At 37.6% G+C, this 144179-nt stretch overlaps 7 protein-coding genes and 2 long non-coding RNA genes across 29 annotated transcripts; 3 read left to right on the top strand and 6 right to left on the bottom strand.

Annotated features, from left to right (window-relative positions):
- The first annotated feature begins 20633 nt into the window (after positions 1-20633).
- LOC104092633 (probable mitochondrial saccharopine dehydrogenase-like oxidoreductase At5g39410) lies at positions 20634-24478 on the top strand. The gene is made up of 3 exons (XM_009598277.3): positions 20634-20827; positions 22110-23012; positions 23671-24478. Exons 2-3 carry the CDS (start codon positions 22242-22244, stop codon positions 24358-24360), a joined length of 1461 nt encoding a protein of 486 aa, XP_009596572.1. The 5' UTR covers positions 20634-20827; positions 22110-22241; the 3' UTR covers positions 24361-24478.
- Positions 24479-25349: 871 nt separating this feature from the next.
- Positions 25350-32784, bottom strand: LOC104109451 (splicing factor U2af large subunit B-like). Of its 16 annotated transcripts, none has more exons than XR_011414078.1 (10): positions 30363-32784; positions 29776-30275; positions 28381-29703; positions 28122-28192; positions 27991-28035; positions 27835-27894; positions 26577-26834; positions 26119-26210; positions 25908-25955; positions 25350-25747 (listed from the first exon to the last, which is right to left on the bottom strand). XR_011414078.1 is itself a non-coding variant. In XM_070195738.1 (9 exons), the coding sequence occupies exons 4-8, from the start codon at positions 28155-28157 to the stop codon at positions 25931-25933; spliced, it is 258 nt and encodes an 85-aa protein (XP_070051839.1). In that variant the 5' UTR covers positions 28158-28192; positions 28353-29703; positions 29776-30275; positions 30363-32784; the 3' UTR covers positions 25350-25747; positions 25908-25930. The 16 variants fall into 11 exon arrangements, 4 of the variants coding, with proteins under 4 accessions (XP_070051839.1, XP_070051838.1, XP_070051840.1 ...); XR_011414080.1 differs by lacking the exon at positions 26577-26834 and having other exon boundaries at positions 29776-29878; positions 29974-30275; XR_011414081.1 differs by lacking the exon at positions 26577-26834 and having other exon boundaries at positions 30363-30420; positions 31030-32784.
- Positions 32785-38915: 6131 nt separating this feature from the next.
- Positions 38916-41173, bottom strand: LOC138905019 (uncharacterized). Its single transcript, XR_011413502.1, has 2 exons — positions 41019-41173; positions 38916-39435 (listed from the first exon to the last, which is right to left on the bottom strand). It is a non-coding gene; the product is annotated as an uncharacterized lncRNA (long non-coding RNA).
- Positions 41174-50569: 9396 nt separating this feature from the next.
- LOC138905244 (secreted RxLR effector protein 161-like) lies at positions 50570-56582 on the top strand. The gene is made up of 2 exons (XM_070193749.1): positions 50570-51085; positions 56529-56582. Exons 1-2 carry the CDS (start codon positions 50570-50572, stop codon positions 56580-56582), a joined length of 570 nt encoding a protein of 189 aa, XP_070049850.1.
- A 1553-nt stretch (positions 56583-58135) lies between these two features.
- Positions 58136-61936, top strand: LOC104087048 (uncharacterized). 4 transcript variants are annotated; one of them, XR_684209.4, is made up of 7 exons: positions 58140-58428; positions 58518-59010; positions 59873-60011; positions 60135-60196; positions 60515-60653; positions 61251-61451; positions 61624-61936. XR_684209.4 is itself a non-coding variant. In XM_009591438.4 (6 exons), exons 1-6 carry the CDS (start codon positions 58284-58286, stop codon positions 60800-60802), a joined length of 1035 nt encoding a protein of 344 aa, XP_009589733.1. In that variant the 5' UTR covers positions 58136-58283; the 3' UTR covers positions 60803-61150. The 4 variants fall into 4 exon arrangements, 3 of the variants coding, with proteins under 3 accessions (XP_009589733.1, XP_018623178.1, XP_009589732.1); XM_009591438.4 differs by lacking the exons at positions 61251-61451; positions 61624-61936 and adding an exon at positions 60746-61150 and having other exon boundaries at positions 58136-58428; XM_018767662.3 differs by lacking the exon at positions 61251-61451 and having other exon boundaries at positions 58138-58428.
- A 469-nt stretch (positions 61937-62405) lies between these two features.
- LOC104087049 (probable ubiquitin conjugation factor E4) lies at positions 62406-71853 on the bottom strand. Its single transcript, XM_009591439.3, has 16 exons — positions 70645-71853; positions 69305-69509; positions 68958-69109; positions 68570-68873; positions 68269-68421; positions 67747-67950; positions 67540-67652; positions 67053-67167; positions 65932-66021; positions 65618-65821; positions 65443-65538; positions 65182-65304; positions 63442-63534; positions 63169-63333; positions 62965-63054; positions 62406-62879 (listed from the first exon to the last, which is right to left on the bottom strand). Exons 1-16 carry the CDS (start codon positions 71478-71480, stop codon positions 62700-62702), a joined length of 3123 nt encoding a protein of 1040 aa, XP_009589734.1. The 5' UTR covers positions 71481-71853; the 3' UTR covers positions 62406-62699.
- A 16227-nt stretch (positions 71854-88080) lies between these two features.
- Positions 88081-96949, bottom strand: LOC138905243 (uncharacterized). Its single transcript, XM_070193748.1, has 7 exons — positions 96841-96949; positions 96521-96720; positions 95102-95239; positions 91910-92105; positions 91197-91543; positions 90783-91070; positions 88081-88092 (listed from the first exon to the last, which is right to left on the bottom strand). The coding sequence occupies exons 1-7, from the start codon at positions 96947-96949 to the stop codon at positions 88081-88083; spliced, it is 1290 nt and encodes a 429-aa protein (XP_070049849.1).
- A 19731-nt stretch (positions 96950-116680) lies between these two features.
- Positions 116681-141708, bottom strand: LOC104087050 (cyclic nucleotide-gated ion channel 2). 3 transcript variants are annotated; one of them, XM_070195734.1, is made up of 9 exons: positions 141639-141708; positions 138807-138854; positions 121907-122543; positions 119174-119389; positions 118687-119003; positions 118175-118286; positions 117855-118091; positions 117675-117761; positions 116681-117377 (listed from the first exon to the last, which is right to left on the bottom strand). In XM_070195734.1, exons 1-9 carry the CDS (start codon positions 141662-141664, stop codon positions 116892-116894), a joined length of 2166 nt encoding a protein of 721 aa, XP_070051835.1. In that variant the 5' UTR covers positions 141665-141708; the 3' UTR covers positions 116681-116891. The 3 variants fall into 3 exon arrangements, with proteins under 3 accessions (XP_070051835.1, XP_070051836.1, XP_009589735.1); XM_070195735.1 differs by lacking the exon at positions 138807-138854 and having other exon boundaries at positions 141639-141679; XM_009591440.4 differs by lacking the exons at positions 138807-138854; positions 141639-141708 and adding an exon at positions 122933-123266.
- On the bottom strand, positions 127890-129661 carry LOC138906601 (uncharacterized). The gene is made up of 2 exons (XR_011414075.1): positions 129376-129661; positions 127890-129243 (listed from the first exon to the last, which is right to left on the bottom strand). It is a non-coding gene; the product is annotated as an uncharacterized lncRNA (long non-coding RNA).
- Positions 141709-144179: the final 2471 nt, after the last annotated feature.

The raw sequence follows: 144179 nt of genomic DNA, 5'->3' as shown, positions 1-144179 counted from the left end.
TATTTTGTCAATCTCCTATTAGATTTGTCCCACATTATCCACGCTTTCAGGATCCGTATTTAGAGATATTATCGTTAACTAGGTTTAACCCATCATTATATAAATATAATAGTTTTAACCGAAAGTTATACTTTTTTGTCAAACATGTACCTCTTTCAATTCATTCAATAAGAGTTACCCCATCATGGATGGATCCAAGATTTTGATTTGATGATTTCGTTCTTTAAGGTTTTTAGCACTCATCCTGCATTGACTTGCTTCCACCTAACCCGCAAATAATATTGAAAAATAATTTTTGGTTTGCTTTTTTTTTTGTAGTTGAATATATGTAAGATTTATTTTTCATACGTAATTTATACATGTTTGACCAAGAAATGTAATCTCCGGTTAAACTATTAAATTTATATAATGAAGGGTCAAATCTAGTTAAGGATAATGACTCTAGATATTAAACATAAGGATGCACGATAGATGGGACTGAGTTCGCATATGATTGATGATAATAAATATGAAATACTCTTGCAACAAGAACATTAAATGAGATATATCTAGCAATAAATGTCAGTAAATGATATTTATGTAAATAGAAAGAACGGTTCACCCGATAATGAATGGACAAGGTAAATATTCTGTCTGACAACGGTGAATGACAGATAGATCCAAGATTTGCATGAACAATCCTTGGATTTGGTGGAAAAGTCGGGAATAATATGAACGGAAATCTTTATAAAAAGATAGCTTTTGTGTTTTTATCCGAAAGGGAGTCTTCTTCTCAAAAGTGTTCTTAATAGAAAATTATCACATGCCCTTATCATTGTCTCTTCTTTCTATATATATGGGCCCATTTTCTTAAAAAACCCTAATAGTACAAACACCGGGAATATTCACTAGAATATTCCCCTTTTTAATACCTTATTCAGACAAATTATTCGTTACACGTCTTATCACTAATAATCGATCTCGATCTCGACCTCGACCCTTGTTGACATTTTGAGTGCGATCTCTATTGATATCTCGACCACAACTTATATCAACACCACGATCATTAATCTCGCTATGGCTTAGTCGAGCTCGACCGATGACATTCATTAATGCCATTTTATGCTAAATATTCCAAGGGCAGAATTTTGGCCTATACAGTTAGTCCATCCGCTTATTAAGGCCGAGGTCGGGTGGCCTTGGTGAGCGGACTCTGTTTGTCATTATTGATGAAGTCGGGTGAGCAAGTTGGGTAGTGATGCTTTAGGCGAAGTGGCAACCTGACTTCTCGTAACTTGCAAGCTTTGGGGATGCCCCTTTTCATAATGATGTCATGACATCATGCATCGTTATGACACGTTTTCCCGATGCTCTGTATCATTTCTTCTTCTCAAAAGTGTTTTTAATAGAAAAATATCAAATGCCCTTATCATTGCTCTTCTTTCTATATATATGGGCCCATTTTCTTAGAAGACACTAATAGTGCAAATACCAGGAATATTCACTAGAATATTCCCCTTTTAATACCTTATTCAGACAAATTAGCCGTTACAAGTCTTATCACTAATAATCGATCTCGATCTCGACCTCGACCCTTGTTGACATTTTTAGTGCAATCTCTATTGATATCTCGACCACGACTTATATCGACACCACGATCATTAATCTCGCTATGGCTTAGGCGAGCTCGACCGATGATATTCATTAATGCCATTTTATGCTAAATATTCTAAGGACAGAATTTTGGCCTATACAGTTAGTCCATCTGCTTATTAAGGCCGAGGTCGGGCGACCTTGGTGAGCGTACTCTGTTTGTCGTTGTTGATGAAGTCGGGTGAGAAAGTTGGGTAGCGATGCTTTAGGCGAGGTGGCAACCAGACTTCTCGTAACTTGCAAGCTTTGGGGATGCTCCTTTTCATAATGACGTCATGACATCATGTGTCATTATGACGCGTTTTCCCGACGCTCTGTATCGTTTCTTCTTCTCAAAAGTGTTCTTAATAGAAAAATATCACATGCCCTTATCATTGTCTCTTCTTTCTATATATATGGGCCCATTTTCTTAGAAAATCCTAATAGTACAAACACTAGGAATATTCACTAGAATATTCCCCTTTTTAATACCTTATTCAGACAAATTAGCCGTTACAAGTCTTATCATTAACAATCGATCTCGACCTCGACCCTTGTTGACATTTTGATTGCGATCTCTATTGATATCTGGACCACGACTTATTTCGAGACCACGATCATTAATCTCGCTATTTCTTATGCGAGCTCGACCGATGACATTCATTAATCCCATTTTATGCTAAATATTCCAAGGGCAGAATTTTGGCCTATACAGTTAGTCCATCTACTTATTAAGGCCGAGGTCGGGCGGCCTTGGTGAGCGTACTCTATTTGTCATTGTTGATGAAGTCGGGTGAGCAAGTTGGGTAGCGATGCTTTAGGCGAGGTGGAAATCTGACTTCTCGTAACTTGCAAGCTTTGGGGATGCGCCTTTTCATAATGACGTCATGACATCATGCGTCATTATGACACATTTTCCCGATGCTCTATATTGTTTCTTGCGCCTCTGCCATTTCAATATCTGTGTTGGATAATGATGGCTTGATTTCTTAGTTTTGATGCTCTAACTCTTATAGATAGGAATCTGAGGCCATTTGTGTTTGTTTCGCTTTTCATCTAATATCAAATCCCCTGCGTTTCTCTCTTTCGTTTTCCATATTGAACCCTAGTCTCTATTCTGCTTCGTCGTTGCGTGCACATTCCTATGTTTCTAGTGACTGCTGCTTACAACTTCTATGCTTTAGATATCCTCCTTCAAGACCATGGTTAAATCAACTTCTGGCTTCGGTGCGGCATCTAATCCTGCTCCATTGGCGGTGTGTGTGCCTCCTCACAGCGACAACGTTTATGTTGCCCTCGAGGATGAAGGGTTCCCTACGGTGGAGAAAATAATTCCTCGTAGTGAAAAGCCTAGATCTGATTACTCGAAGTTACTCGATGATGACCCTGAGGCCTCGAAATCGGTGATGAATACGGTTGCTCTTGCTGATTTCAGGGCGTAGTTCAAAATTTCGGCCCACATCAACCTGCTCCCAGTGGGGCGTTACATGGTGCAGATTCATCACTCCGGATACTGAGCATTCTACGCATATTCGTTCTCTGTAGGCTACTATTTTCCCCTTCTCCCATTGGTGGAGGAATTTTGCCGCTACTACGACGTCTATCTGGCCCAACTTTTACCTTACATCTATAAACTTATCTGTATGTTGACGAAATACACAGAATTGGTTGGCCATGAGATCTCTCTTCGCCACTTGATGCACCTCTTTGCCATCGAGGAAGTAAGAGCTTGGTAGTAAAGATGGACGATAAAGCAAATCATCGATTCTGGCTAAGCTACTTCTACGTCAAGACCGAGGACGTGGTGCCCATCGCGAATGGGTTTCTTAAGGCATGGAATTATTTTTGTAAGTATATTTTCCTAAGTGCTTAATTTTCCTGCTTTGATTGTAGCCTAACATTCTACCTTTTCCTCGTTCAGCTGAGACTTCGCCCTCTCCTTTGGTTGTGGATATTCATGACTGGGTTAGCTAGGTCTTGCCTCACACGGTGGGTATTCGTGAATGGATGGCCTTTATCAAGAAGTTCGGGCCCAAGATTTCAGCGACCGGTGAGTTTGTTCGCCTGTATTCATATATACAGTGATCTTTTACATATGTCGTTCTGACCTTGTGTTCGCTTGCTCATTATGACTTTAAGTAAGAGTTGATGTTCTAATCTCTTTTGCAGCCCGAAGGTCTTCGAGGAGTGATGATAGGCTATAATCCCGTATTTTAGTCATTTATTGCACTCTAATTCACTGCACTTTACTTATGTTGAGCTTTAATTAGGCGTGGTTTGCACTTATTGTGTGTTTTATGCCCTGTAGGAGTGATTCCGAGCTATGTAGATGTTGTGTCATGAATTCATGTTATTTTGGAGCTTTGAAGTCTGAGTAAAAGCCCAAAGATTAAGTTGGGATCGTGTTCGGGGATCAACGGATGATAATGCACTTTAAGATTGAAACGAAGAATCAACCAGGCATACTGCGCATTGGCCAGTAAAATGCACATAACTTTTTGCTCAGAAATTTATTTGGGCTCCACATATATTGTTTGAAATCTATTTAAAAGGGCTACAATTTTCATGTTTTACGTTTGCCCAAATTCCCAACTGATACCACCCAGGTGTGTGGGCACGCACTTGGGGCAGAACAATGTGCAAAATGCACGACCAAGGGCAAGAGCAGGTCCCTAGGTGTGCGACCGCGCATGCCCTGTCTAGGAAGAATCCTATTTCGCTAAGAAAAGGGTAGTTTTGTCTGGGGTTTGTTTTGTGGGCGGCTTAAATACACAAAACACCATTTTAGATAACTTTTGACATACCTTAGACCTAAGGAAGCTAAGGAGAAGAGGGAGAATCAAGAGTACAAGGATTTCATCATTCCTTCCTCACTCAAGATCCGGATTTGGATTGTATTTATATTTTTCTATACTTTTATTTCATTTGTGAAGAACTTCTCCATGTGTATGGAGTAGAATCTTTTGGGTTTTGATGAATTTGGTTTATTGATGGTTGTTTGTGGATTATAACTCTATTTTTATGTATTTGAATCGTTTTGGGAAGATTAAATTGTTGTATTTATGTTCACTTGTTCTTATAATCGAGAGAGGTATAACTTGTGATATATTTGCACCATATTGTTGGTTGAGTTCATAGATTCTTCGAAGTAATCGAAATAGGCTAGTTGAATCCTTGATTAAACTTAGTTAGGAGGATAATCGAAAGAGGTTCTCCTAAAGACCAATCCATTACGAATTCTTGCATATCTTCACCTAACATATTATGAGGTTGAGACTTAATCAAGAGAGGAGTTTCTACTAAATAATTGTACTGATAATTAAGTGAATTCGAGAAACTCACTTGAATATTATAATTGAATTATCTAGAGTTAGATCCCGAACAATTATCTTGCACATATCCTATCAACCCATATTTTCTCCCATTGATAACTTCCTTGCTTACCTTTGTTGCGATTTTCATTGGTCAATAACTTTATACTCTTAGTTATTTGTAGTTAGAATTCATATATATCTCCATTGTCGATCCTCCTGGATAGAAATCTAGCTACAAACTACGATAATACGGTTTAAATCTAATCCTTGTAGACACGATATTATACTATATTATCATTGACTAGTAAGCACAATTTAAGTGTGTGTTTTACGCTCGTCAAGGAGGAAGAAATCTCTTGCTCCGACTTTCCGCAAGAGGAAAGTTGTTTCTATTCTTTCTGTTGCAGTGAGGCCTGATCGGTCATCGACTACTTCTACAGCGGGTTTTCAACTTCCCCTCTGTGTCATCTAATTGACGAGGACGACGAGGAAGGATCGTCGCCGAATGATGATAATTTGCTTCCTCGCAAGAGGCGATATGTAGATATCGACGAGGGAGTTGTTCGTGTAGGGAGTTCAGCAATGGAGGATTTTGTCGTCGAAGAAACGATGACCATAGACCTCAGAGATAATGTCAAACAACTACCTACAATTCCGTTGTCGTCGGGGGTTGAGGGTTGTACGCTGCTCCCTGAGGCCTAAATGGATTTTGAAATGCCGTTGGCTAGAGTCCTTGATGCCCTACAAGGGGGTGAGCCATCGACCTCGTTACCAGCCGAGGATCCTTCCTCTCGGGTCGACACGAATGGTAAAAGTATAGCCGAAGAGGGTTACAAGACCGGCTCTAATATAGACGCCGAGGAGGTTAGGATGATGGGAGAAGGACTCACCCGGATCGAGGTGAGATTGGAGGGGACCACACGGACTATTACGATCCCTCTGGACCAGGATATGCTAGTTAATACGGAGGACGTGGTCCCTTCACTTGGACCCCTCTGTTCCAATGTGGAGGGTAAGACCCTCGAGAAACTGAAGGACTCCACTTTGTCGAAGAGCATAGCCGGCCTTGCTCTTAGGGTAAGTTTGATATTTCATCTTTATGTTCGTTTTTCATGTCAAATTCGATTTTGTTCTTACTCGCTCTTGCTTTCTTTTCAGACGGTGATCTTGGAGATCGAAAGTTCCCATCGAGAGGAGAGGTGTAAGGCCTTTTTCCAAAAGATAGAGCGGAAATATTGCGAGTATCGTGATAAACACCGCAAGCTTTGCAAGCGACTTGGTGGGAGTAGTAACTTCGGGGCTCTCAAAAACGAGCTAAAGGAGAAGAATGATGAATTGGTGAAGGTCATCGGAAAATGTAGTGAGCTCGAGGGGGCGTTGAAGGACAAAGAAGAGTAGCCCGAGGTGAGGAGGGGAGTCGAGGCCCAATGCGCCGACCTTCAGGCCTAAGTGGTCTCATTGTGCGCCGAGCTGGAGGAGTGTCAACTCTGAGTGGTCGCTTTGAGTGGCGAGGTCACTGAGAAAGTGGCGGGTTTGGAGAAGGCAAAGTCATCCCAGTTATGAGATGCGAGAAAAGCGAAAGATTTAGAGGACACGATTTGTGTTCTCCGTTCTGAGCGGGATTGCACTTTGGAGATGGCTAGCTCAGAGAGGAGTGGCTTGATGAGCGGATAGGGGAGTTAGGAAAAAATGTTGTGGGCCTTAGTGATCAAGTTTTTGCCCTCAAGGCCGAAAAGGCACAGTTATTGGCTCAGCCGTCCTCATCACGTACTTCTGCTTTTCCTGATGTTCCTCAGAATTTGTACGAAGATGGATTCACGCCGAGGCCCAGCTGGATATATTCAGGGATATGATGGGGGCGGGGGCTGTTTCAAAAGATGGCTTTGAGAATGCACGTGCTAAGGCACATAAAGCTCGGTTTGCTTTTGGCTATGACCCCGCTACACCGGAAGGTGGCGATGACGAGGAGGGTGCATGCGTGGACCGGATAGACCAGGATGCCTGGTACGAGGATGAATATCTTGTTGGCGATAGAGATGAGGTGGGTGAAGACGGTCTTAATGATCAAGTGGGTGACGCTGCTGAGCCGGGTGGTGATTAGTTCTTTTTTGTCTTAGCCGTAGGCATGTGAACTTTTTGTAGGCGTGCATCCTTTGTAAAAAATATTCTTGATGAAGTGTTAGTTTTGTTGTTCGTAACTGACTTCTTTTCTTTATTCAGAGTTGTGCGCTTTTCTATTTTTATTGCTTGATTGCATTTGTCGTAACAAACTTGAGTGGGTTGAACGGTGTTAAAGGTAGCCTTAATTTGGTTAAGGTCATGGGTCGAGTAGGTAGTAATTCGAAAGGAGGTCAAATGAACTTTAATTAATTGAGGTCATGGGCCGAATAGGTATTAACTTGAACGAGGTCAAATGTAACCTTTAATTAATTGAGGTCGTGGGCCGAATAGGTGTTGACTCGAACGAGGTCGAATGTAATCTTTAATTAATTGAGGTTGTGGGCCAAATAGGTGTTAATTCGAACGAGGTCGAATGTAACCTTTAATTAATTGAGGCAATGGGCCGAATAGGTATTAATTCGAACGAGGTCGAACGTAACATTTAATTAATTGAGGTTGTGGGCCGAATAGGTGTTAATTCTAACGAGGTCGAATGCAACCTTTAATTAATTGAGGTCATGGGCCGAATATGTGTTAATTCGAATGAGGTCGAATGTAACCTTTACTTGGAGAATAGAGATAAACTTTCATGTACTCGTGCTTTATTCATACTTTTGGAGAGATTTACATATTTTTCGAGCGCTGGCTGGTAGTTTAGTCCCAGTCCCTCTCTATTTAGCCCCTTCATTGGTCAAGCTGGAAAGATAGTGAGAGATTGAGAAATGAATTTATCATTCGGTGCTTTCCATCTGTGCACTTCAATTATGAGGTATCCACGTCATCACCTCATTAAAAACCTCCTCAAGAACTCAATTGGGACAAAACTCGAGCAAGGGAAAAAGAGTGCGACTTTGGGGACCTCGTCCTTTTAAAAGTTGAAGTACTTGAGGTGCGTAATGTTCCAGTTGTTTGGTAGTCACTTTCTTTCCATTATTTCTAGTTTGAATGACCTTTGCTTGCTGCTGCCATGATTTTGTAGGGGTCGTCCCAATTTGTTCCCAGTTTGCCTACTCGCGGGTCTTTGCTTGCTTGTGTTTTGGCTTTAAGTATGTAGTCCCCGACTGTAACGACCCGGCCGGTCGTTTCGGGAGTTATAGCTCCATTTCCCCTATTTTTGCTTCCTTTTATGCCTTTCAGCAATATTATGATATACTGGGTTTGTTGGTTCGGGTCCGGAGTAGTTTCGGAGTGGATTGAGACACTTGGTCTCTAAAGTAGAAGCTTAAGTTGGAAGTCAACCGGTTATTGACTTATGTATAAACGATATTGAATTTGAATTCTGATGGTTTCATTAGCTTCTTTAGGTGATTTTGGACTTAAGAGCGAGTCCAGAATGTGATTTGGAGGTCTGTAGTGGAATTAGGCTTGAATTAGCGAAAGTTAGAAATTTGGCGATTTCGGTCGGCAGTGAAAATTTTGATATCGGGGTCGGAATTAATTTTTGGAAGTTGGAGTAGGCTCGTGGTGTCATTTGTGACGTGTGTATAAAATGTTAGGTCATTCAGACGTGGTTTGGTTGATTTCGGCATCGGTTGTCGAATTTGGAAGTTTAGAAGTTGTTAGGCTTGAATCTGAGGGTAATTTGATGTTTTGATGTTGTTTTGAGTTATTTGAAGGCCCAACTAAGTTTGAATGTTGATATATGAATTTTTGGTATGGTTGGTTGAGGTCCCAAGGGGCTTGGGGTGATTTCGGGTGGTTAACGTGGTTAACGGATTGTTTGAAGTTGGAAAAATGCAGCTGATGGTGGTGCTACTAGTAGTATTTCCGCACCTGCGGGGGGGGGGGGGGGGGGGGAGCCACAAGTGCGAGGTCGCAGGCACGCTTGGGAGTTCGCAGGTGCAGATAGTGTTGAGGTAGGCTGGGTCCGTAGGTGCGTATGTGAGGTCGCAGATGCGGATAGGTGCCCGCAGAAGCTGAAGTGAGGAGGTCAGGCAGTGGCCGCAGGTGTGAGGTCTTTTCCGCACCTACGTGGTCGTAGATGCGGATATGGAGTGCAGGTGCAAAGTTTTGGATTTTAATGATTTTCTGCAGGTGCGCATATTTATCCGCATGTGTGAAAGACCTAGGCAGAATCTATAAATAGAACACTTCGCGAATTTGGTTCATTTCCACCATTTTCAAGTCGGGTTTTGAAGCTTTTGGGCTCTAATACTCCTATCTATGGTGTTTTCCCATTGTATTATTATCTAATTAGTGGAATTTAGGGGTGAAAATAGGGGGTTAGGGCTTGGGATTTTGGAGAGTTTAATTTAAGGATTTGAGGGACCAAATGATGTCGGATTTTGATAAATTTCATATGTATGGACTCGTGAGTGAATGGGCTTTCAAGTTTTGTAACTTTTGTCGAATTTCGAGACGTGGGCCCGGGGGCCGAGTTTGATCCAATTTCGGGTTTTTGGTCTAAATTGATAGTTTTTCTTGTAGAATTCATTCCTTTAGCATAAATTGATGGTATTGTACTAATTGTGAATAGATTCGGAGCATTTGGAGGCCAAATCGAAGGGCAGGAGCATCGTGGAGTAGGGATTTAATCGGTTTGAGGTAAGTAACAGTTTTAAATCTGGTTTAGAGGGTATGAAACCCGGAGTTTGGTATAATGTGACTGTTTGGAGGTGGCACACATGTTAGGTGATGGGGGTGTCAATGTACTCTATGAGGGATTGAGACTTGGTCCATCCCGGGAGACTGTGAAGTCTAATAGCCTTTATTTGTGTTTATATGCATTCCTATCTACTAGAAATTTACTGCCTTTCATGTTAGAAATCATGCTTAGGCTATATTCCTGCTCATGGTAGTTATACTCAGTCTTAGTGATTCTTGTACATGTTTACCTCAGTCTCTGTTATTTGTTTTCCATGATGATATACTGTAACACTTTGATTTGGGTTGTTTTTCCTTTCTTTATTGAGAGCTACGAGACTAGAGAGGTTCATGACTGAGTAAGTCTGATCGCCTGGTTGTGAGGTATTGTTATATGGCACGTGAGTTGTCCGTGCGGATCCTTGTATTTATACTATGGCACGTGAGTTGTCCGTGCAGCACGTGAGTTGTCCGTGCGGATCCAGATATGATATTATAGCACATGAGTTATTTGTGCAGCACATGAGTTGTCCGTGTGGATTAGCGCTTGGGCTGTAGGAGCCCCTCATGAGTCTGAACACCCACAGTGAGCGCAGGTACCTATTGAGAGTGTGGATTGAGGCCTGAGAGCCGAGAGTGTGAGCTGTTGAGATGGGTTGATTGACTGCTGCCTTGAGAGGTTGTACTTGCTTTTATTTATGGTTGCACTTAGTTGTTATCTGTTGTTATTGTGAAATTTTTGGAAGATTCATTCTGTTTTACATGAGCGCGAACTGATTTGACTTATACCACAGAATTTGAAAGCATGTTCACTCTTTACTGAAAACTTTTAAAATGAATTGTAATGTATCTCTCGTCACTGCTTCTCAGTTCTTTATTTATTTATGTTACTTCTGAGTTGGTTGTACTCATGCTACATCCTGCACTTTATGTGCAGATCCTAGTGTGTGTGATTACGGAGGTCATTGAGTTCGGGCGCGATCGGGTACCGGAGACTACGTGGTAGCTGCCGACGTCCGCAGGACCTTGTCTCTCCTTCTATATCTCTTTTTGTCTTGTATTGATACTTAGACACCAATTATATTAGTTTTGTTATCTAGATGCTCATGACTTAGTGACACCCCGATGTCAGGCTATTTATCAGCACTTATCTTTTATTTGGGTTTTACCCCGTATTTATAAAAAAAACTCCGGCTATTTTAAATGTCTTAATTCACTTATGTTAAATTTTGAAAGTGTTTTGGAAAGGTCGGCTTACCTAGTACCGTGATAGGCACCATCACAACGGGTTAGGTTTTGTGTCGTGACACCGACTTTAAGTGGCTTGGTTTTTTCCCTCTTGTTATCGTAGCGTTCTGCTTGTTGCTTTTGGGTGACCATTCTTATGTAAGCCATATCTCTTCGTTCCTCGACGTCGAGTTCTTACCTTCTACTATCATCATTTTGGGATCCGCTCTCGAGAAAGTACCTTAGACTGGGCGCCTCGACCTCAACAAGTATTACTAGATCAGTCCCATAGATTAACGAGTATGGTGTTTCCCCGGTGCTCGCTTTTGGCATTGTTCAGTAGGCCCAGAGTACTTTTGGTAATACCTCCGGCCACAGTCCCTTGGTGTCTTCGAGTTTCTTTTTCATGATGTTCAGTATTGACTTATTCGAGGATTTCGCTTGCCCGTTACCTGCGGGGTGGTAAGGCGTTGACAGTATTCTTTTGATGTACCATTTTTCCAAAAATTCGCGCGACCTTCTTTCCTGCAAATTGAGGTACGTTGTTGCAGCTGATTTCTTTGGGGAGACCGAAGTGACATATGATATTTTTCCATATGAAGACGATTACTTCATGTTCGCGTATCTGGGCGAATGCTCCTGCTTCTACCCATTTCGAGAAATAATCAGTTAAAACCAAGAGAAATCATACATTACATCGTTCAGCCAGGAGGGGGCCCGCGATATCCATTCCCCATTTGATGAACGACCAAGGGGAAGTCAATGAATGTAGTTGTTTGCCCACTTGGTGGATCATTGGGGCATACTTCTGACATTGCTCGCATTATTTCATGAAATATACGATTTTATTTTTCATGGTGGGCCAGTATTATCCTGCTCACATGAGGCACCTGACCAACGCTCGATTTCAGGAGTGAACTCTGCATTGGCCTTCGTGCACTTCTCCAATAACGCGCCACGTTTGATTTGTTCCCAAGCATTTTGCTAGGGGGCCGCCATATGTCCTTTTGTGCAGGTCATTGTGAATAATGTTTATTCCTGGCTGCTTGCATCCGCAGTTTCTTGACCTCTTTTTTATCATTGCGGAGTATATCATCCAAAAAATATGTAGCAATACGGTTGCGCCAGTCCCAAGTTAGGTTTACGATTCTTAGCTCAATTTGGTCTATCGACGAATTGAGGAGGTGAACCACACTTTGATCTCCGTTTGTGATATTTTTGGTGGCTGCTGCCAATTTGGTGAGGTTGTACGCCTCGATATTCTGTGCTCGGGGAATCTTGTCGAGGTGACATTTGTCGAACTCAGGTAGTAGTTTAAAGATTTGGGTCTAGTATTTTTGTAACCTCTGCTCCTTGATTTGGAAATTCCCTGTGACTTGGTTGACCACGAGTTGAGAATCGCAGCGCAACCTTAGCCGTTTCCCCCCGTATTTGAGTGCTAGTCTTAGTCCTGCAATTACGGCCTCATACTCGGCCTCAATGTTAGTCATGTCCGGGCACCTTATGGACTGGCAAATCAATTCGCCTGTTGGGACTTTGAGTACGAGTTCCAGCCCAGACCCCGACGCGTTAGATGCACCGTCGATGTATAGGACCTAGAGGTCATGTGTTTTATAAGTGTGGATGGGTTCCTTTTCAACTTCGGACAGTATGTGCGCACTGAAGTCGGCGACAAAGTCTACGAGGACATGAGACTTTACCGCCGTTCGCAGTCGATATGTGATATCATGCTCACTTAGTTTGTTGACACATTTGGCCAATCTACCCAAAAGTTCGGGTTTGTGTAAAATGCTTCTTAAGGGGAAAGTCGTGACGATCGAGATGGGATGACATTGGAAATACGGTCTAAGCTTCTGTGAAGCTACGACTAAGGCCAAAGCCAGTTTTACAAGGTGGGGGTACCTCATCTCGGCGTTGACTGGTGTCTTGTTAATGTTATAGATAGGAGATTACGTACCTTTACTTTCTTGGACTAGGACTGCGCTCACAGCTACTTCAGATACGGAGAGATAGACGAGGAGAGGTTGTCTTGGTTCTGGTTTTGAGAGCAACGGCAGCAGGGATAGGTATACCTTCAACTCCTTCAATGTTTGGACGCATTCAAGGTTCCATAAAAGGTCATTTTCCTTTTTAAGTACGCCGAAGAATTTATGGCACCTATCAGAGGTTCGTGAGACGAATCTTGATAGGGCGGCGATACGTCCGGTTAACTTCTGGACTTGTTTTTTGGTGGTCAAGTGCTCTGGTATACCCTCGATGACCTTGATTTGGTCGGGATTGACCTCGATACCCCGCTGCGACACTAAGAAACCCAAGAATTTTCCTGAGGCCATGCTGAATGTGCACTTTTCGAGGGTTCAACTTCATGCTGTATTACCTAAGTATGCTGAAGGCTTCTCTTAAATGATCGATGTGATCATATTTCTTTTTGGATTTGACCAACATGTCGTCGATGTATACCTCCATCGTCTTTTGAGTTATTCTTTGAACATTTTCGTCACCAGTCTCTGGTAAGTTGCCCACACATTTTCAGTCCGAAAGGCATGACCCTGTAGCAGTACGCCCCCGGTGGGTGATGAGGTGGTCTTTTCCTTGTCCGCTTTCTCCATAAGGATCTGGTTGTAGCCCGAGTAGGCATCTAGGAAACTCAGCAACTCATTTTCGGTTGTCGCATCGATAAGTTGGGGCAAGCTTTGTTCAGGTCGGTGAAATCCATGCATATCCGCCACTTGCCATTTTTCATTTTTACCATGACCACGTTGGCGACCCATTGGGGGTACTTAGACTCTCTGATAGAGCCATTTTCTAATAATTTTACCACTTCTTTGCGCATTGCGTCATTGATTGGAGAATTGAACTTGTGTCGAACCTGCCAGAGTGGATCGACGTTCAATCTATATGTGGTGATCTCTTTTGGGATACCTAGTATATCTCCATGGCTAAAAGCAAACATGTTCGCGTTAGCAATTAAGAATTTGTGGAACTTACCTGGCTCTTGGAGTTTGTAGAAGATGCAAGCTTTCTTGCTAAGATAGTTGACATCTAGTTGAACGGGGTCGAGGTCCTCTATAGTCGATCCCGCGGCCTCAGCCACATCTGGGTTTTTGATGACGTCTTTGATGTCGTCGTCTACCGACATCGACCCTCTTGATTGCTATGCTTCTTTCTCTTTGTCTTTCATTTGTTGAGTGGTTGTGCAGTCTAGGGCGATGCGGAAGCATTCTTGAGATGCACGTTGTTCCCCGCATATGCTGAAAATCCCCCAAGGAGTTGGAAATTTGATGACTTGGTACAACCTGGAGGGTATAACTCTCATAGTGTGTATCCACGGTCGCCCTATTATGGAGTTGTATGTTGTGTACTAATCCATGATGTGGAATGTGGTCTGCAGAGTGATGCCACCCGCCAGGACGGGGAGTGTGATCTCGCCAGATGTTCGTTCAACTGCATTGTTAAAACTCGTTAGTGTGATGTAGCGTGGTCCTATCTTGTCCTCGAGTTTAATTTGTGTGAGTACTCGAGGATGGATAATACATGCTCTGCTTCCGTCATCTACCATGATCCGTCTTACGTCGGTATCTAAAATTCATAAAATAATAACAAGAGCGTCATAGCGAGGGAATGCCAAACCGTTGATATCTGACTTATCGAAGATGATACTTTCTTTGAATTCGTCATATCGTTCGTGGGTGATCGACTGTTGGAGCTTGTGGGTCGTGGTGAACTTTACATTGTTGAGGAAGCATCGTTTTCACCGCCGATGATCATGTGGATGGTACGACCTGGTGAGGGCGGCTTTGGCAGTCCTTGATGTTGTTCGCGCCCCCTGGCAAAGTTAGTTCTTCCCCGATCGCTCAGCAGTTCTTTGAGGTTGTAACACCCCAGAATATTTCGAAGTACTTTAGCGCTAGTAAGAAAGTTGATTGCAGACAAGGACTATTAATATAATGGATATCAATTGGATATGATAATAAGTGTACAAGGCATAATATAAGTGATGTGGGGTCTAAGGAGAGCCCTAAGTCCAAATCAAGTTGAGAATTTCATGATAGACTAAAGTTCCAAATGAGTACGCACAAGACCAAATTTTGGACGATCATATATACATATATATAAGGAGTTATGTGGTGTATAACCTATCAAATTAAAGTTCTTTGAGTATAGTTTCTAACTCTTCAAACCGTTTGTCATTTGGACATTCCTACAAGAAGTTATGACCAAATTACCAAAGGCTGGCGGAGGAGCCTGCGGATGCGAAGCATCCGAGGCCGCGTCCGAAAGAAAGACTGGCAGTGAAGTACTGCCATAGCATCCAGGTACGCATCCGAGCTTCAAAGAGGAGTTATCAATTGAGGTATGTTGGCTAAACTTTCTCTCTTGGAATTGAATTCCATAATGTTTCCGTAAGTTTCAAAGTATGGGTTACGTATTAAAAGGTTATGGCTTTGAGCCGTGTTTCAATGAAAGATAGTATGCCAAATTGTGTGAGAAAATCTCAATATTCTTAAGACTTTTAATTGCTCATATGTGTACCTAAAGTCTTGATTTGGAAATATCTTATTGTTGATAATCTATAAAGATGGTTGGAAGTGAAATAAGTTAATTGGGGATATAGAGTGTGGCCACTTTGCAGGAGTGAAAGTTATACTTGTGGCCAATGGTGCCAATAAAATGAAATGAAATTATGTGAGAAAGGTTATGAAATGAGTCTCGACTCAAATGTTTTAAAAATGACTTCGAAGATAGAATTGTCTAAAAGCTTTTGTACTAAATTCATGCCCATTAGTGGCTGCTTTAACTAATGCTTTGATTTATAAATATATCCAGTGTGATTCGAGTTTTATATACTCATGTGTTAAAATTGTACATTGTCATTTCTAGGGAAGATTATTGCAAGAGAAAATGGTGTATTGACTGTTTATGATTCTTCATATGTGTTTCTACGATTGGTTGGTATACCTCATTCTTTGGGAAGAAACCACTTGTGTTTGAAGGTCCCATTTCAAATGGATTTGAAGTAAATGATTTCTGAAATATCATATATGTTGATATTTGATGGTGATCTTTGAAATTGAAAGAGGTGAAAGTGTGGAATATGAAATACGGCCATCGTGCCAGGAATAAAGAATCTTTTGAATGGCCAAATGAGCCAAGAATATATTGTCGTTATGAATGACTGGAAATACTAATGAGAATTTATACAATGTGAAGGATGTTGAGGTGAGTACAATTGTAATTATATTACCTCTGTGTGCAAATCAAAAATAAAATATTTTTGGGAGTATCATTAGTAAAACCGAGGAAGGGTGGGTCATAAGGCCCACACCTAAAACTACACGTGCCGGTGTAGGGGTGGATTGTGGTTATTCCCCTTATTTGGGATGAAATTATGATATTATTCCCCTTAATTGGGATGAACTGGTAATAATTGTGGAATGGAAAAGTCAACCCACACGGCATATGTGGGAAGACGGCCTAGCTGATCGGGTGGAGATCGGACTCCATGTTACGCACATCGTGGTACTACTCTTGGTAACAACTTTCTTTCACATCACATGTCAAACCACATTATTCGTGGGGAGATGGCCTAGCCGATCGGGCGTGATCGGACTCCGTGCTAACAAAGACGGTGGTATATCGGTGCTAATGATCTCCCAACCAAAAATATATATTATTTTCGTATTTTGAAAATTATCATGTTTTTAACTGGACATTTGGATATTGTGGATGGTAACTTGTTGTTTCTATGTGTTACCTTTTCTTATATGGGCATTCTATTTTGAAAGAGGACTTTTAGCTATACATACTAGTGTTATTCGACAGTACTAACGTCCATTTTGCTGGGGGAGCTGCATCTTTAAATGGATGCAGGTGGTTCCACAGCAGGAGACAATGATCAGTGATAGCAGTACACCTTCTTTTTAGCTGATTTGGTGAGCCCCACTTCATTTCGGGGTCATGTATTTGTTTCTCATGTACTGTATTTTGAGGTATAGCCGGGGCCTTGTTGCCGGCATTTTCATATTACTCTTCTATTGTACTTAGAGGCTCCGTAGACAGGTTGTGGGTTATGGTTGATGGTGGGAATTGAACTAGAAATGTTGATAATTGGAAATCATGTTTTTCATTAATTCTATGAACTCGTAATATTTTGGAAATTATGAATGAATCTGCTAATGGGAATGAAATAGAAGTTGTTAATAAAATCTTTTCAGTGAATGATTAATGGAGTACATCTCCTCCTTATTCATGGATGAGTTTGGGTAGAAGGAAATCTAATAGGCTTGCTCGGCCGGGTTCTCTCGGTTGAGCGCCGGTCGCGCTCCCCGAGTTTGCGGCGTGACAGAGGTGCCCATATCGCAACATATTTACGACCTCTTGTCTTAGGGCGATGCAATCTTCGATTTTGTGTCCTCGCTTTTGATGGAACTCGGAGAAGGCGTCTGATTTTCTGGTATTCGGGTCTGACCTCATCTTTTGCGGCCACTTCACCTTTGACCCGAGCTTCTCCAGGGTGTAGACGATCTCTGTAGGTGACACGCAAAAATTATGAGTGGATAATAAATGGGGCATACATCTTTCATTTTGATGAGTCCCTGTTCTTGGTCGGGGTGGGCCTTATTCATGGCGGGATGAGGGTATAAAGGTAGTTCTGACATATGGGAGATGTCGGTGCCGGTTTGTCCATGAGGTTGCCAGATCTCTTCTGATAACACTTCTCTGATCTTTTCTGGATTCTGCTTGTACTGAGGTCAGTCGATGAGTTATCCCATTGAGGTCGTCTTCGTCTGCTCGAACTTCGGCACAGTATGCATTATGTATTTCGTACCAAGTTGTTGGGGGGTATTTCATAAGCCGACTCAGTAATTTTCTTGTCGCTCTCGAACCATTTCTGTTCAGTCCATTTGTAAAAGCGACCATCGTCATTCCTTATGATACATTGGGCAAAGTCATTCTCACTCGGTTGAAACGGGTGAGGAAATCCCTAAGCCCTTCTCCTAGCGACTGTTGATAGCAAAGATATCATTCACTTTTGCCTCGACCTTTTTGGATCTGGCATGGGCCGTCACGAATTTATCGGCCATTTCCTTAAAAGTTTTGATGGAACGGGCTGGTAGTTGTGAGTATCAGGTTAGTGCTCCTCCCATGAGGGTTTCGTCAAACTTCTTTAGCAGAACGGAGGATACTTGTTCCTTTGTGAGGTCGTTGCCTTTCACAGTGGTGACGTAGTGGGTCACATGATCTTCGGGGTCGATCGTGTCATCGTATATTTTCAAGTAGGGAGGCATTTTAAAAGTCTTCGGTATGGCGTGCGGGGCAGCGCCGTCGCTGTACGGCTGCCCGACGAACCGACCGGTATCTCTCTTCGGTAATAACTTAGGAGCGCCCAGTATTTTATCGACCCTTTCTTGGTGTTGTCTCATTTGGTACCAAAGTGCCTTGTTCTCATTTTCCATTCCTTCCATCCTTTTCAGAATGGTTGTGAGGGCGTCATTACCTGCATTATTAACAATATTGTGAGTGATACATGTTGTTGCGAGCGGGGGAAGTTGATCATGTTGCTCGTTCTCTGGTGGCGTAGCATAGGTTCTCGCAGTCGCTGCGGCCGCGCCCTTAACGGACTTATGGAGGACTCTGGTCAGTGTATCAGTTAACCAGGCTTCAAGGAGCTTATTTATCGCTGGCAGTGCTTCCTCTCCCATGGATGTGGAGGTTGTCTTGCCAAGGGGTTTTGTGATGCTGCAGTGGAGAGGGGGTGATCCACTTCGCCTAGGAGAGGCATTGGGAGTTGTGTCCTCGTCCACTACTTCTGAGCTCTCGTGAATGATGTCCATGAGGTTGGTTGAGAGGTCACTCATAATTCTTACTCTTTCTTCTTTGTTACCTGTCATGTTTGATCTATGAAAGAGGAGAGAAAAAGGTTCTTTTCTCTTCTTCTTTTTACGTCAGCAATCAGTGCCAGTTGTAGATCTAGAAGAAACTAAAAAGCTTAGCTAGAAATTTCCACAGACGGCGCCAAATTGTTTGACCAAGAAATATAATCTCCAATTAAACTATTAAATATATATAATGAAGGGTCAAATCTAGTTAAGGATAATAATTCTAGATATTAAGCATAAAGATGAGACTAAGCACGATAGATGAGACTAAGCTCGCATATGATTGATGACAATAAATATGAAATACTCTTGCAACAAGAACATTAAATGAGATATATCTAGCAATAAATGTCAACAAATGGCATTTTTGTAAATAGAAAGAACGGTTCACCCAATAATGAATGGACAAGGTGAACATTCTGCCTAACAACGGTGAATGACAAATAGATCCAAGATTTGCATGAACAATCCTTGGATCTGGTGGAAAAGTCAGGAATAATATGAACGAGAATCTTTATAAAAAGATAGCTTTTGTATTTTTTTCCGAAAGGGAGTCTTCTTCTCAAAAGTGTTCTTATCAGGAAAATATTACATTCCCTTATCATTGTCTCTTTTTTCTATATATATGAGCCCATTTTTTTAGAAAACTCTAATAGTACAAACACCATGAATATTCACTAGAATACTCCCCTTTTAATACCCTATTCTGACAAATTAGCTGTTACAAGCCTTATCACTAATAATCGATATCGCGGCCATTAATCTCGCTATGGCTTAGACGAGCTAGACCGATGACATTCATTAATATCACTTTATGCTAAATATTCCAAGGACAGATTTTTGACCTATACAATACATATTATGTATTTACGTCTTTCCACCTACCTCATGCGCCTTTGTGAATAGTCACCCAAGAGAAAGAGATAACATTTACTCCTTCATTGTCATTTCCTCTTCCTGTTGAATTTTACACTGCAACAGTGCCAGAGGAACCAACTTGTTTATATATTGGGGTCCATTTCCATGATGAGGTGACCATACAAAACTTTTGTGCAGTACAGTGTGGACCATTCTCACCTACATTTTTTTTGTTTCTCGCCCGATGTCACTCAGTGTTAGGGTTTAACTAAATCCGAATTCGCGTTGGAGAATCTCGCATTGGGAGTAAAGCGTTCCCTAACAAAAGCGACTCCATACCCAAAGACTCGAACCCGAGACCTCTGGTTAATGATAAAGGAGTAATCACTCCGCCACAACCCTTGTTTTCTCTTTTCATTGTTTTTTACCTCACAATTTACCAGCTATAAGCTATACCATTAAAATTTATGCTTCTTATCTTATCTGATAATTATCCATTTTTCAGTATGCCTAATTTGTTGACCAAAAAATAAAAAAGAAAAAAGAGGTGATTCAATTTATATTTTGCCAAGCAGTGCTACAAAATAGAGGATAGCATTAAAAATGAAAGCAGGTAATACCTAACTAATAATGGGGGAAGGGATAAGCAACCTAATATCCTATGAGTAGGGGCGGCAAACTAGCGGGTCGGATCGCATATGGACGGGTCAAATGGGTAATGCAAAACGGATAAATTATCTAGCCTGATCCATATTTAATATCGATAAAAAATGTGTTAACGAGTAATATAAATTCCTAGTGTTTTAAACTTGAGGAACCTCAATTTGAAACTTTACAAATATAAAAGTTAAACTCATTAATTAGTTATTCATTTTCTAAGTGAATAATATGATTTTTATCCACATTTGACCCGTTTTTAAAAAGTTCACTATCCGACCCTGAATAAATATTTTCTTTTAACCACTTAGCTATAAATATGGAATTAAATGGTGAGTCGATTATATTTAGGGGGGAAAAGAGAACAAAATCTTCGATAAAAAAAGCATCACATTCATGGCTTTGTCCCCTCATTACGGCAAAACCCTCTCCCCAATACCAAATCTTTGCACTTGCTCCTCTCAAGTCCTCCTCATGCCCCAATACCAGATCTATGTTTGAAGGCTTGGTCTTGCTCGGTTCTCATTTTGTCATCAGGTAGCAATACGGAGGTTTTTCCATTCTATGTTAGAATACAATTTTCCGTTTAATTTAATTTTTTGTATCTCTTCTCTTGTATATTGAGGACTAACAAATTGAAAAAAAATGAAATAATTAGTATTGAGTTCCTGATTTCGTCATAGAATCTGATGTTTGATTCTGATAGCACATTAAGTGTTCGCTTTTACGTTCTCACGCTCTGCATTGCATGTTGGATTCCGTCATTTTCATAAACGTTTTGTTATAAACATAATGGGTTATATAGTTGGACTTAGAGCCATTAGCTATAATAAAGAAATTTTAATGCATTATGAATAAATGTTAGGTGTCGACTTCACAATAATTAGAATTCTTAGAGTTACCATATTGTCCCATATTTTTAGCTTCTTCCCTTTTTTCCAAAACTTTAACATTCTTTTTCTTCGAGAAAAGGGGGTGCGATATATGTAGTGAAAGAAGCTCGTGTCAATGCTTTTCTTGCAATAATAACAATATACTACTGAAATTCTATTATTGAGATGGAGGGTAGTATATATACAAACCTTACATTTATCTTGTAATTTAATAGAGACGGATCTAAGATTTCAAGAGGATGTGTGCACTACTCTGAAAAGGTGATTCTATGGAATTTACATTTGACGGGTTTAAATTTAGTTGTTTATCATGAACCCACCATACTTATAAAATTATAGGTTTAAAATTATATACTTTTTGAAATTTTAATGATCCTCACATATATATTTATATACTCCGTGCCGAAAACAAGATCATCTAGAGTAGGATTTGAACCGCTAATTTCACTTATAGATGTGCATCCGATAATTATTGCACCATAGGAATCCTTGAACATGGGTGAACGTAAAGGCGGTTTCAGGATTTAGACTTTATGGGTGACCTTTAAGGCTTTTAGTATTTAACATATTATATTGTTAAAGTTATGGGTTTACATCAACTATTTATTGCAATTTTAATAATTTTTATACATAAATTTATGTTCTGTATCGAAAGAACTGGGTTCAGATGAACCTGGTACTAAAGAGCTGGATAAGTAATTCTGAAAAATATATAATATAATTATACATAATTTAGGGAGAGGAGCATGAGATCATGTGAACTCATATCTTAACTTAGATACGTCACTGCGCGTGGTCGTAAAAAAAGACTGTTTACAATAGACCTGTCAATGATATTCTTGCATCCGTAGATTTTGAAGCCCATCGACTTCATATTTCTAAGTGATTTTATCATTCCTCATTTCTCTCTGTCCTTGTCATGGCAGCTTACAATACAGGAGGATTCATTTTGCGGGATTCTGCGCTCCGGCTAAGTTTTAGAGGGAAAGAAAAGATCACGTGAGGTGTACGTGGCTTTTTTCTCGACAAAAAAACTGACGGAAGTTCGGTCTCAGAAAATGTGGACTAATAAGAAGACTTCTCCAAAGATATTGGACTACTTTGGACTTTATCTCAAAAACTCACGTCATCCAACTTGTATTACGATATCTAGCAGGAGAATGTCTCAAAAACACAATCCAAACACGACTTACGACGTGATAATCTTAGGTGCCTCAGGTTTTACAGGCAAATACGTCATTAGAGAGGCTCTCAAATTCCTAAACGTTCCATCTTCCCCATTAAAAAGCTTAGCTATAGCAGGCCGTAACACTTCAAAACTTTCCCATGCACTCCAATGGGCCTCCCGTCCAAATCCACAACCCCAAATTCCAATCCTCACCGCCGACACCACCGACCCATCTTCTCTCCGCCACCTCGCGTCTCAGGCTAAAATCATTCTCAACTGTGTCGGCCCATTTCGTCTATACGGTGAGCCCGTTGTTAAGGCCTGTGCTGACTCTGGATGTGATTACTTGGATATTTGTGGAGAGCCCGAGTTTATGGAGAGGATGGAAATGAAGTACCATGAGAAGGCTGTGGAAATGGGCTCTTTAGTTGTTTCGGCCTGTGGTTTTGATTCTATTCCTGCTGAATTAGGCTGGATGTTCAATTCGAGACAGTGGCTGCCGCCGGCAATTCATACACAGGTTGATGCCTACATTAGTTTAGAATCGGACAAGAGAATTGTTGGAAACTTGGGGACGTATGAGTCAGCGGTGCTTAGTGTGGCTAATGCGGACAAGTTACAGGAACTAAGGCGCTCCCGGCCTAAGATGCCTCGTCCTGTGGTAAGATTTTATGATCATAACATGGCTTATACACTCATCTCGCTCAATGTGTATGAAGATATATTCAAACTTTTAATGAAGTTAGATTGGAAAGAATTGAACATTCGATCCAAAAACTTTAAAGACTTTTATAGGAGTAGATATTTTTGAAAGCCATTAAACAGCTCATGCACGATAAATGCAACTCGACACCCTCCCTTCTAATTTAACCGATTTTTGAGTTACTTACGCATACGGATTTATCAGATATTGACTCTGGTACCATATGAAAACTTATAAGATTCGAACGCAAAAGATGAAGGCTATGGGTGGAGTAGCCCATGATTTTTGTGGGAAAAGTGTTAAAGGCTCAGGTCAATCACATACGTCAAATCCTTGATAACTATTCTATCTTCACTACTCTTTTGTTTCACTGGAGAAATGATGACCGTTAAGAAGTAATTGATCCTTAAAGCTTAGAACTATATTAGTCATTATGCGATTGAAGGTGTAAACGTTAGTACGTCATTAATGTCCACGCAGTCAATTACGTTAAGGTAGTTTCCGTGCTGTTATACAAATGTGCACAGCACCATTTATGTTTTCTTAAATAACACATCAGATTCTGTGAAACATATTATTTCTCTTTCACGCTCCAATATTTTCCTGTTTGTTTCAGATGTCCGGTCCTCCCCCACCTAAAGGTCCAATGGTACACCACCTAAAGGAAATTGGGCTTTGGGCTGTAAAGTTACCATCAGCAGATGCAACTGTAGTCCGGAGAACACTTTCATGTTTGGCTGAAGATCCTCGTGGTTTACCTGGTGTTAACGAAAGCACCGAACAGATTGAGAGGAGGGAGGCATTTTGGTCTAGCATAAAGCCAGCTCACTTTGGTATGAAAATAGCTTCGAAATCTCTGTTAGGTGTTGTTCGTTTCATTATAGTTGGCTGGTTCATTGGTCTCTTTGGTAAAACTGGTATCGGCAGATGGCTGCTCTTGAATTTCCCTTCAGTGTTCAGTCTTGGATATTTCAGGAAAAAAGGTCCAACTGAAGATCAAGTGGCAAGTGCTAATTTTAAGATGTGGTTTGTTGGACACGGGTATAGTGATGGCAATCTTGCATCACAAGGAAACAAGAAACCTGATACGGAGATAATTACAAGAGTAATGGGACCTGAGATTGGTTATTTGACAACTCCTATCATTCTCGTCCAGTGTGCCCTCGTTTTGCTCAAGGAACGAGACAATCTTCCAAAGGGAGGTGTTTTCCCTCCTGGGATTGTGTTTGGCCCGACAGACCTCCAAGACAGGCTTCAACAGAATGGAATATCTTTTGATGTTATTTCAAAGAAAACTATTAGTTAAAATGGTAGTTTGTGATGGGTTCATCCCATGTGTAATATTAACATTGGCTTCTTTTTCAAGAAGGGGCCAAGTTTTCTAGATATCCATTACAATAAATTTGTGGACCAAAATTTCATGACATTTGCCGTAACATTATATCCACTATTAGGCCAAGAATTTTTTGCTATAAATAGATGAGTTTCTCCTCATTTGAAAATATACCAAAACAAAGAGAAGCAATAGAAGTTAGAGAGATTAATCCACAGATTGTATTGTGTGAGATAAATAGTGAGTGTCAGTAATGTTGTAGTGAGGTATTTTAAATAAATAGTGTTATTTCTTTCAAAAATTGTAGTAGTCTCTTAACACTACTAAGTTGTAATATTATAGTGGTAATATTATTTCGCTCGGGTATTGTATTTACCTCGTGAAAAGAGTTGGTATCGTTGTTACTCTCTTGTGTCATTATCACTACAAGAAAACACTTATTTTGTGGGGGGGGGGGGGGGGGGGGGGGGTTGGTCAAATTGTGACGGTTTTTGACCCCCTCAAAAAGAATTGTGGCGGTTTCTAGAAGTGCCACATTTATCTTTGCCACGAGCATTTTGTGGCGAGTTTTTAAAACCTCCACGACAACCGCCACAAAATAAATTTTGAATTTGTGGGAGTTCTTGAAGATAATTGGTGGTAGTTTAGAACCCCAGCAATATGATTTCAATGTGTCAAAAAAAAATACTGCAGTGGTTTATAAACCCCCTCAATATGATTATAATGGTTCAAAAAAAAATTGTGGCCGTTTTTAAACCCCCACGATATGATTTAAATATTTTTTAAAAAAATAATTATGTGGAGTTTATAACCGCTGCAATATGATATTAATATTTAAAAAAATAGTGGCAGTTTATTTCCGCCACAACAAATCAAATTTCATAAAAAATAACCATAGTGACAAACATTACAAATTCAAATTCTTACGGAATTAAACAAAAAATTTATCATGAACAATGATATATGATATGGTCATCAACCAACTAAGATAGTAAAAATGTATGTATCATTACAAGATTGAGCTTTATTAATTTCATTCTGAATAGAATGGAGTACTATTTGCTCGTTAAGTCTCCATAAATTCTGCCAAAATAACACTATCATGCTAGGGCTAAACCTTTTACTAGGAAATAATCTTTTACTAGGAAATAATTAATAGATGTTGTGAAAACCTGAACTTGATTGTTCTCATTGTTCTTGTAATAATCAACAATGAAATTCACCATTTTGTGACCATACTTTCTCAGTTGCTCTGCATCCATGGGTTTCAATTCATCCTCCCTAAACGTTTATACTTGTTTTTGACATGTTTTGTCCTCTTCCCCTGGGATAGAATATCAAGTCTTCTTCGTTCTTCAACCTGCCATATTACAGCTTCAAAACTTTAGTTGGATCAAGATATTAATTTCTAAAAGAAAAAGGAACTGTACTCATATGAAGGATTCAAGCGTTAACATAATCAAATATTTCTTAAACACAATATCCTATGACCTTTGAAATACAACATTAGCATTGTCTACCTCAGCTTAGAATTCCTCCAGTTTCACCTCCATATCATGTTCTTCGGCCTATAGTAAATTGGAATGTAGAAGCATGTAAATCATTTCCACAAGATATACATAAACTCCACATTTAGTCAACTGAAGAAATGAATTCAATAGAACACACATTTATCCTGGATGACTATTGTTTATCTCAAAACCAGAACCACACAATGGAACCGAACATTACATGTTGAGGTTTGGGTTTGGTTGGCTAGGACCAAGAGTAGCAGCCAGAGAAGGATTGTAATCACTCGGTCTTCTGACCTTACAGGGTGCGTCCTGAATAAAAAATGCGTGCACAGAGGCGCACAGAGCAGTCAGTTGAACGTAACAACATATACTTGATGTTGGATAAAGAATTATCCAATAACATCTGATAAGCTCCAATAATGATAAATAAATGACTAACAAACGAACAAAAGAGAAAGAAACAGGTCTGAAGATATCAGCTCTTATGCGGGAAGGGGAGGAAAGATGTTGCTTCCAAAATTTTATTGGACTAAACAAGACTCAAGGGATAGCCCTAAAACTATAATTTTCTACACCTTGCTTCCTCCCAAATGGATAAACCACCTACACAAGAGGTAAAAAATTTATCTTCTTTAAATCATAACTAGCTGATCAGCTATTACACATTTTAGGTACCTCAAATATGATGCCATCCAATGCCATGGCATTACTAGCTTCCTCTACTGTTCTCATTTCAACAAAAACAAACTTCTTTTCATAGTTTATAGATATTGACAACAACATCCCCTGAAAATTTTCAACAATACTCTAAGCATCTGAAAGGTAAATTTAGTTGTACTTATATGACAAAGGAGGACAAATTTTAAACTAACCTAGACCAGCTATGTTTCCTCCAATTGCAGACATAACATGACTAAAGAAGGTCGCAACAGACTGTATGAGAATCAGTGTGTCAAGAGAAACAAGAGGTATGTATGAGAGCAACGTCAGAGATAGGTCATAGAAAATCAGCTTTAACCATGAGGTAAAAGAGAAAAAACCACATGCAGATTTTCTCTCTCAACAGATAGTGACTTCAAGAGATATCTTCAAAAAGAAATATCAAATAATGGTACATGGAATGAGGTTGGTTCTGTGATACTTTACTATAAATTATTAAATTTCAAAATATTAATTCTTTAAACATAGACGTGAATAGTACTTTGAGCACTATTCAGAAAATCACCACATACCATATTTATATAGAGAGTAATAGTAAATAAGTGAATGACTAAGAAAGATTTTCACGGTGGTGACAGTAAGAAAGGTACTATTACTGATTTCATACTATGTCGGTAGTAAATCAGATGAAACTAAGTTATATTGACATAAATGACGGCGTAACAAATTTTACATCCACAAAATATAAGAAGTACTAAACCACATTAAAAATATTGAAGTGAATCTGAAAGATATCAAAATATGAAAAGGAACTAAGCAACTTCCAAAATTTGAGTAGCCAACTTTTAAACAACCCAAGTCAAGTCACAAGAAATTCCAAATTTGGACCAAAGTGATTCCAACCGCATAATATCTCTCATATTTGAAGGCGAAAAAAGATGAATCACTCAGACACAGTTAAACTCAAAGGGCAACCTGGTGCACAAAGTATCTCATATTTATGCAGAGTCCAGGGAAGGGTCGCGCCCTAAGGAGGTGTGATGTAGGCAGCCAACCTGATGCAAGCATCAATGGATGATTCCACGACTCGAACTTATAGGCCACACGGAGACAACTTGACTGTTGCTCCAAGGTTTGCCTTCGCACAGTTAAAACTACTATGCAATGAATGCAGGAGAAAGTGTTCATCTAGTTTGTTTCAACAAATAAACATTATGTGGAAATGTCAAAAAGACCAACTACTTCTTGAGATTGGTAGAGGGTGGTCTAATACCTGTTCATTTGCATTAGCCGGAAGTCCACCAACATAAACTCGCCGAGCATGCCTAGTAGCCTGATAACAGAACAAGTTAGGAAACACTTTAGGTTAAAAAAGAGGAGTTCATACGCACCGTGAGCCTGAAAAGGAAATTACTAACACATTACCAACCTTATGTGTCATTGCCTGGATCGGCATAACAGGAAGAACTCCAAACTACCACAACCAACAAGGAACAAATAAATAAGAATCTTGATAAAAGCATTGAATCCACACAACTGAAAAGGGAGTGCTGACAGTACCTGGCCCGATGCTAAAGGAAGCATGTTAGGAAACATTCCAGGAATTGGTAGGTTGGTCCCAGGAACTTGACCTGCAGAGGCAACCAAGATACAGTTGAAAATGGCATCATGACGTATACTTTAAACGATACAAGAGTGAGTATTTACATTTCCCTATTAAAATGATTTTGAAAGAATAAATGAATTCTGTATTAAGAAATATAAGTAAAAAAATATGAGTAGAAATTTTACAGTATATTCAGAAAATATTTGTAACTACCAAACAGGCAATTCCTGGATGAAGATGAACACGACCTGTTTTGGTTCTTCCTTGTACATAAAACCTACAGAAGTCTGCTCACACCCATTGTCAGCACAGTGGGGCAAGTAGCCCAATATTGCCTTCTTAGAATATAAGACAAGACATACAAAACAAACAAACAAACACAAAACACAACAAGAAACCAAAAACCCTCAGTTTCGGAATTACTTCACCAAGTAAACAATAAATAAAAACAAAAAAACCAATCTACTCCATGACTCAATACCATTATAGGTGGAAGTTAAAGAACCAAAAAGCTTACCAAAACGTAACCATGCATTTTGATATGGACTTCCACACTATATCAAAGAAAAATGTGACAATTATCAACATAATATCAGTTGTAACCTTAATAATGAAACAAGTACCTGCAGCAGCCGTAGTGCCAGGTAACATTGCAGTGGTAGGAGGTTCCATATCATAATTACCACAGATTAAAAAGAGGTGAATCAAATAAAAAAGGGTGAAGCAAATATGAATATCATTTCTAAACATGCCTTATACACCAAATAAATGAAATAAATATTACTTAGTTATGCAGTACTATTACCTTCATATAAATCAACATATTAAATAAATTTTCTATTCAAACATGCATGTATCTGATGCTAAGTTAGTAGCAATATTTTCCTCTACTACATCATCTATTATATGGTCCGTAGCTAGTTGTACATACTCATCACCATCACTAAAGAACTATTCGAGTTCTTGATCTTGGTATGGTTCATTCTCATATACTTCATCTTCCACTACTTCTTCTCCCATATCATACAGATCTCTTGGCTTTAGATGCACAGCAACACTCCACCCTTTATTGACAATATCATCCACATAGTACACTAGTTGTACTTGAGATGCTTCGATATAAGGCTCATGTTCTTCACGTTCACCTGTATGAATCAATCTATCAAAATTAACACAATTTAAGTTCCAACGATCCTTTTTATACCCTCTATCTCGAGCAGTATCAGCCCATCTACATTTGAAAAGAACCACCTTGAACCGACCATTATAATTAATCTCAATAATATCTTCTAACTTCCCATAATATGGTAACTCTGCTTGCCTTAAATTTCCATCTACACTACTTGCAATACATGATGTTTTAGAGGTTAAGAAAACTCCACTATTCTGTGTTTGTAGACCTTCTTCTCGAGCCAAAGTTCAAAATTTGGACCCATTGATGTTATATGCAGTAAAACTTCTTGCATGTGCCGATGGACCTCGTGCAAGAAACTTTAGATCAATAGACATTGTATCTATTGTGTCTGGATTCAAAATCTAAATCAAAATAAAATTGTCTTAGTGTCATTCAAATAAAATGAAAATAATAACTAATGATTACTTACTCACCCGCTTTTGGAACCAATCAACAAACTCTTTATTAACTCTCCTCTCTATCTCAGTAGGTGATGGTCTTCTTCTTGAACTCCTCCTTATGTACTGTCTAAATTCACTATATGTAATAATTACATTAACGTTAAAGAACATGACTAGCCTACTTCAAACATTACAATGATAAATAATATAAAGTCCGTATGAGTTACTCACTCCACAAATGGCGTGACAATTGCCTAGTTCAGAAGCACATATCGATGAGCTTGTAGTTTCTGTATATGAGTTAAAGGGAATGTAACCGAAGCTGATACAGGTTTACCTAATTGAGGGACCTTCCAGAAGGCTCAGTGACATTTGGGTCATCACGAACACGCCTAGGCCTATTGAATCTTGTCTCAATATCCTCAATATACCGAGAACAAAAGGTAAGAGACTCTTCAGCTAAGTAACCCTCAGCTATAGAACCCTCTGGTTGTGCTTTATTTCGTACAAATGACTTAAAATGGCCTAATTCCCTACAAAAATAATAGGAAATAAGTGTACAAACTATTTAAAATGACCAGAATACAAGTATATTCAAATTAGAAGTGTTAATGTTTTACCTCTCAATAGGATACATGTTTCGGTGATGCACTGGACCTCCCAGTTTTGCCTCTTTTGCTAGATGGACAGACAAATGAACCATTACTGTAAAGAATGATGGAGGAAATAATATCTCTATGTGGCAAAGTATGCTTTCAATGCGCTCTTGGAGCTTATCAAGCTCCAAAAGATTCAAGGTTTTGCTAGAAAGGGCACGAAAAAATGAGCAAAAGTTCACCAAAACTGCAACTACATGGTCTGGCAACACATTGCGGATCGCCAATGGTAGCAATTGCTCTAAAATAATATGGCAATCATGACTTTTTAATCCAAAAATCTTTTTTTGTACCAAATCAACACATCTGGAAATGTTACTTGAGTAGGCATCTGGTACTTTAATATTCTTCAAAGTTGTAAGGAACAACTTTTTGGTGTCCAGCTTCTTTTTGTTATCAGTCACAAGTGAAAAAATAGCAAGATGATATTTTTCACTATCATCCGGCCAAAGATCACGCCTTATGCCTATTTCTCTTAGATCCTTTCGGGCATTAATATTATCTTTTAATTTTGATTTATCATGCAGCAGTGTATATATGATATTGTCACATATATTCTTTTCGATATGCATAAAGTCTAAATTATGACGTAACAAGTTAGATTTCCAATAAGGAAGTTCAAAAAATATACTTCTCTTGTTCCAATGTTTAGTTGCTCTTCTAGATCTTTTCCCGCTAACATTCAACTCTGCTACTCTCCTTTCTTCAATTTGTCTCAAAATGTCCAACCCTGATAATTTTAATGGTGGATTCCGCTCCTTTGTACTTCTATTAAAGCGTACTCGATTCAACCTAAACCTATGATTTCTTCTCAGAAAACGTCGATGACCATAAAACACCACTTTTTACTATGACGAAAACGACAAAGTTCTGTGTCAAAGTTACAAGTTGGGCAGGCAAAACCAGTATGTGTGTTCCAGCTAGATAGGATACCTAATCCAGGAAAGTCACTGATTGTCCACATAAGAGCTGCATGCATTCTAAAATTTTCTTTCAATGATGAGTCAAACGTTTCATTACCATCATTCCATAACTCACATAATTCCTTCACGAGGGGCTGTAAGTACACATCTATATTATTTTCAGGCATTTGCTTGCCCGGAATAATCATTGATAAGATGAAGGAGGTGTGTTTCATACACATCCAAGGATGAAGATTGTATGGAATCAAGAAGACTGGCCAAATACTATAGGTAGTACTCATTGTTCCAAAAGGACTGAAACCATCAGTAGCAAGGCCTAAGCGAACATTTTGAGGATCCGAAGCAAATCCAAAATGAGTCCGATCAAATGTCTTCCATGCCTCACCATCCCTTGGATGCCTCATCAACCCATCTTTGTTACTGCTTGAAGCATGCCATCTCATATGCTCGGCAGTCTTACAACACATAAATAATCTTTGTAACCTTGATTTTAATGGAAAATAACGTAAAACCTTTGCAGATTGCTTTTTTTTCTTGTTAGGATTCCATTTAGATGTACCACAATGCTTACATGCTTTCAATTCTGAGTCACCTTCCCAGTATAACATACAATTATTTGGACATGCAGGTATCTTGATGTAGTCAAGGCCAAGTTTGCTAATGGTATTTTTGGCCTCATAAAAGGAAGAAGGTAAATTTGTATCTTCAAATGCATCTCTCAACAAATCTAGTATCATGGTCATTGCCTTGTCACTTAATCCACAATAGACCTTTATATGATACAATTTTATTAAAAACTCTAACTTTGTGTACTTGCTCCCTTCATACAGTGTTTTACTTCCATCTTTGAGAAAATCATGAAAGTCACCAGAATCCTCCCTATGTCCCTCATTTGATATTTCATTTGAACCCAATGGTTGAGATATCCCTACATCAGCTGCTTGGTGCCTATATTGCCCAAATGCATCGTTAATCATTGTTTCTATTGAATTTTCTGGATGAAACATCTCTTGCATAACATCTCTATCTCCAGAAGGCTCTACTACCTGTTTCTCACCATGAAGATTCCAAATAACATAATTTTGAGGGAATGGCTTGCAAATCAAATGATCCCGCACTATTTCTCTAGTTTGCCACTTGCCAAAACCACACTTAGGACATGGACATTTGATTGTATCTTCCACAACCACATTCTTAAACGCAGAATCAAGAAATTTATCCAAACCAAGCAAGTATTCGTTTGTGTTCTGTGGCTTTCCAATCCATGATTTATCCATTGGAAAGTAATAAATAAATTAACAGGAATCGATTAGAATATACCTCCAAAAGCAATCATCCAAGTCTACGAGTATATTCAGATTTGGCTATACTTCCAATCTACTCCAAGAATTTCAAATGCTCTTTCAAACAAAGTTAATTTCAGAAACTGGCAGAGGACAGAAAGAACCAATGAAGAATTCCTACAAAGGACCCACTGGTAGAGGACAGAAAGAACCAATGAAGAATTCCTACAAAGGACCCCTTATATATATATGTTCGTTCATTTATTGAAGGATAACAAGCAGTAGAAAAAAGAGGGCCAGAACTACAAACGAAGAAAAACCTAATCAGAAGAAATTTCAATATTTCCCACGGTTATTGCTTATGGAGGATGGACTTGCCGCTTTCCTTGCTTAAAATAAACTGTCAGTGCTTCCAATTATTTAAAACTAGCAATTTATGAGAATTAATAGTATTTATATTAATATAGAGAACTTTCCACCTCTTATGAGTTATGGTAAATAAGTGCTTTAAAGAAGGTAGAAAGTTTTTAAGATTTGTGAAACCAAAAAGGGCAAGGATTCTGAATGGAAAAATAACGTTTAGGGTTAAGAAAGAATGACTTTGGGGCACTAAATAGTTTTTCCTCTATTCATTTATTTTAATTCTTACTAATTTTAAGATATGCTTTTACGGATGTATCTACATAAATAAGTATACAATTAAAAAATCAAATAAGAAGTATTTTAAGTTATAAAATACAAGTTAAAGAAAAGGTATAAGCTCTTGAAAATAAATAATATTGATATTATTTAGCTAGATCAACATAGGATAAATCTTGTCATATAGAAATCCTATTACATATAATGAAACCATTGATAAAATAATATTCTAAAATAAAATATTGATGAAACAAACGTAAATCCAAACAACATACACATAGACTCCAATTTGATCAACCCATTACTTCGTCCTTCACGTCTCACAAGAATGTCATAATCAATTTGAGTATCAACAGATATATTTCGTCACTAATTTACAAAAAATTTAAGTAGATATAACTGTATCTGAATTTAAAATTCACTATAAGCTTAAATCTAAATGTTTATAACAACTATAAGATAATTTTAATTATTACATCGACTAATAATTTTATTGAGCTTTTCTATCACGACCCAAAAATTCAATAAAAGTCGTCATGGCGCCGGACACCACTGTCAGGCAAGCCAACACTAAATAATTAATTAAATCCTCATTTTAGTGTTTCTGAAAACATAAATTTGCTTCGATTTAACTAGTAACAAACGAACTTTAGGAATAATAATAATAATGTTTTCCATTTTCAATACTAAATATCCCTTAATCATCCCAGAACTCGGTGTCACAAGTGCATGAGTATCAGCTAGGAAGATAAAGTAAAATACAACATATGTCCAGAATACAAATTAGACAGAAAAATACATAAGTAACTCTGAAGGGGACTCTGTCGGCTGCGGATCGTAGATGAAAATGCAGCTCACCTAAGTCTCCGCATTTACCACACCTCGGCACCCGAAAGGCTGGTAGACATATATGCACATGCACAAAAATGTACAGCAAGTGTAGTATGAATACGTAATTCAACGTGTACCCAGTAAGTATTTACCTAACCTCGAAAAAGTAGTGACGAGGGGTCGACTCAGACACTTACTATAGCCAACAATAATATACCGATGATATGATAAATTATGAATTTTATAAGGCAATTGTAAACTCAGTAACATGAAGCAGGTAAATAATTCTTTTGTTAATAGGGGTTTTCCAAATTCCTATTTCATCATTTATCAATTTATCTCAGACCAGGGAGACAATATCATTATTTATAAATTTCAAAGCAAACAATATAAGCATGCGCAAATCATGCCGAGGTCGTACGACCAGATCCAACATAATATTTAAACTGTGCACTGCCAGAGGGTCGAATGGCACGAACCATAGATGCATCTATTTAATCTACCGAGACGCTCGGCCCATTCCACAAAAGATAACACATTCAAACAATCAATCAAGAATTCATCAAGGGGCAATTATCCAAGAAAAAAGACAATTTCTCTTTTAAAAGTCAAGAAAACGATGTCTAGTATTTTAGAAATTTATTTACAAAGTTCGATATGATTTAAGCATTTTAAATTGACAACAAGATTGCAAATATTACAAGTAAAGCATGCGTTTGGGTCCTAGATTACCCGAACTTAAGCATAATAGTAGCTACGCACGGACTCTCACAGCCTCGTGCATACGTAGCTCCCACAAAGAGGATCACACATTGATTTATTTTACCTATGGGGTAAATTTCCTCTTACAAGGTTAGAAAGGAGACTTACCTCACTCCGAAATTCCATAAACGGCTTTCGAGCCCTTCAAACAACTCGAATCGATGCTCAACGTCCCAAAACTAACCAACAATTATGCAAACCCATTAATATATACTCAAATACTCAATATAATCCAATTTATAACAATTTCTAACCCCGACCGAAAAGTCGATAAAAACACCCTCAGGCCCACGTGCCCGGATTCCGAAAATTTTCGAAGATAAACTTTACCCATAACCTCGCGAACTCAAATATATAGATTATTCTCAATTTCATGCCCAATTTTGTGGTCAAAAATCCAAAATACCAAATTTTAGGTCTTATCCCACAATTTATACTAATTTCATGTTTAAATCCTTATACAAATCATGTATTTTACTTATAATAAATGGGAATCACTTATCTTGGCATTGATGACGAAGAATGAGCTCCAAAATCGCTCTAAGACCGGCTCTCATGGAGAAAATGGGGTGAAAATGAGCCAAGCTCTCGTTTTTAAAGAACACACTGCCCAACCCCGACGTTCACACCTTCGGTCAAGTAGCCACACCTGCGGCTTCGCAGGTGCGAGACACCTTCCGCTTATACGCCTTCTTCTAGTCATGCAAGGCATTTTTCGCTTCTGCGCTTGCACAGATGCGGCCCAAAGCTCAGCACCTGTGGTCCTTCACCTGGACGGCCAGCTCCGCATCTGCAACTCCAAATGTCTCTTTTGCGCCCTCCTCACCTGCGGCCAAAACCTCGCAGGTGCGGGTACACCAGATATCAGTTGCCTCAACTCTTCTTCAAATTTTAAATTCGATCTGTTAACCACTTGGAATCTACTCGGGGTCCCCGGGACCCCTTCCAATCACACCAACCAGTTCCAAAACACATTACGAACTTAGTCGAGCCTTCAAATCACATCGAACAATGTCAAAATCACGAATCGCAACTCAATTCAAGCTTTATGAACTCTAGAACTTCAAACTTTTACATTCGAAGCCGAAACCTATCAAATCACGTCCGATTGACCTCAAATTTTGCACACAAGGCATATTTGATATTACGGGCCTACTCAAACTTTCGGAATCGGAATCCGACCCCGATATCAAAAAGTTCACTCCCGGTCAAACTTCTCAAAACCCTTCAAATTTCTAGCTTTAGCCAAATGACTCCAAAATGACCTACGGACCTCCGAATCCACTTCCGGACGCGCTCCCAATACCATAATCACTATACGGAGCTATTCCCAAACTCGAAATCCCAAACGGATATCGATAACATAAAATTCACCTCCACCCCAAATTCATGAAATTCTTCCAAAGTGCTAACTTCCACAATAGGCGCTGAAATGCTCTCGGGTAATCCAAAACCCGATCCGAATATACGCCCAAGTCCGAAATCATCATACGAACCTACTGGAACCTTCAAATCCCGATTCTGAGGTCATTTACTCAAAATTAATCCTTAGTGAGATTCTTTCAACTTTAAGCTTCCAAAATGAGAATTCTCTTTCCAAATCAACTTTAAACTCCCTGAATCTCAATTCCGACTACGCATACAAGTCATAATACCTGAAGTGAAGTTGCTTATGGCCTCAAACTGCTGAGCGACGCGCTAGAACTCAAAACAACAGGTCGAATCATTACATTTTCAAAGATACCTTTTTATTAATTGTGATTAATGAACTATTATCATCGTTCACAAGAGTACTTTAATTTTAGTTTTGATCTTGTCAACTATCTCTCAACCAAACTATAATATCCATATTCAAGTTTAAGGCCTTTGACCAAACTTATTTTCCTATAACACCTTTTTCTCTTGCTAGTATTAAAATTCCCCTCAAGTTTTCCTTCATATATCAAAATTCCAAAAAAGTGTATTTTTTCCTCTTTCAAAAATATGCAGATCCTCTTTTGTATTTTTGTTGGGGTATTAAGTAATATCACAAAAATTTGAAATGTTAGTGTTAATGATAGTAATATTTAAAAGGAGATTTAAATATTGTATATATTTACAAAGCAAAAAAGCATAGAGTCTAAGAAACTAAATATCCTTGAATATCGAAGAAGTGCAGATTAATATTAACGACTTTAGTAACAGCTAGTTCTTACTTATTCTTTATGGACTTTGCTGCTTTGATTTTCTTGTTTTGTGAAAATTATATGTTACATAATTCAAATAAAAGAATATTTATAACATATATTATTTAATAGTAATTTTTTAAAATATTTCAAATAAGAAAGGATTTAATGCACTAATTGACTTAAACTCTTAAATATTAGGCGAAAACTTAAATATTACGCGCGTAAACTCCTATTAGAATGTTATTATTTCTTAAATTAATAAAAATTACTAAGTAATTTATCATAATTATAAACTAAAAATCAAAGGAAGAATTAAGTCTAGTGTAATGATGGAGGTTAATATGATATTTGAAGCAAAGGAAGAAAATGTACCTCACAAAGTCCTAAAAATTCAAATACCTTATTGAATTAACCACATATTATTGAGTTTTACTCAAACGATATAAATGCCAAACTTTTGAATTAATTGACTTGCAAGTTTGTAGCATATGAAAAAATCATCAAAATACGTGGAATGGTGTTTTAAAATGCTTTCTCGGGACTCGCCTCGTGGCTCGTCCGGGGCGGGACACTATCAAGTGCCACGTGAGGCTCAATTCTATGAGACTTACACCTCAGTGTTCAGGTGTTGTGCACCCGAAATATGCCTAACGCTCTTCGCTCGAGGCTCGTCTAATAGTTCCTAGCGCAAATCATGCATCAAATTCCCTAATTAGCATTGTTGACACTCATATTTCTCTAACAAATTAATGATTACAGCTTTATTCATCTATAGAATGTGAAGATTGAGAATAACTTAAATAATGAGTCATCGTATTATATATTTACTAATTGGGAACATCAAAAGTTGAGTATCATTGGAATTGCCAAAATTTACATCTTCACTTACTATAGGTATTCATATTTTAATTCTATGTCACTCAAAATTATCAAACTTTTATTATTTTGCTATTTGAAAATAATTTTATATTTACTGATAAGGAGTAATATTTTAAACTACTTTATTGATGGAGTTTACTGATTATTAGCTTTTAGAGAAGAAAATCATGCAATTTGATAATATTTTAAAATATTGTGATCTTTTAATTTCCAGACCCCACTTGTGAGATTTTACTGGTCGTTGTTGTTGTTGTGATATAATCATTTGAAAGATAAGACGTTAAAGTTAATTTATGTTTTATAGTAACTTTAACATTATTGCATTATTTATATTTATTAAAAAAATACTATATATTTTATTTTTGTAACTTTTTTAATGTTCATAAATTTTCTTAAACTTTTAATGTATTTTATATATTTTTTTGTGGTTATTTTGCTAGTTTACAAATTAAAAAATTTAATATCCATGGGGCTTACGCCTCATGTCTCAGAGCTTATGCCTTGCTCCGTGTTAAGTAAAACGTCTCACCTCACGCCTCCGCCTTTTAAAGCACTGCGTGAAAATAACACAAAGGATAGAATTTACATCAATAAAGTCTTACTCAATTTAAATTACTAATTATGAGGAATTTCGACATAATTCAAAGAAAAGATTTAATATACAAAAGAATTAAAACTTGATACAATAAGTAAGTGATTAAATAAATAAAAATCTCCATGAAAAATTTGTGTTTTTAAAATCAAAAAGTCAATCAATATTTTGTGTTAAAATTTCATGTTTTATAGATAGACAGATAAATGAAGTTTGTCAATCACAAGTAGCTATCACATAGAAACAAAGAAGTAGATGCAACAAGTACTACCTTACATGTCCCTGCTAAAAAATGGGACTTCTACATCAAGGTCCGCAACATCACAAGGCAGGTGCTATCCACTCAGATGAGGTTCTTCTAATACCATTTTCACATAACGTTGGTACCATTCAGGCAGATAAATGACAAGGTGAAGTAAAGGTCAAATTTGAGCTATTCATTATAAAGAAAGCATTTTGATATTGCCAAGTAACCTGATATGCTGATACAGACAAATACAAATCGTTTTTTACAAAATCAGATACGTGGTGAACTACATCAGTATCTTCCTTTTAAATTCAGTGCAAAACATTGCCAGTGGCGTAAAGGGGCTTCGTTAACTTGTATCCATAAAAGCAAAAGCCAGAAATTTAAGTACTGTACGTTAAACTAAAGCAATATAAACACAAGTCTAGATAGCCACAACAAAAACATTAACTAAAGTAATATAAACACAAGGCTAGACAACCATTACAAATTTAAATTCCTAGAAAGCAAAAGCAATCCACAACGAAAACATTAAGCATTAACTAAAGCAATATAAATACAAGTCTAGACAACCATTACGAATTTAAATTCCTAGAAAGCAAAAGTAGTCCACAACGAAAACATTAAGCATTTGATTGGTGATTTGCATTGTTATCCGCCGATGATCCTCTTACATCCACCGGTGAAGTACGTTCATGCTCTGCATCATCAGGCTGAAACAATAAAAACGATATTCGGTGAGAAGCTTTTTTAGATTAATCCCAAACAAGATCGGAAAACAAGATTGAATCAAAGGTATCCCTTATCCTAAAGTTTCGAATCAAAGCCTTAGCTTCCGCAAGGAGATGGAAATTCCTTGCCACCACCTCCATCTTTAGCAAAGTTATCAACAAGTTTTACTAGAATTAGATGATATTGAACTGTATATTGTACTAACTAATTATGCAGGTACAAAACCAAATATCAGACTCTGGGCATTGCCATGTTATCGAATGTTTAATTTTCACACCATCTTACACCTATCTTTTCAATTATGATATCAAATGGCAATAGTAGACAGGACCAGCAGTGGGAAGACAACTCAACCCAGTAATAGTATGGCTTCTCTAGCAATATTAGACATAGTTAATCTCTTCCACAGAAGCACAAAGGCACCTTGCACCAGGCAAATCACATATTCCAGCATGAACTAATTTTCATTGCTTTATCACAAATAACAACAGAAATATAAGTGTGTTCCTGATTCAATTGAGAAGCATGCCTTATATCCAACATTAGGTGCTCTTTTCTTATGGTCCACACTACCCTAGCCCCTACCCCTTGTTTTAGGACACAACACAATTTATGAAACACGACCAATAATTCTGCCAGCAACTTTTGAATAACAGAGGATTAACTAAACTAAAGGCAAGAAAGCACACATACAAGCTTTAAGAGATGGTCACATGTTAAACTACAACTGAGTCATTATTTCTATTTCTCAAGGGCGAGGAGGACGCAACAAGGTTCTCAACATATTCAGTCTTAAAAGGTTACACAAAGCATTGAGGATGCTTTTAGTCAATGATGGCACTTCACATGAAACGCATAGACAGCTAGAATAAACAGTATGTTAACTTCATGCTGCAGTATTGCAAACTAATACAATCAATGGATTTCAGAACCCTGTGTTTGATGAATTTCAGATTTTTATTTTTCACCGACCCACCAACCAGAAAGTAAAAGCTCACAATCTAGGAGTTAACTGAGCATTGAGCTATCGAAATCTAAGCTAAACAATATAGTCCTGTTTGCGGGAAAAGTAATTATTGTCCTAAAACAGTTTAATTTTTCGAAATTGACAGATTTAACTTGACTATAAACAAGGATACATCTTCTCGAATTACCTATTAAGCAAAACAAACAGAACACACTTTTTAAGGTACCCAAAAATAATGATCGATTAATACAAACCAAACATCGAACAAATGATGAGATAAAAAAATTTCCACAAACTACCCAACAAACCCAATCTAGAGCCCCAAAAAGATCTGCTTTTTTTTTAACTCCAAAATAAAATAAAATAAAAGCCACAATATACTCTACAAGTAGTCAAATCCAAGTAATTGACAAAGAGGGCCATAGAGAATCAAAGAACTGCACAATGCTACTAGTTGGGTAAAACTAAGCAGTGAAATAATTTACATATTTACATCCTAAATATAAAGAAAAAATGTGTGTCCCCCAATCATATTGATGAAAGTAAAATGAACAAACATCAAAAAATTAAAATACAAATAGAAAAAAGAGAACTGACCTAATGCTCACCAGGATTTCATCTCTCCAAGAGGAATAATACGGTGAATATATAGCTCTGAAAATGGAAGTTTCTAACTAAGAAAATGGGAGAAGAGGGGAAGGTGGAAATATGGAGGGAAATAATGGCGGGAATATAGAGTAGTTATCTGAGTAGTTGAGTTAAAAACGAGGGAACTGAAGAGGAAAACGAGGGAAGTGGTTTCTTTGTTACTTTTATTCTATTTAATTTTTATTATACAGTTATTTAAATAGAGCACATTTGGAAAATAGAAATAATATGTTTGGTAAAATTTATTTAAATACAATTCATTATCTACTACACAAGAATCAATAAGACAGTAAGGACAAAACAAAAAATCCAAAACAACGACAAACTAAAATATACAAAAATTTATAAAATCCGTTAAATTAGATAAAAGTAACAAGTTCTAGTTATTAAATTATTTATTTAATATACATAGTGTTTAAAAGGCTCTTTTGGGGCACATTCGGGGTTAGCCGTCCCTGGATGGGGCACTGTTCAAAAAGTCTTGAAGAATATGTGTGGAGCTTGGTTATGTGAGTTTACACGCTCCAAAGTGTCCGACTGTGCATCCAAAACACGCATATCGCTTAATGGTCGGGGCTTGCCTAATACAATCAAACTTTTCTTTAACAGCATCTCTATATCATAATCATTTATTATAAAAGTCAAGTTTTTTCGGAATTGATTTTTATGTTATGTTATAATATATGTTTTTATAACAACACCTCACTATACCAGCCAAAAAATATCGGAATAAACGAGGTTGTTATAGAGAGGTTTGACTGTAGTTCCTACTTGAATCACGTGTCAAGATCTCTAATTAACACTATTGATACTTAATTCTTTAACAAAGTTATGATTAAACTTTTATTTGAGAATAACTCAAATAATGAGCCACATAATTGCATATACTAATTGAGAATATCATGAGTGTGAATATCATTAGACTATTTTTTTCTAAATTAGATAGTAAAAATTGTATCTTATTTCCATTGGTCTTCATGTCTTACATGAAGGAGTAATCTTTTAAATTATAGTATTTATAAACTTTATTGATTAATTACTTTTATGGAGGTAAAATGTATAGCTTGATACATTTTTAAAGAAATTATAATTTTTTAATTGTTTGACAGTTAAGACATTATAGTTGTATCTCATAGTAACTTTAATACTATTGTATTATTTATACTTGTAAAAACATACAAGATATTTTATTTTTTATGAGTTTATTTTTTTTAATTTCTTAAACTTTAATATATTTTTATTTGGTTTATTATGCGTCATTTATAAATTAAAAAATTTAAAGATAGATTGAGGTTACGCCTCGTCCCGTAGTAAAATGGCTTGTCTCACACACCCGCCTTTAAAAATACTATTTGAACATAGAACACCTACTATGATGAAAATAAAGAAAATCCGCATGCTAAGTATTGCAATTATTTATATCCCTTTAAAATTTAAATTATCTCAAACAAAATTAAAAAAAATCAAATGTTTGTGTAGATAATTACAAAACTTGGATGTCTCTCCTGCAACTGTTGTTCATTGGATGTGTAGTCGTTACCTATGAATGAAGATATTATTTATGATTAATCTAAAGTATATTTTTCCGGTTTTATTAGGTCTCGTCGACCCTATTTGTTCAGTGAGACTCACCGAGCAACTCATGCATTCAATGCTCCATATTATTGTCTTCTTATTTGGAGGCAAGTATCGCTTGTGACGGCGAGACCAAATTGAATCAACATCATTTCTTGCATTTGTTGAGCCACACTTCAACTTTTGTGATGGCTCATTTTGCATTATTCTTTTGTTATCCAATATTGTGGTCCAACGTAAGTTAATTTTTTATTTTTTTGCACCTAAAGATTCACGATACTCATGTGGTTAGAAATTACATTTAGTATTTATGGGTAGACATTTCGTATAAATCTATAAATAAAAAATTTATGAGGAAGAAATGGAATAGAAGTCGTTATTATTTTTTGCTAAAGATAGAGAGATGAATTAAAGAAATGCACAAAGACAATCAAAAAAAAACTAACGAGTAAGACATAGAGAAATAATGGAAAACCTTTCTTTTTGTAGTTAAAGAAAGTGAGCAGAAAAAGATTACAAACTAGAAGGTATAGATACTGATGTAAATTGCATTAATTCGCAAAGTTTTAACTAAAATATGTAATTTGATTTAATTTTAAAGAAATAAGGTGAAAAAAATAACTAAAAATTTTCATGAGTTAATAATTGTTAACTTGTATCGAATTGCAACAATTTCTCAAACACCTGGAATTGATATATTTGTGGAGGTTATCAAAAAGCTTCACAAAGAAACCGCCATAATAAGAAAAAAAATTGAGGAGGTGGGAACAAACGCCACGAATTGAATATATAGTGGGGGTCTTTTACGATCCCCATATTTAAACCGCCACAATAAGAACTATTTTGTGGGGGGTGGCTCAAACGACACAAAACAAACATATAGTGGGAGTTTTTTATGATCCCCATAAATAAATCGCCACAATTTACCAATTTTTTTATAGTGATTATTTTTCGTGGATATTATTTCTGGGCGGGATTATTATTTTTCCCAACAATGTGGTATCAGAGCCATGGTAAATAATGGTATACTATTTTTTCAGTACCCCCGTCTCACAAAAGATAATTATGAGAAATGGTGTCTACGTATGAAAGTCATTCTTGGCTCCCAGGATGTGTGAAAAATTGTAGATAGATGGTATGCAAAATCCAATAATGAGGAAGCTCTGCCTCAAAATGAAAAAGATGTCTTGGCAAAGACAAGGAAGAAGGATCAACAAGCCCTCACGCTCATCCACTAATATTTTGATGATGTCATGTTTGAGAAGGTGGCAGATGTTACCACCTCAAAGGAAGGGTGAGAGATTTTACAAATTTCTCTTCAAGAATTTGACAAGGTAAGGAAGGTAAAACTTCAAACTCTAAGGGCTAACTTTGAAGTTTTAAAAATGAAAGAATCTGAATGCATTTCGGATTATTGTTCAAAAGTGAAGGTTATTGTAAATCAATTAAGAAGATACGGGGAGGACATAGAAGATGTCAGTGTGGTAGAAAAGATCCTTCGCACTTTAACATCTAAATTTGATTTGTGGTATGTGCTATTGAGGGGTTTAAAGATTTAGACTCTATGCTGGTAGAGCAATCGGAGGGTTCTTTACAGGCCTACGAAGAAAAGATCAAAAGAAAACAAGAAGTGCCACTGGAGCAACTTCTTAAAACTCAGGCATCCTTTAAGGATTATGGAGGTGAAAAGAGCTATCGAGAAAACGTACGAGCACGAAGCCGTGGCTGTCATGGGAGAGGAAGAAATAATGGTAATAACTTCGACAATGAAGTTAAAATCCACCAAACATTCAGAGGTCGTGGCCGTGGACAAAGAGGAGGAAGAGGATGTGGCTACTACCAAGAAAATAATGGACAAAGGTATGACAAATCAAAAATTGAGTGTTATAATTATCATAAATTTGACCATTACTCTTGGGAGTGTCGTAGCAATGTTGAAAAAAAAGTTAACCTTGTTGACGACAAGAAAGAAGAATATGAGTCAACGTTGTTGATGGCACTCAAAAAAGAAGACATGGATGATTGCAGCTCGTGGTATTTGGACAATGGAGCAAGCAATCATATGTGTAGATGCAAAGAGAAGTTTGTGGAGATCAATAAAACGGTGAGAGGTAATGTGTCCTTTGGAGATACCTCAAAGATTCAAATCGAAGGGATAGGTACGATTCTGATCTCCTGTAAAGACGGTAGTCACAAGCTAATTCAAGATGTTTATTATGTGCCAAAATAAAAGGCAATATTTTGAGTTTGGACCAACTTCTTGAAAGGAATATGACATCCACATGAAAAATATGTATCTTTGGCTTAGAGATTCAGGTGAAATTCTAATTGTTAAAGTGCATATGACAAAGAATAGATTATTTTCTCTGAATCTTAAAATAATTGATGCAAATTGTTTGAAGACTAATGTGCAAGATGAATCATGGTGTTGGCACATGCAATTTAGGCACTTGAATTTTTGAAGCACTCAAATCAATGGGAGAAAAGAACATGGTGCATGGGATACCATCAATCAACCATCCCAATAAATTGTGCGAAGCTTGTCTTCTTGGAAAACATACAAGGAGGAGTTTTCCAAAGGAGGCCATGTCAAGATCAACTAAACAGCTTCAGCTTGTTCATACTGATGTGTGTGGACCAATCAATCCACCTTCCTTTGGTAAAAGTAAATACTTTCTACTTTTCATTGATGATTTTAGTAGAAAGACTTGGGTTTATTTCTTGAACCAAAAATCTGAAACTTTTGCAACTTTTAAAATTTTCAAAGTACTTATGGAGAAAGAAAGAGGCTATGAAATAAAAGCTTTAAGGTCCGATAGAGGAGGCGAATTCACTTCAAAAGAATTTAATGACTTCTGTCAGCCTCATGGAATTCGTCGTCCTCTAACGGTACCTTATTCACCCCAACAAAATGGAGTTGCAGAGAGAAAGAATCGAACAATTCTTAATATGGCTAGATGTATGAAGAATCGAACAATTCTTAATATGGCTAGATGTATGTTAAAAGCTAAAAGTATGCCCAAGGAATTTTGGGCATAAGCTGTATCTTGTGCAATTTATTTGAACAACAAGTCTCTAACAAGAAATGTTAGAGATCAAACCCCTCAAGAAGCATGGAGTAGAATAAAGCCAAGTGTCAAGCACTTGAGAATCTTTGGGAGCATAGTCTATGCTCATGTGCCACGTCAAGGGAGAGTGAAGCTTGACGATCGAAGTGTCAAGCATGTGTTTGTTAGCTATGATACGAGTTCAAACACTACTAGAAACATAACATTTTCCCACGGAAAAATTGTTAGTGGCAATTCCCACCGAAATTCAATGGGAAAAGTGAAATTTCTTTTCCATGAATAAACAATAATGTTTCCCATTGACTATCCGTGGGAACGTTTTTGCGCAAAAATGCGCATAATTTAGTTTCCTCTAATTCAGTGGGAAAAGTCATTAAAAAATATTATATAAAACTAAAAAAATTTCTTAGGGAAAACAGTGGGAAAATTAAAAAAATATTTTCAAATATTCCCACAGATTTTGTATGAATGAAACATTTTGATTTTTGATTTTTTGTGCTTTATGAAAAAGTTTTCCCACAGAGATTTTCCACGGAAGTAGTGGGAAAGTTTTATTATTATTCACATAACCTTTTAGTTTTCTCTTAGTTTATTTCGTGTTTGCTCCTTCTATCTCTTCACTCCAATGATGAATTCTTCACCTCACTCAATTTTCAGGTAAGTCTCTCTCTCTCTCTCTCTCTCTCTCTTTCTCTCTCTCTCACCCACTCCTTTTTCGATTTTGATTTTTCAAAACTTAGGGATTTTTTGCTATTTCAAACCCTAGGTTTGAAAAAATTATTGTTATTCTCGTATGCATGTATAATCTAATAATACCTAAGTCTTTATTTGTTTTGTCTTAGAAATAATGAATTTGTTAAAAGACAATATTGAGTTAGGTTTATTCTTGTTAGTTTGGTCTATTTTTCAGATCTATTTTTTTTATATTGATTGGTGTTATGTATTTACAGGCTTTCTTCACAAACATGGAGAAATTAGAAAGATTTCTAAGTTGCCTGTGTCAAAATGAGGAATATTTTCTTCCTTGAGAACTGTAAAATAATGTAGTCTTTATTTAAAAGTAGCTACAGATTTAACAATGCAAGTATAATCCTGCTAGGACCGCTGACAAACACCTTATCAAACCAGAGTTTCCTTGAATTATGCCACATTTTTTATGATATAGTTACTAAAGTAATGTCTAAGTTTATATTGGAATATCTTTTTGAAATGTTTTTCAGATTCTTTTAATAGTACATGAATGAGGGTGAGTTTGGATTTGTTCACAGTAATCTAAAAATAAGATTTTAATTGAATTAAAAAAAAAAAAGAATAGTTACTAATATTTTTCAGAATTAAAGAGGAGAAATTAATGAGTTCATGGCTTATTTCATTAGGTGCTTGAATATGTCTATTTGATAATGATTTTATCATTTGAGTTCTTGTCTTAGCTTAACATTTTCATTTGATTTTCTTTGTTTATAGGTGTTTGGTTCTTTAGAAGTCGAAGATGATAGAATCTAATTGAGAGCAGATATTAGTAGTGCCTATTAGTTGGCTTATGGGTATTAAATTTTAGAAAAGAGATGGTGTAGTAATTGTTTCTCATTAGAAGTACTGATACATTGTCTATATGCGAGTAAGTTTCATATATTAAATATTTTTGAAACATATTAAAATGATTAAGTCCATCCAAACTGCTAAACTTTTTATCTTTCCGCGTATTTCACTTTAAAATCTTCTAGGCCTCTTCTAGACTTTCCGCCTCTAAGCAAACTGAACCCACAGAGCTCCCTTTGCCTTTGTCTCATTGAGAAATGAAGATACTTACTTGCATAAATTTTCTTTAATAATTATATTTTTTTTATAGGATGCTTTCAAATGAAACTTGGAGGAGTTCATTCAAAATCAGTCGATTGATGATAGCTATGGAATACTTGTCACTGGTGATGTTAAAAGTCTCAAGTCTCAGATAAACTCCCTCTTAGAAATCTGGTGTATGTCCTGTGCCCCGTTCTCCAGCATCTGATGATAACTAAGGACTAGTTTCTTATATTAGTTTGTCTTGGATGGTAGCTGGATGTTGAATATTAAATGCTGTATTTTTTGAGTTTTTATTCTACTTTCTGTTTAGTTGGATATTGTTTATGAAATGGATTGAATTAGGTGTTGTTTATGAAATGAATTGGATTCCATGTTGAATTTGGTATTTGAATGATTAATTGTATTTAGTCTTGTATTGTTGGTTGTACTTTCTGTTTGGCTGGTGGTGTATTTCTATAAACAAATTTGGCCTGAAAATATTTTACAGATTTTCCACCGACTCCGTGGGAATTTTGTGCATATTTTTTCTAGAATTTTAATACACTGAATTTCGTGGGAATGTTCATATGTTTATTTCCATGTTAAGAATATTTTCCACTGCTTCCATGTGTAAAATAAAAAAATATCTAAATTATTTTTAATACACCCCACAGATTCGGTGGGAAACTTAAGAAAAGTAATTTATTATATTGTCTTACTTTTCCCATGACGTTCGTGGAAAAATACACTATGTGACCTCACCAAGTTCTCGTGAAGCACTCAGTGGAAAACTCCCTGGGAATTACCCACGAATGTCCTGAGAAACTATTTTCCCACCAACCATATTCCCACTGAGCATCTCCCCTGGAATGTCATAGGAATATTGAAATATCACACAGATTTTCCTCCGATTATTCTGTGGGAAAAGTCTGTATTTCTAGTAGTGAAAAGGCTACAAGCTATACAACCCAAGTAGCGGCAAGATAGTGGTGAGTCTTGAAGTTGAATTTGATAAAGAATTGGCATGGAATATGGAAGCTCACGAAGAAACTTCATATGATTATATTCCATACTTTGGCGATGAAGAAGAACCAGAGACCGTGGAACTTGTGCAGGATACAACTCCACCTCCTTCTCCAATCAATGTTGCATCTCCTTCTTCTCAACAAAGTTCAAATGAGCAACCGCAAAGGACAAGGAGCATTCAAGAGCTCTATGATGGTACGAAAGAAGTTACTAATTTTGATTTTTTATATTGTCTCTTTGCTGATAGTGAACCAATGAACTTTGATGAAGCTGTTACATACAAAAGGTGGAGACAAGCCATGGAGGAGGAGACCGAGTCAATAGAGAAGAATAACACTTGGGAGTTAACAACTCTTCCCAAGGGTCATCGCGCAATTGGAGTAAAATGGGTATACAAGACAAAGAAGAATGTTGATGGAGATGTGGAGAGACACAAAGCACGACTTGTGGCTAAAGGCTACAAGAAAAGGTAAGGCATTAACTATGAAGAATTCTATGCACCTTTTGCCCGCATGGAGATGATTCATTTGCTGATCTCTTTTGCGGCGCAAATGAAGTGGAAGATCCATCAACTAGACGTCAAGTTAGCCTTCTTGAATGGATATCTTGACGAAGAACTCTATGTTGAACAACCATTGGGCTTCGTGGTCAAAAACCATGAAGATAAAGTGTTGTGGTTGAAGAAAACTTTATGTGGATTAAAGCAAGCCCCACGAGCATGGAATAGTTACATCGACAAGTATTTTCAAGACAATGGGTTTACTCGTTGTCTCCATGAATATGCTCTTTACCTTTAATTTCATACTAATGGAGATATATTACTTGTTTGTCTTTATGTTGATGATCTTATTTTCACGGGTAATAACCCAAGTTTGTTTGAAGCTTTAAAGAAATATATGTCCCGTAAGTTTGAGATGACAGACGTAGGGCTCATGTCATATTACCTGAGCCTAAAAGTGAAGCAGATGGAGGATGGATTTTTTTATCTCTCAAGAAAGTTATACAAAAGAGATAGGGAATAGGGCCAAATGTACCTCTCTACTTTCATATATTGTCTATATTTAACCTCCGTTATACTATCGGGCCAAATTTTCCTCTACTGTTATACTATCGTGCCAAATTTACCCCTACAATCAGTAAACTTTTAAAAATATCCTTTGATTTGTTAAGTAATCCAAAATCTCCCAAATTTCTTTTATTTAAATCACTTATTAATCTTCTTGGTCCACTATTTTTGAAATAATTGACATTTACCTCCTTTTTGAATTAGAAAAAAAATATATTAAATAATACAACTAAATAAACAAAGTATAGTAAATTAAAAAATCTAAATTATGTAGCTTTTCTAAATTCTAAAAGTATTTACAATATCCCAATTTTAATGAATTCGTTGCACCAAATGTATGGAGATTTTGCAAATATTAGTGATTGAAGTTGAAGTCCTCGAAGACTTTACATTGTCTAATTCAACTTTGCTTTAATTAAATACCTACACATTGTGCACTCTTAAGTTAGTCGATCGGACTCTATACTAACCATGCAATGATAAAATATATTTGAATATATATGTACATACATGATGGTTAGATACATATAATATACAATAAATAAACCCACTAAATTTTACGATGTGTGTATATGATTAAAAATAAATAAAATTCTAAATCAATTTCATTTATTACAAGAAGAGAAATGGGTGCATTGGTAATTTAAAAAAATATGAATAATTTGTATAGTCTAGTAACTTTAGTATTCACATCAATAATAATTTTTAAAAATAATGGAGCAAGAAGAACAATAAGTGATTTAAATAAAAAGAATTTGGGAGATTTTGGATTACTTAACAGATCAAGGGGTATTTTTAAAAGTTTGCTGATTGTAGCGGTAAATTTGGCCCAATAGTATAACAGTAGGGATAAATTTGGCCCGATAGTATAACGGAGGTTAAATATAGACAATATATGAAAGTAGAGGGGTATATTTGGCCATTTTCCCAAAGAGATATTGAAGAAGTTCAACATGCTCGATTGCAACCCCGTGAACACACTAATGGAAAGTGGGACAAAATTGTCCAAGTTTGATGAAGGAGAAAAAGCGGATTCCACATTTTTCAAAAGTCTTGTGGGAAGTTTGAGGTACTTGACTTGTATCAAGCCAGATATACTCTTTGCAGTTGGAGTAGTAAGCCACTTCATGGAAGCTCTTACTTCCACTCATTTGAAAGTCACTAGAAGAATTCTTCGTTACCTAAAAGGTACGATTGACTTTGGGTTATTTTATTCTTCTTCTAGTGATTTCAAGTTTATGGGATTTTGTGATGGTGATTATGCGGGAGATATTGATAATAGAAAAAGCACAACTGGTTTTGTGTTTTTCTCGGGTGATTCTGTTATTTCTTGGAGTTCAAAGAAACAATTCATTGTTACTCTCTCGACTTGTGAAGCTGAATATATAGCAACAACATCTTGTACATGTCATGCTATTTGGCTGAGAAGATTATTGAAGGAGCTCAATTTGCCACAAATTGAAGCTATAGAGATTTGTATTGACAACAAATTAGCACAGGTACTTGCCAAGAATCCGGTGTATCATGATTGAAGATACCATATAAATATAAGGTATTACTTCATCAGAGAATGCATTGCCAAGAAGGAGGTAGAACTCAAATATGTGAGTCTCATGATCAAGTTGCGGATATTTTTACAAAATCTCTCAAACTTGAAGATTTTCAGAGATTGAGATCAAGACTTGGAATGAAGAAGAAAAATCAAAATAAAGGGGGAGATTTGATGGGTTCATCCCATGTGTAATATAGCCATTAATTTTGCTTCTTTTTCAAGAGGGGGACAAATTTTCATGACATTTGTCATGGCATCATATCCACTATAATAAATTTATGGACCAAGTTTTCATGACATTTGTCATGACATCATATCCACTATACTAAATTTGTGGACCAAAATTTCATGGCATTTGTCACGACATCATATCCACTATTAGAACAAGAATTTCTTGCTATAAATAGAGGAGTTTCTCCTCATTTGAAAATACACCAAAACAAAGAGAAGCAATAGAAGTTAAAGAGAGTAATCCACAGATTGTAATGTGTGAGATACATAGTGAGTGTCAGTAATGTTGTAGTGATGTATTTTAAATAAATAGTGTTATTTCTTTCAAAATTATAGTAGTCTCTTGACACTACTAAGTTGTAATATTATAGTGGTAATATTGTTCCGCTCGGGTATTGTACTCGTTAAAAGAGTTGGTATCGTTATTACTCTCTTGTGTCATTATTATTTTTCGTGAATATTATTTCTGAGCGGGATTATTATTTTTCCCAACACTGTGCGTTTTAGTCATATGAAAGATTCGAATTTATGCCACACTAATAATGATTCTATTAATTCCTTCTACTTTCTTTGCGTATTCTTCTGACTGTATTTTCTTAAGTTTTAATATGCTTCTTCAATGCCTTAAGGTGCTTTTCTGTTTCTTTCTTTCTGTGGACTAACTTCAGCATCCCAGACCATCTTTCTAGTTCTTTCTTTATAGTGTATAACTATCTTCACAACCATATATAAAAGGTAGTTATAGAGAACTCTTAGTTTGTCTTAAGAGATTAATTATGAGTGAATGAAATTAGCCCTAGAATAGAGCGGAGTGGCCACTGAGGATTCATATAGGAGACTACAACTAGTTTAATTTAGAAGTAAGGTATGGCTGATTGATTAAACGGCAAATGGTCGTTATACTATTGGGTTATATATACCCTTCCTGTCATACTTTGGAACAAATATACCCTTATTTTGGATGGAGTGTCATGTGACAGCATCAGATGAAAACGACCCTTTTTTTTTTTTTTTTACCCGATCCGTTTAAAAAACCCACCACCCGACCCGATTTAAAATTAAGTTTTTTTAAAGCATATATTTTGTAAAAACTAGAATTTTTTTTGTAAAAACTGGAGAGAAAAAAAAGAATTTGCAAAATATATATTTTTAAGTTTTTTCAGTTTTTTAAAATTATTTTTTTTGTAAAAACTGAAAAAACAAATTGTAAAAACTGGAAAAAAAACTCTCCTAAAGCAGTGGACTACATATGCATTAGTTTTAAAAAAAGTGAAAACATTTTGCAAAATCTTTTTTTTTTCCAGTTTTTACAAAAATAATACTTTAAAAAACTGAAAAATATATATTTTGCAATTTTTTTTTCTTCAGTTTTTACAAAATATATATTTTTCAGTTTTTACTTTAAAGCATTTTTAAAAAGAATATTTTTTTGTAAAAACTGAAAAAGAAAAGAAATTTGAAAAATATATATTTTTCAGTTTTTTCAGTTTTTTAAAGTATATTTTTTTGTAAAAACTGAAAATAAAAAAGATTTTGCAAAGTATTTTCATTTTTTTTAAACTAATGCATATGTAGTCCACTGCTTTAGGAGAGTCTTTTTTTTTCAGTTATTACAAAAAAAAAATACTTAAAAAAAACTGAAAAAACTTAAAAATAAAATTTTCAAATTCCTTTTTTTTTTCCAGCTTTTACCAAAAAAATTCTAGTTCTTACAAAATATATGCTTTAAAAAATTAAAAAAACTGAATTTTAAAACGGATCGGGTAAAAAAGAAATGAGTCGTTTTTATCTGGTGCTGCCACGTGACACTCCATCCAAAATAAGGGTATATTTGTTCCAAAGTATGACGGGAGGGGTATATATAACCCAATAGTATAACGAGAGATATTTTAAAACCATTTTCGAAAGTACAAGGGTATATTTGACCATTTTTCGTTGATTAAAACAACCAAGGTAACTGCAAATTTTATTTGAGGATCAGATTTAACATTCTTAGTGTAATATTTTGTTGGTTTTTTGCATTAAACAACAAGCGAGGAAACCTTCAAAAATTATGTACTCCAACTTAGATTTGAAGCTAGATTATTATTCCAGCTATTGTCCAAAAACTTTTTGGTTCGACGTACATATTCTTTCATACACCTACTAATAGGAAATGTTGATTTTTTTTAATTACACATAAGGGAAGAAGAAATAGGAGAGGGAATTACAAGGATTGGATCTCACCAACAAGATGAGAGTTCAAATAGTCATCCAATTAAGCTACTAAGATTCCCTACTAAAGGGGAAGTCAATTTTTTTTTTTTTACAATATAAGGGAAATACTATTTCCAATATTTACGTACCATGCAATTTTATTACAAAAACAGGAGCTTTGATCAATATATTCTATTTACCTTCTTCAGAAAAATATTGGAGAAGAATGTCAAGTAAATATAATACTCATAATTTTAAGGTGACAAAAGAGTTGAATGAATATACACTTTTATATTCTTCTATATACTAGTCTTAGAGTACGCGTTTTGCGCGTGTATCCCGTGTCATGAGTAATTTTTTTTTAAAAATCACAAAAATGAGTAATAAGAAAAGCGTCTTGAATTATATAAAAAAAATGAACTAATATAATTTGCTAAAAATAATAAATATTGATTCTATCTAGCTAATTCTATAAAGAAATAAACATTATGCTACATAAGTCCTCATATGCCTTCTAGTAATTCTGATAAATGAATTTTATTTTTAGTTTAAGTCCAAGCAGAGTAGGTATAATGTATTAATTTGTATTAACAATGCTTACAACAACATTTCATTTTGTCTATAACTCTTAAACTTTTTTTCGGAAACAACTTAAAAAAGTAAGTCTAAATGTAGTTTTCAAATATCTTTTTCAACTTAACTTTAATTTTCAAACTAAGAATATGCTTTAGTTTTACCTATTATTCCATTTACTGTAAAATAATTTTATTATTATATATGTATATTATTTTAAAGAAATAGTACATGATTGAAGGGTAAGACTTAAGAGAAAATGTCAACGTTAAAATAATATGGACATTCATTTAAAATAATTTGGACATCCATAAATAGTTGTTTGAATTATATAATATTCTTAGTTTCGTTGATAAATTCACATTAAAAATAATTTGATAAAGAAGTAAGGATGGTTCTTTTTTTATATGAAACTAAAAATAAACTTGGAACTTTCTAAAAAGAAATTAAATTGTGTTCAAAGTAAAAGCATATCATTTTTACAATTAAAAATATAAATAAAAAGGGGTATAATAAAGTTCCTAATTTCGTTTGGTAATCAAATAAAGTTTCCCATAACAAAAGTTAGAATTTCCTTTTTAAATTGAATATTTCTGTTTAAAAATATTTGAGTTTTCTGTAAGTTTGATAAAAGACGAATGGCGATCCCAGTAAGCGAAAGAAATCATGATCCTAGAAGTATTCGGATACAAGAAATCATGATCATAGAAGTACTCGGATACCTTATTGTGAATTATGTGTACTTATATGAAAATATCTTATGAAATATATATATATATATATATATATATATATATATATATATATATATATATATATATATATATAATTTTATTTGGATTTTTTATATAAAATAAATTGAAAAATTAATTCTTTTAATCTTCTGGGAATGAAGATGTTGTCTTATACCTCATAAAAATGATAAATGACAATTTAAAGCCTATAAATGACTAATGCTAATTTAATATTTTATAATAAATAGTTAAATTTATAGCAAAAATGTAGAAAGTTATTATTTGTTAATAATTGGAAAAAAACTTAATGGCGTTTTGTTTACAATTGATTTTGTCTAAAGTTGGATATATTTTCTATTAAAATTAGGAAATAATTAAATGATGATATCTTTTATTGGTCAACAAAGCAAATTGCTATCTTTTAAAACTTAAGTTTTCTTTTTCTCCAAAAAAAATAAATCTTTTTTTGAGTCATAGCATGCGTGAGTTAGGCCTAATTACATATAATTTCAAATTACGAAAGATATAATATGTAGAATTTTAATTGATTTCAAAGTCCTAAATTTTAGAAAAATAATTTAATTGTCTAGTGTGAAATTTATTTTTTAAAGGGCAAAAACGAAGAACGACATTTCGCTAAGAGCTTTCGTGTTTTTAATATACAGTCAAACCTCTATGTAACAACCTCGTTTGTTCCGAATATTTTTGGATGTTATAGTGAAGTGTTGTTATAAAGACTATATATATATATATATATATATATATATATATATATATATATATATATATATATATATATATATATATATATAAAAGTGGGCAATGGAAAAGTGAGGCGGCACCTCTCTTTGGCCATCGTTGGTATTTATCTTTTTAGTCAAATTTTTGGCCTTTTTCTCTTATATTTCCCTCAAAATATTTGCTGCAAAATTAACACACTATTAAAAAGCCAATAACGGTCTACATTGATTGCTCAATTAAAGGGAAAGGCATTTAAGAAAATGAAGACTATCAGTTTTCAAATTCATTATCATAATATCTGTTTGTATTAATATTCTTATATTTTTATGCCTTTTACATTCATAACTTCCAAAAATTTAATGTGTAAGTTAATGACATGATTGTATATATATTCCTCTATCTATGCTTATATATGTATCACGATTCACAAGCCTAAAAGCCAAACAACAAATCCACGAGATTATAATATTAGCAGCATCTTTCATGTTATTATTTTGTTTGCAAAGCTATAAAATCAAAGAATACTGTGGAGCCAACTGGTAAATAGTAAATACGTGAAGACACTCTTGTGAATTCTTTTGGATGTAGACTGACTTTCTTTTTGTTCTTATTTGCTAGATTTTGCATTTTTTTTCTCCATGTGTGGCCTTCTCCGAACTTTTATCAACGAGTATTTATAAGATGTTACTTAGTATTGTTATTGCTACTGATTCAATTTTTTTTTCATGTTTTTTACATATATTTCAATCATGCATATATGTATTATCACCTTAATTGAAAAATGAATAGCTACCTACTTTAATTCTCCTAATAACACCTTAATGTACTCTTCCCACATTAATATACTCTTCCTACGCCCACCTCCCTTTAATGAATTTTTTCCTTTTTTTTTTCTTTTCATTTTTCTGGTAACAGGATCCTTTATCTCTTCAAGATATTCGACACTACAAAGAATTAGAAGCAAGATGAGTTTTGGCTTTTTACTTTCTTTTATTTATTTGATCCAAGTAAGTTATAGGATTTTTATTTTCTCTTCTATATTTCATTATTTATTTTGAATTTTAAGAATAAGCAGTGTTAGAAGGGATGCAGATCATTCCAGTATGCTACTTAATTTGTGAAAAGGTAAATTTCATACCAAAATCTTTTTTCTGTTTTTTCCTTAAAGAATTGATTCTGTAGTTTTTTTAACAGATGTATAATAAAGTCCAACAAATCCAAGAGTTTTGTACAGATTCGGATGAAAGAACTTCTTCGTTGTTCCTCGGGTAACAACTTCTTTCTTTTCAGTATTTTTTCGGGTTAAATCATCATTTTTTTGTCTATTTGTATAATTAACTTCCATGATAACCTATTAACCTACAACTGGAGTACCTGGACTGAGAGAAAAAGTAACGCAAGTATATTGCTCTTGCAATGTTCATCAGAGGAAACGATCAAGAACGAACATTTTCGATGTTACTATAAGTGCACATAAAAATAAGTTTTCTCCTTCTCCTTTTTCGAACCTTTTGCTTCTCGATACTTGGAAGGTTTTCTATTTTTTTTATTTTGATGAGTTAATTATGTTTTTCAAATTATAGGATGGGTGTTATGAACAAAGGAAACTTTGCAAAAAATTGGGAGAAGAAAAAAATAACAAAGGGACTCCATAACTTCCAATGTCACTTCATTCTCACTTCCTTTTTTTCCTATTTTAAATTTCTACCCTTTACATTTCATATTTTCTTTTTATTTAATGGAAGACAATTTGTTAAAGTTCATAAGTTTTACTACTATCTAATCTAATACATTTTCTAATAATTATTATTTATGGCTAACATTTAAATAATAATGAAAGGTGAGAGGAGTTACATAAGACCAAAGGTTTTCAATAGATATTTACTTTTTTTGATTTACACTAATTAATATTATTGATAAGTAATATTTAAATAACAATATGAGAGGAGATACATAAGAGACCAAAGGTCTTCAATAACTATTAGTTTTATGATAATTAATGGAGTATTAATTGTTAATATACATCACCTCTACGTATTATGAAGAGGATTGTTCCTCGAGTAATTTGTTACTACAAAGCTACAAACTTTGTGATGCTTTAATTTGGATTTGTTTCTTTATTTTAATTTTTCATATGTATTTTGTTATACGATTAGGTTTTGATTTTCGTGGTATGTATATCTTACATTACATATATTTGTTTATATTTTTTACTATAGATTGTTTTGTATTATAACCGTGCGACGCGCGGATAAGTTAACTAGTTATAACATAATATGAAAATTGGTTCCAGAAAAACTTGGCTTTTATAGTGAAGTGTTATCATATAAGAATGTTATTATAAAGAGGTCTGATTGTTGTATAGATAATGTTTTAATGCACCTAAATAAAAGGAAAACAAAAAAGAATGTCACAAAATAGCACTTAATTCAAACGTGTGATCTTGCAGTTCAATTTTGGACATTTTCCCATTAAGTTGTCCGAAATGTAGAGTTAGGAGTACCAATGTTTTGCGCGGGTTAGTTGGGCTTCGGATGGGCTTGACCCAAGTTGAATGCGGTATCTTCACGACGCCGTTTACTCCTCCTTTGTCCAGTCCAGTTCAATCCCCGGCAAAATCTCCATTTCCTACTCTCCGACTAGTGAGGTAAGTGAGATAAAGTTAATGCCATGAGCGTCTGCAAAACCCTATTTCGCTCTTCAATTTCGTTTATTGAGTTCAAAACTCGAAGCAGTTATCGTAGAAGTTTCACTTCTCATTTTTCATCCAATTTCGCTCCTTTTAACGCACTGCGTCTACTCTCTCCTAATCCAGGTATCTATTTATAATGTTTGTGATTCTGTATGTGTTGCTTTATGTCTGTGTACTACACTAACCTTGTTCTCTACTGTATTTCTATGTAGGACTTAGAATCGAACCGTGTAGAGCTACTTCAAGACGATATGGCAGCACTCAAGGAGCAATTTCACTGGAAATTTCGGAAAATGCGGAGGAAATGACAGTTCCGCGTGTCGCCATAGAAATTCCGGAGGAAAAATCGGAAGATACAGTAGAAGAGTTGCTTTCCAATAAAGATGATGTAACAAAGTTTATGAAAATGGAACGTAGGTCCAATACTGAAGGCCAAGGGCATCAGGACCGTTGGTTTCCGTATTTGGATAGATTTAAGGTGGGAAATGTGGACTTGAATAGCGCAGAGGTATTGGAAGCTTTGAACCCGGTTATAATGGATTCGAGGAAAGAGAGGTTTAGAAATGCTGTGATGAATCGGACATATTCTGTATGTTTGGTGGTGGAAGGTTTGAGTGATTTTGGCAATATTTCAGCTGCGTTTCGGTCAGCTGATGCACTGGGCATTCAGTCAGTCCATGTTGTAGCGTGTGACTGTTCGAAAAGGTGCTCAGCACTTTAGGTGAAAATAGTACTTATTTGTTTCTTTTTCTTATCATGCTCGATATTGCTTAATAATTGGCAGTTTTAGTAGTATCGACTTGAGTTTCAAATGTATTCTTAGCATAATACATGATTTACAACCAGGGTCGGATCCAGGATTTCAAGAGGATGGGTGCACTATTGCGGATTTAGAATTTATATTTGACGAGTTTAACTTTAGTATCTACCATGTACCCACTACACATTTGAAATTATAGGTTCAAAATTATATTCTTTTTAAAATTTTAGTGATTTTCACGTATATATCTATACTCCATGCCGAAAACAAGACCGTCCGGAGTGGGATTTGAACCACCAATTTCACTCGTAGAGGTGCACTCAATGATTATTGCACCATAGGAGTCTTTGAGCATGGATTCACGCATATATAATTAAGTAGTTTTTAAAAAATATAACATTATTATACATGGTTCAGGGAAAGAAGTATGGGTTCACATGAACCCATACCCTAAGACTCAGATACGCCCCTGTTTACAACAATGTGTTTGAAGCGACATGCTTTATAGTTTCCCCTCCTTTGGCTAGGGAAATAAAGAAGAACGTTTGGTTCTGTGTTATACGCGGTTATATTTAGTGAAACAAATTCATTTTGTGGTTTACTTAGTCATCGTGTTGATTAAGGTTTAGTGCAAAGCGTTCCAGAAGTGGTTTACTATCTAACAGTGCGAACAAATCCTGTCTCAGAGAGTTCCAATATTTTTGTTTGACGATTTAATTTTGCAGGAAGGGAACGGTATTTATAAGTGAATTGGTTTTGTAGGGCACTCTTTGTGCAAGTGCCTTGACATTTAATATCTGCCTACAGGTACAGGGAGAATCGCCATGTCAGCATGGGAGCTGAGAAATGGTTGGACATCGAACTTTGGGATTCTGTCCATGAGTGTTTCAAAGTTTTGAAATCACGTGGTTATCGTATTGCGACAACACATCTTGGAATGGACACAGTATGGAGATCCTCTTTTATTTCTTATACTGAATTGCCAGTGAAAATTTGCTTGCTCATTTTTGGTTCTTTCCGTTTTATTGCTTTCTCAAGATGTCAATTGAACGTTGTCTTTCTGTTGTAGGTTTCTGTATACGATATGGACTGGTCATGCCCAACTGCAATTGTTGTTGGAAATGAACTTAGGTAGGTGTTATAGTCTGCTGTCCTCGTTCAAGAATAGTTATTCAGCTTTGATCCTACCTGCTGACAGGGACTACTACATTCTGTCACATATGAACTATAATCATATTAGCATCTGCGATCATTTTTATGGTAGAATTTGTAATCAGTTTCTTTCTTGTCTTGGTTCTCTATTTTAATGATCTTCTTTATGCTGAAGAAGATCTAATTCTATTTCCTTGTAAAATTAGAGATAATAGGAATATTGCCTCTTGGCATGAAAAGACTTTGATTTATTTTGCTGAGATGGACCAGAACTAGATGAGATATTGTTGTTTGCAGGGGAATTAGTGATGAGGCTCTTGAATTATCAGACTTACACTGCAGTATTCCAATGAAAGGCATGGTAGACTCATTCAATGTATCTGTTGCTGCTGGCCTACTTATGCACCATGCCGTCTGTGACAGAACTTCTCGCTTGGTACGTGTCCCGTAGCGCTGCAGAACATTCACCTAACTCTTAATTATACTCTCTTCTCATTCCTTTTTTAATTCCTTCTCCTCTGATGGAAGGGGGTGGGGACAATCAAATTGCAGTACATCCGATGGAATGGAGAAACTATGGACTAGGGTTACCTTTTTTTTTTCTCGGTGATTGCATTGCCTTGATTTTTCTCTCTTTCTGGATGGGGTTGTGGCCTGTGGGTTAAAGGTTATACATGTTGCATTAGCTACATAGCATGTTGTTTTTCCATCTTTTTTTTAACCTTCCGTGGAAATAGGAAAATAATGGTACAATCTATCTGCCTATGGTGCTTCTCTACTAACAATCGAGAAGGTGACAGCGTAGGAAAAGAGTGGTAAAATCTATCTTCAGTGTTAATTGATATCTCTCCTGTATTATTGTACCTTAAAAAATTCGAAACTTTGTTGACTTGTCTTCGGTGGTTGATGAAGGTGACACCGTAGTTGATCATAGTTGCTTCAAGTTTCTAACCTATTGAAGGATTTGGCCTTCTTTTGTTCATGATCTCCAAGATTCCATGTACAGAAAGTTGACTTTTTTTTTTCTTTTAAGGGATGTCATGGAGATCTAACTATTGAAGAGAGCCAAATCTTGCTGGCAGAGTTCACTTTGCGCCACAGCAATAGTGCAATTAGGATCGCTCATGAATATGCAAAAAGAAAGATACCTCAGCTTAAATCAAAGCTGTGAATAACTGGTCAAACTAGTTTCCTGAAGGTTGTTTTAGCCTATTTGCACGTGGAAACTTCACAGGTATTTCCCTACATAAGTGATTAACATTTTTTCAAATATGACTATATTTGTTGTTTCATGGTTTGCTCTTTTCTTTTCTTCTTCTTTTCCTTGTCGTAGTGGAACAAAGTTCACACGATCACTTTGTGTTTAGACTTTGAATGACTTATGTTTTGGTTTTAATAATTGTCAGTAATATGTCTGGACATTCGACACACTTGATGCTGCTGAGTGCCTGGTCGTATAACTGAGCAGCTATGCTTTTGCATTTTTTGGGTAGTTCTGATACAGCTTATGTACAGCTTTACTTTCACCAGTTTGCTTTTTTATGTCCACCATTTTTTAAGGATTTACTCCTTAATGTATATGTTAATTACTTAGACGAAATAGCTCTCAAGAAAAAATTGAGACGCTGTTAGCTTGCGTTATTTATTTTTCCTTCTGGGATTTGCTGGTTTAATGTTGTTTTAAATTATATCACCGTTTTGAATGATTTTTGCCATGCATATTTGTCATGTTTTTAGAAAGAGTTGCTCACGCGAAAACCTTGAGGAATATCCTGTGAGCTTTTACTATCTTTCTGCCAACTGCTTTTTTATGTTGAATCAATGAAGCCCTCCCACCAAGCCACCTTCTACCGAAAGTGTAGCCGAAAAAGAGGGGGTTTAATGCAATCTAATAAATGGGGAGCTGCGGAAATTTGTATGCCTTGCAACCATCTGAGTACTTTCATCATCTTTTTAAATCTTCTCGCTTTATTTCTTCCACCCCAGTAATGCCTAAGATTACTGATATACTAAAAGAAAAACGGAAAGATAAATAAATCAGAGTACCCAAATTAACAAAGGTATTACCCTTACAGGTAGGACTTGGCAAAGGTTCAATTTGATATTGACAGAGTATAGAATAAATAAATCATTTTATCAGGAGATAGAATGCTTAGTGTACTACATTCACTAACAAACGGACCAAAAATGAAATCACGAAAACATTAATATACCATTTCAGCGAATTCCCTTGTGTACATTGTGGTGGGCATATACATGAAGGCAACTGATCATGCCAAAAGTAAAAGTTGTCACCTGACCCGCGAGAGACATTGATTAACTAATAACATCAATTCTCATAAATTGGACCATGAGGGAAAAGAAGAACTATCGCATACAGAAACAAAAGCAAACGATTTTCTAGTTTTTGCCAACAAGGTCTACCATTGATCACTTGAACCCAATATACACATGATCAGGTAAAAGCAGAAAAGAGAAATCCCTACTCAATTAAATTTGAAGTATCAGTTGTTTGTATTGTTGTTTTTGTGTTTTGCAAATTCAAATCTTCCCCACGCTTCTGCAATTCATGGGACCGAATGAACTCTTCAATTTTCGCCTTCAACTCGGTGTCAGGAATCAGCATGTCCGCAGTTAGATGAGACCGGTTAAACGGGTCCGACTGTAAACCAGTAGAAGCAAGTGAAAAACCACAACTTTCTTCCTAGTGGAATAAAAGACTTAGAAACATAGACATAGTGGCTTACACTATCACTAAGAAGGTGCCTCTGAATAACAGGTCGGTCCACTGTTATTCTTGAAGAGGGAAGAATGACAGGATCCTTCATCAAAGTATACTGCAAATCGAATAAAGACCATTGGTACAAATCAAAAATTTGACTAGGGAAGCTATCCATATAGCAAGAATTGGAAACTACTTGATTTGATTTCGAGGAGAAGAAGGTACGTACTTGGATAGGATCAAGGAATTCATCAGGAATGTCTCCAAGTGCAGCCTCAGCGTCCATTGCTTCTGAAGCTGCAACCTTGGCTTTTGCGCCAAGGTCAATGAACTCTTGAATGATCCTCATATCTTCACCAATTCTTCTAAGGACATCAGCTGCAGCACTAAATATCTGGAACAAATCCAATTTGTCACGCCGAAGTCCAAACAGAGAATGAATTTGAAGAAAGCAAAAAAAAAATTTAATGGAAAAGAAAGCAATTAGCAACAGGGTAAAAACCTGATCGCTGTACGATCGACCATCTCTTGTAATTGCAGCTGGAAAGATATTCTCCTTATCCCCTCTCGCCAAATGCACATATATTTTCACAATCTTCACATGCGAACAAAAGAAATTGTAAAACTTCTACACATGTACCTTCTCCTGATTCTAGTAACATACTATGGAGACTACAGGATACACTAAACAATAAGAAGAAAAAGAAAATTTTCTGGCCCTCTTCATGAAACAGGAGATAACCAAAAGAGGCTAAGTAATACAGAAATACACTTGGTTCTTGTCAAAAGAAAAAGAACAGCCAGACAGAGCTTCGATGAAATTCAGAACAGAGACTCCACCAACAATCATATTAGATTTTGTTAAAACAATAATAGTCTTGGCAATTAAAATGCTCAAGACACTTTGTACTGTTGTAGGTTTTCTACTTTTTTGTATACTTCTTGTATACTCGCGTTTGGTCCAAAATTTAATGAAAATTTACTTGCTTAATCCAAAAGAAAAAAGAGAGCTCAAGACACCCCTGTATGCAAATGATATTTGGTGCTAATATGCAACAAATTACTTGTTTTAGATTCTTGTACAGACTACAGATAACAGTAACACTATCAATATTATCATGGTTATAGCAAACTAAACTTCTACACCAAGTCATCATCCACAGAGAGAAATAAACATACATCTATTTAGGTCATTTCCCAACATACAAGTCATTAAGAAAAATCATCAATTTTCCTTCACAAATGAGTGATTAAAAACTAATATTTGCCACCACGGAGCATAATCCTTCCAGCAAAGCGGTCAATCCCAAAACAAATAACTAGTTCAATGTTAGAATATTTTGGGAAGAACCAAAAGGAAATGTCTGATATAAATTGGAAAAAAAATAATTACTCTATAATCTCAAACTCGGTATGACGTCTCAGACACCAAGTATGCCACTTTTCACAACCCAGACTATTATTTTTTCAGAGATACATTCCAAATCATTAATTAAACATTTCTCTACCAAACTTGATATGATAATCTATTCATACTTTGTGCTACTCTCTCCGTTTCAATTTAGATGACACACTTTCCTTATTAGTCCGTTCCAAAAAGAATGACACATTTCTATATTTGGAAACAATTTAAGTTTAACCTTTCCATTTTACCAACTTTACCCTTAATGAGAAGCTTTTATAGCCACACAAATGTCATTGGCCCCACAAAGCTTTTGCCCCTTAAGCTTTAAGGACCACATATTTCAAAAGTCTCCTTTTTTCTTAAACTTTGTGCCAAGTCAAACTACATCATCTAAGGGAGTATTAGTAACTGTGCAAGTAAAAGTTGGTTTTGTCTATTGGGACGTGGGAATATTAGAAACAAGTCCGGTTAGAGATGAGGCAAAGGTGCCAATGTAGGTACAGAGCAAGCAAATGGGAAGAGAGGAACTAGATGTGAAGGTCAGAGAAGGAGAATTGGCAGATATAAATATAATGATGCGTGTGCCTCTGACATTTGATCACGTGGGTCAGTCACATTTCATATTTCCTTTACCTCTATCTTTTTGCGGTGTTAATTTCCAATTTCAATCATAAGAAAAGCATAGTTGCACTTTGCTACTGTTCAAGTGTAAAAAGGCAAAGACTTCAGTCAAAAGGTAAAAAACAAGGAGTTTTCCTATTTAAGGGACACTTAATGCCATCTGATCTTTGTTAGTTATAGCAAGTAATATCAAGACATGTAAACAACTTCATTCACCTGTTTCAACAACTCTTTCGGACGAAACTCATACTTTTCAGGGTCTTTCAAGCTGAGAGATTTTCTTTGTGGACCCACCAGCTGTAGTAAAAAGTAATTCAACATGCTAGCAACTCTCTCCACCTAGAAACCATTTCGAGAAAAATTAAGGGGAAAGAACAGCTTCACCAATTATAAAACAATAACCAATTTGAAAAAAAAAAAATGCTTCATCGATTATTACGCGTTACCGCGAGAAATGATATAGAATGGTGAACATACCATCTCAGGAAGAAGAAAAGGGGCGGTAATTTGCTCTGAAGTAAATGCTAGCAGGCTCACATCTTCATTTGCCAACTTCATATCAATTCGAATTATCTAAAAACAACCAGCATCTTTCACTTAAATTATGAATATAGCTTTAGTAAATAAAAATATTTGAAGATTTAAAACTGACATTCTCTTGTGAATGGAACAGGCGAGTTCTCTCCTGCCTTTCTTGAGCTGGTCTTCGCTCCCATTCTGCTGTATTAGACATTTCAGCTTCCAGCTCTTTTAGTTCAAGAATTTTATTAAGACTTTCATCAAGAAGATAGATGCTATCATTAATCAAGAAGTTTAAGAAATTCAAATAAACACCCTTCTCCTCCTCCTTGGCAATCTGTAAATATTGAGGTTACAGATGAAGCGTTATTGGAGAGTAGTTCAAGAGTTGTGTTATAAAACCTTGAAGGCAAAATATCACCGAAAAGAGAGAAAAAAACTCCCAACCTGTCTCCATGCATTCCTGTGACTAGGAACTTGCCAAAGATATTCAAGTAGTTCAGCAATGTTGTGGCGGATATTAAATTTATCATAGAACTGCAGCAAACAAGATATTCCATTAAAGAGCACACAGTGGAAGTCTCTACCATCAAATGAACTAAACTGCAACTAACAGAACAATATCGAATGACATTGACTGAATTAGCAACTTTTGTTTCTGGCAACAAGGCTGAATCAGAGAGCAGACTGTTTATTCATCCACCATATTTTCTTTTGTGAGACAGCAACTTTTTTTCTGCTTTATCCCTGGCCACCCCACTATTTAAGAAAAAATTGAAGACATATTACCCAAACATTCAACCTCTTTATCCTGAAACAAGTATCACCCGAGAACCAAGAAAACACTATCCAAAACCTGTGGGTCTATAGAAAAGAAAAAAGAAAATTTTGATGACATAAGCCAGCATTCAAACCTCTCTATGCTGAAACAATAATATCACCAAAGAACGAAGAAAACAGTATTTGAGAACCTGGGTAAAAATAGTTCTGTTTTCCAAACAGCCATACTTTAAAGATATTTCAACAGTCATGGAGAAACATACCTACAAACACAGTTCTTGGAATATGTCCACTTTTCAATAGACTCTTCTAAAGATGCTAACACTCACAGTATTTTTTCTTCGAGAAACCTCTTTTATGATGGAAAAAGATTAATTCATTAATGCCCTGAAAGATTACTGACAACCCTCAAGAACAAGCATATATATGTATATTTGATGTCCAGCAAGATCTGAAGAATCTCCACTTTGAGAAGATAAGGGTGAAGTGAAAGGTCAATGACCTGAAGTCTTGAAAATGAACGACACAAGCAGGACAAAGGAGTAAGCTCACATTTCAAGATCCTTATGAGACTATCAAAGTATCTGATAAAATTATGAGAAAAGAAAGAGCTAGCATCAAATATTGCTTCTTCCTTAGTAGAAGGAATTTTTAGGAATGCAAACAACTTTTTTCACTTGTATAATGTTAACACAGCTTGTTTGGGACTGAGGTGTTGTTGTTTGTTGTCACAGAACAGGTTTAACTTGTCAAAGCACATATAAATTAATAAAGCATCAAAGCATTACCTGAGTGTGGGAACCTGTAAATTCAATGTCGACATAAACCTTCAAAAGATTCTTCACAAGATACTCCAGAGAGAGTTGATGCCCCTCAAACAAAGTAGACGTTGCAGTCGAGCCGCTGCATAAAATTTTCACTTAGATAGGCGACAGGAACAAGATTCCCAGCATGCATAGAAACAAATACTCCCTCCCTTCCCCTTTGTTTGTCATAGTTAGACTTGGCACAAATTTTAATAAAGAAAGGAAGACTTTTGAAACTTGTGGTCTTAAATGTGCCATAACACTTGTGTGACTATTTTGAAAGTTGTGGTCTTCAACATGCCATAGTTTTTGTGTGGCTATAAAAGCTTCATTAAGGAAATATAGGAATGTGCCATTTTTCTTTTTGCAATGGACTAATAAGAAAATAGTGCCAAACAAAGTGGAACAGAGGAGTAATAGTAAAAATAATGAAAAAATGCAATATCACAAGTGAATATAATTAAATCACCTTCTACGGGGCATCCAACAGTTTAGGACTTCAACCATCTTTGCTCTAAGATAAGGGTTTCTGATATATTCTGGACTTGCCATGAACATGATAATGAAATTCATGAAGTCATCCTGTTAAGTAATGCAATGATAGAATTCCATATAAATAAAGAACAATTGAAGAGCAAGAATACGAATTGACATAAAAAGACATGACTAAACCTACCAGTAAGACACCATCCAAAGCTCTAGGAATTCGAGAGGCAAAAATTAGCAGCTCCATGGCATCTTCCACAAAGTGCTCAGGCATAGAAGCAAACTCCATAGGGCAAGGGGAAGGTAAAGGCATCTTAAAACCACCAACAAGGCCAACCAGCCAAACGACCATCAACCTGTAGAAGGATAATGCACGCTGGAGAAGCCCTCCATCCTGAAAACAAGGCAATCTTTTAACTCCCTATACAAGGAATATAAATAGGGAAATGCAGAGATATAACTTACATCTACTCCTACCTAGGATACTGTTGATTGCACATTTTTTATTTTACCCAAAAAAAAAAGCATGTATAAAAAGAAAAAGTAGGACAGAAACAAAGAGTTAACACCAAAATAAGGAGCTGCTTTGCTTGAAAGCAGCAAAGTATAATATCAAGTGTAATCTAATAAAAGCAGCTATTAAAAGAGAATTCCTTCAGGTTCTCAAGATTGCACAATCCTACTAGTATTACAAAAGGGGAAGTTTATATACCCTCAGTATTTGGGCTTCATAGCATAATTTCTCCTGTGAATACAGCTCAAGTTCTTTCTCCAAGCGAGATAATTCCTGCTGCAACTGTGGTGAGGGTGCTTGTTCTAGCATGGTTTTCATAGTAGACAAATGATCTTCGGATCTTGAAATGTCCTAAAGATGATAATTAAATAATTAGATTGGTAGAAACACCATGACTATACCACATCAACCTTTCATCCACTGTTACATATGGTTCAAGACATCCTTCTTCCACCAAGTATAATTTGGTATTTCCTTTCTTCAAGTCCTAATTCCTCACCTGAACAAGATGCTTAAAATCTGAAAATGCTTTTAGGAGGCCCAGGTTGAGCACCCTTGCAGTCATGAAGAAGCATTCACATATGAAGGGATATTTGGCTTTTTCACTACTACTTGATGTTGGCCTGCTATTGTGGAGAATCGAAGGTCCACCAGAATCATTCCCGGAGCTTGTAGCTTCCTGAGATGCCAACAGCCGATTTTCTCCATCACTGCCTTCTTTAGAGATGTCAACTTTCCCTGGATTATTTTGATTTATCCATTCGGAAACTTCTTCTGATGATGCATGCAGAGCAGTCAACCCCCTGATATGGATCATAGGCGATGTTAAAGGAACAAACATACATGCAGATGAAAAGGGGAGAACATGGGAAAGAAGAAAATTTCACCTCAGTTCCAGACGGGTGCTAGAAAACACATATTGGGGATCAATCTTGTCCCTTTTCGTCAAATTGGCGTCTAAGAAAGGTTCACAGAGCCGAAGCATAACAGCACTGAGATTTACAAACATGCCTGAACTAGCACAAGATAATGGATCAACCTGCAAGCATGAAAGTTTGGAGTGAGGGCAGAGTAGAAAAACACAGAACCCAAAAAACAAAACTACAATCCGCACAAAGCAGAGGAAAAAGGTACAAGTACAAATGAAGTATCCACCACAGAGCCAACAGATGCATATTTACGGGTCTGTTTCACATTTTAGTGCTTTATAGTGTGATCTGGACTGAAAGCTTACCTGTAAATGAGCCCTTGAAGAATTTTTGTTTATAACTGCTGCGAGATATTCAAGGACATTTTCACGAATGACTGTATTTTTCAGAAGAGACATAAGGACTTCTGCCAAGCCATCATACAAGTTATTCATAACAGTTTTGATTGTTGTGAAAGAAGACAGGAGATCAGCAGGACGCCGTGTTGCCGATTCCGAGAAACATTGCTGGCTGGTGTCCAACACAAGTAAAACAATCTATCAGTCCTTTGGAGATAAATAAAGTCTTCGACAGAGAATATGTCAATGCAAAAGGAACTATCTTTTCACCTAGAACCCTAAATAGTGACCCGTCCTAACTTTTCAGTCAGAGAATGAGAGATGTGCATAGGCTAAGTCACCGATAACTAGGGATGTGCATTATTTGGGTCAACCCGAAAATCCGAATTGATCCATGTTATTCGGATTGGTTTGGATCGGATTTTAGCTCTTTGGATAGGATTTCGGATCTTTAATATAATTATTTTGGATATCGGATGGAATATGGTTTGGCTCAATTTACATCCGAAACGATCCGAAACCCGAAATTTATATTTTACATATAGGTGTGCCCTTTCAGAAATTCTAAGGTTTCTTTGTTATTTCTCTCACTGTTTTTGCCTTTTCTTGCTTTTCAATATTAAATGTGAAAGATATGGAAGTCAATGAGTTTTGCTTTTTGCTACTAAAAATGGTAGGAGATAGCATCTTAAAATTATTTATTTTAGCATCTTAATAAGGCTTACAATCTGAACCGAAATCCGAAATATTTATCCGATCCAAACATCAAAATCCGATCCGATCCGAATTCAACTTGGTTCGGATTCAGATTGCAATTTACAAAATCCGAAATCCGAAAGGTTCCAAATCCGATCCGCTCCATGAACAGGCCTACCGATAACAAACATAATCATATACTAGCTTGACGGTGTCAAAAGAATCAACCTTTTCAATATAAGAAGATAGAGAAATGCTTCCTCCTAGCTCTTTGTACTTTAGAGAATGAACTTTATCAGTAACAACTTGCTTTTCCTGCTAGATAGCTTAGTCTCCTACACAACTTGATAACTTATGCAGCACTCTTTAGTGCTCTTATCAATAAATAATACTTTGACATTATCAAAAAGACTTTCTTTTTCACACGTTAGTCTACACCCTTCTTGCAGAAACAAGCACGATAACAGGGATTGAACAAGTAGGAAAGGCTGCAGCATCTGTTTTTTTCAATCCATTTTATAATGCCATATAATTTTCATCAGTGTATAAAGTCAGGAAAAACACTTATTTAGGATACAATTAAAAGAGACAAAAAATAAAATTTTACTCACCCAACATCCGGCTGACTCTTAAAGATTGTATTATCAGGCAAAGCACTGACATGAAAGAAAGGACCCAAAATACTTGTCATCTCAATAACCCTTCCATTCAAATACACACTCTTAGGAATCCACCAAGGATGATTCACCAATGACTTTGCGCCCACCGGATACTTAACCAAGTACAATAAAGCCCTAAGTGGCTGCTGAAAATTACCCAAAGCTGAAACCTTTAACACAGTCCCTCTTAAATCCTCATACAACTGCTTTAAAATTGGGTCCATACTATCAAAATCCCCTTCTTTAAACAACTCATCCAAAAACCCAGGTGGACATGTCACTCCCCCACTACCCCCACCCCCACCAAACGCATCCACAGAACTTGAAACCTCTGAAAACACCAAAGGAAGCAAAGGAGATACATTCGATTTCGCTGTATCCCAATTAGGAAACATATCAGGATTCCCTAAATGTATCCTACAATAAGAAACCGCAAGTTTCTTAACTTGTTTAACCACTAATTCCATCTCAGACCTGACGTTTTTATCCTTCATCGACACAATTTTCTTGCCCTCTTCGTGGGCCCTACGGAAACAGTTGATTAAATACTGAAAAGGGGGTTCAGCCGATACAAAATTACCTGAAAGTCGATCGATTAAAACCCGCTCCATTAAATCCCTAGATAACCTTAATTCTTTGCCCTCGCTTAAAATCTCCGCCGCCGTCATCTCTAAATACACGACACGTGTATCGTTTTCCATTGAATCAACTAGGGTTACGAGGAGGATTTTCCGAAGTATTATGTCCTCGATCTCCACCGGCGTTCTCTGTGGTTTAGTAGTCGCCATGATTTCAACAATAAATAACAAGAATTCGAAAAAAATTTGATAGTTTTGAAGTATTTGTGGGTGTGAAAATTGATGATTTGGGAGAAGCTAGAGATTGAGACAAAAGCAGCTGGATTTACAAACTGTAGGCATGATTAAAAAGGAACAGTGATATAACTACTTGCTATGTGAAATTTTGCAAATTAACATATGCATAAGGGTTATATAAATACGTAGATAAAATTGGAGAAAACATTGAAGGAGGGTTGTGGAATCTGGATAGATGAATACTCACAAAAGCGAGGACTTTGGTAGCTATAAGACGTGGTTTCCGAGTCTAAAAGGTATCCTTGTACGCTGTCGTTTTCTGTTCCAACACCAACTTGAATTGGAAGTGTTAGTTTGAGGTTGAACTAGAAGACATTGTGGGGGTTGGTCTTACCACAAACCTAGTAGGAGATATTTTAATGAAATCTAAATTGTTAGTCATAAGTTTACAAATCCAATGTATTAAGTTGATTTGTACATTTTGATTAAGAGAGTAGATGACTTATGTAAACTAGTTTGTAGAGGAGGTTGTATGAATTTACGTGGTATCTTGATCTCGAACTGAATCGAGCCGAGTTGAATTGAGTCTATTTCTATAATATGATTTGAGTCTTAAAATTTGCAAAAACATAATCCAGCTTAAATAAGCTCCTTGATATTGGTTTCGACTATAGTATTATGGTTGGAGGAATAATTAATTTCATAAATAGATTGATTAACAAAAAGAATAAGATCAATAGTTTAGAGAGAGATAGAGCACCTTGATACATAAGGCAAGTGGCGTGTTAAGAAAAAGTCATGTGACACTTTTAGGATAAAGTTTAGTAAGCGATATATGAACGAAGAAAGATCTAATATTCATTGACTAATAGAAAGCACATAACAAAGCAAAACGAAAGGTCCTTAGTGAGAGAAGAAAAAATTTATGTTAAATATATAAATACCAAAAAGAATTAAGTATGAAATAATCGACATTAGCATGAGAATGGTAGTAGGAAATATAGTGGAGCTTCCCATAAGAGTGTCGATACCAAGGATCAATATTATGTCTTTACTTGTTTGTCCTAGTTATGGATGAGCTAACTAACACAATACAAAATGAGATTCATGGTATATGCTATTTGCTTGTGATATTGTGTTAATAGACAAAACCGGCAAGGGTATCAACCAAAATTTTAAACCATAATGAGCAAATTCTAGTTAGCATGAGAAAAGCGAAGCTGGGGTGAGACTAGATGGAATTGTGGTGCCAAAGTGCAAATAACTTTTAATATATATATTTATATATAGACTCGCTTTTTAACGAGAATGGAATGATAGATGGAGATGTTACCCGTAGAATTAAAACTCGAAGGTTAAAGTGAAAAAGTTTTACGGGGATGCTATGTGATATAAGGATACTTAGCCAAGTGAAAGGTAAGTTCTATAAAATAATTATAAGACGGATAATATTATATGGTATTAAATATTAGGTCGCTAAAATTTAATATATCTACAAGATGAGTGTTGCATATATATATATATATATATATATATATATATATATATACTAAGATGGATATGCGGTCATACAAGATTAGATAAGATTAAAAATGATCACATTTATCAAAAGGCGTAAGTAACATGCATTGAAGATAAAATGAGATAAGGTTGCTTAAGACAGTTTGGTCATGTCTTGTGTCAACTATAGATTCATTGATCCGTAAGTATAAAATTATGCGAGATGTGTTAAATGGAGACCGAATGACCTAAAATCGCATGAGAGGATGTTATCTTAAAAGACCTACAAATTCTTGAAATCAATAAAGACTAACTAAAGATAGGACACGATGAAAGAAAAATGATATCTACTATTGAGAATAGGTTTAGTATTGTTACTGAACTAAATAGAGAAGTGAGAATTCATATAGTGAGCAACAACTTATTTGGACTGAGATATTTTTATTGTTTTATAGGCTATATATATGTTAGTAGAATTGAAATATTTTTTTTGAACTTGAATTGAAAGATAAAAGTTTTTGAACTTAAATCAAAAGATAAAAAAAAATTAATTTGAATTGATAGATAAAAACTTTTAAAGTAACATGGAACTTAATACATTCTAAAATGGATGGTTTAGTTTTTTTTTTAGAGAGTTTTATGGATTAGACTTTTCTTTATTTATTTGTTGTCACAAAAAAGTTATTAATTCAAAATGATAATTTTGCATTTGATAAAATTGTCATGTTCAGTTGCCTAATATTTTGAAATTTTAATCAGCGCCAAAATAAAAGTCTCGAAGGATTGTCTCTTATGTGTGCTCCGACTCGTAATAGGAGTCTTTTTTGACAATATTATAATTTCTCTTACATAATTTGGCTCATAATTGCTTAATGATAAAGTTATAATTGACCATGAATGACAATATCATAAGACATTTCATTGACTAGAGCAGTCAACAAGGTTGACAATCTCCTCAAACGAGTGGTTGATGATGGTTGATGATGCTTACTGGAAAACCAAGAACATATTGCAAATAATAATTTGTGTTATTGCAAGAAAGTATAATGGGTACAAATATCTTAAGTGTATTCTTGAGACAATAGTTGGCATTGTGACCCAGTGTTGCTTGTCTACTCGCACCATCAAGATAATGAGTACTAATCTATGTTTCAAGATGAATGCGAAGCTCGGAGGTAGCAATTGGGACCTTAACGACTCTCTCATATTGAATGTAATGAGGATGTCATGTTCATTGGAGCTGAATCATCTCCTGAAGGGATGTGATATGTCCATCATTAGCAGTTGTTGTCATTATCAGTTGAATCATGGAAGCATCGATGGAGGTAACCGTAATGGTGACCAAGGTTGTGGCCATTATGAACATAGTCAACGAAGTGAAAGAGGTAGAACTCATATGGAGTTATTCAACATGGTCGACTTAAGGGTAAGACCAATAAAGTTTATGTTTTAGGTCCACCAAGAGTTAAAATCCTCAAAATATTGTTATTACTATATAAAATGGTGCACTATAAGTTAGGCATGTATTCAAAGTTAGTCATTTGTGTCAATAAACTACCTTAGTTTTTTTTGTCAAAAACCTTATTAACATATATGAAAACTTGAGTAACTTAATTCAGAGTGCAAAAATATTAGACAAAGTTGAAAACTTTAAAAATTGAAATAATACTTAAAACCTAGAAAAGGTAATGTTATGACAAGGAAATAATGAATTAAAAAAAAAATATAACTATTGTTATAAATAGAATTATGTTTAAGGTGAATGTCTATATTTTAGAGAGATCTTAGGGTTTGTTACTTGGTGGCTAAGCCACTTTTTTCCTATAAATAGAGTTGCCCTATTCCATTGTAATTCATCCCAAATCAATAAAAATTCTCTCCCTCTCTTTCTTTGCAATATTCTTCTTTGTTGTTTTATTACACGTTATCAGCACGAGACTCTACCATCTCAAGAAACTCTTTGAGAAGATTAAGCAAATATGGATATCTCACAAAGCAAACTTGGATCAAAGTTTAATTGTAAAGATACTTGTTTAATTGATTCATGTACGACACATACAATATTCAAAGAGAAGAAATATTTCTCTCGTTTAAATATGTTTAAGGCAGATGTTACTACAATTTCTGGTAGTAGTAATCTAATTGAAGGCTCTGGAAGAGCTACTATAACTCTGCCTAGGGGAACAATATTTATCATAGATAATGCAATATTCTCCTCCAAGTCCAAGAGGAACTTGTTGAGTTTTAAAGATATCCGCTGAGATAATAGATGAGAATAATCTTGAATATCTCATCGTTGCCAAGAATGTCTCTGGCCAGAAAAGGGTTACTGAGAAGTTCTCATCTTTATCTTGTGGCTTGTATTGGACAAGAATTAGTACAATTGAGGCACATTCTACCGTAAACCAAAAAGTTACTGATTCCAATACTTTTGTACTTTGGCATGATCGATTGAGACATCTTGGATCAATTATGATGAGACGAATCATAGAAAACTCAAATGGGCATCCATTAAATAATTTAAAGATTCTTTTAAATAATGAATTTTCTTGCACTTCTTGTTATCAAGGCAAGTTAATTATTAGACCATCACCAACAAAGGTTAAGATTGAGTTCCCTGTGTTTTTGGAATGTATACAAGGGGATATTTGTCGACCTATTCACCCACCTAGTGGGTCGTTTAGATATTTTATGATCTTAATAGATGCATCTTCTAGATGGTCTCATGTGTGCCTATTGTCATCTCGCAACCTGGCGTTTGCAAAATTAATGGCACAAATAATTCAATTACGGGTACAGTTTCCCGATAATCCAATTAAGTTTATTCGACTTGATAATGCTGGTGAGTTTTCATCCCAAGCATTTAATGAATATTTCTTATCAATTGGGATAAAATTGAAACTTCTTGTAGCTCATGTTCACATTCAAAATGGCATTGCAGAATTTTTGATTAAACGTCTGGAATTGATAGCAAGACCGTTACTCATGAAAACGAGATTACCCACTTCTATTTGGGGTCATGCCATTTTGCATGCAGCAATGCTAGTTCGTCTTAGATCGATAAATTATCATAAATATTCTCCGTTGCAATTAGTTTAGGGTCATGAACCTAATATATCTCATTTAAAAAATTTTGGGTGCGCAGTATATGTGTCTGTAGCATAGCCATATCGTACCAAGATGGGTCCTCAAAGAAGGTTAGGAATATATGTTGGGTTTGAATCGCCCTCCATTATTCACTACCTCGAAATATTAATGAGAGATTTGTTCACTGCTCGATTTGCAGATTATCGATTCGACGAGGTATTTTCCCAAAATTAGGGGGAAAATTGGTGAAATCAAACAGGAAATTTCGTGAAAAAATCCATCATTGTCTCATCTTGATCCACGTGCCTCTATTTGTGAAAAAAGGTGCAAAAGATTGCCCATTTGCAGAAAATAGCAAATTAAATGCCAGATACATTTACAGATCTGAAAAGGATAACAAAATCACATATCCCTGCAGATAATGGTCCAATCTGTATTGATGTCCCTGTTGGATAATCTTCTAGTGTCATAGCTAATGAGTCAAAAGCACGCCTAAAATGTGGCAGACCATTGGGTTCTAAGGATCGAAATCCTAGAAAAAGGAAAACAAATGATCAAGATGACACTACGAAAGATTCTCATGAAGAAATTCACGATTTAACCAATCTTGAGATTCATGAGGAAATCACTAAGCGTGAGACTCAAGAAAATAAGGAACCATCAATAAATCCAATCGATATTGAGACAAATTTGAATCAATTGGATATAGTGGTGGATTATGTCTTTGCATATAATGTTGCATCTAGCATTATGCAAGATAGTGAGGATCTTGAACCTCAATCTGTTGGAGAATGTAGACAAAGACGTGATTGGCCAAAATGGCAAGAAGCAATCCAATCTGAGTTGGATTCACTTGGGAAACGTAAAATTTTTGGGCCTGTAGTCCAAACACCTAATAGTGTTAAGCCTGCTGGCTATAAATGGGTCTTTGTACGTAAGATGAATGAGAAAAATGAGGTACAAAGATATAAGTCACACCTTGTTGCACAAGGATTTTCATAAAGGCCTGGCGTCGATTATGAAGAGACGTATTCTTCGGTTATGAATGCAATAACGTTCCGTTGTCTCATTAGTTTTGTTGGCCATGAAAAGCTTGACATATATTTAATGGGCGTGGTTACAACCTACCTTTATGGCTCACTTGATAATGAGATATATATGAATATTCCTGAGGGATTTAAAATGCCCGACGCACATAATTCAAAGTCCCGGGAAATATTTTCAATCAAATTACAAAGATATTTGTATGGTCTAAAGCAATCAGGACGAATGTGGTATAACCGTCTTAGTGAGTATTTATTAAATAAAGATTATATAAATGATACCATTTGCCCATGTGTTTTTATAAAGAAAACAACATTGAAATTTGTCGTACTTGTCGTATATGTTGATGACATAAATCTTATTGGAACTCCTATAGAACTCCAAAAGGCAATTGATTATTTAAAGAAAGAATTCGAGATGAAAGATCTCGGAAAGACAAAATTATGTCTCGGTTTGCAAATTGAACATTTGACAAACAAGATTTTTGTTCATCAATCTACCTACACAGAAAAGGTATTAAAATGGTTTTACATGAATGAAGCACATACATTAAGTACTCTGATGGTTGTTCGATCACTTGATGTGAATAAGGACTCGTTCCGACCTCAAGAAACGAATGAAGAGCTTCTTGGTCCTGAAGTACCATATCTTAGTGCAATTGGTGCACTAATGCATCTCGCTAATACTACAAGGCCTGATATAATTTTTTCTGTTAATGTCTTAGGAAGGTATAGCTCTGAACAAGGAGACATTGGAATAGAATCAAACACATATTGCGGTATCTAAAAGGGACTACCGATATGGGCTTATTTTATGACAATAATTGTAGTCCCGATATTATTGGTTATGCCGATGCTGGGTATTTATCCGACCCACACAAGGCTCGATCTCAAACAGGTTATGTATTTATATGTAGAGGCACTGCCATATCTTGGCGATCGACTAAGCAATAAATTATGGCTACTTCATCTAATCATGCTTAGATAATTGTTATTCATGAAGCAAGTCAAAAATGTATATGATCGAGGTCTATAATACATCTTATTTGAGACAAATATGATTTAAAGTGTGAAAAACTACATACTGTTTTGTATGAAGACAATGCAACATACATAGCCCAATTGAAGAGAGCTTTCATAAAAGGAGATAGGACAAAGCACATTTCACCAAAATATATTTCACACATGATCTTAAAAAGAATGTGATATCAACGTGCAACAGATTCATTCAAGTGATAATATGACTGATTTGTTCACCAAATTTCTACCGACATCAACCTTCAAGAAACTAGTGTACAAGATTGGGATGCGAAGACTCAAAGATGTGAATTGATGCTCTCATCAGGGGGAGTTAATAAGCGTTGTACTCTTTTTCCCTTATAAGGTTTTATCCCACTGGTTTTTCCTTGTAAGGTTTTTAACGAGGCAACCAAACGGCGTATTTTTAAACATGTGTACTCTTTTTCCTTCTCTAGAATTTTTTTCCCACTAGATTTTATTTCAGTTAAGGTTTTAACGAGGCACATTATATGTTGAATAGACATTCAAGGGGAGTGTTCTAAATAGAATTATATTTAAGGTAAATGTCTATATTTTAGAGAGATCTTAGAGTTTGTTACTTGGTGGCTAAGACACTTTTTCACTATATATAGAGGTGTTCTATTCCATTGTAATTCATCCCAAATCAATAAAAACACACACACTCTCTCTCTTTCTCTCTCTCTCTCTCTCTCTCTCTCTCTCTCTCTCTCTCTCTTTGCAATATTCTTCTTTACTAGTTTTTGGATACTTGCGATGCACGTGTATCCCCTGTCAATCAATACATAGCTTGTTCCTGAAAAATAGTATAGTAACTTATTAACTGCATACAAATTCTAATATATTTTGAGTTTGAAATAGAACTTATGTATAATATACAAAATGCTAATTGTAGCTACATTCTTATAATTATTTTATTATGCACAAAAATATTATTGGTTGTATCTTATTTACTAATTTTATTATAAAGGATGCTCTTCATGAAATTTAAGCCATTTTATTTAACCATCCAACTATGCTAGGAAGATTGTTTATCTTCCCAAATATCTTGTTGGCAGACTACTTCAATAACCGATCCCTATTCTTTTTCGAGAAAGTTGCACAACAGTACAACCTAAGATACTACATTGCACTTACATAGTCATATTTTTAAGTTTACAGCAGCATAACTCATTATTTTTTTTGCAACGGTGTTTATACATCCGGTATACAATATTATATAACATTATACACTTTTATGATGTTGTATAATATTGTATACAAAAACTAAGTTTCGACTCTTACGAATTTCAACTCACAAAAAATATCATCAAATAGCTCAAACCTTCACCAATTAACTTTAATTTTAACCACAACTTTAAAATGGCATCCAAAAAAAATCCTAATTATCAACTTATCAAAATTTTAACAAATCAGAAAAAGCATTTGTAAGTTTTCAAGCTTTTTTTAAAATCTCAACAATGGAATTATGAATTTTTCACTTCAACCATGGTGAAGCCCAAGCAACTGCACGAGGCAGCAGAAGAGCATTGAAATAAGATATTAATCAATCATCTTTCGCTCCTCTTCTTTGAAACCTTTGAGTTATATATTTCATGCAGAGGTCTACAAACAGATGATAACAATATAACACTCTGTAATTTGAATGTGAATTATATTTAATTTAACTGATTCAAAAGAAAAAGAAAAAGAACGTCAGAATTTTCAGCATGAGAAGGTAGAGATAGGACAGACATAACATTAAAATTGAAACACTGCAATATAGTTCAGTATTAAAAAAAATACATGTATCCACATTCAACAACTAAAATTATTAAAGTTTGACAACTTCAGCATGTGAAGGAAACCCGCAATATGATGCAAAGTAAAGAAGCTAATGCCTTTCTTTTCAAATATAATTATGTACACATTAGGCTAAATCGATTTGTAATATGGGCCTATTTTGGTTTTGTGTTTCACCTACATGTATTATAGTGTACTTGTTTCTACTTTTTTCTAATACCTTGTCATGTTTGCAAAAGCAAAAATTATCTTTTTTGTGACAGAAAATACTAATAATTACCAATTTTACAAAATTAGACTTTTAATAAATAAGAAACAATCGATTAAAGTACACTGCAATATTTGAATGATAAAAATAAAAATGATCACATATGATTAGAAGTGATATATAAAGATTATTTGCACTAAAAACTCATGATGTGGTAGACTCAAGTTCTTGCAAGATGAATAAAAAATATGCCATAAATATCTTCTTTTAGAGCCTTGTTTCAATTGCCCTATTTTTGATAGATATTCATCCAATGTTGAGAAATTACTGCTATGAGCTTCGAATTTAAAAGTCACCGAGAATACGTGTTAATCTACAGGAAGTTTTAGAGTTCAAAGTAAGGTAAGATTAACTGTGGATGGTGAAGACGATGAGAAGGGACGACAAGGTAAAGATATTTAAATAAAAATAATTGAAGCGACCAACCTATCATTTGAAAAGCCTACCAAATGCAAAAATAACACCAATGAGAAGGCAAACATGAAAGAAAATATCAATATCTGACCTTAACTCACCTAGGTCAAACTCCCAAATTGCATGAAGAAAACTTGTTACCACCATGAAATTTTCTTCCTATAACCCTTTGGAGAACATCGAACAACAAGTACAAAAAAGATCCAAACCAGTAAAAAGGAGACTGTCAATGTAAAACTAATGGGAATGACTCCCAAGAAAGTAATCTATAAAGCCACAATTTAATCTAAGCAACCTTGTCTTTTCCTCTTCCCTTTTCACCAATGTAACATCTGCCCCTTCATTACCCTTATATTGTCACGACCCGAAATTCTTACCTTCGGGATCGTGATGACGCCTAACATTTTACTTGATAGGCAAGCCAACGTTAGTATAATCTTAACCATTTTAAAATAAATTAAATTAAACGGAAGTATTACTCACATAAAGTGCGGGAGAACATAACTACTGAATCATCAAAATACATCCTCGAATCTGGTGTCACAAGTGCGCGAGCTACTAGAATAATACAAATAAAGGTCTGAATAAAATTCAAGCTGTTTGAAAGATAATACACTACTAAGATAAGATAGAAGGAAACTTCAGAACTGCGGACGTTGTGCAGTTATACCTCAACTCTCCTCTGGGTAGCTGAATCCGAGCAAGTCTATGGTATGCCGCTGGGACCAACTCCAAAATCTGCACAAGAAGTGTAGAGTGTAGTATGAGTACAACCGACCCCATGTACTCCGTAAGTGTCAAGCCTAACCTCGACGAAGTAGTGACGAGGCTATAACAAGACACATATGTAAATAACCTGTACACGTATATACAAATACGAAGCAACAATAATATAATAAATAATAATTTATAAATTTGGGAGGGAACATGTGAAGGAGGATGATATAATAATTTCAACAGGAGAAGTGTCACGTAGCAGCCAGTTAATTCATCAACAATAAAATGAGCAGATGATAATATGAAAATGGCACGGCACCGCCCTTCGTGCTTTTACTCCCATTCTTCCCATAAATTGATAAATAAATAATAATAATTAACACAGCATTATCCTTCGCGCTTTAACTCTCTTCTGGCATGGCATCACCCTTCGTGCATTAACTCTCTTTTGGCATGACATCACCCTTCGTGCTTTAACTCTCTTCTAGCATGGCATCACCCTTCGTGCTTTAACTCTCTTTGAAAATGGCACGGCATCACCCTTCATGCTTTTACACTCTTTCTCACCATAGAAAGGATAATATAAATGGTACGGTATCACCATTCGTTCTTTTACACTCTTCATTACCATGAAAATAATGATATAAATTCGGAAGAGTATTTAAATGCGGGGATATATACTTATCAATCAATTCAATACCAGAATACCTACATCACCTTTCAAAATATTCTACAATAATTAAACTAGCAATAATCTCATAAAAAATGATCAAATAAACAATAATAACTTAAGCAGGAATATTTTAATTAAATAGGCAATTATTCACAATAACCAAATTTCACCCGCATGTTTTGACTCAACTACAATGCATAAGTACTCATCACCTCATATATACATTGTACCCGCACATTAAATTACGTAGCAAATAGACAAATAAGTCCTACTCTCTCAAGTCAAGGTTGACCACGATATTTACCTCGATTTGCAACCAACTCAAGATTCCAATACACCTTTGCCTCGCGAATTAGTGTCTGAAAGTTTTAAATCTAGTCACAAACAATTCAATATACTCAACACGATTCATAGGAATTAATTCCACATGAAATTTCTAATTTTCTGAATTAAATACCGAAATTCATCTCAGAAATTAATAGTGGGACCCACATTTCGAATCTCGAAAAAACTTACGAAATCCGAACACCCGTTCCGAGATGAGTCCAACCATATAAAAATTATCAAATTCCGATGTCAAATGGACCTTCAAATCATAATTTTTCTTTTTTCGAAAGTTTTACAAAAATTCTAATTTCTTCCATCTAAATCCAAAATAAACGATGAATATAAACATGGATTTATGAAATATAATCACTTTCGGGTATAGAACACTTACCCAAGTTGAAGTTGTGAAAACCCCCTTTGGAATCGCCCAAATCCGAGACTCAAAACTCAAAAATGAGTAAAAATGGCTAACTCAAAGATTTTTTAGCATTCTGTCCGGCATTTTCGCATCTGCGGACATATTTTCGCATCTGCGAGCAAAAATATCGCATTTGCGAAGTGAGGCTGCGAGGCAAAATTCCGCATCTGCGGACATCAATGTCGCACCTGTGACGTCGCAGAAGCGACCAAACGATCGCAGAAGCGGTCTCTTCCGCAGAAGCGCTTCAGCCTTCGCAGAAGTGGCTGCGCACTTGCGGTCACCATTTCACAGGTTCGATTACACCAGGTTCTGCCAAGAATCGGCTACTTTCAACATGCTCTAAACGATCCGAATTTTGTTCGAAACTCACCCGAGCCTCTCGGGACATCGTTCAAATATTCCAACAAGTCCCGTAACATAATATGGACTTACTCGGGGTCTCAAATCACGTCAAATAACGTCGAAATTACAAAACTCATGCCAAAACGTACTAAACGAATCCGGGATGACTTCAAATTTGGCGCACAAGTCATAAATGACATAACAAAATTATTTCAACTTTCGGAATCAAAATCCGAGCCCGATATCAATAAAAGTCAATTCGTGGTCAAACTTTGAAAGTCGATATACTTTCAAACTTTCAATTTTCAACAAATGGTGATAACACAAGCTAGGGACCTACAAATTAAATTTCGGGCATATGCGCAAGTCCTAAATTACGATACGGACCTACAGGAACTGTCAAAATATGGATCCGGGTCCGTTTACTCAAAACGTTGACCGAAGTCAACTCAAATGAGTTTTGAAGCACTATTTCACATTTTAATCAATTTTCACATAAAAACTTCCTGAAATATTATACGGACTGCGCAAGTAAGTCGAGGAAAGTTTAATGGTGCTATTTGAGATCTTAGAACACAGAAATGAATATTAAATATAAAGATGATTTTTCGGGTCATCACATTCTCCACCTCTTAAACAAACGTTCGTCCTCGAACGGAATTAGAATAAGTACCTGGGCTAGTGAAAAGGTGTGGATATCTGCCCTGCATGCCCGACTCGGACTCCCATGTAAATGCTTTAACTTGTTGACCTCTCTATTGTACTAGAACTGATGGATCACTCTTAGACCTCAATTGTCGGACCTGCCGAGCTAGAATATCTACCGGCTCCTCCTTATAAGTCAAATCCTTGTCTAATTGGACTGAGCTGAAATCTAACACATGAGACGTATCACCATGATATTTTCGGAGTATAGACATATGGAACACCGGGTGAACTGCTGATAAACTAGGTGGTAGTACAAGTCTATAGGCTACTTCACCCACCCTTTCAAGAATTTCAAAGGGTCCAATATACCTAGGGCTAAACTTGCCCTTCTTTTCGAACCTCATTACACCCTTCATAGGTGAAACCCGGAGCAATACTCTTTCTCCAACCATGAATGCAATATCATGAACTTTACGGTCGGCATAACTCTTTTGCCTAGACTGAGCTGTGCGAAGTCGATCCTGAATAACCTTGACCTTATCCAAGGCATCCTGTACCAAATCCGTAACCAACAACCGAGCATCTCGCGGTTCAAACCATCCAACTGGTAGCTGTTATTATAGGCAAACTCTGCAAGTGGCAAAAACTTATCCCAATAGCCTCCAAAGTCTATAACAAAAGCCATCTGAATAGTGCGCTCTGACTGTCTGGGGATGAAATGATGTACTCAAATCAACCCGCGTACCTAACTCACGTTGTACAACCCTCCAGAAGTGCGAGGTGAACTGCATACCTCGATCAGAAATGATAGATACGGGCACATCGTGAAGGCGGATAATCTTGCGGATGTAAATCTCAGCTAACCGCTCTGAAGAATAGGTAACTGCTACTGGAATGAAATGTGCTGACTTGGTCAACCTGTCCACAATGACCCATACTGCGTCAAACTTTCTCTAAGTCCATAGGAGCCCAACAACAAAATCCATAGTGATACGCTCCCACTTCCACTCAGGAATTTCTAACTTCTGAAGCAAACCACCAAGTCTCTGATGCTCGTACTTGACTTGCTGACAATTTAAACTCTGGGCTACATATGCAACTATATCCTTCTTCATTCTCCTCCACCAATAATGTTGTCGCAAATCTTGATACATTTTGGCGGCACCCGGATGAATAGAATACCGGGAACTATGGGCCTCCTCAAGAATTATCTCACGAAGACTATCCACATTAGGAACACATATACGACCCTACATCCGCATAACTCCATCTTTCCCCAAAGCAATCTGCTTGGAACCACTATGCTGCACTGTGTCCTTAAGGACAGGCAAATGAGGATCATCATAATGTCACTCTCTGATACGTTCATACAAGGAAGACCGAGTGACTGTGCAAGCTAGACTCCGACTGGACTCTGAAACATCTAACCTCATGAACTGATTGGCCAAAGTTTGAACATCTACAGCTAACAGCCTTTCACCAACCGGAATATACGCAAGCCTGTCCATACTCACAGCCTTTCTACTCAAGGCATCGGCCACCACATTGGCCTTTCCAGGGTGATACAAAATGGTGATATCATAGTCTTTTAATAGCTCCAACCATCTTCTCTGTCTCAAATAGAGATCTTTTTGTTTGAATGGATATTGTAGACTACGGTGATCAGTGAATACCTCACACGAGACACCGCAAAGGTAGTGCCTCCAAATCTTCAGCGTATGAACAATGGCTGCCAATTCTAAGTCATGAACAGGGTAATTCTTTTCATGAACCTTCAACTGCCGTGACACACATACAATCACTCTGCCATCTTGTATTAATACTACACCAATCCCAATGCGAGATGCATCACAATACACTGTATAAGATCCTAAACCTGTGGGTAATACCAACACTGACGCCATAGTCAAAGCAGTCTTGAGCTTCTAAAAGCTCAACTCACATTCGTCTGGCCATCTGAATGGGGCACCCTTCTGGGTCAATTTGGTCAATGGAGATGCTATATATGAAAATCCCTCCATAAACCAGCGATAATAACCCGCTAAACCTAGAAAAATCCGGATCTCTGTAGCTGAAGTAGGTCTAGCCCAATTCTGAACAGCCTCAATCTTCTTAGGATCCACTTTTATGCCTTCTGCCGATACAATGTGCCCCAAGAAGGCAACTGAGTCTAACAAAATTCACATTTTGAAAATTTGACATATAACTGATTATTTTTCAAAGTCTGAAGCACACTCCGAAGATGCTGCTCATGCTCCTCTCGACTGCTGGAGTAAATCAAGATATTATCAATGAATACAACCACAAAAGAATCCAAATAGGGCTTGATTACCCGGTTCATGAAATCCATAAATGTTGCTGGGGCCTTTGTCAGCCCAAATGACATCACTAGGAATTCATAATGCCCATACTGAGTCCCAAAAGTTGTCTTAGGGACATCGGATGCCCTATTCTTCAACTGATGGTAACCAAAGCTCAAATCAATCTTTGAAAACACCTTGGCACCCTGAAGCTGATCGAATAAGTCATCAATTCTTGGCAACGAATACTTGTTCTTGATAGTAGCCTTGTTCAACTGCCAATAATCTATACACATCCGCATTGAATCATTTTTATTCTTTACAAATAATACTTGTGCACCCTAGGGCAAGATTCTAGGTCTAATGAATCCATGATCAAGCAAGTCTTGTAACTACTCCTTCAATTCCTTTAGCTCCTGCGGGGCTATACGGTATGGTGGAATAGAAATGGGCTGGGTGCCCGGAGCCAAATCAATACATAAGTCAATATCTCTGTCGGGTGGCATCCTCGGCAAATCTGCAGGAAATACATTTGGAAACTCACGGACAACTAGGACTGAATCCATAGAAGGAACATCCACACTAGAATCGCGAATATCACCAAATAATCTAGACAGCCCTTCTCGACCATACGTCGTGCCTTAACATAAGAGATAACCCTACTAGTAGAATGGCCAGGAATCCCTTTCCACTATAATTGAGGCAACCCCGACATGGCTAAGGTCACTGTTTTGGTGTGACAATCCAATATAGCATGATAAGGTGACATCCAATCCATACCCAAGATGACATCAAAATCTACCATATCAAGAAGTAGAAGATCCACGCTAGTTTCAAGACTCCCAATAGTAACCACACACGAACGATAGACATGATCTACCATAATAGAATCTTCTACCGGCGTGGACACACACATGGAAGCACTCACAGAATCAAGAGGCACAACCGGATATGAAGCAAAATAAGAGGACACATAGGAATAAGTAGATCCTGGATCAAATAGAACTGAACCATCTCTATGGCAAACTGGAACAATACTTGTGATCACGATATCGGACGACTCGACCTCAGGCCTAGTTAGAAAAGCATAAAATTGGGGCTGGGCCCCACCACACTGAACTGCATCCCTAGGACGGCCTCTAACTGGCTGGCGTCAACCTCTAACGACCTGACCTCCACCTCTAGCTGTCTGACCCCTGCCCCTAGCTGGTTGGGTGGGTGGCGGAACAGTTGGTGCTGGAGTCATAGAACGAGAACCCTGCTGGTGCATGCTGCCCTAAGACCTGGGGAAAAATCTAGCAATGTTCCTCGGATCACCACAAGTATAACAGGATCCCGACTGTTGTGACTGCTAACCCTGGAACTGGCCATGTCGACCTGGATAACCACTCTGATGACTCCGGATTGGAGGTGCACTAATAGGAGCTGGTGGTGCACTATAAGCTAGCTAGTTGGAATGAGACACATGAGGGCCATGACCACCTAAAGCACTGTGAGATGCTTGGAGAGCTGAATGAAATGGCCTGGGAGGATGGCCTCTACCAAAATTACCCTGCCTCCAGACGAGGCACCACTGAACCCACCGAACTGACGAGGCCTCTTATCAGACCCATGACCTCTCTCCTGTGCAAGAACCATCTCGATTCTCCTAGCAACATTAGCAGCCTTCTGAAAGGGAATCTCACTTCCGGTCTCCTTGGCCATCTGAAGCCTAATAGGGTGAGTGAGTCCATCCTCCTCACTCTCTCTGTCACTACCCAACTCCATGTCAGGCCGTGATGGCATCCAGCACCGTTGCTGGACAAGCCAACAGTGAACAACTTAGTGATTTCCTATTTAGCTTTACTTATTTAAAAACATTTGGTAAATAAAGGACTTTTAAGGCAAACAAATGGAAACATCTAAAAGCAGTTATAACTATTGAATTACAACTCAAAAGTCAAAGTCTACTAATACATGCCAAGATCTGGTGTCACAAGTGTGTGGGCAACTAGTAGAGTATACAAAAGATGACTATCCTACTGTCTGAAACAGAATAGACAGATAAAAACAAAAGAGAAACTCCGACATGCTGCTGAACAGCTCGGAAGGGGCAACTCACCTTGAAGTCTCGATCCAAGATCAAGTATGCTTGCCGGGCGGGTAACTAGATGCACTAGCCTAAGATCCCGTACAATTAAGTACAGAAGCGTAGTATGAGTACATGAACAATATGTACCCAGTAAGTATCACGCCTAAACTCAAAGAAATAGTGACGAGGGGTCGACTTGACGCTTACTAGGCCAATGATAATGTAATAAAAGTATTATGCTAAGCATGGATATCATGAATGGCACTGTCAGTTCAACAACAGGAAGAGATAAGTCCTTCTTTCATAATTATAACTTAAATTTCCCTAACACCATTTAGCGACTTACATTTCAAGTCATTTAAGCAGAATAAATCATGGAGAATTTCCAAAAATTTAGCATGCGCAATTATGCCAAGGTCGTACAGCCCGATCCAACAAAATATTTAAACTGTGTACTGCCGAGGGTCGAACGGCGCGAACCATAGATGCATCTATTTTTCCCGCTCGCGAATCATACATGTGACGCCGTCAAACATAAATTTAAGGAATTTTCCCGCTCGCGAATCATACGTGCGACGCGGTTACACAAAAATCTCATAAATTTTTATAGTACTCTCCCATTCTTTTCAAAATACGAAATTCAAATGAAAACTTTTAAAATCTCATTATTTTTCCTCAATTCCAATTCCTTTTTGAAACATTTAATAAGCACACTCCATTCCGTCCTTCTCAAGGCAAACAATATACATAAAGCAATAACAATATCAACAAGGCATGGTGTAAGCCTAAGACTACCCGGCCATAATAGGAATAGTAGCTACGTACGGACTCTCATCACTTCGTGCGTACGTGGCCCTCCCTCAAACAACAACACATATTAATTTAGTTCACCTATGGGGTAATTTCCCTCTTACAAGGTTAGAAAGGAGACTTACCTCGTCTCAAAGCCTACTTCCCAATTCAAGAACGCGCTTAAACCTCCAAATTTGACGCCAAACGACTCGAAGCTAGTCAAACATTACATAAAATAAATCAATCTATGCTCAAAAGTTCATAATTCCACCATTTAAGTGATTTACCCAACCTAAATTGCAAGATTCTTAAAATTCACCCCCGGGCCCGCGTGCCTGAATTCCGAAAATGTTTAAAAAAAGTTGTTACCCATAACCTTAGGAACATAAATATATGATTTTTACTAAATTTCATAACAAATTTCGTGGTTAAATCTCGTTTTTATCAAAAACCTAGGTTTTTACCTAAACCCATGATTTTCACCAATTTACATATTATAACCTACCCATAAACCATGTATTTAACTTACATTTGATAGGAATTACTTACCTCAACTAGTTGATGGAAATCCCCTCTCTAACCAGCTCTCAAATCGCCCCCAAGAAGAGTAAGAAGTGAGCAAAAGTGCTCAAACCCCGATTTAAAACATCACTACCCTTCGGCGACTTCTGCACCTGCGGTTAAATTGGCGCACCTGCGATTCCGCTTCTGCGGACAACTCACGCAGGTGCGGACCAAAGTCAGACTGCCTCATCTCGCTTTTGCACCCAGGTGATCGCACCTGCGGCCATGCATCAGCAACAAATGACGCGCATCTGCGACGCTTCCCGCTCTTGCGATGCCTGCCTTCGCACCTGTGCTTTCGCAGGTGCGGTTCTTTTTCCGCTTCTCCGATAGCTGGGCAGTCTATGTTGGGATGTATCTGCGATCATAGGGATCACATCTGTGAGCTCACACTTGCGGCTGACTAAGCGCAGGTGCGATTATGACAGCAGCTGGAGCTTCAGCTTTGGCTTCCAAATTCCAACTTGGTCCAAGCCTCGTCCGACTGACACTCGGGACCCCTGGGGCCCCGTCCGAACGTACCAACAAGATTGAAATCAGAAAATGGAATCGCTCGAACTCTCGGAACGCCCGAAACAACATTAAAACTAAGAATCACATCCTAAAACCAATTGAATCGAACTTAAGAACTTCAAGTTCTTCAATTTACTTCCAATGCGCCGAAACGTACTTGTACTACTCAGAATGATACCAAATTTTGCGTGCAAGTCTTAAATGACAGTACGAAACTATTTTCGGTCTCAGAATTCCGTTTGGACCTCGATATTACCAAAACCCGCTCCAAACCAAAATTTAAAGAACTTCTAAAACCTTCAAGAACCAACTTTCACTATTGGGCGCCAAAACGCTCCCGGGTTATCCAAAACCGATACGAACATAGCCCAAGTCCGAAATCATCATACGAACCTATTGGAACCGTCAAATGTTGATTCCGAGGTCGTTTACTCAAAATGTTGACCGAAGTAAAACTTGACCTTTCAAGTCAACCTTAAGGAACCAAGTGTTCCGATTCCACCCCAAACTCTTCCAAATCCCGAATCAACCATCCCCGCAAGTTATAAATCATTAAAAACATGTATGGGAAGTCTTATTTAGGGGAACGAGGTTCTAGAAAGAAAAATGACCGGTCGGGTTGTTACATTCTCCACCTCTTAAATAAACGTTCGTCCTCGAACGGGTTTAGATTCATACCTGAAGTGCTGAATAAGTGTGGATATCTGCTCTGCATGTCTACCTCGGACTCCCAGGTTGCCTCCTCGACTGGTTGGCCCCTCCACTGAACCTTTACCGCGAAAATCCTCTTGGACCTTAACTGGCAATCCTGCCTAGCAACAATAGCAACTGGCTCCTCCTCATAGCCCAAGCTCTCATCTAGCTGAATAGTGCTGAAGTCTAACACATGAGACATGTCGGCATGGTACCTCCGGAGCATAGACACGTGAAAAACTAGATGAACCCCAGATAGGCTGGGAGGTAAAGCAATCTCATAAGCAACCTCCCCAACTCGCCTCAACACCTCAAATGGGCCTATAAACCTTGGGCTTAACTTGCCCTTCTTCCCGAATCTCGTAATACCCTTCATTGGCGAAACTTTCAAGAGAACCTTCTCGCCTACCACAAATGATACATTACGTACCTTTTGATCCGCGTAACTCTTCTGTCTGGACTGTGCTGTGTGAAGTCGCTCCTAAATCAAATTTACCTTTTCCAAGACATCCTTCACCAGATCAGTACCATATAACCTAGCCTCGCCGGGCTTAAACCACCCGATGGGAGAACGACGTCGCCGACCATTTAAAGCCTCAAATGGGGTCATCTCGATGCTGGACTGATAACTGTTATTATAAACAAACTCGGCCAATGGCAAGAACTGATCCCACTGTCCCCCAAAGTCAATCACACATGCTCTCAGCATGTCCTCCAATATCTGAACTGTTCGCTCTGACTGTCCGTCGGTCTGTAGATAAAACACTGTGCTGAGCTCTACACGGGTCCCCAACTCACTCTGTACGGCTCTCCAGAAATGTGAAGTGAACTGGGGGCCTCTATCTAATATGATGGAAATAGGTACACCGTGCAACTAGACTATCTCCCTAATATAAATCTGGGCCAATTTCTCTGAAGTATAGGTAGTCACAACCGGAATGAAGTGTGCCGACTTGGTCAATCTGTCGATAATCACCCAAACTGCATCAAACTTCTACAAGATCGGCGGCAAACCAACTACGAAGTCCATAGTGATGCGCTCCCATTTCCACTCAGGTATAGTCATCTGCTGAAGTAGGCCACCTGGCCTTAGGTGCTCATACTTGACCTGCTGGCAATTTAGACACCCAGCTACATACTCTACTATGTCTTTCTTCATCTGCCGTCACCAATAATGCTGTTTTAGGTCACGATACATCTTCGTAGTACCTGGATGAATAGAATACCGAGAACTGTGTACCTCCTCTAGAGTTCTCTCCCTCAAGCCATCGACATTAGGAACACATAGATGACCCTGGAGTCGCAGAACACCATCCTCGCCAATAGAAACTTCTTTAGCACCACCCTGAAGTACCGTCTCTCTAAGAACTGCCAAGTGCGGATCATCAAACTGTTGGGCCTTGATCTGCCCTTATGAAGACTGAGCAACAATACATGCAAGAACTCGGTTGGGCTCTGAAATATCCAACCTCATGTAACGACCCGGCCGATTATTTTGAGAGTTTGAGCCCCAAACCCCTATTAACGGCTTTCCCCAATATCTATTTCTACTCTTGTGACTTTCCGGGATGATTAGTTTTGAGTTTCGGAGTGTTTTGGGACACTTAGTCCCTAAATGAGAGCTTAAGTCTTAGAATTTGGATCGTAGTCGGAACTGTGTGAAGACGGATCCGGAATGGAATTCCGTTGACTCCGTTAACTCAGTTGAGTGATTTTTGAGCTTAGGAACACGTCCAGAATGTGTTTTGGAGGTCTGTAGTAGATTTAGGCTTGAATTGGCGAAAGTTAGATTTTCGGCGATTTCGGCCAATAGTGGAAATTTTGATATCGAGCTCGGAATGGATTTCCGAAAGTGGTTGTAGGTTCGTAGTGTCATTTGTGACCTGTGTGTAAAATTTGAGGTAATTCGGACTAGATTTGACATGGTTCGGCATCATTTGTAGAATTTGGAAAATTCTAAGTTCTTCGGCTTGAATCCGTGCTTAATTCATGATTTTTGGTGTTGTTCGATGTGGTTTGAAGGCTCGACTAAGTTCGTATGGTGTTATAGCATTGGTTGGTAGGTTTGGTTGAGGTCCCGGGGGCCTCGGGTGTGTTTCGGATGCTTAACAGAATGAAATTGGACTTAGGAAAATCTAGTGCTTTTGCTGGTTCTGCTGTAATCGCACCTGCGCAAGGCTGCCCGCAGGTGCGAGAAGATTTCCACATCTGCGGGATCTTCGCAGGTGCGCGAGGTCCGCAGAAGCGGAAGGGAATTCCGCAGGTGCGCACACGCAGATGCGGCCCTTTCATCGCAGGTGCGAAGGCAGAGGGGGCAAGTGAATTGCGCAGATGCGCACAATTTCCGCACAAGCGCACCCACAAGTGCGAGCCCAGGTTTCGCAGGTGCAGAAATACCTGGGCAGTGGTTAAATCCGAAGGGCTTCGTGATTTTTGTCATTTTTGACTTTGCAAACTCGGTTTAGGGCGATTGTTTAGAGCATTTTCGATGCATTTCTTAAGGTAAGTCCCTTGTGCTTATTTTTGATCAATAATCTTGCTTCCCCATGTATTTTCCCACTTAGTTAGTGTGTATTTAAGGTGGAAATTGGGAATTGGAGGCTAGGGATTTGGAAGTTTGGTTTGTGGATTTGGAGGACCATTTGGTATCGGATTTTAGTAAATTTGATATGGTTAGACTCGTGAGTGAATGAGCTTTCGTATTTTATGACTTTTACCCGATTCCGAGATGTGGGCCCTTGCCATTTTTGAGTTAATTTTGGAATTTTTGTTAAAATATTGATTTTGTTAATTAGATAAGTCTATTATTGTTGTATTTATGATATGTACTTGCTTTTGGCTAGATTTGGGCCATTCGGAGCCAGATATTCGTTGAAAAGGCATTGTGACCGATTGATTGAGCTTGGTTCGAGGTAAGTGGCTTGCCTAACATTGTGTGGGGGAAAATATCCTTAAGATTTAGAACTATTGTGATATGTGAGCGCCGTGTACGTGAGGTGACGAGTACGTACACGGGCTAGTTGTGGAAAACCCGATTTTCTTACTGAGCAGCAACATGTTTTTCCTGTTATTTTGAGTTATACCATTTTAATGAGTACTAATCTATTTTCATTCTTAATTGAGTTATTCCAATATGTGTAGCTATCATGTTTAGTCTAATACAACATGTCTACGTGTCTTAATTGTTTATGTGAATTATGTGCAACATGCTTAATGAATTTTCTGCTTCTTCCCTGACTGGTACTTAGTCTAAATTGTAAGAATTTTGTGATGTAGTTGTATTTCTATTATTCGCGCTGCATATTTACTTTGGGACTACGGAACAGTATTCCGAGAGATCCCCGATGTCTTGCATATTTACTTTGGGACTACGGAATGGTATTCCGTGAGATCCCCCTGCACATTTATTTTGGGACTACGGAACAGTATTCCTAGAGATTTCCCTGCACATTTATTTTGGGACTACGGAACGGTATTCCGGGAGATCCCCCTGCATATTTACTTTGGGACTACGGAACGGTATTCCGGGAGATCCCCCTGCACATTTACGTTTGGGACTACGAGACAGTATCTCGGGAGATCCCCTGTTGTGTTTCTGTGTACTAAGCTGTTACCTTCTATGATTTCATTGTTGTTAAATTTCAGCCTTTATTTTATTGCGGTATTACACTCTATATTATTTTATTACATACTTACCAGTAGGGCCTTGACCTGACCTCGTCACTACTCGACCGAGGTTAGGCTTGGCACTTACTGGGTACCGATTGTGGTGTACTGAGGCTACTCTCTGCACATATTTTTCGTGTGCAGATCCAGGTGTACCTTATCAGCCGCACTGTCAGTGAGCCGGGACAGCTTTGGGGACTTCAAGGTATATCTGTTGCGTCCGCATACTTCGGAGTCCCCTTCTACTCTTTCTCATGCCCATTATCTTCTGTATTTTTCCTTGTTAGACTCTGATGTATAGAGACACTAGATTTTCCTTTTGTAGTTTGCGATTCACGATGTTTCGGGTTTTGGGATTTGTTGTGTATTTTTGAATAATTGGTTAAATTTATATTTTTATTTCATTGTTCCGCAAAGTGTTAGGCTTACCTAGTTGTAGAGACTAGGTGTCGTCACGACGTCACATGGAGGGGAAATTGGGTCGTGACACCTCACAAGTCTGTTAGCCAAGGACTGAATGTTCAGAGCTAGTGGCCTCTCCTCCGCTGAAATAAATGCCAAGCTACCCATACTATATGCCTTCCTGCTTAAGGCATCTGCGACCACATTTGCCTTGCCCGGATGATAAAGAATGGTGATGTCATAATCCTTCAGTAACTCGAGCCATCTACGCTGCCTCAAATTGAGATCCCTTTGCTTGAACAAATGCTGTAAGCTGTGATGATGAGTATAAACCTCACATGATACTCCATTCAGATAATGCCTCCATATCTTAAGAGCATGAACAATCGCGGCTAACTCTAGATCGTACACAAGGTAGTTTTTCTCAGGAATCTTCAGCTGACGCGAAGCATATGCAATAACTCGCCCCTCCTGCATCAATACACAACCCAAGCCAATGCGTGAAGTGTCGCAATATACCGTATACATCCCCGAGCTGGAAGGCAACACTAAAACCGGTGCTGTAGTCAAAGCTGTCTTGAGCTTCTGGAAGCTCGCCTCACAATCATCGGACCAACGGAACGGAGCACCCTTCTGGGTCAATCTAGTCAAAGGTGCTGCAATGGATGAAAATCCCTCCACAAACCGTCGATAATAGCCTGCTAACCCCAAGAAACTCCTGATCTCAGTCACCGAAGTGGGATGAGGCCAACTCTGAACTGCCTCAATCTTCTTGGGATCCACTTTAAAACCCTCTCCTGACACAAAATACCCCAAGAATGCCACAGACTCTAGCCAAAACTCACATTTGGAGAACTTAGCATATAGCTCCTGCTCTCGCAATGTCTGAAGTATTACTCTCAAATGTTGCTCGTGGTCCCCCAGGCTACGTGAGTAAATCAAGATATCATCAATGAAGACAATAACAAAGGAATCAATATAAGGCCTAAACACTCTGTTTATCAAATCCATAAATGCCGCTTGGGCATTAGTCAAGCTGATGGACATCACTAGAAACTCATAATGACCATATCTGGTATGGAAGGTAGTCTTCGGAACATCTGAGTCCCGAATCTTCAACTGATGGTACCCCGATCTCAAGTCGATCTTAGAAAACACCCTAACACCTTACAACTGATCAAACAAATTATCGATACGTGACAGCGGGTACTTGTTCTTGATGGTAACCTTATTCAACTGGCGGTAATTAATGCACATCCGCATAATCCCATCTTTCTTCTTCACAAATAATACCGGTACACCCCAAGGTGATACACTTGGTATCACAAACCCCTTTGCTAACAACTCCTCAAGCTGTTCCTTCAACTCCTTCAATTCTTTCAGAGCCATATGGTACGGTGGGATAGATACAGGCTGGGTGCCTGGAGCCAAATCAATACGGAAATCAATATCACGATCTAGCGGCATGCTTGGAAGGTCAGAAGGAAACACATCGGCGAACTCTCGAACTACTGGCACTGAATCAATCGTCGGAGACTCTGCGGTGGTGTCCCGAACATAATCTAGATAAGCCAAACAACCCTTCTCGACCATATGTCGAGCCTTCAGAAAAGAGATGACCCGACTAGCTGTACTAACCGAGGAACCCTTCCACTCCAATTTCAGTAATTCTGGCATCGCTAAGGTAACAGTATTGGCATGACAATCAAGGAAGGCGTGGTATGGGGATAACTAGTCCATGCCCAGGATGACCTTAGAGTCGGTCATATCAAGTAACAAAAGGCCTGCCCTAGTCTTGTAACTATAGAATATGACCACACAGGATCGATAGATCTGATCCACAACCACAGAATCACCCACAGGAGTGGACACATAAACAGGAGTACCCAAGAACTCATGAGGAACATCCAGAAAATGAGCAAACAGAGATGATACATATGAATAGGTAGATCCTGGATCAAATAACACCGAAGCATCCCTATCGCAGACAGAAATAATACCTGTGATCACGGCATCTGAGGCCACTGCATCTGGTCTGGCCGAAAACGCATAGAATCTAGCTAGGGCGCCACCTGACTGGCCCCCGCCTGCCTGACCTCCACCTCTAGGACGACCTCTACCCACCTGCCCTCCGTCTCTAGGCGGCCGGACGGCTGGTGCAGCTGCTGGAGCTAAATTCATGGGCTTCTAACCGTCTTGTACTGCCTTGCCCCGAAGCCTGGGGTAGGATCTCTTCATGTGACCCAGATCTTCACACTCGTAACAACCTCACAGTACCATAGACTGCTGCCCCGAAGTCTGACCCTGATAACTTAAATACCTACTAGAAGATTCCTGAATGGCTGGTGGGCGGTATGAACTCTCTCGCATGGCGTTGAAATAAACACTGGAAGAACCCTGATGAACTGGTGGGCGATAAGAACTCTCTGGCATAGCACTAAAATATGGTCACGCCGGAGCACCCCGAGGAGGTGGTGGTGCTGAATATGTGGGCCTACTAGGCTGACCCCTCCCGATCTGACCTCTGCCCCTAGCCGGGGCACCTCTAAACTCTCTAGAGAAACAGGCTCTCTTGTATACATCTGCTCTCTACCTCTCTGGCGGTAGCCTTAATCCTCCGAACAATCTTTACTACTAGCTAATAACCGGTACCCATCTCAACCTCGCGGGCCATACTATCCCGAATATTGGGGTGCAACCCCGTAACAAATCTCTGCACTCTCTCTGTGTCCGTAGGAAGTATCATAAGTGCATGGCGAGACAACTCAGAAAACCTCGCCTCATAGTCGGTCACTGATATCTGCCCCTGCTTAAGCTGCTCAAACTGATACCGCAACTCTTCCCTCTCGGAGGGTGGAATATACCTATCCAGGAAAAGCTGTGTGAACTGGCTCTAAGTCATGGGAGGAGAACCTGCTAGTCTGCCAAGAAGATAAGACTGCCACCATATACGGGCCCTGCCCTCTAGCTGGAAAGTGGTGAAGTCAACCCCATGAGACTCTAGTATCCTCATGTTGTGCAGTCTGTCCCTGCACCTATCAATGAAATCTTGGGCATCCTCATGACGCTCGCCCCCCGAAGACAGGAGGGTGTAACCTAGTCCACCTGTCCAATAACTTCTGCGGATCGCCGTCCGCAGTCAGTCTAGGCTCAGGTGCAGCTGCCGCAACTTGCTGGGCTCTACCCACGGGTAGTGCACCCGGAGTCTGATATACTGCAACTACGTGCCCAGGAGCCTGAGCAGTAGGGGTCTGTGCTCCCCCTCCCGCCTGAGATGTGGCTGGGTCCGCTGGAAATAAACCAGCCTGAGTTATTGTGTCCATGAACCGTATCATACGGCCCATGATATGAACCGCATCATACGGCCCATGACCTCCTGAAAGCCCGGTGCTGTCATGAAATCTATCGTGGCTGGCTCTGCGGCAGGCACCTCGCCCTGCTCCTCAATAATGGGATCCTCCACCGGATCCGCTGGTGGTGCTACTGGGGCAGCTCTGGGTCGCCCTCGTCCCCTACCTCGGGCCGGTGCCCTCCCCTGGCCTCTGCCTCAGCCTCTAGCAATGGGAGGAGCAGCTCCTCCTGGGTCTGGAACGTCCATCGTACGCGTCCTCACCATCTGTGAGAGAAAAGAAGGAAGAAACTTAGTATAATATCAATTGCACGATAGGAGATGAATAAAGAGTAGTTTCCTAACACCCTATAGCCTCTTGAAGATAAGTACGGACGTCTCCGCACCGATCCGCAAGACTCTACTAGGCCTGCCCATGACTTGTGAGACCTACGTGAACCTAGTGCTCTGATACCATGTTGTCACGACCCAACTCCATGTTAGACCGTGATGGCGTCCAACACCGTTGCTGGATAAGCCAATAGTGAACAACTTAGTGATTTCCCATTTATCTTTACTTATTTTAAAACATTTGGTAAATAAAGGATTTTTAAGGCAAACAAACAAAAACATCTAAAAGCAGTTATAACTATTGAATTGCAACCTAAAAATCAAAGTCTACTAATACATGCCAAGATCTGGTGTCACAAGTGTGTGGGCAACTAGTAGAATATACAAAAGAAGACTATTCTACTGTCTGAAATAGAATAGACAGATAAAAATAAAAGAGAAACTCCGGCATGCTGCTGAACGGCTCGGAAGGGGCAGCTCACCGTGAAATCTCAGTCTAAGATCAAGTATGCACGCCGGGCAGGTAACTAGATGCACCAGCCTCAAATCCTGTACAATTAAGTACAGAAGCGTAGTATGAGTACATAAACAATTTGTACCCAGTAAGTATCTCGCCTAATCCAAAGAAGTAGTGACGAGGGGTCGACTTCACGCTTACTAGGCCAATGATAATGTAATAAAAGTATTATGCTAAGCATGGATATCATGAATGACACTGTCAGTTCAACAACAGGAAGAGATAAGTCATACTTTCATAATTATAACTTAAATTTTCGTAACACCATTTAGCAACTTTGTCACGCCCCAAAACCGAGGAGCGCGACTGGCACTCAACCGAGTGAACCCGACCGAGCAAGCCTGTTAGATTTTATTCTACCCAAACTCATCCACGAATGGAGATAATGCATATTTTCCTTAATTAGATAAAAGGTGTTCACGTCTACAATACCAATTCATTTCCAGTAGTTTTATCATTTTTAAAGTCTCAATTAGACAAGTAATACAACCACAACATAATATATATATTTTGACTTTTCCAGCACCAATACACAACCCACACTATGTCTACGGATCCTCTATAAATAAAGAAAAGTACAATGATAATGCTGGCAACAAGGCCCGGCTATACCTCAAACAGAATACATAAAGTACAAAAGATTCATAACCCCGGAATGAAGTGGGGGCTCACCAAGTCAGCTGGGAAGAAGGTGCACTACTATCACTGATCAATATCTCCTGATGTGGAACCACCTACATCCATTTAAAGATGCAGCGCCCCCGGCAAAAGGGATGTTAGTACGGTTGAATAGCACTAGCATGTATAACTAAACACCCTCTCAATAGAATAACATATAATACAACAAGATTATCATAATATCAATAAAAGCCTTAATCAACATCAAACCTCTATTTAGGATCAAGACAATGTTCAAATTAATTTCTATATCTCACATTGGGAGATTTTTAGTATCTATATACCATTGTTCACAATACCAATGTTCACAATACCAATGCCATCGTACTTTTAGCACGGAGTCCGATCACGACCCGATCGGTTAGGCTATCTCATTAGAGAATCAACTACAATTACTATCAATACAAATACCACTGTAAATTTAGTACGGAGTCCGATCACGACCCGATCGGCTAGGCTATCTCATTAGAGAATCAACCACAATTACTGTCAATATCAATACCACCGTAAATTTAGTACGGAGTCCGATCACAACCCGATCGGCTAGGCCATCTCATTAGAGACATCAACCACAATTACTATCATTACCAATTTCCAGCACAATCACCACCACGTGTGCGGCATGGTGTCCGATCACGACCCGATCTACTAGGCTGTCTTATTTGAAATATCAACCTTTTTATATCAATCATCGCATTTCCTAATACTTTCACATCTTTTAATTTCATTGGCACTAGTGGCCATAATTATAAGATCATTCTTGGCACGTTGGCCATATTCAGTATTTCATGCTCACCTTATCAATTTCAAACATAATTATCATTATCAACAACAAATATAATTCAAATCAAGGTGTGTAGTACACATATGAGCAATTTAGAGTCTAAGGCACATAGAGATATTTCACAAAATTTGGCATAATAGCCTTCATTTAAACTTGACTTAAAGTCGAAACATTATTAATGCACAACCCATATTTTAACACATCCTAAATTGGTAACATAACATGAATAAAGCATTTGGGATGCTTGTTGAATATATTTCTTTCAACCCAATCTTACTCGGAATAGCCAGTTTCATAATGAATCACTCGGGACTTACATAATTTACATGAATATCATGGGATTCAATTCTAAGAGAAGAGTATAGCCATCATACCTCAATTAAGCTTCCTTAAACTCTAAAACGTTCCGAAATTCTTAGCAACTTCAATCTCTAGGATGAAGACCTAGTCAGCTTGCCTTCTTAATCTTCCAAAACTTGAGCAAAAATTGAAGAACAATTATTAAAGAACACCTTCTCACTCTAGGGTACTCTCTCTCACTCTAAAATGTCAGATTATATCTCAAAAATGGCCCAAAATGTGTATTTAACGAAGTAGGGTCGGGTTTTAAAAACTCAAAAATGAAGCTCCGGAACAGGTTCCGCGGTCGCATAATTGGTGTCCAAAATGACAAAAAATCTGCTTGAGTCTGCGGTTACTATGCGGTCCGCATAATTGTTCTGCGATCGCATAGTGCACCGCATAACAGTTATGTGGTCGCATAGTCGACCGCATAATTGCTTCCAACTGACCCCATTAACTGCCTCACTCTGCGGCCATTATGCGATCCGTAGAGTGATTCTGCGGTCGCATAATGGATCGCAGAAATGCACTTTTCTGCCAAAAAATTTCCTTTACTTTCCGGTGCATTGTTCAACCCAAAAAGTTCGAGCCGCAGCGAGCAAGCTCACCATGAAGAATTTTAATAATACTCAACACGTAAAACCAGTTCGGCACCACGAAACATTACTTTCTTTTGCAAAATTTTACGGGGCTTTACACTTAAGTACTTCGAAAATTTTCGGGGTGTTACATTCTCCCCCGCTTAGGATCACTAGTCCTCGAATGAGGATAAAAATCCATCATTAGCATCTTATGTAACTTAGTTTGTTTTATACCACAAACTAGCAGCCCCAAATTTGACTAACTCCCTAAATTTCCAAAAATTTTGCTAGAGTTTCCTTTGTAATTTAGCCTATCCATCTGTCAGAGAGCCCAAGAAACACATTCTAACAACATATACATAATCCAACGACGTAACATAATACAAAATAACACCAACTGTGGCCTCATAGGCAATATATTTCCAGAACGGAACACCCTCAACATCAAATGTACAAATCATATATAATTCATAGAAAGTAAGTCTTATAATTTTCCTAGATCACAACTTTATAAATACATGGTCATTCAAACAAATAAGGATACTTTTTCTTCATTTCTTCCTCGGCCTCCCAAGTAGCCTCTTCAACCTGTTGGTTTCGCCACAACACTTTCACGGAGGTAATTTCTTTATTTCTCAATTTCCGGACTTGGCCATCAATAATAGAAACTAGAATCTCTTCGTAAGTCAATTTCTCATTTACCTCAATAGTCTCAACCGGAACAATGAGTGTCGGATCTCCAACTACTTTCTTTAACATAAACATATGAAACACCGGGTGTCCTAATGACATCTCAGGTGGTAGTTCAAGCTTGTATGCCACCTCACCGATCCTTTGAATGATTTTGTACGGTCCGACATACCTCGAACTCAATTTTCCTTTTTACCCAATCATATTTTTTTGAACTCCAAATCCCTATGACGAACATCCGAATAGGATTTCTGACGACTCTGAGCAGTCTTTAGCCGCTCCTTAATGATTTTAACTTTTTTCATAACCTGATGCACGAGGTCTGGCCCTATCAACTCTTCTTCCCCAATTTCGAACCACCCAAGGGGAGGTTTACATCTCCTACTATATAAAGCCTCGAACGGTGCCATTTGAATGCTAGCATGATAGCTATTGTTGTATGCAAATTCTATGAGTGATAAATGATCATCCCATCTACCTTTGAAGTCTAGAACACAAGCACACAACATATACTCAACACGTAAAACCAATTCGGCACCACGAAACATTACTTTCTTTTGCAAAATTTTACGGGGCCTTACACTTAAGTACTTCGAAATTTTTTGGGGTGTTACAGACTTACATTTCAAGGCATTTAAGCAGAATAAATCATGGAGAATTTCCAAATAATTAGCATGCGCAATTATGCTGAGGTCGTACGGCCCGATCCAACAAAATATTTAAACCGTGCACCGTCGAGGGTCGAACGGCGTAAACCATAAATGCATCTATTTCCCCCGCTCGCGAATCATACATGCGACGCGGTCAAATATTAATTTAAGGAATTTTCCTGCTCGCGAATCATACATGCGACGCGGTTACACAAAAATCTCATAATTTTTTTATAGTACTCTCCCATTCTTTTCAAAATACGACATTCAAATGAAAACTTTTAAAATCCCATTATTTTTCCTCAATTGCAATTCCTTTTTGAAACATTTAATAAGCATACTCCATTCTGCCCTTCTCAAGGCAAACAATATACATAAAACAATAACAATATCAACAAGGCATGGTGTAAGCCTAAGACTACCCGAACATAACAGGAATAGTAGCTATATACGGACTCTCGTCACTTCATGCGTACGTGCCCCCCCACCCCACAAATAACAACATATATTAATTTAGTTCACCTATGGGGTAATTTCCCTCTTACAAGATTAGAAATGAGACTTACCTCGTCTCAAGGCCTACTTCCCAATTCAAGAACGCGCTTAAACCTCCAAATTTGACGCCAAACGACTCGAAGCTAGTCAAACATTACATAAAATAAATCAATCTATGCTCAAAAGTTCATAATTCCACCATTTAAGTGATTTACCCAACCTAAATTGCAAGATTCTTAAAATTCACCCCGGGCCCGCGTGCCTGAATTCCGAAAATGTTTAAAAAAAGTTGTTACCCATAACCTTAGGAACATAAATATATGATTTTTACTAAATTTCATAACAAATTTCGTGGTTAAATCTCATTTTTATCAAAAACCTAGGTTTTTACCTAAACCCATGATTTTAACCAATTTACATGTTATAACCTACCCATAAACCATATATTTAACTTACATTTGATAGGAATTACTTACCTCAACTAGTTGATGGAAATCCCCTCTCTAACCAGCTCTTAAATCGCCCCCAAGAAGAGTAAGAAGTGGGCAAAAGTGCTCAAACCCCGATTTAAAACATCACTGCCCTTCAGCGACTTCCGCACCTGCGGTTAAATTGGCGCATCTGCGATTCCGCTTCTACGGGTAACTCACGTAGATGCGGACCAAAGCCAGTCTGCCTCATCTCACTTCTGCACCCAGGGGATCGCACCTGCAGCCATGCATCTGCGACAAACGACGTGCATCTGCGACACTTCACGCTCATGCGAACCTGCCTTCGCACCTGCGCTTTCGCAAGTGCGGTCCTTCTTCTGCTTCTGTGATGGCTGGGCAGCCTATGCTGGGATGCATCTGAGATCATGGGGCTCGCTCCTGCGGGCTCGCACCTGCGGCTGACCAAGCGCAGGTACGATTATGACAGCAGCTGGAGCTTCAGCTTTGGCTTCCAAATTCCAACTTAGTCTGGGCCTCGTCCGATTGACACTCGAGACCCCTGTGGCCCCGTGAATGTACCAACAAGTTTGAAATCAGAAAACGGACTCGCTCAAACTCTTGGAACGCCCCAAACAATATTAAAACTAAGAATCACACCCTAAAACCAATTGACTCAAACTTAAGAACTTCAAGTTCTTCAATTTACTTTCAATGCGCCGAAACATACTTATACTATTCGGAATGACACCAAATTTTGCGTGCAAGTCTTAAATGATACTACGGAACTATTTCCGGTCTCAGAATTCCGTTTGGACCTTGATATTCCCAACACCCACTCCAAATCAAATTTTAAAGAACTTCTAAAACCTTCAAGAATCAACTTTCACTATTGGGCGCCAAAACGCTCCCGGGTCATCCAAAACCCGATCCGAACATATGCCCAAGTCCGAAATCATCATACAAACCTATTGGAACCGTCAAATCCTGCTTCTAAGGTCATTTACTCAAAATGTTGGCCGAAGTAAAACTTGGCCTTTCAAGCCAACCTTAAGGAACCAAGTGTTCCGATTCCACCCCAGACTCTTTCAAATCCCGAACCAACCATTCCCGCATGTCATAAATCAGTAAAAGAATGTATGGGAAGTCTTATTTAGGGGAATGAGGTTCTAGAAAGTAAAACGACTGGTCAGGTTATTACACTTTCTCCCTAAGTAGGAAGTAAAAGGAGAGCATGACAGGCTAGATCCACAAAATAGGTCTCGTACTGAGTAACAGTCATACTGCCCTACTGGAGACGCTCAAATTGCCTGCGGTAATCCTCTCTCAATGTGATAGGGAGGAACTTCTCTAGAAATAGCCGCGAGAACTGCTCCCAAGTCAGTACAGGTGACCCACCTGGTCTGGTCAACATAAAATCTCTCCACCACCTCTTGGCGGAACCCATCATTTGAAATACATCAAAATCGACCCCATTGGTCTCAACTATACCCATGTTTCGCAACACCTCATGGCAGCGGTCAAGATAATCCTGTGGGTCCTCAGAAGGTGTACCACTGAAGTGAACTGGAAAGAGCTTAGTAAACTTGTCCAACCTCAATAAAGCCTCAGAAGATATGGCGGGCCTATCACCGGCATGTGCCGCAACAACTGGCTGAACTACCCCAGCTGGAGGGGCTGCTGGAGCCTGATACTGGGGAGCCATCTGCTCCGGAGCGGGAGTAGTGAGAGTCTGTGCTCCTCCCTCAGCCTGCGAGATGGCTGGTGCCACTGGAAATGTACCATTATGAGCCACGCCCTCCATAAGACTCACCAAACGGACTAGACGGTCCTGAAGCACTGGAGTAGCTATGAATCCTTCCGGGACCTGAACTGGCCCAACAGGTACAGTCTGAACTGGAACCCCTCCTGAAGATCCACCTGAGGCTCAATTACGGGTGCTGCAACTCGAGCTCTAGCTTGAGCTGTGCCTCGGCCTCTGGCACGACCTCGGCCTCTACCCCTGGTCATAGTTACCACCGGGGGCTCTGGTCCATGTCCGTCGGTAAATGTATTAGGTGTTCTCACCATCTGCGAGAGAATAAAAATAGAATGGTTCAATCATTGGTGATAGAATAGAATCGCACGACAGAATTAGAAAGAAGTGATATTGTTCCTAAACTTTATAGCCTATAAAAGATAGATACAAACGTCTCCCTACAAATCCTTCACACTCTACTAAGCTTGCTCGTGACTCGTGAGACATAAGTAACCTAGTGCTCTAATACCAACTTGTCATGACTAAAAATTTAAATTAAATTTGTTTAATTTAATATAAACAAATTAAATTAAACGGAAGTATTACTGACATAAAGTGGGGGAGAACATAACCACCAAATCATCAAAATACATCCCCGAATATGGTGTCACAAGTGCACGAGCTACTAGAATAATACAAATAAAGGTCTGAATAAAATTCAAGCTGTTTGAAAGATAATACACAACTAAGATAAGATAGAAGGGGACTTCAGAACTGGGGACATTGTGCAGTTATAGCTCAAGTCTCCTCTGGGTAGCTGAATCCGAGCAAATCTATGGTACGCCGCTGGGATCAACTCCAAAATCTGCACAAGAAGTGCAGAGTGTAATATGAGTACAACTGACCCCATGTACTCCGTAAGTGTCGAGCCTAACCTCGACGAAGTAGTGACGATGCTATGACAAGACACATACGTAAACAACCTGTACAAGTATATACAAATACGAAGCAACAATAACACAAAAAATAACAATTTATAAATTTGGGAGGGAACATGCGAAGGGAGATGATATAATAATTTCAGCAGGAGAAGTGTCACGTAGCAGCCAGTTAATTCATCCATAGTAAAATGAGCAGGTGATAATATGAAAACGGTACGGCACCACCATTTGTACTTTTACTCTCATTCTTCCCATAAATTGATAAATAAATAATATTAATAATTGGCACGACATCACCCTTCGTGCTTTAACTCTCTTATGGCATGACATCACCTTTCGTGCTTTAACTATCTTTGACAATGGCACGGCATCACCCTTCATGCTTTTACATTCTTTCTCACCATGGAAAGGGTAATATAAATGGCACGGCATCACCATTCGTTCTTTTACACTCTTCCTTACCATGAAAATAATTATATAAATTCGGAAGAGTGTTTAAATGCGGGGATATATACCTATCAATCAATTCAATACCAGAATACCGACATCACCTTCCAAAATATTCTACAATAATTAAACTAGCAATAATCTCATGAAAAATGATCAAATAAATAATAATAACTTAAGCAGGAATATTTTAATTAAATAGGCAATTATTCACAATAACCAACTTTCACCCGCATGCTTTGACTCAACTACAATGCATAAGTACTCGTCACCTCATATATACGTTGTACCCGCACATTAAATCACGTAGCAAATAGACAAATAAGTCCTACTCCCTTAAGTCAAGGTTGACTACGACACTTATCTCGATTTGCAACCAACTCAAGATTCCAATATACCTTTGCCTCGCGAATTAGTCTCCGAAAGCTTCAAATCTAGTCACAAACAATTCAATATACTTAACACGATTCGTAGGAATTAATTCCACATGGAATTTCTAATTTTCTGAATTAAATTCCGAAATTCATCTAAAAATTTAACAGTGGGACCCACATCTCGAATATCGGAAAACTTTACGAAATACGAACACCCGTTCCGATTTCAAATGGACCTTCAAATCCTAAGTTTTCGTTTTTGGAAAGTTTTACAAAAATTCCAATTTCTTCCATCTAAATCCGAAATAAACGATGAATATAAACATGGATTTATGAAATATAATCACTTTCGGGTATAGAACACTTATCCAAGTCGAAGTCGTGAAAAACCCCTTTGGAATCGCCCAAATTCGAGACTCAAAACTCAAAAATGAGTAAAAATATCTAACTCCCGATTTTAAAGCATTTTGTCCAGCATTTTCGCATTTGCGGACCTATTTTCGTATCTGCGAGCTCGCATTTGCGAACAAAAATTTCGCATTTGCGAAGTCAGGCTGCCAGGCAAAATTCCGCATCTGCAGACATCAATGTTGCACCTGCGACGTCTCAGAAGCGACCAAACGACCGCAGAAGCGGTCTCATCTGCAGAAGCGCTCCAGCCTTCGCAGAAGTGGATGTGCACCTGCGTTCACCATTTCGCAGGTTCGATTACACCAGGTTCTACCAAGAACCGGCTGCTTTCAATATGCTCTAAACGATCTGAATTTCGTCCGAAACTCACCCCAGCCACTCGGGACTTCGTTCAAATATTCTAACAAGTCCCGTGACATAATACGAACTTACTCGGGGTCTCAAATCACGTCAAATAACGTCAAAATTATAATTCACACCTCGATTCGAACTTATGAGTTTCAAAATTTTCAATTTACAAAACTCGTGCCGAAACATATTAAACGAATCCAGAATGACTTCAAATTTGGCGCACAAGTCATAAATGACATAACAGAACTATTCCAACTTTCCGAATCAAAATCCGAGCCCGATATCAATAAAAGTCAATTTGTGGTCAAACTTTGAAAGTCTATAAGCTTTCAACTTCCAATTTTCAACGAATGGTGATAACTCAAGCTAGGGACCTCCAAATTAAATTTCGGACATACGCGCAAGTCCCAAATCACGATACGGACCTACCGGAACTGTCAAAACATGGATCCAGGTCTGTTTGCTCAAAATGTTGACCGAAGTCAACTCAAATGAGTTTTAAAGCACTATTTCACATTTTAATCAATTTTCACATAAAAGCTTCCCGAAGAATTATACAGAATGTGCACGTTAGTCGAGGAAAGCTGAATGGTGCTATTTGAGGTCTCAGAACACATAAATAAATATTAAATTTAAATATGACCTTTCGGGTCATCACATTCTCCACCTCCAAAACAAACGTTCGTCCTCGAACGGAATTAGAATAAGTACATGGGCTAGTGAAAAGGTGTGGATATCTACCCCGCATGTCCGACTCGGACTCCCAGGTATATGCTTCAACTGGCTAACCTCTCCATTGTACTCGAACTGATGGATCACTCTTAGACCTCAATTGTCGGACCTGCAGAGCTAGAATAGCTACCGGCTCCTCCTCATAAGTCAAATCCTTGTCCAATTGGACTGAGCTGAAATCTAACACATGGGACGGATCACCATGATATTTTCGGAGCATAGATACATGGAACACCGGGTGAACTGCTAATAAACTAGGTGGTAGTGCAAGTTTGTAGGCTACTTCACCCACCCTTTCAAGAATTTCAAAGGGTCCAATATACCTAGGGCTAAACTTTTCCTTCTTTCCGAACCCCATTACACCCTTCATAGGTGAAACCCGAAGCAATACTCTTTCTCCAACCATGAATGCAACATCACGAACTTTACGGCCGGCATAACTCTTTTTCCTAGACTGAGCTGTGCGAAGTCGATCCTGAATAACCTTGACCTTGACCTTATCTAAGGCATCCTGTACCAAAATCGATACCCAACAACCGAGCCTCTCCCAGTTCAAACCAGCCAACAGGCGAACGACATCACCTCCCATATAATGCTTCATATGGAGCCACCGGTAGCTGTTATTATATGCAAACTCTGCAAGTGGCAAAAACTGATCCCAATAGCCTCCAAAGTCTATAACACATGCGCGAAGCATATCTTCCAATATTTGAATAGTGCGCTCTGACTGTCCGTCTGTCTGGGGATGAAATGTTGTACTCAACTCAACACGCATGCCTAACTCATGTTGTACAGCCCTCCAGAAGTGCGAGGTGAACTGCGTACCTCGATCAGAAATGATAGACACGAGCATACTGTGAAGGCAGACAATCTCGCGGATGTAAATCTCCGCGAACCGCTCTAAAGAATAGGTAACTTTTACTGGAATGAAATGTGCTGACTTGGTCAACCTGTCCATAATGACCCATACTACATCAAACTTTCTCTAAGTCCAAGGGAGCCCAATAACAAAATCCATAGTGATACGCTCCCACTTCCACTCAGGAATTTCTAACTTCTGAAGCAAACCACCAGGTCTCTAATGCTCGTACTTGACTTGCTAACAATTTAAACACCGAGCTACATATGCAACTATATCCTTCTTCATTCTCTTTCACCAATAATGTTGCCGCAAATCTTGATACATTTTGGCGGTACTTGGATGAATAGAATACCGGGAACTGTGGGCCTCCTCAAGAATTAATTCACGAAGCCCATCCACATTAGGAACACATATACGACCCTACATATGCATAACTCCATCTTCCCCCAAAGCAACCTGCTTGGCACCACCGTGCTGCACCGTGTCCTTAAGGACAAGCAAATGAGGATCATCATAATGTCGCTCTCTGATATGTTCATACAAGGAAGACCGAGCGACTGTGCAAGCTAGAATCTGACTGGACTGTGAAACATCTAACCTCATGAACTGATTGGCCAAAGTCTGAATATCTGCAGCTAACGGACTTTCACTAACCAGAATATACGCAAGGCTACCCATACTCACAACCTTTCTACTCAAGGCATCGGCCACCACATTTGCCTTTCTGGGGTGATACAAAATGGTGATATCATAGTCTTTCAACAACTCTAACCATCTTCTCTGCCTCAAATAGAGACCTTTTTGTTTGAACAGATACTGTAGACTATGATGATCAGTGAATACCTCACACGAGACACCTTAAAGGTAGTGCCTCCAAATCTTCAGCGCATGAACAATGGCTACCAATTCTAAGTCATGAACATGGTAATTCTTTTCATGAACCTTCAACTACCGTAACGCATATGCAATCACTCTGCCATCTTGCATTAATACTGCACCAAGCCCAATGTGAGATGCATCACAATACACCGTATAAGATCCTAAACCTGTGGGTAATACCAACACTGATGCCGTAGTCAAAGCAGTCTTGAGCTTCTGAAAGCTCAACTCACACTCGTCTCACCATCTGAATGGGGCACCCTACTGGGTCAATTTGGTCAATGGAGATGCTATAAATGAAAACCCCTCCACAAACTAACGATAATAACCTGCCAAACCCAGGAAACTCCGGATCTCTGTAGCTGAAGTAGGTCTAGGCCAATTCTGAACTGCCTCAATCTTCTTAGGATCCACTTTTATGCCTTCTGCTGATACAACATGCCCCAAGAAGGCAACTGAGTCTAACTAAAATTCACATTTTGAAAATTTGGCATATAACTGATTATTTTTAAAAGTCTGAAGCACACTCTGAAGATGCTGCTCATGCTTCTCTCGACTGTTGGAGTAAATCAAGATATCATCAATGAATACAATCACAAAAGAATCCAAATAGGGCTTGAATTCCCGGTTCATCAAATCAATAAATGCTGCTGGGGTATTTGTCAGCCCAAATGACATCACTAGGAATTCATAATGCCCATACCGAGTCTGAAAAGCTGTCTTAAGGACATCGGATGCCCTAATATTCAACTGATGGTAACTAGACCTCAAATCAATCTTTGAAAACACCTTGGCACCCTGAAGCTGATCGAATAAGTCATCAATTCTTGGCATTGAACCATCTTTCTTTTTTAAAAATAATACCGGTGCACCCCAGGGCGAGACGCTAAGTCTAATGAATCCTTGATCAAGCAAGTCTAGTAACTGCTCCTTTAATTCCTTTAGCTCCGGCGGGGCTATACGGTATGGTGGAATAGAAATGGGATGGGTGCCCGGAGCCAAATCAATACATATGTCAATATCTCTGTCGGGTGGCATCCCCGGCAAATCTGCAGGAAATATATCTGGAAACTCACGGACAACTGGGACTAAATCTATAAAAGGAACATCCGCACTAGAATCGTGAATATCAGCCAAATAAGCTAGACAGCCCTTCTCGACCATACGCCGAGCCTTAACATAAGAGATAACCCTGCTGGCAGAATGGTCAGGAATCCCTTTCCACTCTAATTGAGGCAACACCGGCATGGCTATGGTCACTATTTTGGCATGACAATCCAATATAGCATGATAAGGTGACATCCAATCCAGACCCAAGATGACATCAAAATCCACCATATCAAGAAGTAGAAGGTCCACGCTAGCCTCAAGACTCCCAATAGTAACCACACATGAACGATATACATGATCTCCCATAACAGAATCTCCCACCGGCGTGGACACACACATGGAAGCACTCAGAGAATCATGAGGCACAACCAGTTATGAAGCAAAATAGGAGGACACATAGAAATAAATAGATCCTGGATCAAATAGAACTGAAGCATCTCTATGTCAAACTGGAACAATACTTGTGATCACGACATCGGACGACTCGACCTCAAGCCTAGATGGAAAAGCATAAAATCGGGCTGCGCCCCACCACTCTGAATTGCATCCCTATGACGACCTCTAATTGGCTGACCTCCACCTCTGATGACTTCGGATGGGAGGTGCACTAAAAGGAGCTGGTGGTGCACTATAAGCTAGCTGGTCGGAATGAGACACATGAGGACCATGACCACCTGAAGCACTGTGGGATGCCTGGAGCGCTGAATGAAATGGCATTGGAGGATGGCCTCTACCAATATTACCCCTGCCTCCAGACGAGGCACCATTGAACCCACCGAACTAACGAGGCCTCTTATCAGACCCCTGACCTCTCTCCTGTGCAAGAACCATCTCGATCCTCTTAGCAACATTAGCAGCCATCTGAAAGGGAATCTCACTTTCGATCTCCTTGGCCATCTGAAACCTGATAGGGTGAGTGAGTCCGTCAATAAACCTCCTCACTCTCTCTCCCTAAGTAGGAAGTAAAAGGAGAGCATGACGGTCTAGATCCACAAAATGGGTCTCGTACTGAGTAACAATCATACTGCCCTGCTGGAGACGCTCAAATTGCCCGCGGTAATCCTCTCTCAATGTGATAGGGAGGAACTTCTCTAGAAATAGCCACGAGAACTGCTCCCAAGTCAGTGCAGGTGACCCAGCTGGTCTGGTCAACATAAAATCTCTCCACCACCTCTTGGTAGAACCCGTCATATAAAATATTGCAAAATCGACCCCATTGGTCTCAACTATACCCATGTTCCGCAACACCTTATGGCAACGGTCAAGATAATCATGTGGGTCCTCACAAGGTGTACCACTGAAGCAAACTAGAAAGAGCTTAGTAAACTTGTCCAACCTCAATAAGCCTCAGAAGACATGGCAGGCCTAACACCAGCCTGTGCCACAACAACTGGCTGAACTACCCCAACTGGCGGGGTTGCTAGAGCCTGATACTGGGGAGCCATCTTCTCCCGAGCGGGAGTAGTGGGAGTCTGTGCTCCTCCCCTAACCTACGAGACGGCTGGTGCCACTGGAAATGTACCATTCTGGGCCACGCCCTCCATAAGACTCACCAAACGGACTAGAGCGTCCTGAAGCACTAGAGTAGCTATAAATCCTTCTGGGACCTGAACTAGCCCAACAGGTACAGTTTGAACAGGAACCTCCTCCTGAAGTTCCACCCGTGGCTCCACTATGGGTGCTGCTGCTCGAGCTCTAGCTTGAGCTCTTCCTCTGCCTCGGCCTCGGCCTCTACCCCAGGTCATAGTTGCCACCGGGGCTCTGGTCCATGTCCGTCGGTAAATGTATTACGTGTTCTTACCATATGCGAAAGAATAAAAATAGAATGGTTCAATCATTCGTGATAGAATAGAATCGCACGACAGAATAAGAAAGAAGTGATATTGTTCCTAAACTTCATAGCCTCTGAAAGATAAGTACAGACGTCTCCGTACCAATCCTTCACACTCTACTAAGCTTGCTCGTGACTCGTGAGACCCAAGTAACCTAGTGCTCTGATACCAACTTGTCACGACCCGAAATTCCCACCTTCGGGACCGTGATGGCGCCTAACATTTCACTTGATAGGCAAGCCAATGTTAGCATAATCTTAACCATTATTTAAATAAATTAAATTAAACGGAAGTATTACTGACATAAAGTGAGGGAGAACATAACCACCGAATCATCAAAATACATCACCGAATCTGGTGTCACAAGTGCACGATCTACTAGAATAATACAAATAAAGGCCTGAATAAAATTCAAGTTATTTGAAAGATAATACTCACCTAAGATAAGATAGAAGGGGACTTCAGAACTGTGGACGCTGTGCAGTTATACCTCAAGTCTCCTCTAGGTAGCTGAATCCGAGCAAGTCTATGGTACGCCGCTGGGACCAACTCCAAAATCTGTACAAGAAGTGCAGAGTATAGTACGAGTACAACCGACCCCATGTACTCTGTAAGTGTCGAGCCTAACCTCGACGAAATAGTGACGAAGCTATGACAAGACACGTACGTAAACAACCTGTACAAGTATATACAAATACGAAGCAACAATAACACAATAAATAACAATTTATAAATTTGGGAGGGAACATGCGAAGGGGAATATAATAATTTCAGCAGGAGAAGTGTCACGTAGCAACCAGTTAATTCATCAACAATAAAATGAGCAACTGATAATATGAAAACGGCACGACACCACCCTTCGTGCTTTTACTCTCATTCTTCCCATAAATTAATAAATAAATAATAATAATTGACACGGTATCACCCTTCGTGCTTTAACTCTCTTCTGACACGGCATCACCCTTCATGCTTTAACTCTCTTTGAAAATGGCACGACATCACCCTTCGTGATTTTACACTCTTTCTCACCATGACAAGGGTAATATAAATAATATAAATGGCACGACATCACCCTTCGTCTTTTTACACCCTTCCTTACCATGAAAATAATGATATAAATTCGGAAGAGTATTTAAATACGGGGATATATACTTATCAATCAATTCAATACCAGAATACCGATATCACCTTTCAAAATATTCAACAATAATTAAACTAGCAATAGTCTCATGAAAAATGATCAAGTAAACAATAATAACTTAAGAAGAAATATCTTAATTAAATAGACAATTATTCACAATAACCAAATTCTACCCACATGCTTTGACTTAACCACAACACATAAGTACTCGTCACCTCACATATATGTTGTACCCGCACATTAAATCACGTAGCAAATAGACAAATAAGTCCTACTCCCTTAAGTCAAGGTTAACCACGACACTTACCTCGATTTGCAACCAACTCAAGATTCAAATACACCTTTGTCTTGTGAATTAGTGTCCGAAAGCTTCAAATCTAGTCACAAACAATTCAATATCCTTAACACGATTCGTAGGAATTAATTCCACACGAAATTTCTAATTTTCTGAATTAAATTTCGAAATTCATCTAAAACATCAACAGTACGATCCACATCTCGAATCTCGGAAAAACTTACGAAATCCGAACACCCGTTCCGAGACGAGTCCAACTATATAAAAATTATCAAATTCCGATGTCAAATGCACCTTCGAATCCTAAGTTTTTAATTTTGGAAAGTTTTATAAAAAGTTTCAATTTCTTCCATCTAAATCCGAAATAAATGATGAATATAAATATGGATTGTGAAATATAAGCACTTTCGGGTATAAAATACTTACCCAAGTTGAAGTCATGAAAACCCCCTTTGGAATCGCCCAAATCCGAGACTCAAAACTCAAAAATGAGTAAAAGTTGTTAACTCCTAATTTTTAAGTATTCTGTCCAGCATTTTCTCATCTGCATATTTTTGCATCTGCGAGCTCGCATTTGCGAAGTGAGGCTGCCAGGCAAAATTCCGCATCTGCGGACATCAATGTCGCACTTGCGACGTCGCAGAAGCGACCAAACGACCGCAGAAGCGCTTCAGCCTTCGGAGAAGTGGCTGCGCACCTGCAGTAATCATTTCGCAGGTTCGATTACACCAGGTTTTGCCAAAAACCAGCTGCTTTCAACATGCTCTAAACGATCCAAATTTCATCCGAAACTCACTCGAGCTTCTTGGGACCTCGTTCAAATATTCCAACAAGTCCCGTAAATAATACAGACTTACTCGGGGTCTCAAATAACGTCGAAATTACAATTCACACCTCGATTCGAACTTATGAGTTTCAAACTTTTCAATTTACAAAACTCATGCTGAAATGTATTAAACGAGTCCGGAATGACTTCAAATTTGGCGCACAAGTCATAAATGACATAACATAACTATTCCAACTTTCGGAATCAAAATCCGAGCGCGATATCAATAAAAGTCAATTTATGGTCAAACTTTGAAAGTCTATAAGCTTTCAAACTTCCACTTTTCAACAAATAGTGATAACTCAAGTTAGGGACTTCCAAATTAAATTTCGAGCATACGCCCAAGTCCCAAATTATGATACGGACCTACAGGAACTGTCAAAACATGAATCCGGATCCGTTTGCTCAAAACATTGACCGAAATCAACTTAAATGAGTTTTGAAGCACTATTTCATATTTTAATCAATTTTTCACATAAAAACTTCCCGAAAAATTATACGGACGACACACGTAAGTCGAGAAAAGATGAATGGTGCTATTTGAGGTCTCAGAATACAGAAATGAATATTAAATTTAAAGATGATCTTTCGGGTCATCAAATATATTTTCTTGTGTTTAAGATGAAATTAACCTATTAATTACCACATTGATATTTCATAATACTCAGCTGCAAATTCTTGTAAAATCGGTAGATACATTCAAAGAACACTTCATACATTGTACGTATTTTACTTTTGAAGGAACTATAATAATTTTTTCTGAACATTAATGAAAATTAAGCCTTGTTAGAATACATACATTATCAATCACGGCTTATTTGTAGTAGATTTAAGTAGGTGATGGTTTTCAAGAGCATAATAATGATAAGAAATTGAAGAGACATTTTGGTAATTCAACTTTGAGTTAGTGTAATATAGTATGATTGTTTCGTTACAACTATAACCTTTTAACTCGACCAATCTTTTTTTAACTTTTTAACAAAGATGTTTTCTTGTGGTAAATTTGAATATGCCAAGGTAAAGTCCAAGAGGAGAGGAAGAATGCAAGAAACAAGCATGGGTGTCATTTCATCAATCAGAACTGAGAAATATATGAATATCAGGATTTGCTTCTGAATGAAAAAACGGGTGGCAAAATGTAGAGAGATTCATAACCAAATAGGGGAAAACATGTAAAATTTACTCAAACACCAGTCACTAAACGTCGAGATTTTACTTGAGCAGCTAATTATCCCCTTTATATCAGATATTAAAGTTCAATCAATCAATGTCGTTGTACAAATCTGGCTTATTGACGAAAAATATGGCAAATGAGGATATAGTAATCAAAGCCTTTATCACTACTCGAGATGATCATGTGGCCTGATTGACAAGAACATTGCAGCATACTTTCGAAGGCGATGATCGTTATCCCCATTCTCCGTTACCTGATTCACAGGACGGCTTGTCCTCACCATGTAACGACGCCAAGCTAACTGTATATTCACAGCAGCCCACGTTCTCCAATTGGATGAATAATACCTTGCTGTTCGCTTAAGCCTCTCGTTTGCAAATTTGTATCTGAAGTGATCTGTGATAAAGCGTAGATGGTTTGCATCTAAGCCAAATGCTTCTGTGGATTCTATGCAAGTGAAGGTTGCTGAAGAAGCTGGAAGTCTATCAATGAAGGGACGACGTAAGCACCAGGAAAGAAGCTCATCTCCAAAGAAGCCTCCAGGCTCAAGTATGCTCGTCGCGACCATCCCTTTACTGAGGTTTTGGCTACTTTTTACTCGCCCACGAACAATGAACACCACCCGGTGCACGGGATCTCCTTCTCTAATGATCTGTTTTGACAGAACAGAAAAGGTAAGAGATTGCCATAGTTTCAAGCAGTTATACTACTCCCTCCGTTTTCATTTTATATGACATTTTTGACTCAGCATAGAGTTTAAGAAAGAAACATTAACTTGTGGCACACATCAAAGGTACCTTAGACTTGTGATTTAAAACATAGCATTACATTTCTATGGTTATAAGAGCATGCTATTTAGGGTAAAATGAGAAAGTTAGAGTTAAAAGAGTTTTCAAATATAGAAATGTGTCACTATTTGTATCATCCTAGAGAGTGTATGAATAGGCACCTTCTCATCTTTGGAGAAGACCAATGGCTTAACGCGATCACAGATGTTGTCTAGAATCAGATCATCCAAACTATGGAACAGAGGAACCTGAAATAATGAAATTCAGATCATCATCATTATATAGTAATATAACAATGTTCTATGGTTAGAAGGAAATTAAGCATGGACTTTGTCTTGTACCTTTTTAATAAGATCAAGGCAAAGAAAGCGTTTGATATCCCTTCGAAGTCCTTCTGGCAAGTCTTTTACAAGTTCCATCTCATCTTCTCCACCCATCATAGCCCATCTCTGGTGTTCAAAGTGGCGAACTCTTTGTCTCAATTGTGATGGCAACTGTCTCCTCTTCATCCACCATTCCATATCCCTGCACCTCAATTGCATTTTTCGCTTCTTTGCCATGACCGCGTGTAAAAACACCTTGAAAACAGAAATAGATCATAAATATAGCACGTTGAAGTACTCATGTTAATTCCTTAGAAAAACAAGTACTCATAGCTTACCTGGATATTCCCTATCAACAGAGTGAAGAGCATCAATCCACTAAGCACAAGGCATATACTGAAGATAACTTCTAGCCAGTGACTCGTCGGTTCTAAGTCATTGCCAAATGTACTGCAATCAAACACCATAAGCTTTAACTGAAGTCCATATATTTCCAAAGGTAAGAGGTAACAGTCATCAGATAGTTCATTTTCTTTTATCATATCTTTTCCTCCGGCCAAACACTTTGAAGGGAACTGAAGATTTTCATGTTTCAAACCATACTAAGATCACTAAGATGTTCAATTTTCAAGTCTTAACTGTTATATATAAAGAATCAAGTTATTCAATTATCAAGTCTTAGGGAACAACAACAAACCCACCGTAATCCCACGGGTGGAATCTGGGGAGGGTGGTGTGACCTTACCCCTAACTTATGAAGATAGAGAGACTGGTTCCGATAGACCCTCGGCTCACCAATTATCAAGATTAGTGCTATATATAAAGATAAATGATGAAAATGGATATTTACCTAAGGGTCATCAATCCCCAAAAGATGGGATAAAGAATCTTCACAGTGACAGACCTACTAGAAACAACAGGTAGAGCCCATTTGTATATCCCATATGGGAATGGTCCATTGACATCTAAACACAGTGGCTTCCTCATTACTGTTGTTGAGTTCCCAGCACATGGATTTCCCACAGTGCCTGTTGGCAATAGAAACTGATAACAAACCTCCTCTGAGCATGACAAAGACAGATTACAAGAAGCTTTCTGTTCACACTGCTGCCTTAGACATGAAGCTACTCTTTGTATAGAAAGTACATACCAGCAACCCCCAGCAACCTATAAATAACAACTCGTCACCAACATTCTTATGAATATAAGTTTTTACCACCATCTTATAACAACAGGTAATTCTTTATATCAAGTCTAATATGATTGCATCGGATAGCGTAAAAAAAGGTTAAATTGTCAGTATATATAACTTAAATTCTAGCTGTAATATAACTTACATGAGAAGCAATAAAATAAGCAATGAGATTAAGGCCAAATCCCCACCAGATGGTACCGAAAATATATCCAGTAACCTTTTGCATCCTTCTCATTAAGCTTATGCTGTGATATACTTTGGGGAGGAACTGGAACAAGAACATTAGTAGAAGAATCGTCATTATAAGCTTTATCTGCTCTTCTCTGATTAGTTTTGGAACCACCAGCCAAAATACAACCTGAGAGTGGAAATACCAAAAGAAAAACATTGAGAAATGAGTAATCACAATTTCGAAAAAGATTTGCAGGAGTAGAAAGCATTGGAACTTCAGGATATTGGAAAAACTTATGCAGCTTCAAATTGCTTCTGAAATTTAAGGGAATTAAGAATTCGACCTCATACAGCATCATATTTTGTTAGCCGTTAGAATTATTTGGTAAGGTATATATTATTATTATAATCGAGATTCGAATCAACTACTACAAACCATTATAACATTTTGAGCGTGCAAGTTGAGTTCAGATACAAAACAATAGTCTTGAGTTAAGTATAGTGAAAAAAAAGGCAGCCCGAGCGGGTCCGGGAAAAGTCAAACCACATGGGTCTATTGTACGCAGTCTTATCTTGCATTTCTAGTTTTCTACAAGACTGATGCATCCATTCTAATTTGGTTATTCACTTTTACACAATTATGATTTTTCTGATGTATATATCAAGAAATTCGTGGAACCATATTTTAAGTTGTGTCATAGAAGAGCAGAATAGAAGACATAAAGTTGTATTGGGAAAAAAAGTTGACCATTGGAGCCTCTCTTTTATCTTTATTTATAATGTATGTAATTAAGAATCTCAATTTAAGAAAAACAGATAGTAACATTTTTATACAACTCATAAAAGAAGGGAAGACAAACATTTTGGGTTAAAAAGTGTACTTTTTTCGCTTTTTGTTTATTTAGGGAAAATAGACAAATTTTTGATGAAACTATGTAAGCAGTATCAATTCATGTGGAGATCAGATTGCACCAAGTACATCATAGTGCAAATCCGTGACCTTCAACTTCTATAGCCACTTTTAACTTTATCCAAAAGAAATTAATAAAAGACCACATCCTCATAGTATCACTACAAAAAAACTTTTTAGAGCATTACCTATCATAGTACTAACTTTCCTATATTATATTCCTATATTATAGGAGAATTAGAATATCCTGACAACCTTATGACGTTTTTAATTCTCTAATATTCACCGTACCTTTTTTTCGGCTTCAAACCAGCCTCTTTATGTACAGAAGATTAATTTATATATGCTGACAACGATTTGTTTTTACATTATATGTGTATTATAACTAGATATAGCATGTTAGTACTTTACTATGAGTAGTTAGCTCTTTTGTAGACTAATAGCATGTTTGCCAAACTTCTCGAAAAAAATACTTTTTTTCTTAAAAACACTTTTTTTTCTTAACTTGAGGTATTTGATCAAGTTTTTTTAGGGGAAAAAAATACTTTTGGGAAGAGGCAGAAGTTTCTGAGAAGTAGAAAAAAGTAGCTTCTTCCCAAAAGCAGAAGCAGAAGCAGTTTTGACTTTTCTTCTTACCAAAAATACCCTTAACAAGATATAGTATATACCAAAATAACCGTTAAACCTAATACTTAGGATATTAATGTATAAATATTTCTTATTATTTTTAGGATAGCTTTCTAATATATAGTGACTTTAGGGGTGAATGTTTTTATATTTGTTGAATGATTTTTAATATATTTAACTTATATTAAAAGAATTAAGTATTTTTAAATTTTATTTCCATATTTTACTTAAAAAAATTAAAAGATTTAATTATTGCCTATAATAACAAATTTTTAAGATTATTTATTTACTTATGATATTAACTACTAAGCAAAGTGCTCAAACACAAATTATTGGCCAAACACAAATTATTTACTTTTATTTTCTGAAAAATTTGGCCAAACACAAATTATTGTTCAAAAGTGCTTTTTAGAATGATTAGCCAAACACAAACTGCTTCCCTTTAAAAGTACTTTTTTCAAAAGCATTTCTCAAAATAAGTTGTTTTCTCCAGCTTGGCCAAACAGGCTATAATATGATGGGCTAATTTCATTGGTGGTCATCCAAGTAAGTGTCTATGTGTCTGTTTGGATTGACTTAAAAAAATAGCTTTTAGTAGTTTATTACTTTTGGCTTGTTTTAAACAGTTTTAAACTTATTTTAAGTACTTTTTGACTTTGCCAAACAATGAAAAAAAACTAAAAAGAGCTTAAAAGCTTATTTGATCAGCTTAAAAGCCAATTCAAACACTCTTTATATCACGTAAAAGTTACTCAACTTGCCCTTTGTCACTTAAAGGCATTCTAACTCAAATCCTATAAAATATCCTAAAAAAAATCTGACTGGGCTTAAATTTATTTTAAAAAATCTAATAATAATGTCACATCAGCTTACATGACCATACCCAGTTTGGCTCATTTTCCTTCGACCCGATTTGACTTTTAAGTGATAAAAATAGAATAGTAAGTTTTGTAAAAAAGATACTTATTTAGATGACCATCAGCGAAATTAACCCCAAATATGAGGGGTAAGCTTATAAAGAGTCAGTGTACATATGATAAATTAATATAAAAAATTGTTCTATCTTTTTGGTCGATTTATTTAAAAACCATTTAGGTAAGCAAAAACTTAGTACTTGGAGACAAAAGCAACGTAACAAATTATCAAGTGGTTATAAATTTTGCTAACCTGCGGAACAGGTAGGACGACAAAAGCATCGAACCAGAATCCTTTAACGGACCGAACATAGTGAGCAGCAATCGCACGCGCGTCCCACACGAGTTTCCCACACCCAACAACTAGCGACTCTCTCGACACGTACGCCAACCGAAACTGCAGCCACAAGTGGAGGAGGTGTACGGCGTCGAGGCAAGTCCGTATCACCGTGACGATAGCCGCAAGTCCGCCGTCCATGTACAAGCACGGCGATCCACCACGGCCGATGGATAAGGCGTAAAAGAAGAGAGGATCAACGGCTAAGGCCATGCCACGTGCCAACAAAATGATTCGGTTCCATCTCTGCACGCGCTTGCTTCGAGGGTCTAACACACGTCCGAATGGACCCGACTGATGCCGGTTGCGACTGGACCGGGATTTTCCGGTTCTTGAATTATTAGTCCGGTTCTGAATCGGAACTAGCGAGGAACCGGCTGAAGCTTCCCACTCCGGTTGGTGAGCTCCGTCGCAACTGGTGGAGTGGAAAACTGGGACGCCAACTTGAGTGCATGCATAACATTCAATGGAGTTTGAGATTGGGTTGCTGTCATCATCGTTGTCGTCGCTGTTGTCAGGTTGAACTGATCTTCGTCGGAATATGCCGAACCACCTGATATCCCCATTTCAAAAATTCAGTTTATTAGCACAACTCATGATATAATGAATATAACAACAAAAAAATGAAAAATAAAATAAAATCAGTTTTCTGCAATAAAAAGTGTAACATAATATAATATAATAGAAGTTCATTTTTCTAACGGGTACTTAATTAGCACGCGAGGAGCTAATGAATATTAGCGCACTCATCGAAAAATGACACATTGGTCAAATAATATTGGAAAAGCTAATTTTTAAATATATATAAATTATTGAATCCCTTAAATATAAAGAGAAAATTATTGTGTCGCAAGGGTGATTCAAATATTGCTTTAGTTCACAAGTTCAAATTCGAATTCTTGCACTTTTTTTAATTCCTGGTTCCGCTATTTATGTACTGACCTTGAGAGGAAGAAGCGTAGGTCTTGGCGAGAAGACATCTTGAGAGGAGCGGAACCATGGGAAAGAAAGAAAGGACTATAGTCTAAAAATTTGACAATACTCAAACTCAATCTATATAGAGGGAGCTCGAGATCAAAGAAGACAGGGAATTACATATATCTAGTAAAGAAAGAAGGGTGTAGAAGAAGAAGAAGGAGCCAACATTATGTATTTGTATGTATGAGAAATATGCATGCGGGGAGAAGGTGATAAGTGTAAGAGAGAAGAGAGAAGAAGAGAAAAGGTTAATTATGTGGAGAGGAGAGGATGAAGTGGGCAAAATGCATACAACAATAATTAGGGAAGGGTACGTCTAGGAATGAGCACATGAAGAGGTTGGCATTTTCCAGTAAGGACGAACAACCTCTTACGGAAACGTCACGGTTGTGGGGTTTATTTGCAGTGCGGCTGGGGTCCCTTTTAGTTTCTATGATGATTCAATATCTCTTGAAATTTTTACTTACCTATAGAGAGCAAATGAAGAAAGAATCAGCCAACTCTTTACTTTGTACATATTGTCATAAAATGTTCACTGGGCTAACGGGTCTAATTAGCTTCTAAAGTAAGTAGTGGTTTTCCTTTTTATAAAAGGAAATTAGGTTGGAATAGCCCCAAAAAATTGGGATCAATTAGTTTTTTGGCCTTTTAAAAACTTATTTTTAGTTTTATGACCCTACCTCTTTTTTTAAACATGAGAGATTTACTTTTACACGTAGAAGATCTTTTTTTTACACGTAAGAGATCTAAAAAGATATTTTTTTAAATTTAACATTATAAAAGACCTTGTAGGCCTAAAACCTCAAAAAATTGGGACTCGTCTTGAACATCATCCTGAGGTAATCGCGTAATTAAGAAAAAAGAAAAAGAAAAAGAAGAAAGACATCTGGCACAATAGGCACTCAGGGGCTTATGCAATGCATAAATGACGGGTTCAATTGAACTCATAACTTTTGATGCAGAATAAAAATTTATATGTAAAATTTTATTAAAATTACAACAAATAGTAGATATGAATCCATAACTTTAAAAATGTAATGAGTTCAATGCTACAAACCTTAAAAAATGAACCCATAGAGTTTAAATTCATTCGCTTCTGTAGCTACTAATAGAATAAAATAGAAATTTTGAAGCTAAAGAGTCTATGTGTGACCGAATAGGCAAATAGGAAAGAGTGTCGTATAAATAGAATGTAGAGAGTATTCCATTAGTTACTACACTACTAGAAATTACGGAAAAATCGACCAAGTCATACCGACCAACGTTGGTCGGTCAACAAAAGCGACCAAAAAACCATCCAAAACGAACGAAAACTACAAAAAAAATATTTTACATTTTTTAAAAATTACATACCGACCAAAGTTGATCGGTATATTGGTCAAACATTTGACCTTAGTGGTCAGATTTGCTTAGTCAAAGCATCTTTTTTATTACCGACCAACAATGGTCGGTAATGTGGATCCACATTTTAAATTTTAATAATTATATTATTATTTAAAATATTTTATAAAATTTATAGTTAAATTTACCGTCAAAGTTGGTCGGTTAATAGGTCAAACATGGTCAGACTTTTGAATCATATTAATATTTACTATCTAAATAATATAAATGTAATCCGTTAACACTTTATTTTGTAATACAAATAATGAATACACTAACATATACTATAACAAGCTATATATAGTTAAAGTAGTACAACAAAGTATGTATATATATATATATATATATATATATATATATATATATATATATATATATATATATATAGAGCCACAGGGTCGGGTTCTTTTGGGGATAGACTTGTGAAGAAGAAATAAACTAATTAGTATATAATTGATCGTCATCAAATATATCTATTTGTAAATTGATTCGTCTACTTATAACTTACTTAGATACATCGATGAATATTAAAAACAAAACGTTTCGACCTATATCGATGAATATTAAAAATAAAATGTCTCGACCTATATCGATTAATTTATGTCATGCATTATTAGTGATGGATGAATGAAATATAGAAGAATTAATACTAAACATCTTTGACATGTATATATGGATCATAAATTAAAGAAACGAAATAAGATATTAGCATTAAGTAAACGAGTTAATAGGCCAAACATGGTCAAACTTTTGAATCACATTAATATTTACTATCTAAATAATCTAAATGTAATCTGTTAACACTTTGTTTTGTAATACAAATAATGAATACACTAACATATACTATAACAAGCTATATATAGTTAAAGTAGTACAACGAAGTGTGTGTATATATATAGAGAGAATTACTTTGTGTGGACTAATCATGGGGAGATCGATGGTAGCCGTGGAATATTTAATAACCTGATTGTTGGTGAAAGTAGTAGGTCAGTGGAGAATAGAAATCATGATTCTAGAATTCAGGATATAGTTGCGGATGCTTTTGGGATGCACTCCGGGGGTGAGCCCAATAAAAATGCAAGGAATAGGAACTTTCTCATAGGGCGAAGAACTTAATAGGGAGAGCCTCTCGGCTATTCGGAAGACAGTGACAAAGCTTACATCCGAGCTAGAAGCGGCCAAGGAAAGAGAAAGGCTTAGAGATACTCAATTCCTTGGTATGCAAGCTCATATCAGAACTCTTCTTTCTACTGGAGCTTTTCTGTTGCCCCGGTCTCGTGAGCCATCGCCAGAGGCTCGACCTCCACGTGATCGTTCCTCCCGTCCTCCTCGTGATCGTTCCTCCCGTCCTCCCCGTGATCGTTCTTCTCGTCCTCCACAAGACCGTTCTCTATACCGTTTTGTAGATGAAAGTTTATCAGATGGTGATGATGTTGTAGAAAATATTCCTTGACCAATACTTTGATATACTTTGAACTAGACTAATCGAACTAGTTTTGAATTAGATTGAACAATTTTGAACTTGTTGTAATTAGTTTTTGCTTGGTTTTGGATTGTGATGTTTAATTAAACTTTAATTTGTTAGTTTTAAAGTATAAATTGGATGTTTGGTTGTTGTTGTTGTTGTTGTTGGATATTTGGTTGGATTTGTGGTGAATTAGGGGTTGTATGTGGTGAATTGGTGGTTATTAGATGTAAATTGGGGGTATTGGTATGTTATTTTTATTTGACAGGTGGTGTAGCTACCAAAACAAGCATTTTCTGCCAAAATTAAACCTAAAAAACCGACCAACCTTGGTCGGTAATTAATAATAAAAAAAATTAAATTGCACATTACCGACCAATGTTGGTCGGTTAATGTACAATGAATTCCCAGAAATTCAACATTACCAAACTAATTTGGTTGGTTTACTGCCTGCCTTGTCCAGTTTACCGACCAATTTTGGTCGGTATTTTTAAATTTTAATTATTTATAAAAAAAAACCTAAATTTGAATTTAATTACCTTTGGAATAAAACCGAATCACATATATGTACAGAAGGCGACAGGAAAGACGTGTATAGAGGAAAGAAGAGCTTCTTCTACTATAAAAAGAAATAAGCGAGTGAAGGAAAAATCATGACGTTGAAATTTTGGCACTGGGATACAACGTGATGCCTTTGGCCATCCGAACAAATTAAAGCTTTGTATGATTTGGGCCACAAGTCCTATTTTCCTATTTCCCCCCCCCCCCCCCCCCCCCCCCCCCTCAACAGTTTATTTAGCATTACTTCTTTCGTTCTCAAAATTAATCAGTTTGACAAATTGTATTTGTTTTAAAATATTTGACGTTTTAGAAAAAAATAGGTGTTGAATAGTATATATATATTTTAAAAATCTGCTCTTACTGTTCTAATTAGTGGTTGTTAATTAAGTGAGACAGTTAATAGAAATAAAAAATAGTTTAGATAAATTTTAGAGTAATTAAGTCCATAAAACATAGTTTCAAGGAGTGTGCAAAAACAAAAAGACGGATAATATGGACAACTGCAGAAGGTGAGCAATGCACAAGAAAGGATCGGAATGGGTCTCCAATTGTCCCTCTAGTTTCGTATAAACTTTTGGCATCTTAATCTGCGCAATTATAAAATTTCCCAATGAAGAAAACAATTTAGATTTTAAGTATATATTTAGCTGCTTTCGTTGACTGAGACATAAGTACTGCAAGTACCCTACATATTTCATAATGTAAGAATATCACTTTGTTTGTTAACTCATTTACTTTAAAATGTGAACGAGACATGGTCTGACTTTCCAAAAAAAGTTTAAAAGTAAATGCATTAGAGTATAAGAAAAAAGTGCTAGGTGTACGGAAAACCAATGATCTTACGCGCAGGCAAGTATTACGGTACTCATTCTTAAAATTTTCCTAGTAATCAGGATTATATAACAATTACGTCATTCATCTTACAAACATATTACTGCCTTGATTATTTAAAGGAGGCATTTTTCTTAAACATAAATCTCTATGTCCTTAAAAGATAGTGTATTTGGTTCGACGAAAGTCATTTTCATTAAAAAAAATCAATAAATACTATTGTCATGTGTTTCGTTGGTGAATAGAAAATATCTTTAGGGAAACACTGACATTAAAAATTAAAAGATAACAATAGCGAATCAAAGTGTTTTGATGAAAGTTTTTAATATTAATTAAAGATAGTATTAGGTGGAACAAGTAATCTGAAGTTCAAAGTTAAGAGAGTTATAAGAAAAATGATTCCTGCCCGTAAGTGAATAAAGCCAATTTTCTTCTTCTTTTGATGGAAAATATTTTTCTTGGAGAATGGCTTTCTTCGTTCCAAACAACAAGAACAATCCAGTGGGATTTTACAAGTGGAGGTTTGGGGAGGGTAATGTGTACGCAGATCTTACTCCTACCCTGGAGGGAAGAGAGACTGTTTCCGAAAGACCATCGGTTCGAGAGGAAGAATAGGAACAAGTAAATAACAATAAGAAGCCAGAAAAATAATATCAACAATGTAAGGACCGGAGAAAAAATAAATGAAAGAAAGCAATAGCAATAGCAAAAGCAATAGCCACAAGCAGTAACACGACAGGGTACTAGAAAATCGAAGCGGAAGATAGTACTAAAATAACCCTAATACTGGCATTCTAAGAATCGAAGACAATGTACTAGTCAACTAGCCCTAATAAACCTGGAACAGATCAGAAAAACACACGACGACCTATTACCCTTCTACCTTAATCTTCGACCTACATACTCTCATGTCAAGTGACATGTCCTCGGTAAGCTGAAGTCGCGCCATGTCCTTCCTGATCACCTCTCCCCAGTACTTCTTAGGCCGCCCTATACCACTTCTCCTACCTGCCAACGCCGGCTATTCACACCTCCTCACTGGGGCATCTAGGCTTCTCCTTCTCACATGCCCGAACCATCTAAGCCTCGTTTCACGCATCTTATCTTTCATAGGGGCCACACCCACTTTCTCCCGAATATCCTTATTCATAATCTTGTCCAACCTAGTATGCCCGTACATCCATCGCAACATCCTCATTTCGGCTACGTTCATCTTCTGGATATGGGAGTTCTTGACTGGCCAGCATTCAGCCCCATACAGCATAACCGGTCTAACCGCCGCCTTGTAGAACTGACCCTTAAGTTTTGGTGGCATATTCTTGTCACATAAGACGCCATATGCTAGCCTCCATTACATCCTCTTCAATCTCTCCGTTCCCTTGGATAACTGACCCGAGATACTTGAAACTTTCTCTCTTGGGGATGACTTGTAAACAAACCTCACATCTATATCTGCCCCCCTGACACTACGCTGAACTTGCACTTTAGGTACTCCGTTTTCGTCCTACTCAACTTGAAACCCTACACTGAACTTGCACTCTAAGTATTCTAAACATCAGAAAATAATTTCATCATTACAATTTTTTTTTTTGAAAAATGACTAATGCGCCTTAAAGTGAATGAGCTAACTCAAATAATCTTTTCCATAATTGAAAACACCAAAACTAACAAACTCATGACTTCGTCTAATAGCGGACAAGTAATGAACTCCATTTTCTCCTCGTGCGTTCATTGAGGGTCCTATTGAATAAGAACTCAAACTTGACTAATTAAACAATTCAAGATGATCAACTTGTTAAAATAGAGTGATAAATTTTGTGTCTTGCTATATTTTGATGATTTAACAAACTTTGTTGAGAACCAGATGGGGAACCTGTTCCACATCCTCTGAGTGCTCAAAGATCAACAAGTTTCAAGTCTGGGACATGTTCCAACATTCAGAGTCCAAGAAACAACAGAGGGAACAGATCGCCATCAGTTCCTTTGTTGACAGTACCAGTAAACTCCTCACAGTTGTAAAGTGACTGCAACTGTTCCTCTGCACACACGTAACAGTGCAAACAGTGAAGCAGTCACTTTATGGGGAATGCATTTGTACCAAACATGCTTGCATCATTCAAGTGATGTCACTTATGTAATATTAACATGAAGCAAAGTAAAAACAACATACTTGCACACTCTAGAATTGATCAAGCTCTCTCTCTCCCAAGTGTATTGCCAACGTGTAAGTGACATTCAAGGCGTCAAGAACAAAGAACAACATAACAAAGAAACAGTTTCCTGTATTGAGTCATCATATGTCCTTAGTTGTATAGCATCTTTGTCAAAGTGATTTACTTGTAATTCCTACTTAGCTTAGTTAGACGAATTGTGTAGGAAATCTTTGTAAAATCATAAACTATGTGTTTGTATCTTGGCTAGAATTAGTTGAGTTGTAAGCTTTGTAATAGAGTTATTAAAAAGAGGCTTGTAATAGAGTTATTACAAGTTAGTGAGGGATTAAGAGGTTAATTCCTAGGTTACAATAGTTTGTAATCTGAAGTTTGCTCAGTAGTGAAGTTGAAATCCTACAAGGGTAGGTCGTGATTTTTAGTCCCGCGAGTTGAGAGTTTTTCACGTAAAACTCTATTGTGTTATTTACTTACAGATGTGTGAGTGTGTTTTGTGGCAACTAATAGAGAACTTGGTTCTCTATATAAGTTTAGTGGACCCTTAATGTCTATCAATTGGTATCAGAGCAGGTTCTTTCTATCAGGCTAACACCTAGAAAGGATCCTCATGGCTGCCCCACCAAACTTCGAAGAAGGTCAATCCACCTACAGACCACCAAGATTCAATGGACAATACTATGGATGGTGGAAGACAAGGATGCATGATTTTATCATGGCTGAAGATTCAGAACTCTGGGATGTTATCTGTGACAGGTCCTTTCGTTCCTATAAAAACCAATGGGGAACCAGCCACGACAATTCCCAAGTCTAGGAAGGAATACAGTGATGCTGACCGCAAGGCTATAGAGAAGAACTTTCGAGCAAAGAAAATCCTCGTATGTGGCATTGGGCTAGATGAATACAATAGGATTTCGGCTTGTCAATATGCCAATGAGATCTGGAAAGCTCTCCAAACAGCACACGAAGGGACAACTCAAGTCAAGTAGTCGAAGATTGATATGCTAACCACTGAGTATGAACTCTTCAGGATGAAGGACGATGAGTCCATTCAGGACATGCACACTCACTTCACCTCTATCATCAATGAGCTCCATTCCCTAGGATAAATCATTCCAAGGAACAAACTTGTCAGGAAAATACTCAGCGTATTACCTGGTTCCTGAGAAAGCAAAGTAAATGCTATCACGGAGGCAAATGATATACAAAAGCTAACCATTGATGAACTCATTAGTAATTTAAAAACTTATGAAATGAAGAAGAAAAAGGATCATGAGAGAATAGAGCCCAAAAAGGAGAAGAACCTGGTCCTCAAGACATACAACAATGAATCAAGTGGTGAGGATGCTGATATGGCTTACTTTACAAAGAGATTTCAGAAGATGGTCCGTAAAAATGGAGGTATTCCAAAGAAGGGCAGCTCCAGAGGATATGACTTATGTCACAAGTGCGGGAAGCCAGGACATTTCATTAAGGATTGTCCCCTCCTCAAGCAAGTCCAGTACAAGCATAACATAGACAAAACAGTCAAGAGGAACCTGGTTCCTGACAAAAGATTTAAAAGAAAAGAAGTCGCTGACAATGTTTTGAAACAAGCTCTTGTTGCATGCGGAGACTCTTCTAGTGAATCTGGAGAAGATGATGCACAAGGTGAAACCTCCATGATGGCAGCCGAAAGTGAAGCAGCTAATTATGATTCCGTCTTTGCCCCGATGGCAAAATCTGACGATGATGAAGATAATGATGATGACGAGGTAGAATTTCTAGACGTTCAGAGAAATCTGAAGTCTTACTCTCAGAAAAAGCTCATATCCTTGGGGAATATTTTAATTGATGCTTATCACAATCTTATAAATGATAAAAATGAATTAACTATAGAGATAGAATAGGTAGAAAATGAGAAAGATGATTTGGTAGTTGTAGTGGCCGGCCTAAAAGAAACCATCGAGAATCTAGTGAAAGAAAAAAGTGTTATGATAAAAAGGCTGAAAACATAGAGAATAAGAGAGATGACTTGTTAGTAGTCATCATGGACCTAAAAGAAACAATAGAGAAATTAAAAAAGTGAAACAGTTTTGGGACTGTCCAAAGGGGAAGGAAATTACAAGTGAGGCACACATTAAGCTTGAAAATGAACAACAATATGTGAAATCTAGTCTGCGTTTTGAACTTGAAAGAAACAGACAGCTTCAAGAAGATCTAGTCAGAGTTAAAAATGACCTCGAAAATCTCTAAAGTGGACCTGATCCTCTGATACAATTCTTGTCTTGTATACAAGCAATGGTAGGAACAGGCAGGGCGTCGGGTTCCAAAGGGAAAAGACTCACTACAATCCACATAGCAAGTATGTTACTGTCCCTGATAACTAGTTTTCTACTCATTGTGGAAACACTGGTCACTTTAAAGAAAACTGTAAGTCTAGAATTCAGTCCCAACAGAATAACAAGGTGTTTGTTGAAAAGGCAACTACTGCTAAGGAACCTGGTCCCTCCGTCAAAAAATATTTACTGTCTGCCTGGACAAAAAAGTTTAATTCGACCCTTTCCTCACTACAAGGGAACCAAACTTATTTAGGTTCCTAAGTCTAATCCTTGATTCTCTTGTGCAGGGAGCAGTGAAAGGAAGCAGCCAAAAATGGTATATGGATAGTGGTTGTTCTAACCACATGACTGGAAGCATCGATGATTTCCTTTCACTCAGAGCCCTGCAAGGAGGGAGTGTGTCCTTTGGCAATGCAAAAAGGGATACATTCTGGGAGTAGGAAGAATTGGGAAGTCACTCACCCACTCAATTGAAAATGTGTACTATGTGAATGGCTTGAAATACAGCCTAATGAGTGTTTTCCAAATCTGCGATAAAGGAAACGAAGTGGAATTTGTGTCAAAAGTCTGCATAGTTACAAACCTTGTGACTGGTGAAGTGGTCCTGATGGCAAAAAGATACAAGAACATTTATGTTGCTTATTTTGAGTCCCTGCAAAATGGGGATCTCACTTGCCTAAGTGTTGTTGATGATGATGCTAAACTATGGCACCGAAAATTGGGTCATGCAATCTTTACGTTGCTGAACAAACTGGTCAGGAAGGACCTGGTTCGCGGCCTACCGATGTTAAGTTTCAAAGACCACAAGGTGTGTGATGCATGTGTAAAAGAAAAGCAAGTCAGGTCTTCTTTCAAGCCCAAAAAGGAAGTTAGCACCTCAAGGCCACTCGATCTCTTCCATATGGATCTGTGTGGACCTATGAGGGTGCCAAGTAGAGGAGGAAAGAAGTACATTTTTGTTATAGTGGATGACTATTCTAGATTCACAAGGACCTTGTTCCTTAAAACCAAAGATGAAACTTTTCCAGTGTTTGTTGCTTTCGTGAAGAAGATCCAAGTGAAGGTGAGCCACAAAGTTGCGTGCATAAGATCTGATTACGACACAGAGTTCGATAATGCAAAATTCGACGAATTCTGTGCTGAAAATGGCATAAGTCATAATTTCTCAGCTCCAAGAACACCTCAACAAAACGGTGTTGTGGAGAGGAAATATAGTACTTTTGAAGACATGGCGAGACAATGTTGATTGACAATGGCATTGCTAAAAACTTCTGGGCAGAAGCAGTTCATACTGCATGCTATTTGGTGAACAGGTGCATGATCAGGCCCCTCCTGAACAAGACTCCGTATGAACTGTTGAACGGAAAGAAACCCAAGCTAACACATTTGAGAACATTTGGCTGCAAATGTTTTATTCTCAACAATGGTAAAGAAGCTCTTGAAAATTTGATGCCAAAAGTGATGAAGAAATCTTTTTGGGCTATTCATCACAAATCAAAGCATACAAAGTCTACAACAAAAGAACTCTATGTGTTGAGGAAAGCATACATGTGATCTTTGATGAATCACACCACCTACGTGGGAAAGATTCACATGATAAGATTGATCAAGACGGAGAGTAGTCAACAGTCCCTGGTGAAGTCATTGATATGGCAAATGGAAAGGCTGACATGATGAGCTACGTCAAGGAATCAAATGATGATGATGCAGCGGTCTCTCCAGCGGATGTAGAGGAACCTGGTTCCTCAATCACAACAACTGAAGTTGAGAACAGAGTTGTTGATGCTGTGCAAGGAACCCCAAATTCTAAGCTGAGAAATGGGACTCACATCAACCATGGGTCACATACAGAAGTACCTGGAACCTCTCACAATGAGATTCAGGTGTCTAACTGGAAGCACAAAAGCTCACACCCTCTTCAAAATGTGATCACTCATCTCGACTCAGGGTTTCAAACTAGATCGAAGTCGAGAAACCCACTTGCCTTCTCAGCCTTTCTCTCTCAAGTTGAGCCCAAAATATCAAGAAAACATCAAAAGATGCTGACTGGATTACTGCTATGCAAGATGAACTCCATCAATTTGAGAGGAACAACGTATGACCTGGTTCCTCGACATGTTGACAGAACTGTTATAGGAACCAAGTGGGTATTCAGAAACAAACTTGATGAGTTTGGGAACACAACAAAGAACAAGGCAAGGCTGGTAGTTCAAGGGTACAATCAAGAAGAAGGGATTGACTATGATAGAACTTTTGCCCCAGTTGCTCGAATGGAGGCCATCAAAATCCTTATTGCATTTGCATCCCATATAGATATCAAATTGTTCCAGGTGGATGTCAAAAGTGCATTTCTGAATGGCTTTCTAAAAGAAGAAGTCTTCGTCAAGCAACCCCCTGGCTTCAAATATCATGAGCATCCTGAGCATGTTTTCAAACTCGACAAGGCCTTATATGGGCTTAAGCAGGCTCCTTGTGCATGGTATGAAAGGTTGTCCAAATTTCTCCTCAAAAATGGTTTTACAATAGGAAAAATTGACAATACCTTATTTCTGAAGAAACGGGGAGAAACCTGCTCATTGTGCAAGTTTATGTTGACGACATCATCTTTGGTGCAATAAATGATTCTCTGTGTGAGGAGTTTGCAAAGCTCATGGGAAGTGAGTTTGAAATAAACATGATGGGGGAATTGAATTTCTTCTAGGCTTGGAAATCAAGCAAACTTCTAAGGGCACAATGATAACTTAGCAGAAGGACATCAAAGAGCTTCTGAAGAGATTTAAAATGGAAAGCTCAAAAGTCATAGACACTCTTATTGCCACTGCCACTCGACTGGATATGGATGAACCTGGTTCCCCTATGAACGAGACCATGTACAAAGGTATCATTGGGTCATTCTTGTATCTCACAGCAAGCAGACCAGATATCGTTTTCAGTGGGGGACTATGTGCCAGGTTTCAATCAAATCCAAAGGAATCTCATCTGAAGGTTGCCAAGAGAATTCTGAGATATCTAAAGGGAACGCATGACCTGATTCTCTACTATATCTCAGGAGATAACTTCGACTTGATCGGGTATGCTGATGCTGATTATCCTGGTTATCTGGTGGACAGGAAAAGCACTTCTAGCATGGTACACTTTCTGGGTTCGTGTCTAATTTCATGGGGTACAAGAAAATAAAATTCAGTGGCTCTTTCAACTGCAAAAGCTGAATATGTGGTGGCTGCCTCTTGTTGTGCTCAACTGTTGTGGATCAAGTAGCAACTAGAAGATTTTGGTGTGTTTTCTAATTGTGTGCCGTTACTATGTGACAACACCAGTGCTCTCAACATGGCAAAGAACCCAGTTCAGCATAAGAGAACAATCCATATTGATGTGCGACATCATTTTCTCAGAGATAATGTTTAAAAGATGCTTATCTGCATGAAGCTCTGCAGCATAGAAGATCAAATTGTAGACCTCTTCACCAAAGCACTTAGCAGAGAGCACTTTGAAAAGAATCGTCTTGCACTAGGGTTGATAAAACCAAGTTGAGGTCCTGGTCCCTCGATGAGTGGCTATGAAAGAAATGTACAGGTGAAATTACTAAAAAATATTTCTGGTAAGGTCTAACTCATTTCTATACTGTTACAGGTAGACACGCATGACGATTACAGAGCAAACAAGGAGCTAATGTATTGCATCTTCGCAAAAGGATGAGGATCACATCTACAAAATCTGTTAGGGAACCTGGTTCCTGCGACACAGGTTAGTAGTTCCTTTTGTGCTCTCATGCACAACTTTTTAAATAGCTAAAAAAGGTGCCACATCATTAAATTGTCAGCTTCTTTTCTTTGGAACCCAAGCATCCTACCCGTTACAAAACGACCTGTCTACCCAGAAAATCAAGACCCGTTCCCAACCGGTCCCTCACCCCCTTTTAATAAACCCAAACTCTGTCACTCTCACCACTGTTCACATCAAAAACCAAAATTTCCCTTTTTCTCTCAACAACCAAACACTCTCTTATTTAATAAACTCTCATCACACTCTATCATGTCTGAGAATCTCGAACCCTCAAATGTCCCCAGTGTCGTCCCCACTGTATTTTCATCTCTTGAAGAACCAGTGACAGAGTCTAAGTACCTTACGCCATCCAGTCCAAACCCTAAGAAAGATTCCCAACCACCCACTGCCTCTTCTCCACCCCAATCAAGTTCTGCTTCTCATCGGAGTCGCAAAACTTCGAATCCCAAGAGGTTTGTGGCTACAACCCCCTCTGCCTCGCCGAAAAAAATGGCTGAGGGAGAAGAAAATCAGGAAGTTTTCAATCTGCATTTAGAAGAGAGTTCTGAGGCACAACAAAGTGTGGTTAACACAATGACTACCCCAAGTCTCGATTTGAATGCTGCAGATCTTACAGGTAATATTCCTTATGTGCCTTCTGAGTTTCCTTTGGGGTTAGAAGAACAAGATGCCATAGAAAATATGTTGTCAATAGCTGTTGAGGGGTGTGTGGATGGTTGCTATGAACGTGTGTCTGAAACCAATGGGTCTCAGGGGGAATGTGAGAGTCTACAGGAAGAGGGTAGGGAACTAGTGCCTATCGAAAATTTGGCACCTGAAAGTACTACTGAGGAACCACTCGAGGGACCTGATCCCTTCGCCCAAAAAGAGTCCTCTGCTCCTACTTGGGATGAAACCCCCTATTCATCAAAAGAACCCCAGGTTAGTACTGATCCCGCTCCCTCTCCTCACTGAGCCATTGGCCATTGTTGCTCCCGAGATGATATCTCTGTCTGAGGAGGAGAATGACGGTAGTGAAGAAGACTATGATAATGTGGCTCTTGCAAGCTTTATTAGTGCTAGGAGTAGCAGGGCAACTCCCAAAATACCCACTGCTAAAAGACCTACTACTAGGCTGCAACAGAAGGAGGCTCTTGAGTCAGCTCTGAAGAAAAATAAGAAAGAAAAGAAGAGGAGAAGGTTGGTGAAGGGTGGAAAGTTACTACATGAAGAGGTAGTGCCTACAACTCTTATTGTGGACATTGATGACGAGGTGGATGAGGAACCCAGTCCCTTAATCCGTAAGTCCTCCAAGAAATCTGTGGTTCAAAATTCTGGAAAAGAGTCATCTGTGAAAGTGATGGAAGTTAGTAATGTTGAAGTGGGTGAGTCTGGAGAAAAAGTGGCCGAGGGGTCTGGTAAGAATGTGTCTGAGAAATCTGTGTCTGAGAAGGTGTCTAAGAAACCTACAGAGAAAGCTAAAAGTGTGAGAAAAGCAGTGAAACGGAAGGTTGGTGCTAATGAGGAGCATGGTTCCTCAAAAAGGACCAAGGTGGGGGTGGCCAAGAATGAAGGAAGGGAAAATCTGAGAAATCAGAAAGTGTTGTGGGGCAGAACATTTGCCCCTGATATTCTTGACATGCCAGGAATGCGCCAACTGGTTGATATCTGTGACTTTCAACAGTGGACACCTTTGTTCACAAATGAGAGTCTTAAAGTATATGAGGCCGAAGTGCATAGTTTTTATGCTGATTTTTTCACAGTCGAGGATGACAACATCTGTATGAAGGTGAATGGGGTTGATTTTGTGTTGGATGAAGCTGTGTTGGAAACCATCTTGGGTGTGCCTACTGACGGAATATCCTCCATTAGGGGACTTATTCGTCAAACTTCAGAAATGTCATTCTGAAGAATGGTGCAGTGCAGCAGGGGGAACGGGTACACAAGAAGGCCCTCCTTCCAGTGTATCAGCTGTTATTTGAGATGGTGAACAAGGTGTTGCTCCCTCGTACAGAAAGGCGTTCTATTATGTCTCGAGCAGACTTATTCCTCATGGAAGCACTAGATGCTTATTCCACTATTAATCTGTCTGGTATCATAATTGAGCACATGAAGAAAGTGGCAGATTTCAAAGATGGGAATCATGGGCTACCCTACGGGTTTCTAATTACCAAAGTTTTTGAGTTCCTCAAAGTCCCTTTGGGAAAGGCTACGGTGGATACTCGCAAGCAGAGCTTCTCCAAAACCACCTTAGAAGAGTATGAGTGCATCGATAAGAAAGGAGGGGTTGGCAACAATTCTACTATCTCTCAACTAATTGAAGCTCAAAATACTGCTAATGAAGAGATAAGGAAGTTGAAGGCAAGGAATGTTATCCTTGAGGGATAACTTAGTCAGGCCCAGGAGGCACCAGGTTCCAGCAGCTCACAAAGCACAGAGGTTGCCCGTCTGACCAACAAGAATGCTGATCTCAGGAAACAGGTCGAGGAACTGAAGGAGAGATTACTCACTGAGCAAGGGTCTGCTAATGCTCGAATGAATATCCTCCTTAGAACTCTTGCATCTTCATCGCTGCCTCCCCCTTCCAGTGCTCCTGATAAACCATTTCCTTCATAGTGTCAAGTTCTAGTGTCTTTCTGTTTTGGTATTCTAAAGTTGGATATGTTTAGTGGCTGGTACTCTTTTTTTGCTATTTTTATTTTGTGGAATGATTATGCAATAAATGGAACTGCTCCCTGTTTATTTTCAAAATTAATGAATATCCCGTCCTTTTGCTATGCTTATCTTACCTTCTTTCTTGCTATGTTTTTAGTCATGTTTGTGTGCACACAAGTGGCATGAGTTAATCAGGCTAGACTTCTTTTTGCTTATTGCCTGTCACTAATCTTTTTATGATGCCAAAATGGGAAAAATTAATTGAGGGGGAACAAGCACAGTCTGAGAGAGAATTTCAATTACAAGTTTGTCATTATCAAAAATGGGTAAATTGATAAGTTATGTGTCTTGCTATATTTTGATGATTTAAGAACTTTGTTGAGAACCAGATGGGGAACCTGTTCCACATTCTCTGAGTGCTCAAAGATCAACAAGTCTCAAGTTTGGGACATGTTCCAACATTCAGAGTCCAAGAAATATTAGAGAGAATAGATCGATATCAATTCCCTTACTCACAGTACCAGTCAACTCCCCACAGCTGTAAAGTGACTGCAATTGTTCCTCTGCACACACCCAATAGTGCAAACAGTGGAGCAGTCATTTTATGGGAAATGCCTTTGTACCAAACATGCTTGCATTATTCAAGTGATGTCACTTATGTAATATTAACATGAAGCAAAGTAAAAACAACATACTTGCACACTCTAGAATTGATCAAGCTCTCTCTCAAGTGTATTGCCAACCTGCAAGTGACATTCAAGGCGTCAAGAATAAAGAACAACATAACGAAGGACGAGTTTCCTGCATTGAGTCATCATATGTCCTTAGTTGTGTAGCATCTTTGTCAAAGTGATTTACTTGTAATTCCTACTTAGCTTAGTTAGAAGCATTGTGTAGAAAACCTTTGTAAAATCATAAACCATGTGTTTGTGTCTTGGCTAGAGTTAGTCGAATTGTAAGCTTTGTAATAGAGTTATTACAAAGAGGCTTGTAATAAAGTTATTACAAGTTAGTGAGGGATTAAGAGGTTAATTCCTAGGTTACAATAGTTTGTAATATGAAGTTTGCTCACTAGTGAAGTTGAAATCCTACAAGGGTAGGTCGTGGTTTTTAATCCCTTGAGCTGGGAGTTTTCCACGTAAAACTCTATTGTGTTATTTATTTACAGTTGTATGAGTGTGTTCTGTGGGAATTAATAGAGAACCTGGTTCTCTATATAAGTTTGGTGGACCCTTAGTGTCCATCATAGAGCTATATTAAAAACATTCTTATATACGTTATGTCTAAACATGCCACACTAGAAACATCATGCATGGGGTGACGCCATATATTTTGAGGCTATTCTTTGTTTGATAGATCCTACTATTAATTATGTTCGGTATTTATAATGTGAGTTACAATAGTGTAGAGGAATAGAAATATCATATTTACATATTCTATCAATAACAATTTCAGTTTCAAAATTACAAATGTCATTTTACATGTAGATATCGTTTGGGTGGCTTAAGACCGTAAGTATTTCCTTTGATTATCCGATCCGTATGTGTAAGTTAAACTCACAAAAAACTAGTAAGAATAGGGTTTCTTATTGGGCGGATCGAGCGGATATTTACGCTTAACGGTTCGGCTTATCGGTTATCGGTTTATAAATATATTAATCCACTAGCCATCCAATAAGACATTGGGTGGATTGATATCGAATTATCGATAATCGAATGGTATTTATGGGCTAAATCAAATAGACAATAAAATAGAAGTAGAAAACTAAAGAATTTGCCTGACTTCACTTTCAATAGTCCATGGTCGACTACAAAGTAAGGGTGATTTTGAGATAGAACCAGAAATACAGTCCACCCTATTAATCATTACGCTGTATTTACAAACAATTATGTTACAAGGACTTTTCATTTGTCTAGATTTACCACGCCGAATGGGTGTAATATAAGTATGGATTTTGAGGTTTTGAACTGGAAAGAGACGAGCAGATTCGGAGTCGTGGTCGGCGGTCGTAACTCGTATTGAAGAGAAGAGCCAAGCGCAAAAGCTTCAGCCTTCAAGAGAGAGACTAGAGACGACTGCTGCGGGCTGCTACTGCTAGTGTTGAATTGAGAAATTAGGGATTTAGGGTTTCAAGTATTAATTTATATATATAGGGGTAAAAGTGTGAATATAAATTTTTTTAATGGGTTAACGATTTATCCGATAAAGAAAATTGAGTAATTCGCTCCCAAATCATTAAGCCGTTAATTATAAAATTTTAATTTGTCCATCAATCATTACTTCGATAACACAATATCAAGAAGCCAATAAGTCATTTTTGCGTTTCGGTTAACGATTACGATTCGATTTTGAACGGCTTAAATAAGTATGCAATTACCGCCCACGGGTGAGGAGAGGCGTTCGGTGCATTTTAATGTCTTCAATTCAGCAGGATTCTCTCTTTCTAAGAAAGAGGGAAAATGAAGAACAAACTTAAGAGTGGATTAATTGAAATTTTTGAGAAGTGGTTAATACTTAGAACCCGTTTGGACATAAGAAATTTTTTCCTTCTTTTCAAAAAATTTTCACTTTTTTCGAAATGTGCGTTTATTCATAAAATTTCCAATTTTCGCTTGAAAATGCATTTTGAAATTTTTTTGAAATTTTGAAAAACTTCAAAAAACTGTTTTTCAAAATTCACTCAAATTACTCACAAAACTTCAAAAACAACCCAAAATTATATTCATGTCCAAACACAACTCTAATTTTCAAATACCATTTTCACTTAGAATTTTTTTTTCACTTTTTTGGAATTTTACAATTCTTATGTTGAAACGCCCACTTAGTCTCATTATCTCATATAAGATGTCTAGCCTTTGGAAAGATCACACAAATGGAATTTTGGTACGTATGACGTATCTGTGTACGAACGATAAACATGGAAATCATTATCATTACTATTTTATTTTCAGTTGAATATAATTCTTTTGTGAAGCATAATAGCTTTTAAGAAGGCCTAACTCCATCCAAAAAATTTATGTCTGAGATAAGGAAGATTGTTCAAGACGAGACCATCATCCTATCCATAGCATATATAGGTGAAAAATAAACTGTGCATCAACCTAAAGACTAACGATATAAAAGAGACAAGCTACAATAACATTTCCTGACAATTTATTGTGAGAAATTAAGTGTAGGTTTAGACATTTTCGGGGAGCAATACTAGTGAGGTAATTAGAATTTAGAAGTACTTAGTTTGAACAAATTGAATAATAGAATTTTTAAACTTTTTTTCGTAGAAAGAATATTCAGTCGCTGGGATATTCATGGTCCTTAATAAACCCTAGGGATCAGTGACAAGGTTTCTTTCTAGGGTTTCGTATATTAATGATCATTTTCGCCGTTCCTATAACTGACTCAAAGAATATAATTTATCTGCTTTCAACGTGAACTTTCTGTTCACCAATATAATTGTAGGTAAATCATTATCAAGAAAAGGGATTCGGAACAAATTCAGACTAAGAGAAGAAAAGGAAGAGGATTGAAACCTGGAGCTTGAGAGAAAATGAGCCATTGACGACCGAGAATGATATAACTTTTCTCTACTTCATGCGCAGATGAATTTTGATGGTGCTTTGAGTCTGAAAGAAAGAGCACAAAATTAATGAAAAGAGAAGAGAGGAAGTTGTGTCGTGTGGGGGAGAGCTAAGGAAGGAGAGAGTTTGTACGTACGTTTAGAGTTGAGATAGTGAGAGGGATATTGATGGATAAAGACATATCCAGAATTTAAACTTTTACGATTTTTAGTAGTGAACGTAACTCATTATATTTTTCAAGTTATAAGTTCATATTTACTAATATTTGTTACAATATTATTAAATATATATATATACATAAATTTATGTTACACGTCAAAAGATATCATAATAATGTTTGCATGATGAACGTGTGATTATCAGAATTAGACTGAACATCACTAATAATTAATCATTATGATATATGTAATGTAGCTAGCTAGCTAGCAGAAACAACGTACGTAACAACGTTACTAGTTTCCCATTATATGTAGTTTGGTGTGGTTGTGAGGAGTGTGGAAGCTTCCTCCTCTAGCATCAGTCACCCTCACACTCCAAAACCAAAACAAAATTATATTACACACATGAAGAAAGAAGAACCTCACACGTTGTGACTATATTATTAATTATTCCACGTCAATGTATAAGTTGGTCAATGTGTGATAATGGGTGGAGATAATTATTATACATGCGCTATTTAATATTTCAACACTATCAATTGTAGCAGTTAATTTGTCTTATTTTTTAGATTACAAAATTTAATATTTTAAACTCTATAATAAATAAACTAGTTACTTATAATAGATTATTTATCAATTTTCTTGCATGCGATGCTTCCCATATATATATATACTATACTCATATAGCTTCTTGGTAATTAATGACCTTAATTAGTTCGATATATATAGGACCAATTAAATTAAGAAATGATATCCACATGCATTAGGAAAAACTCAAAGTGCTTTGTTTTATTCACTTGTATTATTCATGAGTATCACGTTCACGAGATAACTATTTAGTTTTTGAGAAATAAGTTTACAAGAGTTGTATTGACAAGGCAAACAAATATAGTGATGAATTATAAGCAACATATATATATATATATATATATATATATATATATATATATATATATATATAATGTGGAGCATTCTGTTATGAAAATAATAATGTGGATGTTCATTTATTACTCCGCTATAGATAATCTTCGTGAAGAAGATTATCCGTTTGGTACTCTATTAAAGTTTATCTACAAGCAGCTGATGCAGGCAGGTTGCAAGCAACTCAATGAAATGATTTACAGCAGCTTCTTATTAAACAGGCAGGTTGCAAGCAGCTCATGCAGACAACTTACAAGCAGCTCAAGAAACGCCTCGCAGCAGCTTCCTTTCTTCTATAAATAGAGGAGTTTTCAGTTCATTATGTACATCAGTTTGAAGTTGAATAATATATCAGTTTCTCTCTATACTTGTCTTTACTTTACCATCTTTATTTTATAACACATTGATCATTCTTGTCCTTTTCACTTAATATTCCCTTCACGTGCCGGTTGCTTTTATGATCTTATTATCCTTTTACTTGATTTGTTTCCCTCAAATTTTACAGCAAGTGATTAGATTAGCATCTGTCAAAAATCATATATAATTAGCTTGTATCATATATCTCCATTTTTTTAAAAATTAGATATTACTAAAGGTAGCTCAATTACTAGGTCTCCTGGTGTTTACTTGCAACGGTAATGTATAACTTCGCGATCGTTTTAGCGAAAAATTATAACAAGTTGGGATTATATCTTAATTGAAATGTTATATTCATTGAGCAAGAAAACAAATACTAACAAGTATAGTATGTCTAGATATTATTGGAGAGAAGTAGATATTTTTGCCAACAAAAGACCTAATAAATCCTATATACCTAACATCCCAAGTAAATATATGAACCTCCAGCTCAAAAAATTAGGTATCAGTTTCTACCTGTCTATTTTAATTAGCGGCGAATATAGCTCTGCGACGACGGGTTCATAAGAACCTAGTGTGTATATATATATATATAAAACTGAGAGTCATGGGTTCGAGCCGAGAAAATAGTTTTTTGTATAAATACAGAGGAAAGTTGCGTACAATAGACCTTTGTGGTCCTGCACTTTAAATAATCTCGCGCATAGAGGGAGTTTAGTGCACTGAGTTGCCCTTTTGTGTGTGTGCAGAGGCGGATCCAGAATTTAAATCTTATGGGTTCAACTTTTAAAGTTATGGGTTCATATCTATTTTTTTGTAATTTTAATAAATTTTTACACATAAATTTTTACTCCGCGTAAAAAATTATGGGTTCAGTTGAACCCGGTGATACTACACTACATCCGCCACTGTGTGTGTATGAAAATTTACTAGAGTTTTACTAATTTGAATCCATAATTTTAAAAAGTACAATGAGTTTAATACTAAGAATTGTAAAGGTCGAATTCATCATTTTTTTTTAATCCATTAAGTTATATCTAAATTCACCTCTAATTTT

Source organism: Nicotiana tomentosiformis, chromosome 2, assembly GCF_000390325.3.
Source record: "Nicotiana tomentosiformis chromosome 2, ASM39032v3, whole genome shotgun sequence".
Classification (NCBI taxonomy): Eukaryota; Viridiplantae; Streptophyta; class Magnoliopsida; order Solanales; family Solanaceae; genus Nicotiana; species Nicotiana tomentosiformis.
This window is presented reverse-complemented; position numbering and strand designations above follow the sequence as displayed.

Excerpts from the sequence above, each read along its gene's own strand:
- LOC104092633 (XM_009598277.3), top strand. The coding sequence starts at position 22,242 with ATGTGGACTAATAAGAAGACTTCTCCAAAGATATTGGACTACTTTGGA. Across the intron at positions 23,013-23,670 it reads CTAAGATGCCTCGTCCTGTG|ATGTCCGGTCCTCCCCCACC; the intron begins GTAAGATTTTAT and ends TGTTTGTTTCAG.
- LOC104109451 (XM_070195738.1), bottom strand. The coding sequence starts at position 28,157 with ATGTTTCCTAACATGCTTCCTTTAGCATCGGGCCAG. Across the intron at positions 26,211-27,834 it reads CGGCTAATGCAAATGAACAG|GACGCACCCTGTAAGGTCAG; the intron begins GTATTAGACCAC and ends TTTTTTATTCAG. Across the intron at positions 25,956-26,118 it reads CCAAACCCAAACCTCAACAT|GCCGAAGAACATGATATGGA; the intron begins GTAATGTTCGGT and ends AATTTACTATAG.
- LOC138905244 (XM_070193749.1), top strand. The coding sequence starts at position 50,570 with ATGGAAAGTGGGACAAAATTGTCCAAGTTTGATGAAGGAGAAAAAGCG. Across the intron at positions 51,086-56,528 it reads TTGACAACAAATTAGCACAG|GATCCTTTATCTCTTCAAGA; the intron begins GTACTTGCCAAG and ends TTCTGGTAACAG.
- LOC104087048 (XM_009591437.4), top strand. The coding sequence starts at position 58,284 with ATGAGCGTCTGCAAAACCCTATTTCGCTCTTCAATTTCGTTTATTGAG. Across the intron at positions 58,429-58,517 it reads TCTACTCTCTCCTAATCCAG|GACTTAGAATCGAACCGTGT; the intron begins GTATCTATTTAT and ends ATTTCTATGTAG. Across the intron at positions 60,012-60,134 it reads CACATCTTGGAATGGACACA|GTTTCTGTATACGATATGGA; the intron begins GTATGGAGATCC and ends TTTCTGTTGTAG.
- LOC104087049 (XM_009591439.3), bottom strand. The coding sequence starts at position 71,480 with ATGGCGACTACTAAACCACAGAGAACGCCGGTGGAGATCGAGGACATA. Across the intron at positions 65,539-65,617 it reads TGTTCCATTCACAAGAGAAT|ATAATTCGAATTGATATGAA; the intron begins GTCAGTTTTAAA and ends GGTTGTTTTTAG. Across the intron at positions 63,535-65,181 it reads CGAAAGAGTTGTTGAAACAG|ATTGTGAAAATATATGTGCA; the intron begins GTGAATGAAGTT and ends TCGCATGTGAAG.
- LOC138905243 (XM_070193748.1), bottom strand. The coding sequence starts at position 96,949 with ATGAATTTAGCTCCAGCAGCTGCACCAGCCGTCCGGCCGCCTAGAGAC. Across the intron at positions 95,240-96,520 it reads TTGATATGACCGACTCTAAG|GAGGGGCGAGTTATTGCATA; the intron begins GTCATCCTGGGC and ends GTATTGATGCAG. Across the intron at positions 91,544-91,909 it reads TCGGTATTCTATTCATCCAG|ATAGAGGCCCCCAGTTCACT; the intron begins GTACTACGAAGA and ends CCATCATATTAG.
- LOC104087050 (XM_070195734.1), bottom strand. The coding sequence starts at position 141,664 with ATGGCTCATTTTCTCTCAAGCTCCAG. Across the intron at positions 122,544-138,806 it reads ATCAATTCTAGAGTGTGCAA|GTGGTTCGGCATATTCCGAC; the intron begins GTATGTTGTTTT and ends TGGGGATATCAG. Across the intron at positions 118,287-118,686 it reads TGGGGATTGATGACCCTTAG|TACATTTGGCAATGACTTAG; the intron begins GTAAATATCCAT and ends GTTTGATTGCAG.